Source organism: Parambassis ranga, chromosome 14, assembly GCF_900634625.1.
Source record: "Parambassis ranga chromosome 14, fParRan2.1, whole genome shotgun sequence".
Taxonomy (NCBI): domain Eukaryota; kingdom Metazoa; phylum Chordata; class Actinopteri; family Ambassidae; genus Parambassis; species Parambassis ranga.
In genome coordinates this window covers 19,492,602-19,636,780 of record NC_041034.1, presented here as the reverse complement: position 1 = coordinate 19,636,780, position 144,179 = coordinate 19,492,602, and the positions used below count along the sequence as shown (strand labels likewise).

General features: G+C 41.2%; 5 protein-coding genes across 5 annotated transcripts; 2 read left to right on the top strand and 3 right to left on the bottom strand.

Moving 5' to 3' along the window:
• The first annotated feature begins 44,413 nt into the window (after nucleotides 1–44,413).
• On the top strand, nucleotides 44,414–49,265 carry msantd2 (Myb/SANT DNA binding domain containing 2). The gene is made up of 4 exons (XM_028421739.1): nucleotides 44,414–44,849; nucleotides 46,627–46,882; nucleotides 46,964–47,027; nucleotides 47,516–49,265. The coding sequence occupies exons 1-4, from the start codon at nucleotides 44,418–44,420 to the stop codon at nucleotides 48,429–48,431; spliced, it is 1,668 nt and encodes a 555-aa protein (XP_028277540.1). The 5' UTR covers nucleotides 44,414–44,417; the 3' UTR covers nucleotides 48,432–49,265.
• A 5,059-nt stretch (nucleotides 49,266–54,324) lies between these two features.
• Nucleotides 54,325–103,019, top strand: esama (endothelial cell adhesion molecule a). The gene is made up of 7 exons (XM_028422301.1): nucleotides 54,325–54,771; nucleotides 98,042–98,193; nucleotides 99,713–99,914; nucleotides 99,995–100,150; nucleotides 101,070–101,192; nucleotides 101,269–101,401; nucleotides 101,584–103,019. The coding sequence occupies exons 1-7, from the start codon at nucleotides 54,705–54,707 to the stop codon at nucleotides 102,125–102,127; spliced, it is 1,377 nt and encodes a 458-aa protein (XP_028278102.1). The 5' UTR covers nucleotides 54,325–54,704; the 3' UTR covers nucleotides 102,128–103,019.
• Nucleotides 103,020–107,215: 4,196 nt separating this feature from the next.
• LOC114446586 (kelch-like protein 10) lies at nucleotides 107,216–114,628 on the bottom strand. Its single transcript, XM_028422240.1, has 4 exons — nucleotides 114,149–114,628; nucleotides 112,483–113,058; nucleotides 112,204–112,353; nucleotides 107,216–107,527 (listed from the first exon to the last, which is right to left on the bottom strand). The coding sequence occupies exons 1-4, from the start codon at nucleotides 114,563–114,565 to the stop codon at nucleotides 107,216–107,218; spliced, it is 1,455 nt and encodes a 484-aa protein (XP_028278041.1). The 5' UTR covers nucleotides 114,566–114,628.
• Nucleotides 114,629–115,629: 1,001 nt separating this feature from the next.
• On the bottom strand, nucleotides 115,630–119,135 carry LOC114446412 (kelch-like protein 10). Its single transcript, XM_028422049.1, has 5 exons — nucleotides 119,062–119,135; nucleotides 117,998–118,481; nucleotides 116,332–116,907; nucleotides 116,053–116,202; nucleotides 115,630–115,935 (listed from the first exon to the last, which is right to left on the bottom strand). The coding sequence occupies exons 2-5, from the start codon at nucleotides 118,412–118,414 to the stop codon at nucleotides 115,630–115,632; spliced, it is 1,449 nt and encodes a 482-aa protein (XP_028277850.1). The 5' UTR covers nucleotides 118,415–118,481; nucleotides 119,062–119,135.
• Nucleotides 119,136–128,084: 8,949 nt separating this feature from the next.
• fez1 (fasciculation and elongation protein zeta 1 (zygin I)) lies at nucleotides 128,085–141,026 on the bottom strand. Its single transcript, XM_028421505.1, has 10 exons — nucleotides 140,755–141,026; nucleotides 137,529–137,890; nucleotides 133,784–133,871; nucleotides 132,727–132,813; nucleotides 132,226–132,391; nucleotides 130,633–130,949; nucleotides 130,128–130,208; nucleotides 129,072–129,147; nucleotides 128,927–128,992; nucleotides 128,085–128,853 (listed from the first exon to the last, which is right to left on the bottom strand). Exons 2-10 carry the CDS (start codon nucleotides 137,858–137,860, stop codon nucleotides 128,837–128,839), a joined length of 1,230 nt encoding a protein of 409 aa, XP_028277306.1. The 5' UTR covers nucleotides 137,861–137,890; nucleotides 140,755–141,026; the 3' UTR covers nucleotides 128,085–128,836.
• Nucleotides 141,027–144,179: the final 3,153 nt, after the last annotated feature.

Sequence of the window (144,179 nt, the reverse complement as noted above, 5' to 3'; positions counted from 1 at the left end):
AGCAGCCATCTGGCTTGCCTACATGAGCTTTAGCGAACTGCAGACGGCCAGGAATGTTCTTGCTTTTGGTGATATCTTCACAAACGCTTAAGCAGAACTGAATAATTAACACCGGGGGAGATATGGGATTATATTGTGAAATAAAAGCTGTTTTTGCTCCAGTAGCTCTAAGCTAAAGGGCCGTCGTGGGTTGGGATAGAAAATACTCACATTGATTCAAAGCAGTGTCCTACACTAAAAGAAGAAAATAAGAGCACAGCAGCCAGAGCTTAAAGACTCTCTCTGGGTTTACATTTTCCAGGAACAAGATGGCCCCGAAACCACATGCACATTCACACACACAAAAAAATCCCTTTCTTTAATCTGAAACTCACATACACTCCTACATATACTTTAATACCCCCCCCCCCCCCCCCACACACACACACACACACACAGATAGTGGATTTCAGATCAATGCCAGTGGAGAATCAATAGATGGTGGGGTGGTGGGGGAGGTGAAATCGCTCAGGGCAAAGATATATTTAGAAAGGTAAAAGACCTGCAAGTGGGACGGCTGCGGAGGAGAATGAAAGAGGAAAAAAAGGGAAGAGCAGAGTGGAGTTAATTGATTATATGAGAGGTTGAAGAAAAAGCCTAGAAATACACCCAGGTCTCCCAGAGGTCCTCCAGACTGCCAGAAAAAACATCTGCACCGAGACAGGACACATTTACACATGTGGAGAGGATCAATTAAAACACACAGCTGCTCATTAAGTCCTGGTTCTATAGCATTGTTTGGGAAAAATGTGCATTTTGAGTTTTGAGTGGAGTCTCTATTGACATGTGAACATATGGCGTGTTTATGAAACCTTCCACTGGCACATAAGAGAATTTTTTTTGATGAATACCGAGCGCAAATATGAAACATTATTTCCACTAACAGCTTGAACTTAAAATGTCAAGGCTTTCTTTTCAGAGTTTGCTCATATTTTTTTAAAGAGCCGTTTTAATTGCATCCACTGTCTGAATGAATAAACAGCCTCATAAGTCAGAGAGAGTGACTAAAACACAATCAGACTCAAGGCTAAATGGAAATTAGCCTTGAGAAGGACGCCTTTACGTCTCGTCCTTCACCTAATTCAGACTTTGCATAAAACATAAACGCACCCAGCGTTCATACATATACATTTATACTCTCAGCGCTCCATAAGGAAAAGGACAGAGGGCCCGCCCTATACATGAGAGATGGAGAGGGGGCGTGCCGGGGTGCCAGGGAGAGTGATGGATGAAGGTGAGTCCAGAGGGTTGCTGTTTGAGATTGGCGACGCCCCCTCACCTGTCACAGAGAGAGAGAGAGAGACAGCAGAAGCTACCGAAACAAATGATTATAAATTAGTAGCTGATATGAAAAAGTCATGTGATCTCAGGCAAGAAGCTGCACGTTATTCTCAACGCAATGTGATTATTGCCTGTATTGGATTTTATTACTAACAAGCCCAGCACAGACCTCTGTCGCCACCTGGTGGTCAAAAGCATGCATAACTACTCTCATGATTCCAAGGCTGAGACCAATTCACCTTCAGTCTAACATATAAATCATATTTATGGCCATTAGACAGGTGTGTACACTTGATGATTTGATGACTCAGAGTCACTGAAGAACTTGTACAAACATTTATTTCAATTAGATTACATTTAGATTTAGATTATTCCAATGCTATGTTAGGCTTCGTTTAGATTCAGCAAGCCTTAATTTTAAGGTTTGGAAACAAAAAAATATATATATTTTTATTGTTTTATAATCACTTACAAACTAGGCATTAATTAATACACACCAATAATATGTATTTTTTTATCTAGGGATAGAAGAAACTCTGGTAAACAACAATATATGTGTTCAATTTAAATGTTACCACCCTATTTCAACATTTTACCTTCTCTCCTGGAAGTAAAGTGGATTGTATTACTAGTTTTGTGTATCATGAAGCCAAGAGAAGATTTAAATCTTAAATCTTCAAAAAATCCTATCCTACCTGCCTCCTACCCCCTATAGAAACCAGGATTATGTTGCATCTTATCTAAAGATCATAGAAGCACATAGAAGCTTGATCTCATACGTCTGTGCTACATGCACACAGCCATGACCTGTTTATCTGTGTAGCTGCTCACTCTGATGTGTTGCTGACATCTGGTGTCAAACAGTGGCATTGCAGGGATGCAGGTTGTCTGGACTGGAATTCCCATGGGAATTCTCAAAGAACCCTTTTCCCTCCTTATTAGAGATAGAAACATCCTCATCAGACCCAGTGAGGATGTTTGCTTGCAGAATACGAACTCAGTCAGTTTAAAGGGTTCCTTAGCTTCAGTTTGAGCAATCGGAAACTTAGACAAGAACAACATCTGTGTGCAGCATGCTTCATTTGCTTGGCTCCTCTGATGAGACTGAACTTCACTTATATGGCCACTAGATGGAGCCACAGATGTGCGCACAGTGTGGCGATTGTGTGACAAATATGACTCTTAATTTTTCTTTTGCCTCATCAGATTTAACTTCTAATGCACTGTATACACTTGGAAACTGTAAATAAGACACTGTTTGTAAAACTTAGTGTTTTACACGCTCACAAACCAAAAGCTTAGCAGGTGTTTGTTTTAGCCTGGAGTCAGGCAGCATGTCGGAGGCTCCTGTGTCCACTAGAGGTCACCCTTGTTCCAGTGTTCCTGTAGCACTATCCTGTTCTCTGTAGAGTTTGAATAAAAATGCAGAATAACGTTTATTGTGTTCACTACAAACTGCATATTGTTCTCCTGTTTTGTTCTCCAAATTAAACACAAATGATTCCCCCTTCAGAGCAAGAGTGCTGTCTCCAAAAAGCACTCCTCTGTGATCAGGCTGCTGACATTTGCTTTCATGTGCAAGCTTTTTTTTTTGACTGAAGAACTCTTTCAAATGCAAAGCTCCAGTGGGCCAAAGAGGAGGGAGAGAAAGGAGAGGGATGAAGAGGCAGAGCCTGTCCCCTGCCACCACCCTAACAATCTCTCTCTTTCTCTCTCTCTCTCTCTCTCTCTCTCTGGATCACCAGGTAGGGAGGTAGCTGCTAATTGACAAATTAAATTCTGCAGCACGAATCCTCTGGAGGAGGAGCTCCTCCTGCTCCTCTCTATCAACTGCATTTTTAAAATTTTTTTCGGTTTTCTGATATTAACACAACTCCAATAAAGCACACTGTGGACTCACATTCAGGCTTCAGCAAATAGAAAAAATAATATAGAAAAAGAATTACTAAGCAGTACTACTTCCTACCTACCTTTCCACCTGACCACCCACACTAAGCACCCCTGCAACCATATACCCCACACATTCTTCTTTTTATTAATATTATTATCAATCTATTGATGTTTTTTTCTTTGTCCTTCTCCCTCCTCCACACGTATGGACTGTACAGAATGTAGTTTGCATAAAGTCCGGGTGCATTGCAGCGTGTCAATGCTCCCATAACTGAAATATGTGAATAAAGTGTGAGAAAATAGCACTTCAGACACATGCAGATTGTGGGTTAAAAAAAAACTAAGAAATTTGCATTTTACTGTTTGTAGCAGAACATCGTGGCAATATCTGAAATATGATTTGTTGGCACATGTTAATGATAGAAGTATGGACAGACCCTGTTGCTGCTTCACTTCCTGTTTGTTTTATAGTTCTGTTTGTTGTTCTCTTGCTTGAGTCGTGGTACTTCCTGACCTTGTGTTTTCCCTCCTCTCTGATTGGCTGTGCTGTCCTTATTGTTTCCACCTGTGTCTCATTACCTTTCTGTGTTTTGTTCTGTGCACATTTAGTCTAACATTGTGTATCTCATAGTTGGGTCCTGATTCTGCACAACATTATATATATATATTCAACTATATATATTTTCAACTGTGCAATTCCAATCTATTGTTTTAATAAATTAAAATGAACACAAATCTATTTAACAAAATAAAAGCCTGTTATTGTGAAGTTAAATTATATTTTTCAAATGTTACATGAAGCTTTCTGAGTTCACCAGGATCAAAACATTTGTTTTTTCTCTCTTTTGTGTTTTTCCTAATCTCCAATTCTGTTTCATGTTAGTTTGGAATTCATTAGCGAACACATTGTCTGCCTCACATTACCTTGTATTTCGCTGGCTTGTAGCCTGTACATTCTAACAGGGATGTGGAGGTTCATCTAATCATTTTTTATTTAAATCCGCCTCACTGTTTGGTATGCAGAACAGCAGACTTTAGCAAATAACTGATGCCGCCCCAGAATGCTTTACTTTCATGCCAGTAATGGAGTGAACGCCCTAAATATTTACATTTTGAGCCAAACCCTGGAACAGGTATGTCTCTTTGTTCCTCACAAAGGCCGGGCGTCATGTTAATCAGAGGAGACGCCGTGACACTGACTCACACCCTGCAGTTTCTTTAACTTGTTTCCTTTGTGTGGAGGTGAACGCAGCTGCAGCGCAAGGTCAGATGATCGAACTATGATATCACCCTGTCGGGACGTCAGAATATATATCCTCACGATGATGAGGTCAGCCTGGCACAGAGCAGCTGCTCTCCTCACCTGTGATGTTCGAATGTAAGATCTTACAGCGATGCTTTGCACCATCCGACTACAAATTCAGGGAGGATCATACAAGAGGCATTTTTTCCAGTAAAATGACCCTGTATTGAGATTATTCTGACACATTTATTATGATTTTCATGGTGCAATAAGGGGCACATCTCATTTCAGTGAGATTCTGTCAACATTTGTAAGGTGCACACACATTAACACACTCTGACAGCGGAGCAGTGGGGCCCACAGGTTCACTTACCAGAGAGATCCTGTGGCACTGATCAGTATAAATAACTTATGAGCCTAACAGGACCAGTGGGAGAGAGAGATGTAACTAAACTACACAAGTATAATGACTTCAAACGCTCAAATGTTTATATGAATTCTTCCTCAGTATGCCCTTTTACCACCTGCTGTCTTCTTTCACAGTGCATATGGCCAACTTCTCTGTAACACTCAAAACCCACACAGACTGTATAACTGGCTCTCTTTCTTATTCTAATCCAATTTTGACCCTGCTGTCTAAGACAATTAGCATGCATATGCACATTTACTATGCAATGATAGGGTTGTAGGGATTATAAACCCGAGCATGGAGAATAGATGTGTGTGTGTAAAATCCCTCTAATGAGGCTGTGGTCTGCATGTATAGGAGAAGGTCACATATTGAGGAGCCACAGGTCCATCTGACCTGATGAGTTGACCTGATGTATTAACATAAAAATGAAACTACTGTATGTGTTGAATGTATTCACGGTCCCTGCAGGGAATTTATCTCACAGCAATTAGAGGACGAAGAAACTGTACCGCTCACCCACAGCCTTTTTACACTTCATGGTACTGTAGGGCAATTTATGGGACTGAAATATCTGCACACACGCACACAGTTGTAGGTCTGCATTATGTGAGAGCAGCGCGGACAAGACAGCAGAGAAAGAGGTGTCAGCGGTCCCCGCTGAGGGCAGCAGCAAGAGCCTGATTAGTGCTAATGAAGACCTGCAGGAAGTCTCTGTGCATGTGAGGGGGTGTACATAGATTAGAGTCGTGCACATGTTAAGCTTCTGTAATGAGGCTAATTGCATATGAAATGTGTGCAGAAATCAGCCCTGCTAACCACCTGTGAGAGTCGCAGCTTATTTAACTTTCATCGATGCCACCCTCTGCCAGCTTTTTATTATGAAAAACTCCCCACAGGAAAACGATGACACTCATCTGTGACCCCTAACCCCACACTCTGTACCTCTCCTCCACCTGTAAATAGATGTCCACTATTCACCATCATCTCCCCGCTGCCCTCTGAGGCTGTTTCCATGGCAATTTGCCCTTAACCTTCTGCCAGCCTTCCCACACCGTGGCGTCGACCCCCCCTTTCCCCCCCGGTCTCCGTTGCTCTCAGCCTGGGAAATCAGCCTAATAAATAGCTTTATGGTAATCAGCCTGGTGAACGGCAAGCTGAGCTGCCAATCTTAATACACATATTTAAGTGCCTGAAAATGTCAGTGTCCCTTGTTGCCCTGTGGCCCTCCGCCACTCTCTCTCTCTCTCTCTCTCTCTCTCTGCACTTTTCCCTGTCATGCTGCCTCTGTTCACCTCTGTGATGACACTTGAGCTTTGTGGTGTACAACCAGAGTTTTCAGTGCTTTCTATGTCAGGGTTGAAGTCCAGCTCAGACGTTCAGTTCTTCTGTGGATGTCTCAGCGTCCTTGTCTCTTCGCATAAAACAGAATTATGAACAGATTGAGACTCTGTGAAGACAAGCTTATCTGGTGTCTTTGTCTAAGTTAAGATTGAAGAACATTTATGTGATAATTAATACCTTGCACATAAGTGTATATGATGCTAATTTGCTAAAATTGTGCAATAAGAAAGCAGGAAGTAAATCCAACCAACTACAGTGCATGATCATTACAACTTTGCTATGTCCAATCATTTTTCTGTTGTGGTTGTAAGCCCTCATGTGGTCATATGTCTTCGATCTTCTTTGGAACACTAATATTTTGAATTACTAATAAAGTCCTAGCCTCCAAAATGAAAGTTTGAGCTTAGCCAAAGAAGAGATTTATTCATTTTTCTATGCTATAGTTTTAGAAAGGGGTGGTGTGACTGTGTAACTGTTGTAGTGTGTAGAACTTAACATGTAAAATCTGTGAATATTCTATTCATATCTATTATATGTAACATTGTCAGTCAAAAAATCCTAAAATAACATGTTGAAAAAGCATGAAAACATCTCTTTTGACATGTGAGTATAGTGAAATATTCTATCTGCCAACGTGACTGTCTTTGTTGAAGCTGCACTACATCTTAGCCTCTTAAACCCACAGAGTGACTGCTGGAGAGCTGCTGTGTTTTGTTTTAAAATCCTCGCCTCTTGCCTCAGAGAAATGTAATCTTGCTGTTTGAAATTGGAGTCATGATGGCTTCCGCTCCTTGAGAGAATTGGCTACGTGGCATCAATCCACAATGTTACCCGACAGAGCAGCTGCTCCTCCAAATGCACTTACATGATCTGTTTCACAGAGTCTCTGTTTGATTACTGACCCTCTCTGTAAAATATATAACCTGGCATCGTCGGCGTAGAAAATCCAGTCCCTCTCTCCTTTCATCCTCCTCACCTTTGTCATATTTTTCAAAGGCTCACTTCTCTTAGCTATCCATCATTAAAGAAAACAGTCTGACATTTGGAGCTATTATTTGAGCTTTCTCATCACCTCTGGCTTTTTACTGATTCAACTCATCCCATTGGCGCTTCAAAAGTAGGTCAGGAAGGCAGTGGTAGTTTGGCACAGAATAATCAGAAAAGATCCATCGCTGAGTTGGACAACACAAGCAGCAACGTCTTCAATAATTCACTGCTGTCACTTCAGATAAATAACTTCATAGTTTAGTGTGTGGGTTAACAATTAATACAATAAGTCATACATTCTCTCAGATATGAAATGCAAAAAAAATATTTATGTAAATTATTATTAAATTAGGTATATATTTTCTATTCACACTTTTAGTTGTATATCCTGAGATAGGTGATGTTAACGTTTAATTTACACAGTACAATTTCACTTCTAGTACAATTTGTTTCCCTTTTTGTACATGATTAAATGTGGATTAAAAATCAATCATTAATAAATATACATTTGGGATAAATACAATTTATTTAGGATTCTAAATAAGGGTTTTATTTTTAGTCACAGCTTTGTAATACATGGTAATGACTGTAAAAACAAATTCAATATTGCAGCCTGTGATTGCATGGCTGTTTGAGTCACCTGACTGTATGGGGGGGGCAATGAATGAGTAATACATCTGCCATCTGCTCCCTGCTTGGCTCACAGAACAGGACTGTGGTCACTGCTCAGGTGTGAGTGTGTTTATCTATGCTTATGTGGGCTGGTCAATAAATTTGCTTTGTCTAGTTTCTTTCCATAAATACGTTTTTAGCAGTCTTACAGGTAGGGTAGGAGATTTCCTTCTGATGCACTTTTTGTTAAATTAGTGTAACTTCTCTTTACAATCCGATAGCAACCGATTAGTTCGGCAGTTTCGCTTTAAAACGAAGAATATGAATCATCTGTGGAAGCTATAAAATGCTAAAAACATCAGCCAATCCTCTGGGTGGACCCTGCACGGAGTATTGGCTGGTTGTCACTCTCGTCCTGCTATGTGCGCACCCTACCTTTAAGGTAGGGTAGGAGATTTTGAGGTAGGTTTAAAATTCTTTGCTAGTGTTGTCACTTATTATGCTGTAATATCCAAAAAAGAACATGATTCTAAATGACATTTACTTCAGTCCTTTCACTTTAATTAGCCTAAAGTCAGACTTTTACATTCATCTGACTGAGTGTGACTTCGGCCCATACAAGCAACATTATCATAAATGTCAAAATTAGAATATTCTGCAAACATTACTCTAAGTACCTAATTGCATTTATATGACAGCAATTAAAAGTCAACTTTGGAGGCAGATGGAGGAGACGGACAAAGAGAAGTGAATATTCCGTCAGTCTAATTCCATTTTGTTTGCTTTGTGCATGTGTGTGTGTGTGTGTGTGTGTGTGTGTGTGTGGGTGAAGGGATGTCAGAGCAGGCCACAGACTGACTGTATTGATTAATTAGTGTTTACCCAGTAATTGCCCAGTGATTGTTGCAGATACAGCCCTTGGGTAACATCCCCTTGACACACACAACACACATTTACAGTCCCAGCTAATGAATGTGTATTGGCATGTGGCATGACAGATACATCAGTTCATGCATGAAATAATAATGAACTAATCATACCATGGATCAGATACTGCTCCTGCTTATCGAGTATCTTTTTTTGTATTTATCAAGCTCTATTTATGGATTCTTCAACAAGAGCAGCAACTATTAAAAGAGCAGCCATTTTTTTGGTTTGAATTTGTTTAGGAGTAATTTATTCAGGGTAGTCCCACAGGAAATCGAGGGTCTCATTTCCAAGACAAGGGGCTCCAATTATTAGATGTAAGAAAGAAAAAAGGAACAAAGAGAGAGAGATTGGAAAAAACGTATTAATCAAAGCAATTATGAAGTGTGCCGAAGAATAATATTCCACAGTGTAACTGTTCAGTTAGTTTTAATGCAGCTTGTCCGCACCAAGATAACTGGCAACCGTACGATGGGAACAGTATGTATAATATGTTTGTTGTTATGAACTTTGACATTTTTAAATTGAAATTTGGGCAAATAACAAAACAGCCTGGGGTGTCAGGGGGACTGGAACCACAGACCCCATGATTGAGAGGACTTTTGAAGGGCTCATGTCGAGAAACACATGTATATGTTGTGTTAACATAACCATGTGTTGTAGAGCAAGAAGAAAGTTGTTGTGTGAGTGTGGAACAGCCTTAACACCAAAACATAACCAAGTGGTTTAAATGTCTTACTCTAGTGTTTTTAAAGATGTGTTGAATTAATTGACTTTAAATTGCTTTCAGGTGTAAAATATCTGATACCACAGTGAGTGAAGGTTTGTATTCTAGGTTTGATAAACGTTTTTTTGAGCATTAACATTAACAGAAGGAAGACAAATTGCAGATTGTGACATAAAGCCGCCACAAGCTGCGCTCCTCGCACCGCTTTTTATATCTTAGTATTCATAAGCATGCATGACCAATTGTGTTGACACTGCAGGGTTGTCATCGCATGTTTCCTTCCCACCAATGGATTCAGAAGATAATTGGCAACAGGAGTGTGATGTGAAATGGAGTTTGGAGACAGCTATATGTATTATTTTGTGCGTTTGTGTGTGTGTGTGTGTCTAGAGACAGAAAAACACAGAGAGGGAGAGATTTGTTATGCTTCCACTGATGGCTTTTGTGATTTCGGTGTGCATATTGTTAGCAAGTGTTTTCTGTTGACATTGGTATGTTTATTGTCATTCATGTGTGTGTGAGTGTGTGTGTGTGTGTGTGTCAGGGGAAATATTTGACAAAACTCTTTTGACTTACATTAACACCCCCACCACCAATACAATGCTAGAATCAATTTACATTTAAAAAATGCTTTTCACACCTTCCCTCCACTCATGCTGCTTTGAGCGTCTGTTTGTCTAACATAGGCACAAACTAATTACTTAGAAGAGAAAAAAATGCCATGAATACAAATATTTCTATTAGCTCGTAATCATGATGCAACATCAGACTTCAAGCAAGCAATATTTAAAATATGATGCATATTTTATAGTAAGTAGTTTCGGCTATGTTTCTATCCATATTCTATACATACATTTGATGCCATACAGAGTACAGTGCTAACGCCTGCTTACTAATCATGCTGATTGGAATAACAATAGTGTCGGAGCAGATGTGATGAACAATACTGTGTCATCAGTGAAGATGTAGTGGGTGTTAGTGGGGGTGTTTGTACATGGGTTAAGGGTTACGACCTCTCTTTCTGACCTCCGAGTCATCAGCACACTTAACCCCTCATTTTTTATTGACCTCCTCCTTGTACCCGAAGCCCCCAGATGAAAGGAGCAGTCAACCGTTTTAATACACTGAGTTGTTAAGGAAGGAGAGTGTGGGTAATTTATGGAGGCAGCATCTGAGTGTGTGTTTGCAGAGCGAGAGCAAGCATTGTGAGTTTTAATTGATTTAAACATTAATGTCTTAAGCACATTAACACGTTACTGTGGTTGTATGATTGTCAGGAGGTACACTACTACAAGCAGCAAGAACATGTTCTCACCAGAACTGACTTTTCATATTATGACACACTTAACAAACTGACGTGTTAGGGAAACTTTGTATACACAATATGTCATAATAAATATCTCCACAATCACAATGTTTCCCGGCTTTAAAGTTGAGCTTCTGGTTTCTGGGTACAACTTTTATTTTGAGGGCAAGTTAGCTGTTTTTGGAAACAACTTTTATTTTGAAGGTGTGCAGGCTGTTTCTAGTCACAGTTTTTGTTTTGAATGCAGACTGTTTCTGAGCTCAACTTTTATTTTAAAGGCAGGCTGCCTGTTTCTGGCCTTAACTTTTATTTTGAAGGCAGACTGCCTGTTTCTGGCCTTAACTTTTATTTTGAAGGCAGACTGTTTCTGGCCTTAACTTTTATTTCTAAGGTGAGCTCCCTTTTTTACTTTGAAGACAAATTACTTGCTTTTGAACAGTTTTATACTGAAGAGATGAGCTGTTTCAGAACAACCTTTAATCTAAAGTTGAGCTGTCTTCTTGGCACTACGTTTACTTTGAAGGTGAGGTGGCTCTTCCTGGGCACAACTTTTAAAGGTCAGCCGCATATTAAATTAACATTTAAAGGTAAACTGTTTGCACCTCTCATGCATGGTTGCATATTTTGTTTTTGTGTGTACAAGATGAGCAACATTGCTCCCTTCTTCATTTGGTTCAACAATGAATTTAATGTCAAGCCTGGACTTCCTGCTTTGAAACTGAAACTTGTGTTGTGTGCTGGACACAAATGTGCCGTCACCTTTTTGATGTTTTTGTCCTATCAGGTTAAGACATTAAGTGAAAATGACCTATTTTTCATTTATTCCATTAACTGCTGACTATATCTTGTCCACCACAGGACCAAACTACATTATCCCAGCTTCATTTCTGTGGCTTATTGCTACTCTCACTCCCGCAAACACCAGCCACACTGACAATCATAATTCCCATCATCTCCTCTGATCCATGCTCTTTTTCTTTTTTTCCCCAAATACATGACATTAAGCTCTGCAGCCCATATCACACCTTGAGTAAATCTAACCACTGTCTTATATCTTCATCACCTTCCAATCTGCCGTTGCTCGCCACCTGGAGAAATCCTCACCATGATAGACAAAGCCGTCCAAGCAGCTATTAGCATAATGCAGAACCCTCTCCTGCTTGCAAAGCAGCATCTCCTGCCCTTCTCTGCTTCTCCTCCTTCCCCTTCAGTATTCATTCTCGCCACAGATGCTGCCTAATTTCCATTCCTGCTCGGTTATGTACATAATTCTGCATATTATCTCAGATGCAGGCAAAACGATGGAGAAAAAAAGCGTGTCTCAATAAAAGCAGAATAAAGTTATGATAACTGTTGAATCTTATTGTGTTTTTTTCCATTAAAATGCTAAACCAAAACAGTAGATCCAAACTTTTTTCCTTCCTCCAATGAGCTAAGGCTTTGGATAGAATGAGCCCATTTTGACCACCAGCTGGTAGATGGAGGTTTTAGCACAGTTTCCTGTGAAATTTAGGATGATAAGCTTATCAGTGATGCAGCAGGCCAAGAAGAGGAGGCTTTAAGCTGATAGCGCCTGAAAATACGTGCAGATGATGTGACAGTAATTGGGCGCCAAGCTGGACCACTGAGCACTGATGTTACTCATCCTCTACAGGAAAAAAGGGACTGTTCCTTAATAGCACATGGACAGATGGAGGGAGGAGGTGAAGGAGCAGGATGGAGAAGAAGAGGAGGTGGACATGTTTTCACTAACAAGATGCTGTCGTACATATGAAGTCACAAAGCGTTCACTGGCACCTTGTGGTCATGTATTCACACACTGCGGTGATACTGTTTATGCAAAAAGCCACGCAAATAAATCGAGGTGAATGGAAAGAAAATTGAAGTGAGGCAGATAGTGGGAGTGGAAAATGACAGAGTGAGATAGAGGAAGGATAAAGACAGAAGGGAAATGAAGGTAGTGATGTCATCCTGCTTGGAATAGATTTCGCATCACCCACCTTTGTTTGTTTTTGCCCTTTGTGTTTGCCCTCTGATGAATGACTGCTCAGTATCTCTGTACCACCGACCCTGAACCCTTCCTTCTACATGGACCAGCCAAAACCTAGACTTAAATAACAATTACTGCAGTAAATACTAACTGATGCAGAGAGGTGTGCATCAGTCAATGAATCAATAAATCAAACTTTTTCATATAGCACCCCTTGATCATTAATCTTGTGATTCAAAGTGCTTCACAGATGATTGACAGGCCAACAATAAAGAAGACAACAGAAAAAAGACAAAATAAAGCAATTTCAGATTGTAAGATTTTAATAAAACAATATAATAAAATATAAAACTAAACTATATAATAAATAATATATAATGATAAAAATTAAGGTGCAAAAAAAAGTAAACGGTAAAAAATTAAAATTAAAAACAGCATGGAGACAAAAGCTGTTCAACACATCAGTGAAACCTGGAAGCAAAGTGGTGAGCCAGCATTTCCCATGAATGAAATGCCAGATAATATGATCATGATTGGAAACCATAGAACCCACATCTGTGTCTAACAGTAAGAGTATTTCCACACAATTCACTATGTGAAGTGGCCTCAAAGGACTGTGACTGAAAAGCCTTAAGAAAAGCACTTATCAGTGTGGCTAGCCAGGCTGATTCCACACTTGTTGCTGTTGATAATTAGTTCAAGTACTCTTTACGTTTTTGGTCTCAATATGATTATTTTACTGGATGTTGTGTTCTTTTTACAGCTCACAAGCAAAAACACACAATGCACAACTAAAGCCAAATGGAATAGAAAACAACACAAGTGGGTTTACAATATGTATAAGATATGTCACAGTACATCAGAACCAGCAGATGACGGCGTCCACCGTCCTCCATATTGGTTTTTCTCCAGAAGTTAGTTTCTGAGATCTTTAAATGGCTACCACTGACAGGAGGTGTGTGGGTTAGGGTTAAATTGAAGCAGTACTTGACCAATAGAGTACTTTTGACCATAGGCGTGTTGTGATGCAGGTTGTTCGCAGTTGGCATCACATATCCACTGCACCCATTGTCCATGTGCACAGAAAGTGTTTACTGCCACACTCTGTCTGAATAGTAAAAGGACTGCAACAAAGGCTGCTCTGCTGTGACAGGGTGTGTGTGTGTGTCCTGACCATCCCCAACTACAACAGTGTTTGTGTTGGCAGTGTGCCATCAGTGTGTGGAGTCCACTATAGTTTACCCAGGCAGCCGCTCACTGAGACCTCCCCGGTCATCAGACATTCTCTTTCTAGCCCACTACAAAGTCCCAGCCGCAGCCACAGCGCCAGCATCAGCACGAGCTCGCAGAGAAAGGTCACATTTAATGATCCAGACGTCATGCTGGAGCTGGGACCGGCTTTGACAGTAAGTGCAGGGTCTAGAGGTGAAGCAGCATTTGTGCCTGCATTTCCTGTGACTTTGAATTAACACGCGTCTTCAGCCAATCAGGTGTGAGAGAGGCCACGGCGGCGGTGGGCTAATGGTTGGCTTTTGACAGTGGAGCCGAGATGAGACAACCGGTGGTTCCCAGAGCTTGGCTCGTGTTATGAATAAAGATGTTTCGCTTCCAAAATGCTCCCTAATCCATTAATAATGCACATCTACTATCCAGCCACTCCCAGCAGCAAGGATGTGGGAAGCAGCGCACCCTGACTCAGAGCCCTCTGCAGGCTGGATTCACACAGCGCCAGACTGACAGCACCATTAGCACCAAACATCCACGGCGGGGTTTCCTGGTAAAGGAAGTTTAACCCTCATCGCAGAGCTCTAGCAGGGCACCATGCTGGCTGCCTTCCTTCAGTACTTCCAAAGAGGCTGTTTTTGAATTCTCCGAGCGTGCAAATAGGACGAGCTTGATTGTATGAAATGCTGATTTGCACTGATGAAGATTCTGCAGACAGCTCTGCTCCCACACAAATAAAAGCAGTTGTTGATGTTGTGTTTTTGTGTGTGTGTATGTGTGTGTGTGTGTGGGGCGGGGGGGGGGGGGGTACTGAGAGGTAATTGGTGAAGAAACATGCACACACATAATAACAGCAGGAGCCAACTTGACCTCCATGAAGGGACAAATAGCCACATTTAGTGCCCATAAATTACAACACAGATAGACGGACATCCATTCTGAGCTTCACAAATGCAAAGACGCCTATGTGTATGTGCACATGAACAGCATCACGATGTGTTTTTTCTTCTTCTTCTATCACAGAAACCAGTTTAGTAAGGGCTTTTACATGTTCTGGTACAAAAAGAAATGCATTTGGTTTCTGCACCTTTTCATATCGATTCACAAACATATTCCTCGGAGCACTCTTCATGGCACCTGCTCCCCACAGAGCGCTTGTCTTAACACCTATTGAACCAGATGTGTGGGCAGGGAGGCAGAGAGATGCTAATTGGGCTACTATATTAGGACTGCAGATATTTAAGATGAAATTACTTTATCATAGTTCCTTGCGTTTATTTTTAGAGAATATCCAACTACAGTGTGCTGGGAATGTGTTAGCATGTTAGCAATCACTGTTTCTTTCTTATGAGGTTGTTCTTGTTTTAATAATGTTTTTATTAGATGTCTGCAATAATGTTTGTGTTTATAAAATGACAAATAACAATGACAAAGTTCTCATTTCATGAAATATAAATATGCTTGCATTTACCCCACAAATGAATGTTTAGCAGCTGGTGGCTAATGGAGACTACAGGTGATGTCTGGTATGGTACTTACAGATCAAGCATGCTTCGCTTACTGCTGATGAAGCTAAAGTTATGCTAGCATGACATAGTAACTTCATAGCACAGCATTCGACACAAACATGTGAGATGCTAACTTCTGGGTTAGCTTCCAAATTAAAGTGCCAATTAAAACTTAATTATTCAAATTTAGTAAATTTGTCATTCAGTGCATCTTTTATCTATTTCTTTTAATTTGAAGATAAAAAAAAATATTTCCATATCAAGATATAGCACCCCAATTAATCAACCCTAATTACTGACTGTCAGGTATCAGGTAATGGTCAGCTCCAGCCCATCCACTGTGGGAGTAGAAATCCCAAAAGAAACTGCCAATAGAGAAAAGATGTGATAAGAGGAAGAGCGAGAGAGTGTGTGTGAGAGAGAGGGGATGGACTGATAGATAAATTTGCCAGCCCTAGCAGTCCACGACAGTGCTGTGTTTGAGTGAATTGTCCATTATTTCCCAAATTGGTTATCGGGCTGCATTGATTTTCCCATTGAGCCTCCCTCTGAGCTCCAGGTCGACCCACACAAGCTGTCCGCCCACTTGCTTGGCTATTGAGCTTCTCGCCTGGATACCCATGATTTGACCAGCCCCCCCACACCCCTCCCTTCTATTGATGAATCAGCAAAATATATCTCTATTATGGTTTTTTTAAAACATTAATGTTTGGGACATCAGTCTAAATGTCAGTTGAATAGCTGAGCAGAGTTATTTTTTATTAAGAAAAAGTAGTATTGATTTCTGTTGCAGGTGGAAATTCAGATATCAGTTTCATTCACTCCATGTGGTCGATATCCTTTACACTATTGTTTACAATAGAAAAGGCTTTTATACTTTATCTTATTGATCACTGATTAGTAACTATTACATCCACCCGCCCATTACTCAGTGAGGCTGCCTGCATGTATCGATGCCACTTAAAGATTACAGAGAGAGGAGTCTCTTTCTGGGGAATTATCCCAAAGAATATGAAGCCACGTGCACGCAGAGCACGTCTGCCTATCAGGTATCAGTGCATGTTGCTGTGCTCCCAGATAGATTCCCCTCAATAGATTCATTGTTCCTCCTCACCTCTCATGCTGACTTTCTCTATAGATCTGAGGGAGTGAACCCCGCGCTCAATCTACACTCCATTAGGATGAAAAGAGAAAGAAATAGAAGTGTGAGGGCAATGAAAGACGAGCTATAAAGTCAACATTATTGATGCAACTTGAAGGTGGACACAGGGACAAGAGAGGGAAGGTGTACTAAATTCAATGTCCACTCATCAAAAGACAAACATCACCCTCCCTCTGTGACAGAAAACACCCACACAAGGCAACACAAAGAGGGCACAACTCTTTACATCAGGGGATGGACTCACACTGGGAAGCAGCAGGGTGTGTTTGAAACAGAAAGAAAATAAAGAGAGAGAGTTTCGAAGGGAGAAGGCAGAAAGGAGAGGAAAGAAGGGAGGACAGAGGGAAGAAGGAAAGAGGAAGGAGAGAATGAAAGAAGGAAGAAAGGATGGAAGGAATGAACAGTGAAAGGAGAAAGGAAGGAAGGAAGGATGAGAGAAGGGAGGGAAGAAAAGGAAAGGATGGAAGGAAGACAAACAGGGGGAGGGTGAATGGAAGGAAGGAAGAATGACAGAAAGAGAAAGAAAAAAGGAGAAGGAGAGAGGAAGGAAGGAAGGAAGGGGGCAAGGAAGAAGGGAACATAAAAAAGCAAAGGAAATGTGATAAAAAGAAGGAAGGAAGAAAGGATGGAACGAATGAAGGAAGGAAGGAAGGAAGGAAGGAAGGAAGGAAGGAAGGAAAGAAGTGTGTGTGTGTGTGTGTGTGTGTGCAATAACATGTGCACATGCCCAAGTGCATCTTTTATCTTTATGCACTGACATGGAAACAAAGCTTTGGCGCTCATTACAGCAGACATCAGGGTGATCTGTTGATCCACATAAAGATGCACAAACACACTTCTTCCTTACACATACATGCAGCTCTGCCATTACAGCACAGAGACATCGCATTACTCCATGTTAATGAGCCTGTGGCGACAGTAAAAAAACTTCCATAAAAACAAGAAGGAGCTGAACGGAGCTGCAACACCGAGCTTCCTCACTGAGAAAGGAGCCCGATGGCAAAAGTTAAGGAGATGTGACAGCTCCGGCCTGTGGTGTCTGACAGCAGACAGCTTCATTTAAGCGAGTGAGAGGGCTGCTCGCTCATGCCTCTGCAAAATAGACTGTGTTATTGAACAATACGCTCTCTGTGTCACATTTCACCCTGACAGGCGTGTGATCCCAGCCTGCTGCAGACGTCCACTGAGCCTTTTCATTCAGACACGGATCCTCAGAAGTATTGGCTCAGTGTTAAGTCAAGGACACAACTTAATGCTACATAAAGACACAGAGAGATCATCCTCATTTTGATCCATTTATAAGATCAGTTCAGCCCCCAAAACTGGGAAATCACAAAGCATGAAGACTGTCCTAACATCATTAATTAATGGGCTTCAACTATGAGGAGCAAATCATACATTTGGATGATCTGCCATGATATCAATTCTCTGCGCCTTCCATGCTTCAGTTCCACATCACCATCACAAAAGACACCCTCTGATAAGTGTTCAAAGTCAGGAGAAGCCACAGTGACAGGCTGAATGGGAGCATTAATGGAGAAGAAGCTGTGCACTCACCGTTGGTGAAGTTTCCCCAGTCGAGCAGAGAGCTGTTGAAGGAGGGCAGGGAGCCGTTGAAGAACAGATCTGTGCCGTTGGAAGGGTTTCGGATGGTGTCGGTGAACAGGTTCATCTGCAGCAGGGTCTTGATCAGATAGCGCAGCATCTTGCCGCACGCAGGGACCCAAACTCTTCACTGTACTGTACTGTTACTCGACCTGTATTTGAAAAGTGAGCGTCTGCCCCCCCCACAGCTGGATCTCCTCTGCCTCCTTGCTTAGTGTTAATAGGAGTTAAAGAGATGTCCTTTTGATATTTCCACACATTCTGCAGAAAAAAACCGAAAGGAAGCTTGACTGTAAAAAGTGGATGAAAAGAAATCAAGCTCTGTACATTAATTAGTTATAGATGTCAGAGTGAGTTGGGGGGGGCCCCTCGCTGTGATTCCCTCCCAGCATCGGATTGTTCCGTCCTCCTTGTTTCTTTTGTTCTGGGATCAAATAACTTCACACGCTGCCACCACACACACACACACAAAAAGAGACAGCTTCTCGCCTCTGTAAAAGAATCCAGCGATGTGATGATGACCCCTTCGGATTGCTCTCCTCTCTACAACCCCTCCCTCTGGCTCCTCCTGTGTCCCTCCCTCACTCTCTCTCCCTCCCTCTCTCTCTCTCCCTCTCTCTCCCGCTCTCTCTCTCTCTGTGATGGGGTCCCCGGGAGAGAGAGAGAGCAGGTGCTGTTGGCAATAAATGTTTAATTATTAGATTAATAATCATCCCAGGAGGATGTGAATCGGAGGCGGCAGAGGAAAGAGGGTGAATAGACTTACTGTCACTGTCTTTACTATAAACTGCACACAAAGGTCAATTCATATGCATAAATGTGCAGATACAGTGTGTGTTAGGCAAACAAACATGGGACTAGTTAAACTCCTGCTGTGTGCTTTGTTTCCTACTGTCACATATGTCAAGATCTCAAATTTTCTCAAATCAGCCACACAGGCACTTTTTTAATGGCACTTCAAAGCAGCTTGCACCAAGAAATGCTAACTAAGGAAAAAGTTGCTAAATAACACATAAAATACAATAAAAAAGACAAAGATGAAAAATAGCAAATATTGTTCGGTCAACATTAAATATTTTATGTGTGATCAACTCAGCTATACCTTTTTGATGTGCTGTTCTGCAGTTGATCCCATTTTATTGCATAAAATCACATATGTTGATTTTTTTTGTTTTATTTAACAATGCCATGTGCACAAAACAAGGGAATACCCAAGAAAGAGATCCATCCATCCAAGGGGACTTCAAAAAGTGACGGACCTAGATGTGACAATACTGTAGTTTATTGCTTTAAAACTTTTTAAGTTTTTCTGTATTTTTGTGTTTTGTTTCAATAATCTTGTTGCATTATTTCTCAGCTTATTATTAGCACACAAAGTCCTATAATCTCATGGCGTCCCCCTTTTTTGGGGTCCCATGGAAACATTTTCTTCTACCCGCACTGTTACAGTATGTGTTTGTTTCATGTATATTACCTCATTCTGCACACAGGGTTACCGTGGAACTGCTTAAAATGCCCATAATCCTGACAGATACTTGTCCTATGTAGTAACAGTGAGCTGCATTAAGCATTTATTGGGTGGAGCATTACTGCGTGACTGCAGCTGCTGTATTGTAATGTGTCTTTGCTATTTTACATCTGTACATTTAGGCATTCCTGTGTGTGCATACGGATGAAAGAAATTTAACCACATGCCTTCAATCATGCTCAAGCATGCTATAGACCTAATGCATATAGTCTCCGTATCATCATTGACATGCACGTGCAGTCACAGCAATGTGGTCGCATGTGCGGCTCCCCGGCGTCCCGCTGACAGCCTCAGTGTGACTCCTATTAACAACGCCCGCCCTCCCGTCCCCCTGCTCCATCACTACGACAAAGGGAGCCGTCCCGTAGACAAAGCTGCCATGACGACCCCCGTCCCGTGCCCTATTCTTGGGGTCTTTTCCGGTCCCTCTCTTATTTAAGGCTGTTTTCCATTCATGGGGCGCTTGTGCCAGCTACGTCCACACATACGGCATTAATGGGCATACAATATGGGCATGGTATGGAAGGAGGCACAATCACAGTGGAGATCGATAGCTGCTGACAGGCTGGTGTGTGTGTGTGTTTTAAAGGCTTAAAGTCACTACCTGATGGTACCAAAATCATTCTAACACAAGCCTGGAAAGTTTAAGGAGTTAGAAAAACACAAAAAGTTCTGACATAAAATGTTCTGCCGTATTTCAACTGAAGCACATTAAAGAGACTGGTTGAATTAACTTTGAAAAGGTCAATGTTCTTCAGTAGAATCCATGTGGTAACATCCAAGGTTGAGAAAATGAGCCAATGTAGAAGTGGTAAAAACTGCAGTTCCTTAAGTGGCCACTTGAGACTCTCCTCAAAGACCTCCATACTAAAATGTCCGAAACACGTTAACTGACACAAAACTCTTTTGGTCTAAGGTTCTTGCTCAAGTGCACAGCCTGAGTTAAAATATGACTAGTTTAATTATTAGACTAATATTGGATGATTAAACTTTCTACTTTACACTAGGTTCAAGCAGAAGCATTGTATATCAGTGTGAAGCACTGCTTCACTGCTTCAGTGTCCATGGTAACTGGTTATTGCAGTTTCAGCATATGTATATCTGTTTTTCCACTGCTGTTCCTGCTCCTGCTGTGAAGTGATAGTACTAACTACACGGCTGTGGATCCTGACCACTGAGATCGAATTAGATTAGACAAACAATTACCACACGTACACTCACAAGCACTACTGACAAGGGTGTAGGGGAAGGTTTGTCTCACTTCACAATGAAGTTTGTTGACATTTGGCGAAAAAAAAAAATCTGCTAGGATCAAAGATTGTATTAGCAGTGACAAGAGCAATCACTCCTCCCACCCAGACACTCATACACAAGCAACAATACCAGCAACCATGGCACAGTAAATGTTACACATAATCTAATAATACCAGAGTATTTATTACATGACTTCTATTAAATGTAGCTTGGAAATAAACTCAGGGGCTCTACCTACAGCCAAGATAAGGAGATGAACCACTGGGACCAAAAGAAAACAATCTTTGCAGACAACGATTCATACCGCAGCAGAAAAATGTGCCTCCTCAAAGCTTTGAAAGTCTATTTGAAGACAAAAGAAGACCAAGGAATGCTGACTGCACAGAATGTTTCTATGGGAACTTGAACACATCACAAGATATTTTGAAATTCATCCTCATTTCTCACAAAGTCGAGATCTTGCTCTGTTTCAAAGTGCAATACTGCAGCACTAAAACTGTGGCACACGTATGCACACTCACATGCAGTAATTCCTCATCAATCTCCTCAAGAGCAGACTTTCCTCCTCCACAGCTAGGTCTCTAGTAGGGGGATTAACTGTCTGAGAGAAAGGCACCTTGTACTGCACTCAGGCTGGATCATGTGGGAAAACTTCTCTGTGTGTAATACAGGGAATACAGAAGTAGATGTATAGTTAGAGAGAAAGATTTATGCTGTTTGATGGAGCAAAGTCATTGTAACACAACATTTTTACCATAGTATTTCTCTCGTGAAAGCCTTAATGACTTTAATTAGCACAGAGTAACAGACCAAAATTTAGCAGATGTAGGAAGTGAAAAGTTTGGAAAACTCTGGTGAGAAAACTAATAAAAAGAACCACTGACAAGACACCAGAGAACTGGATTCTAAGGTCTTTACCTGAACATACTTGGGTCATTTGCAACAGGTAATACAAAAGACCAAGAAAAACAAACTTCTGCAGGAAAGACACCTCCAACCCAGACTGGAGTATGCCAGGAACACATACTGGAAGGGTGTCATTTGGTCAGATGAAACAAAACTAGAGTTCTTTGCTCACAGAGATGTTGATCTAGAGAAAGAAAGGAGAGGTGTATCACTCAAAGAACACAGTTCCAAAAGTCAAACACAGTAGTGGCAGTGTGCTGTGGGGATGCAGTGTGTCTGAAACTGAGTGGAAGAAATCATGAAAAAATCCGATATTCATCCATCCATCCATCCATTTATCTGGGGCCCGGTTGCAGGGTCAGCAGTCTAAGCAGGGACGCCCAGACACCGGATACTTCTTCTAGCTCTTCTGTGGGTATCCCGAGGCGTTTTAAGCATGCCCAAAGCTCATGACCATAGGTGAGAGTGGGAAAGTTGATTGACCGGTAAATTAAGAGCTTCGCCTTTCAGCTCACTCATGAACTAGACCCCGAGATACACAAACTCCTCCACTTGGAGCAGGAGCTCTCCTTCCACCCAGAGAGGACAAGCCATCTTTTTCACCATGGCCTCAGACTTGAAGGTGCTGATTCTCATCCCAACCATCTGATATCTTAAAAGAAAACCTAAAGCAGCAAACAGCAAAACTGGTTCTTGGTCATCATTTTCTCTTCCAACATGGCAACAACCCAAAGCATACATCTGTTCTAGTAAAACAAAATATCCTCCAGGACAGCAAAGTGAATTCTGTTAACTAGCCTGCACAAACTCTGACTTAAATCTGATTAAAAATCTGTAACATACTAAAGACCAGGATCCATGCCAGGAGACCATCGAATCAGGTGGAGCTTAACGGATTCACCACACAGGATTGGGTTGTTCACAAGTAATGTTCAATGTAATGTTTAAATATGGTGTAGAAGAAGCCTCAAAATGTTTAATTAAGATTAATGACACTTTTATATGGGGGTAATTATTTCGGTTTCAGCTGTAGACTGACATAGTAATGCTTTGGACTTCCTTTTGTTTCAGGTCCAAAGAAACAGTAGCTTCTTCTGTTGTGCTGCTTACTTCCTGTTTCTGTTTCTCTGACAGTATATAGTAATAGTAACTGAGCCAGCATGTTTGTTCCAAGAAAGCAATAAATTTTCAATGCGTTGCCTTGAAAAAACACACAAGACAGCAAATCCCAACTTGCACATGGTGATAATGTTGTTGCAATTATCTTCACCACTAAATTGCCTTCTTTTATTTGTGTCATAAACTAGCCATAATGAGGCAGCCATGAAGTGCCACTACAAAGATATGTGTGCCTGATTGCATGCTGCCTGTTTTCTCTCCTCAGACTCTCATAACTCTTAGTAATGACTCTCCTCAGCTATGTAATCTGTGACAAACATGTTTTTTTTTTTGCAAATGTCATTTTCGTAAACATGGTGTATTTTAAAATATTTAATCCATTAAAGTGCAGGATTTGTAACTTCTTTATACAATGTGTGCTTTCATGCACACAAGACATTTATTGGACATTTGTCCAATCAGGTCGGATAAATTGTCCGTCTGTTAACATCTGTCACAAGCTAATTTCAGCCGAGCAGCTCAACAAAGGATAGAACACAACAAACCATTCAGGATTTTAGAAAGCTAGCAAGTGAAGCAAAGTCAGAAGTTGTCTAAGAGGTAACAAGAGGGAACATAATCATAAGAGCTTCTGCAAGATCCACCCACAGAGGTCCTGAGCACATAAAACACAGATTCCCCACCAGAACAGCAGCAGAACTGAAGAAGCCACTCGGGGCAGTGGTAGAACATCTTCAAAAAACAATCCTTGAGTCCAGTTGCCTCGATTCACACTTGAAAATGACTATGACTTGGATGAGTGAGAGCATCCACAGACATCTAGTGAAAAACTTTCCAACCATGTAAAACAGGCATGTACTACAGCAAAGGGTGCTAACTGGCCCTGTGGTTCACCACAGGCACATACCCTGAAGCCTGGCAAGTCTGATTTGTGATAAGTTTGTAAACTGTGAACCTTCCATCAGGAAGTCAGGAAGTCCATCAGGAAGTCCATCACGCTTTCTAACCTTAAGCTTTGCTGGTTTGTTTCATCCAATCACAGACCAACACACTCAACCTGTTGAGGCTGATATCCGATCTTTAAGGAGGATCCACAAACAGACATAAAGGTGAATGAAGATTTCACACAAGTTTCAGTTTGAGGAGTAAAGCACAGGAAAAATAACAAAAAAATCTGGAGGGAGTCCAGAGTGGAAGTCTGGGAACCCACACAACCCTAGCAAATCAATATCATCATAATATCATAAGTGTGAAAATGTTCATAGTTTAAGGTTTGTTGTGTCATGTTAGTTTAAGTGACATATTTTACTGTTTAATCTGTTTAATGTTATGCATCTATGCTACATTTAGACATGCTTAAAAACAAATCTTGACTGTGAGTGAAAACAAAACAGCCCGTGGTGTCAGTGGGACTCAAACCCCAAACTCCTAAATGAAAGAGTAACAATGACAAACGGCAGAAAGGTAATAGTATTAGTAGTAACAGTGAGTAAAATGACACTTGTTTCCAGCTGAATAGCATTTCATTTAATAAACAAGTGTGGCGGTATAATGCAGGATCACAGTTATCTGCATGGTGACCTTTTGCTTTGTTGTGAGGACCTCTTTTCCAAGCATGAAACCAAATTTCATGCAAATCCATCAGACAGAGTGCTGGCTGGTGGCACACAGAGCATTTGGCCTTTCATCCAAATGTTAATGCAGAGATGGATGCAGATGGGTCATTAATGTCAGCATGCTGTTGGATGCAGTTCTTTGTCTCAGCCGTGGCTCCGGCTTTTAACATTCCCACACTGCTTCACAAAACAAATCATGGATCGAAATCTACCATCTCAGTGTGAATCCATTGATCGATATGTGTAGTTATTTTTGCCTCTAATTAGCATCTACAGGGTGGTAACATGAAAGCAAATTTCAAAGTTTGGTGTACAAAAATAAGAGGAAGCTATATATTCTCAGTGATGTTACCAGTAAAGTATACACAAGTATATACAGGTGGCCCGAGCCTATCCCAGCTATCTACGGGTGAGAGGCAGGGTACACCCTGGACAGATCACCAGTCCATCACAGGGCAACATGCAGACAGACAACCATTCACACTCACACTCACACATACGGGCAATTTAGAGTGACCTAATAAACCTAACGCCGGAGTACCTGGATCTCATGTGGTAGAGCGGTTGTCCGCTAACTATGAGGTTGGGGATTTGATCCCCTGCCCTGGCTGCATGCTTAGTTAAATAAGATAAAACTCCTTTTACACATATGGGAGCCGTTGTTTGTTCTATTAATAAGTAAATCTATTTCTATGTAGAACTTTTTTCTTCACATAGAAAAACATGGCAATACATATAAAGGAGAAATAATCACAACACAATAAAATGAATGAATTATGGTATAAAAAATGATTTAGTATTTGAGATCATCATTCTGCATAAAAGTCTGTCAGATGGATTTATCAAATAGAAAGACTTTCAGTGGAGCACCATAGCTTTATATATATATATATATATATATATATGCATGTCTATGAAAATGTGACCGATCTTCCTACTCTGATCACAGTTCTTAAAATATCTTAAACTGCATCTTTAATAAGGGAGTCGTATCATATCATGCTTAAGCGATGACCATTTTACACTCATTAAACATGAATTACAAGCAGCTTCCAGGCCCATGCATGTTTCATAAGTCCCTATCTAGTTTTGAATATTTTTCTTTTTAAAAAAGCATGTTGGTCCACCAGGCTTTTATCTCATTTGGTTTTATTTATTTATTTTTTGCGTCCATTGTCATGTCAGTTGCTGTGCCTGTCGGCACAAAGACGGGCCCCTTAATGACTGTCAGCTGAGATGAAGTGTGGTGAATGTCTGACGTGTCCTGAGCAGCGAGTCGGCATTGCTGCCAGCACCTGCAGTCAGGAGAGGTAGCGATGTGCCACGAGGCGCCACACGGCACCAGGATGGAACATCTGTGCCCGGGTCTTGTAGTGTGTGCACTTCTATGGGTCTGCTGCTGCAGTCTGCCCCCCCCCCCCCTCCTCTTCCTCGGGGTGAAGACAGCCGGATGCATCCCCAACCCCTCTCTCCCAGCTGGATGTTGGAGGGCTTAAAGCCAGGCAAGCAGCCAGATCCTTCCCAACCAGGCTGCAGGTGTAGGATAACCACCCCCTTCTATAGTCACAGCAGGGAAGGAGGTTGTGTTTTTTTGGCTGGAAATCTGTGCCACTGACCTGGACTGGCAAGCATTAGGACGGGTCCATCATTAGAGCTGCTACCGCCCATATGCCAAAGTGCCACAATTGGCTATACATTTAGTTGGCAGGCCAGAAGGAGAGGGGGCCCCCTGAGCAAAATGGCCGCTGTCTCCCTCTAGGGCGCTGTGTCCAATCCTGCCGCTCACAAACTGGCTCTCCAGGAAACCCTTTTGGAGTTGATTTCCTCATTTCATTCACTTGCCTCATAACTTCAAAGCCAGCTTCAAAGCTCTGCCCGCTATCATAGCTAAAACACAGAAAAAAAAATGTCCCTTCCAGAGCAGGGGAACGCTTCATTTTAGCATGCAGTGTAACTTGGACTGACAGAGCCAATATGTTTTAGTCTGGGATTATCTAATCTCCAGGGGCCTAAGTTACACACGGAGGAAGTTAAACAAAGCCGCAGCCTGACTAGCTAAACCCTGAGCAAACTCCGGGTAATTGCACAACAATAGCACAATTAGCCATGACTCCATGGATATTAAGTAGGTAAAGATGGACCCCATCACATATTAGCATCTCATGAATTCCCCTCCACACACACTTTTCCATACAGATTTGTACCCTTCATTTTTATTTTCAGATGAATGCAGATACATGCAAAGTATTCATTTAAATATGTATTAGCATTATAACTGCTCCCACACACCCCTACAAACTGAAGCCAGTGAGGATCCCAAGGGTTAGACGCCCCCTTGTTTTTTTTTTCTTTTTCTTTTTCAAGTGCTTCTCCAAGACTGACCTTTGCACCGCTCTGCAGACAGACAGACTTTGATGTGACTCCTGCCATTCAACTAGATTGGCTCACAATCAGCGCTCACAGACCTTTCCAAACACTGGAGTTCATTCCAATCAGCGTCGGAGAGAGAAAATATTGCGACGCTTGGAGTGAAGAGGCCTGCGTCGTATTGATTGGAGCTACAAAAAAAAAGATGAGTTATTTGTCAGAATGTGAAGGAGGAGAAAAGTTTAGGGTTTGATTGCTTTCCCACTGGGCCTGTGCACGGAGGAACTTCAAAAGGGGGCCTCGGTGGAAAAAAATCAATAGCAACTGTCCCGGCTTAATAAGCGGACCTCACCTGGAGAGATTTAGCCATCTTTGCTGCTGCTCTGTGTTATCTCATGCATCTGAAACATCTCATTTTATCCATCACACACATAAAAATTCAGAAAATACTATTATTTTCTTTAGTGCACAGTATGTGTGCTAAATTAAAGCTAAAATGGCTTTGGTAGGTTTCAGCTCTAAAGCCCACAGTTAAACAAACACATGTGCACACCCCAGATTGAAAATCTATGTATTTGTATGCATACCTACTGAGGTGTGTCTGGCCTAAAATACCCTCAAGGCTGCTAGAACAACTCTGCACGCACCGGCAGCCGCCGCCGCCGCCCCGCCGCCCCGCCCCTCCTCTAAGTGCCGGCCAGCTGGGTCCCCAGTCTCTCTGTGAGGCTGATGATGAGCCAGGCACTGTAACAGGTAGACTCCCCAGGTGCTGGGACCTCCTTCCAGCTCGCTAAGCTATCGCACCCCGGCTGGACAAAGCTGAGCTTAATTAGCCAAGGAGGTGGGCTGCTTCTGGCCAATAATGAACCATGGTGAGAGTAATGTCATAGCATTTTTTTTTTGGCAGTAAATTATGGATTTTAACCATCTGGCCATGCAGGAGGGGCGGGGAGAGGGAAAATAATATGCCTGACTTTAACAAAGATGTGGCAAAGAGAGAGGGGGGCGTGTCTGAGATCACAAGCTGAATTATAGCAAGCGTGACTAGGCTATTGTGTGGCATGATGGGTTAGTTATTCACAGCTGGGGCAGTCCAAATTGTTCTTTTATATCCTTTTATTCTGCTTTATTGAGGCCAGAGGGGTTTGGGAAATGATTAACAGACAGCACAACAAGGAGGACCCATTGTCAACCTTTCCCTCTCAATTTAGCCCCCATCCATTTATTTTCACCACTGTGTGTCTCTAATGCAAATACATAGGTTCCTGCTTGGTTAGATGCACCATCACTTGTCAGGTCCCAGATAGCCTGGCAGGTGCAGCTTAAGAACATTTGTATTGTTACCTATGCAACTTCAGCAGGATGGTTGACTTAGCTATAGTCAGCTTCTACTTTGACATGCTTACCCTCTCCTGTTCTGCCTTCCTGTTTTACCTCTTCCATCTGGTGTCCATTTTGCAGCCCTCCTCTGGCCCTTCGGGGGTTGGTTGAAGCCATAGCCAGCTTAACAAAAACCCCTCAGAAGGCACCAGTCAACCCCCCCAAAGGAAAAATACTCCAGCCCCCCCAACTCACCCCACCCTGCTTGCCACTCCATAAACCCAGCTAGATGGAGTTTTCATAGCAATTAGGGTGGAGAGATACATGGCTCCTTTCCAGGCACCCACTGGCCTCCTTCCTCTGCCACTGGTACCACGCTGAAACCATTAGCACAACTGGGCTGCTGGCAGGGACTAATTGTTGGCCTTGCAGGAAATGACAGTGGTGATGGTGTCATTTAGAGATCAGAGACAGAAGTTTTACAATGACCGGAGGTGTTCGGGTCAGACATACTGATGTTTTTTTTTATTTTTACGACATGAGTTTCAGGTGTTGTCATTGGAAGTTTGTGTCAATAAAACACTTTGATCTTAGCCTAATTAGTTGAAATGACCCAGTTCTGGTCTCCATGCCGCATTCAAATACATTTCAATCGTCTTTCTTCCTCATTCTGAAGTTCTGTTGAATCTCACCAGGTCATCATCACCATTTCTACATGCAGAAATGCACTGATAGCTGCCCAAAACCCTAAGATGCTGAGTCCACCTGCACCATAATGTGCTTTAATATAGGGAACATACAAAAGGTCACAAGACTAAGAAACTGCACGGTTCAGTTATAGACATAGACTGTATATTGACTGTGCCATTTTGAGTCCATGTGGGTAGCTATCTGCAATAGAACAGTCTATCGCCCATAGTACAAGCAGAGATCCAAATATTGGATGAATGGATGGAACACTTCCACATTGACTTACTTAGTCATCCCTAGAGGTTACAACATTGGTGTGTCAATGTGTGTGTATGTCACACAGTCATATTTGGTTAAGGAGTGTTGATATTCATAAATAGCTCATACATTGATTGATATTCTATCAAATGTTATTTTGGGATGTCATAAAGGTCCACATTTTCTTGAACTCATCATGAGGTTATTGTTAACTCATGATTAGCACAGGCTAACTTAGCAAACCCTTAAAGTATGTGTCATGACACGATCTTACCTGAGAGGAGACACAGGTTTATTAAGTAAATGTGTATTAAAGGTTCAGTAATGATAAGTGCTGATATTTGTCTTGTTTAAAGTGCTTATAGCCTCTGCCAGCTGCTTGTGGAATTCATTTAGTTTTGTCTTCATAATATATCTTAATGATTGACTAAATCATTGTGAATCAAACGTTACTTAAGTTATGAATTATACTTATATCCACCATTCTTCTTAGACTCTTCCAGACAGTGTTTATGTCTAAAGAACACATTCATGCATCTTTGCTATTTTTTAGTGTTAAACAAGGAGTTAGCCTTCTGAAATAAAGATGATAAATTAAACATAAATGTCTGTTTTTTTGGCTACACTGAAAGAATTCTCTACATTTATTAGAACAAAGAAGTCCAGACAGACATTTCTTTAGAGTCTGCCCCCCAGTGACCCACCCAACACCCCCATCCCAAAACTCTCTCAAAGCTTTCTCTCACACACACATATATACACACACACACCCCTCTGGCACAATGCACAGCACATCATCCAATTAAGCCACGGAGCATTTCATTGAGATCATTAGCCGAGTCTTGTTAAGATTTGATGCTTGATCAGCTCTCAGGCCACCGCTTGGCATCAAAAGAACATTTTCTCTGTCTCAATTTGTACGAGCTCACAAATCACACCTGAGCCTCTGGTGCAAAAAAGTTTAAATATTCTAAATATATTTCTTCAATTAGTTCGTGCCAGTTCATTTTCTTTATCAGACCCTGGCTGAAGTATTGTTAGAATGTACTTTTCTAGTGCTTATTATTCAGAGGATGTGAGGAGCGGCACAATGGCAGCAGCAACACAGACGCCTATTTTATTCATCCAATCACAGCAGGTCCTACCCAAACAGAAGAAAATCACATATTGATTCAGGATGACTCATCAGCAAGATGCACACAGTTTGTTTTCCTGAGCAAATTATTTGTTATTATTATGCAGTATTATGTTAGTAATTGCAAGAAGCTCTCCAATTCAGTCCAGACATCCAACACTACATTAGCGGCTAAAGGTGAAATTATACTCTGCACATCTGCGAGTACATCATTAGGGAGTGAACCACTGACTATAGCTGCAGGATGCTGTAAATTGTGTCTTTATAACAGGTATTTATGCAGAGAACTAAGAAAAAAAAAACAAATTGTGACAGTGTGGACTATAATTATTCATGTAGACGCCATGGTGTAGATATGGATGTATGGTACAGTGTTGGTATTTTAGACTGGATATAAAGATAGACAATGTGGTTCTGCCTCCCTCTGAAGCTGAAAATAACTCACCTACATGCACTGTCATGTTGGAAAAAGAAACCAACTTGGTGAAGCCACATGGTTGCTCAAATATTGGCCCACTTCCACATTGAGTGCACCCCATCCTCAACTTAACTGGGCTACTCCATAGTTGCTGACCACAGTGTTACTGCCTTCTTTTTTAGCCAATGTTAACTAAATAAATACAAATGAATCAAATAATGAGCATTTGATAAAGATCAGTGTGATTAAAACTAGCTATCAAGCTGTGAACCATACTTTTAGTAGCACTTTTAGTTTAGAGTCCTCATTCCATCCACTAACTTGAAAGAAACAAGTCAGTGACAAGTCAACAAGTCAACAAGTCAGCAATGCAGGTAGCCACATGTAAATACTCCTAAAAGAAAAAATATCTTTTTGCAGTGTCAAGTTGCTCATGTGCCATATCTTATACCACAGCTAGGATGCATTGGACGGTGTTTCACATAGACTATGCATAGGAAGAATATCGATAACACATCACATAGATGTGTACCATAGAGTGTTATGTTCTGGAGGTTTTTCTAGTTAATATAAACTGAATCCACGATAAGACTGAATAAGCTTATAAAACACTCACGTTCATGAATTATCAGTTCTGATTTCTAAACTGGACATGCTTTTAATGCATAAAGAATTGTGTGTAGACTTGAATTATAGTTCACAAAACACCTCTTTATCTATCTATCTATGTCTGTGGAGTGCTTTAATAGTTGTTTTAACTTCACAGTTAGTTCATTATAAGCATGTGTAAGGCGCCCTTTATAATTAAAGGAGAAAAGATCTGGTCAAGCAGAGTGTGTTATCTCTTTAAAGTCTTAACAATGGAAGCCAGCATCCACTGTTTGTTCACCCAGTGAAGCCCATGTGTTTGTCTACCCAAAGCTGTGAGTGATTACTGTTCATTGGAAGGGGCAGCCCTTTAATTAGTCGGGGGTCTCTGGGGTGCCATTACCAGAGGGGAATCTTGCCCCTCTTTATTAGCCCATTTTAATATTGACTATAAGAAAGAGATACACAGGGTGGGGAGATTTGCTTTCCTCAGACGGGACACAAGCTCCATTGAATATGCATACGGGCTGTGTATGTAGGAGGGGGGCATGTGACAGCGGTGATGGACGACCCGGGTCGGGCATCATCTGGGTCCCTGACACCATAACAAAAGGGGTTCCAAGTTCCACCGGACTCAATAAAGAGGATGTGGCAATGCAGCAGCAGGAAATGGGAGGTGATGAAAAGGAGATAACAGACTGTCTGAAAGAATTCCCTTCTATCACTTGGATCAAATCTTGATTATGACACTTTGAAAGACTTATTCTGGAACTCTTAGAGATTTTGCCCAAGGGCACAGGAAGGTGTCATGCCTATGAATTGGTTCTCACCTTGCACAAAAAAAACATAGGAAGCCCCTAAAATGAAGTCATTCCTGTCAAAGTCATCCATTTCTCTTGTTCCAAAGTTACAGGAAAAAAAAAACGTCCATCAGACACTAATTCCTACCAAGGACAGAGCTGCTCACTTCCATTTTCACCCCTCCACCTCTTTGAAAGCTTCTTTTAATTAAAAGTCTGAGCAGAAAAGAAACATATTTCACTCAATAACTTACTTTCCTTTTTTTTCACCATCTCTTCAACCTAAATTTCACAGCTGCTCATTTCAAACGATGTCAAATCAAGAGTAATTACCAGCCCTGATGCATCTATTTTAGTCATCTTGTTTGGAAGTAGAGAGATTAAGGAATCAAGAGACATATGTTGTCAAGCACCGACCTTGGAAGGACCTGAGATGCATCTTTCAGTGCTAAAGTGGAATTCAGCGGCGTATCAAGCCTCTTAGAAAGCCCCGAATGCAATTACAGCAGGGGATTATGTTCCTCATTCAACTCAAATTGACCACAGTGTGTGTTTAAGTGTATGTTTTTTTGTGCGTGTGGAAGTGGAAGGGGTTGTTAGTGGCAGCTGATCCCTCCTCCTCTTGCCTTTTTTTATGCAGGCCTGGTAAATCCTGCATACATAGTAACATAATGTCTAAAGCTGGATCCTCCAATCTGGGCCCCATGGGCAGCATTTCTGGCACACAGCAGCATAAAATACTCTTATTTTTAGTTAATGACATATTGTATGTAATTATTATGTAAAAAAATATATATTATAGCATTATTTGGAGACACGTAATTACACAAAAATGACAGACGAGGCTGTAATTTGTCAGATGTACTGATAATAAATGAATTGGGTGAGACCTGTCACTTTGGCCAAATACTCTGATTCTTAATGAGTGTTGGTAATGAGAGAGGTTTATTAAACAGGCAGACAGATGGAGGAGGAAAGAGAAAGTGTCACTGTTCCAAGAGAAGAATTTGGACAGCAAGAATGTTTTTGAGAGTAAGCATATAACAATGTTTCCATGTTGGGTGTAATTACTGGTTTTCCCAGATGGTTTGGAACTGGACGCCACATTTACAAGCACTCTGTTTTATGTAAACACAAATAAAGTATTGAAATTTCTGTATCCTTCTGTTTTAGTTCCTTTTCATTGGAGCCTACACTACCCATAATGCAAGTGATCCTTGCAATCAGAAGAGGAGAAAATAATGTTATATATCTTTCACTTGGGAACCCCAGTTTAAAAAAAAAAAAACTTTTCATAACCAACTGCTGCTGACTCTGGGATTTGAGAATATTTGGCAGATTTCATTAGTTTCTATTAATATTCATTCAATATTCATCTTTTGCTGGAGAGCCATTTCACTTCCTATTCGTGCCAGTGTACCGCAACTGGCTGTAATTCCCTTTGCACGATGGTCCAATATGAAGAGGAGTGAAAGGCACTAAACGGTTAAATTGACATATCTGCTTCCAGAAAACATCAACAAACACAAACATATATAAGAAGAAGAATTTCATTTGTGGCTTTGATGAGGTATCAGAAATCCACTTCAAAAAGGCCCAATATTCTTTCATTGCATCACAGCAAATATGTTTATAGGATGCTAACATTATATTAGCGGACCCTGGTTGGTCAGTTTGGATCGTGACAGGAGATTGTCCTTTGATCGCAGCTGGATTTGAAATGCAAAAACCAGACACTGAAATTTTTATATTTTATATTTTTTCTTCTCTTTATATGAAAAAACATCATGGAAATTGGCAAAATTATTATTTTGACCTTACATTTTGGGGCACCGAAGTAGCCTCTTCATTCATTCATTTAATATGAGTGACAGGAATTCAAACAATTTCTTTGATTCTATTTATGTAATTTTAAACCGAATTTCCAATATGTGTATATGCATTTTTTCAGATTGTGTTATATAATTATACTAGCTTATATAGACACAAATTAACTCTCAATTTCATATACAGTAGAATATAAATAATATATTATATATTATATCTATCTACCCTAGGTCAAATTCCTTGTGTGTGATATGTGCATATGCAAAATAAAGCTGATTCTTATTTAAATTAAGGACATTTTTTATTTTTTTTTTATTTTAGATACTTTAATAATCCCAGAGGGAAATTGTTTTAAGGCTGCTGCCAAGCAGTGTCATACAATGACTAGCAAGGCACACCACACCAGTGAGTGCAGGTAAAGTGCCTTGCCCAAGGACCCACAACAATGATTTAGGCAGGAGTTGGGATTGAACCACCAACCTTCTGGTTATTGGACTGCCCTGCTCTACCACTGAGCTCTACCACTGAGCCACTGCTGCCAAAGTCTTTCTCCCCCATGATCCACTTTATCAGGTGAACTGCTACAAACTTCCTTCAGTCATTTGTATTCTACATGCACCACCCAGCCCTGTCTGCACCAACATGCCTACACAACATGCACTCATGCGTACCAAAAGTGATCAATGTCCGTCTTTAAAGAGGTGATACCGGCGAGTTAAAGCTAATCAGAGCACAGTGGTAAACAAACAGCAGCAATGAGTGGATGTGTGCTGATGTGTATTGGAGAAGGTGATGTGTGGTGTGCCATACTGAATGCAAGGTATGAGTGAAGAAGGACACACACTTGTCAAACATGTGGAAGATCTTCCACCTCTGATCCAAACCAGAGGGGGGAAAGGTGCTCCTCATCCAGAGGGGTCACATGTGCGGCTGTGTTTGAGGGGCATTAGTGCTCCATGGTAATCAAAGGCCCTGGATAGAGAGGGAGGGAAGCTGGGGTATAAAGAGACTCGGTTGGGCGCCAAAGCAGCCCCCTCTGGACCCAGTGCCTTTTAATTAGGCTCACAGCAGGGATGCTGCACAAACACACACACACCACTCATCACTCTTGCAGAGACCCACCAACATATAAACTGACAGTCACGTACCTTTTTTCTGCTTCATTATTCCAGCCAATGTGTCATCTCTGTTTTTCTGTTAAATTGAAGGTTGGGATGTCGGCTGTCTCGGAGTGTTCTGATGTTCTGTGACCTCATCCTTTTAGGTAATCCTGGGCTTTTTGTCTAACAAAAGGATTATGGGTGTCATATCCTGGAAGGAATTGCATCTAAAATGTATGAATATATGTTTGAATTAAAGTGCACGCTGTCTCATCATGTGGGAACAAGATGACACAATTATTAGAGGCAGGTAATGTGCACAGCTTTGAGCAGTACCTTTAGTTTGTTTTGCTAATTAGTACATAAAACTCAATTCAAAGTTCTTGTTTTTGTGGGAAATAAAGACATATATTCTTCTTGACATTAGCAGCTGCTGCATAAACTTCTCTGCTCGTTATATTTACTGACATGATCAATTTTTCTGAAGCAGAAAAGCAGCCTGCCATCTGCCTGGACTCCTCCACTTGCTGACATTTGGTCAGCGACCTTTGCCCTCACACGGACACCTACATTTCCTGTTTCAGGAAAACCCCTCTGCTGACTATGAGCAGATGAGGATTTCACATGGCAGGAGCATAATTCATACTACATGGTATCTATTAGATACATGAAGGTCACAGTGACACACACAGATCCATTTGATTTTAGTCACATTAAAGAGGGATTCAGTTTGAATACACAGCGCTTTGTCTGACGGTAACTCTCAGATGGAAAATGACTTTTCAAACTTCATGACAACCTTCGCTCATCTGTATAATTATAGCAAAGACATCGGTATTATTCAGGGCCCTGTCAATTACTGCCACCCGAACCTCTTTGTACTTGCAGGCAGCACTTCAGCGGGTGGTGCAGGGTGAGTCTTTGAGCTGTTGAAGCATACTAATAAATTGATTTTTGGCATTTATTTAATCAATCAAAGATTTTTTAGTCCTTCCACTGTACTTAAACAAAAAAGTCCTTTTAGTTTGTCCTATAGCTACCTGATGCATTTACATTAACAGTTTTTCACAGCCAGTGAAGTCATTAGGTGCTTATCATGTCAGTAATACAGGAAACTGACCCGAGCACTGCCATCTCATGACATCATTCTAGGCAGCTCAACAGAACAAAGGCACTCACTGTGATTCCTGTGAAGTCTATTGTTATGTGTTGAAGTTTGCATCTATCTTTTGTTTAAAATATAAAATTAAGTCTTGCAGTAGCATCTTTTTAGTCTCTCAGCCTTAAGCATAAGCGTGTGTGAAATAAAATAATTTAGAAATGAAAATATTGCAATAACATTATACAGATGAATAAGCAACCAATTAGAATAATTGTTTAATTAGGATAACAAATCTGCAGGATGACCATTTGTGTGTGTGTGTGTGTGTGTGTGTGTGTGTGTGTGTGTGTGTGTGTGTGTGTGTGTGTGTGTGTGTGTTTGCCTCTACATCTATTGTCTATTATCTAAATCTAACTGATACTCACTCAATGCTTGTAATCACTGACAAGACTGACACAAGGTTTTCCTATGAACCTAAATCATGAACCTGAAAACAGTTTGTGCGTCAGGGGGACTAAAACCTCAGGCTCCTGAGTGTATGTACCTCCACCATCCCAAAGCCTCTACTTCCTAATGTGTACTTTTATGGCTGTATCAGTTCCATGACTGGATGACATCAGGCACTACTACCACGTTCTGTTAATGTAAACATAGCAATATGTCTGCGTGAACAGAACATAACCATGTGTTTGAAATGCATTTAAATGTTGGCTGTCTCTTGCAAAATGCATCAAAAAAAGTCCTGACAAAGGCAACTGAGGAGTTAAAAATACTCAAAGCATGTCTTTACATTGCTTTTTTTCACTTGGAAAGATATTTGTTCATAGTCTTACTGACCTCACGTGTGATTTATTACCTATTCATGCCTACGTATCAGCCACTGACTCTGACTAACTTACTCCCAGTAGTTATTACATGCTGGACATTGAGACGCAGCCCCACTGATCAGGTCAGCTGCAGAGGCTAATGCTGTATTGAGCTGTGGACAGGATGCGGGTCAAGGGGGCCTGGCTGGTGCAGCTGCTCCACACCTGGTGTCCAAGCTCCTCTTCACTATAAGGAGGTGCATTCATCCCTCATCTCTCTCAACCTCCCTTCAGAGATGCTCCACACTGATGAGATCAAGTGACAACAGTGACCATTACCTCTCCTTCATTCATTCATTCCTTTGTCTCTGTGTCACTGATGGGAATTATGTGTCGTATTGCTGACACCAGGGATTGAAAGTGCTTCATGAAATCAGGTGCATATGTTTGATGTTTAAAAAAATCAGCAATCAAAGAAGGAGCACATTTAGATTGTGATTTATGGATATCTTTTGTGGTGACATTGCAAACTATATCATTACCAACCAATTATTTGTATCTTGATTTAGCATTCATGAGATGTTAATGAGCTGAGAAATGTCTCTAATTCAAAAAGCTGTCTGAGATATTCAGATTTAATTGGCTAATGGTACCCAGCTGCTGACCATTTAGCATTGCATAAAAAACTTTCATCTGCATCTTTTATTTATTTACTATTTAATCATGTAAATCTACACAACAACATCCGATTATTTTTACTTTCTGACCTCCCCTGCTATGGCTGGATTAGCTTTGAGGCTGCTCTTTACCTTCATCCTTCCAGAAGTGATTGAACTTGGATTCCCTTACTCTCCCTGCCACCACTTCCTTCCTCCAGGAGCAGGGAGGCGTGACATGACTTTGGCCCTGACCCTGAAGCCCTACCTGGGTGTTTTGTTTGGAGCGGGTGGAGATCAGATGTTTTTTGGTCATTACACCACCTCTCATTACGTCCTCCCATCTCATCCGAACAAACCTAATGAGACAGTGTTTAATGTCCAGAGTCCCTCCATGCCCCTGATCTGCGTGTGTTAGGGCGAGTCGGGCCAAATTACCCCGACGTCTCCTTCAGTGATGGCACCTGGGCCCCCTTGTCGCTTGGGGGAGGTTAGCTCAGGATAGGGGAATCCATTGGGAGGGTGAAGGGTGGGGTTGAGGGGGAAATCTGGGCCCAGCTGGATGAAGTTAAAGAGGTAAATGCTGATTGGGGGGTGAGGGGGGTTTGATGACAGAGGCGTTTGAGTTTCAGCATCAGGAGAATCAGCAGGAGACTCATGTGGGTTCTTTTGTTCGAGGACATGTGGGAGAATCCAAATGAACAGTCCACTGGAAGATGCCAGAGCTGGGGGGTTCAGGGTTTCATGTAAAGGCTTAACAAAGGACACCGGTCTGTCAGGAGTGATGTTATTTGTGAGTTAGGTGAACTGCATTTCAGACAAAACTATTATTGTCCTCTGTGTTAGCCATAGTACAAATATTCCTAGTATGCTAGGAACAACCTGGAGACAGATCATACATACTGGAAATGTGTCATATGGTCAGATGAAACTAAACTAGAGTTCTTTGGTCCCAGAGATGTTGGCCTCACTCTCAGACAGAAAGGACAAACATGGTGGTGGCAGTATATTGCAGTGGAGATGCTTCAGCGTGTCTGAAACTGAAAAAATCTTGTCAAAGTGGAAAACCATGAAAAAGGAAGACTATCAGAATATACTAAACGAAAACATAGTAGCCAGTAGCAAAAATGTATCTTGGACCTCATTTCTTCTTCCAATATTACAATGACCTGAAGCATACATCTCTTCTAGTAAAGTAGGCTACTACTAAGTAAAGTGAATATCATTGACTGACCTGCACAAAGCGTTGACTTAAATGTGCGAAAATCCTTGGAGTCTACTAAAGACCAGAGTCCATGCCAGGAGATCATCAAATGGAGGAGCATGAGAGATTCACCAAAGAGATGCGACTCCAGCCTGCACAAAAACGATACACAATTAACTATTCATGTTGCCCTTGTTATTTTTAAGCTTTGACATTTGTTTTCTGTGTCCAACTTAAAATAGTATAAGCTTCCTCAATAAAATAAATATGTTGTGTTAATTTTTTTTGCTCTAATGAACATGCAAAGACGGACAGGGTTAACAGGTTGGTGATTTTGTCTCCAACTGTACCTCTTTTGGACTTGTGGAGTCTCAGAGAGATTTTGCTTTCAGCTAAAAAAAAAAAAAAAAAGCAAAGGCAGTTGGCAGATGGGGTGATTTCCACCATGACTACTCTCTTTGAGCCTGTGTGCTCAAGATGACACGTCTGCCACAATCAGTATCAGGGGAGGCAGCCCAGGCGGCTGGTCATTTCACAGCTCTCTGATAATGATCCAATCGGAGGCCTGGGATGATGTGAATGAGATGACACTGGGATGGATGGAGGATGTGAAAAGCCTTGGCTGAGACTGATGGCTCCATCTCAAAGAAAAACTGTACTTTGGGACTCTGAAAGGCTGAATATGGATTAGCCATTGTGCTACTACAGTGCAGAATCTCTGTTTTTTTACTGCTTTTAGCACTTTTTTTTAAACAATTCCATGTAACCCGAGAGCTTTTAAAAGGTGCTGGAATACATTTAAGTCATAATTACAACACAGGTTTGCTTTGCAGGACAAGGACCTTAATGAAATAACAGTTCCTGACAGGACAGTCAAAAAGCTGATAGGTGGTCAAACATGCTTTCAGTATTCAAACACTGCCAAGTACAGCTTGGACTGAGGTCTTACATTAAAAATGCAAAATGGAAAAATGATGATGATGAGTTTATGTGATTAGCCAGTACTAATGCCATACCATCAGGGGTTTCTAAATCTTGCATAAAAAATGCATAGGAAAGTATTTCACTGCATACAAAGTTAACCAGCTCCTCTGTAAAAGGTGTGCATGTGAGTGTAAAAGCTGGCTGAGAAATAAAGTGCGAAAATAACATAAATACAGCCAGGTGCAAAAATTTTTTTGGTCTCCATTGATGAATTCATTTTTTTGATAGAGGGGATTTTTTTTTAACATTTGTTACTTTAAATTATATTAAAATGTAAAATGTGTTTAATTTGTATTCATAGTTATGGGCATGACTGCAAATACCCTGACTTTAAGCAAATGACTGACATGACTGCTCAACAAAAGTGAACTTGGTGGCTAGCTGCTGTGTAGGTCATAAACCCTGCCTCCTGCATGTTAGTGGATAGGACAATAAGCCAACTAGAAACTAAAATACCAAAAAATATATGTTTTTTATTTTTATTATTATTATTTATTATTGTCAGCAGCTATGACTGGCTGATCTGTTACACTGCAATTGATACAGGATTAGTTGCTGCATGGACCCTGTTTAAGTCTTCTGTATAAACAGTGTGTGTTATGTGGTTGTGACAGCAGGGGGAACCATTTTACAGAACACAGTAGCCTGGCTATACAGATGTTACAGTCTATACCTTTAGAAACTGGCAGGTGCTGACTCACAAGTACAAGCTTCCTGTTTCTGTGGCAGCCAATCCATATCAGTTCCACTTGTGCACCACATCCTTTGCCCATATTTAGATTAACCAGGGATCCAACATGGCAACATGGCAATGGTCGGAGCCTCCCATAGAAACTTAAAACAGATTCTCAGAAACGTGTGGGTGACATCACAGATGCTTCCGCCATACAGTCTAGGAGCTGACCCAGAAAAAAAAGCATTCCTAAAGACAAGGATCTAGATTTCATTACACATCAGGACCTTTGAGCATGTATGAGAATGGGCTGCTGTATCAAATCTCATTTTTATGGTTCAAATTTAAGCACAAGACCTGCAGCCAGGTGCTCATCTGACAGTACCATCAAATATATGACGACAGGCTGCACTTTAACTTCATAATCATCATGTCACTTCACACATGTAGAATAATGAGTTTGGAGCTGTAAGATGCGCTTCAATGAAAACACTTGAGGCCATTCCTGGCATTGTCATTAATACTGAGGCTCATGGGTAACAGATGTGGCCCAATCAAAGAACATAAATCCATCACCTGACTGAAGGGGGATTTAGTCTGGCAGTTGTCAGGGGGACAGAGCTTAATTTTTTAGACCATCTCTGAGATCAAAAAGAAAAGAAAACTATGCTCTAAGCTCTAGTGTTCAGAACAACAGATATCCTGGTTGAGGTCAGTGACATTGCACAGTGAAGAGGAAAATTGCTGTTTTAAACTATAGAGTCGCAGAAAATCAAAAGAAACACTCATATGTGAAATTAAACAACACAAACGACCAAAAAGAACCTCCTCCCTCCGTCTCCGTCGAATCCAATCAATTACAGTTTGAAAAAGCAAATCGCCCCTCTGATGATAAACCCCGGATTATGATCACAACCATTCCTTAATTACAACAAAAGCTATGCTCAAACTTCACATTCATGAGGCATCGGCGGTGCTGAAAGGTGAAGTCAGTGTCCTGAACGTGTGCAAATAAAGTCCCATCTCATTAACTTTAAGTTATGTCTGTACATGTCCCCAGAATATAATGGCCCTCTCTTCGTAGTACGTAGATTAACACAGATCCTCACTGTTTTGTTCAGAGGTGCTTGCAGGAATATTAAAACACAAATGAGGCCATGGAGGAGCTGACCTTTTTTTTTTTTGGATATGCCAGCGGAGCTTCTGTTTCTGATCTTTAGAGGTTCTCACTGAGGTAATTTGGGCAAGTAAGTGCAGCCGTTAAGGTGTGTACTGGGCATTTGAAAAAATAAATAATAACAAAAACTGCTGTGCATAGAAACCATGTTTATGATGATACAAGCAAGCATAATGCTTGCAGTTGTTGTTCATTTTCTGCTATACAAATATAAGAGAAAGTCCACTTACTGATAATTGGTGTACATTATGGTGTATATTACAAACCACTGACTGTTTATTACAACACATTATCATGAAAACACATAATATTCTGATGGATCCTGCAAAGAATTACACTGCTAAAAAATGATGTTTTAGATCTGATCAGAGCAATTGAAGTAAAGTACTGGTGGTGTACAGTACATCGCTCCATGTCTATAAGCCTCTGTCTGTTTCATGCTGCTAGCTTTGGCTCTTTGTTCCTGTTTTTCTTTTATGTATCATGAGGTTTGTATCTAGTGCTCACCTGTCCATGTGTGGCCCAAAGCATTCCTGACAAAATGCCCTCCAAGAGAAACTGCAGACAGTCACTCCACACCAGCTGTCCACAGAGGGTCTTAGTATTATAAATACAACTTCCTTTTGATATCTGTTTTCCTTGTGTATCCTATTTTATTTTGAAAGTCAGGTTTCCTTGTGTGTCCCTGTTAGTCTTACTTCCTCTTGTGTTTCCATCGTTGTTGATTACCTGCCCCACCCTGATTACTTTCACCTGTGTCCTGTTATCCTGTTGTATTTAAGTCCTGTGTTAATGTCACTTCTGATTTTACTGCAGTACTTGTTCCAGAGTCTTCAGTGTTACCAGTTTCTGTTGTTTTTGTGGCTTACAGTATTAAAAGCTCACTGTTTTTGCGTCAACCTGGTTGTCTCTATTTCGATCCTTCAAACTGAAACTGAAACATAACACTATTTTATCTATTAATTCCCGATTCTTACAGTGATCTGAAAAGACATGAGAAGGCTAAAGATACACATAAAGTTGGGCCATGTTGATGATGTTGATGACAGAGATCCCTCCTGGATATGACAGTGAATAAGAGTAAGACATACACTATAATGTATGTGCATGCTGATCATGTTGAAGGAACATGGCATCCAGTGCAATAATGTGTCAGCCTGTGTTACAGGATCATTTAGAAAGTCTATGGCACAGCGACCTTACAGAGACCATACATGGCAAAAGACATATTCACTGCTTGTATGAGGCTTTCTGTATAGGACTTAGGTACACTTGGTTAATAGAAGATCACCAGAGCCTTATAAGCCACACTGATGTTTATACAGCCCCAATAGAAATCCATTTGTAATTGGTGTGAGGTGTTTGTGTAACATTTCATCTCTTCCTGACAGGAGACATGTCACCTGACACCTGTCATCTCATTGACAGCCCGGTGTTTCCTGTCTCTGACCTTTATTGAACAGCCTGTAGTGTAAAGTCCTAATTCAAAGAGAATCTTACTATCCCTTTGGACAGGTCAGGACCTCGCTGACCACAGACATGTGCTCACAAAACCAAAGCGTGGACAGATGGCAGAGCAGCCTGGAATGAGTTGTAGTCCCTGAAGGAAACCAATCAAACATTGTCACAAAGAAGATGAAGTAAACAATGACACAATCCATCAATCGAGCCATCAAAAGACCAATTATACACTCAAAAGCCAATAAAAGGTCTCATTCAGTGCTCAGCAGTGACCGTGTCCTGTTGGACTTTGCCCTCCATGAACCACAGAAAGAAGGTGTATGTGCCTGGGGCTTCTGAATTCATGCTGTAGTGTGCTTTCATTTAAAACAGCAAATTTGGATTTAGAAACACTGAGTTATGCAGCCTGTACTTGACAGTAATGCTAAGGTTGTACTTGACTAGAATATACTGAGAATAAACAATATATCATCAAAATTTGACTAATAAATACAACTGTACATCATCTGGGATTCTTTCGTGTGTGTGTGTGTGTGTGTGTGTGTGTGTGTGTGTGTGTGTGTGTGTGTGTGTGTGTGTGTGTGTGTGTGTGTGTGTGTGTGTGTTATTTTAAAACTATGTTGCAGAATACAACTTGTTCTATGTTTTGAAAATTAAACAGAAGAATACAAAAAAGAGAGGATAATTAATGATGCAGATGAAGCAGCCTGTAACAGCCATTCAGTGGGATGACACCCAAACATGACATTGTGTTCCCACAGTTGCATTTTAAAGGGTTCAGTCTCTACATTTGAGTTGAACTGCGGGTGATGCAGAGCAGTCAGGAAGTGCTGGTGTGGTTTTCGGTGAGATGATGCTGAGTAAAATGACATGTTAGTTAGTTTGTTTGTATTCTTTTAGTGCTTTGGATTAGTCATTGAAAATTGCCTTGTTAAAAAGCAAAAATATAAAAATAATGAAGAAGTATATAAATCATATTGTGAAGGAGCGAAGACGTTTGGAAGAATTATGTCAATCACTCTTGACATGACAGTGTGCGTGGGCCAGATTATGTGTGACTGCTGTAACACTGGAGGAGAATCCACCGGGATCCACGCCGTGATTTCTCCACGCCTTCTCCCGTAAAGCCCCGCACGTCACCTTCCCTCCCCCTCCCCTTAGCAACAGAGGCAACATGGCGGCGTCCAGTAACGCGGAGCATTCTCCAGAGATATCGACGCCGTTAAAAATCCCGAAAACCGAGGTGCCATCCCCGGAGTCGGAGGATTTGAGTGACAGTAATCAATACCACTCCAATCCCTCGACGCCTAACCGCTTCTCGCCTTTGAACGTGGGCTCAGGGACCGCGGGCCGGACGGCGGCCTCATCTTCCTCCAACAGCTTCACCGCTTGCCGAGGGATGTCGTGGACGCCGTCCGAGACAAACGCCCTCATCGCGGTCTGGGGAAATGAGAGGCTGACGGAGGCGAGGATGCAGCAGCTGGAAGTGGCCGGCACCGTGTTCTCCGGAAAGGCCCCCGGTCCTGCCATGTACGAGCGGGTGTCCAGAGCCCTGTCGGAGCTCGGATACGAGAGGACCCCGTCTCAGTGCAGGGAGAGGATGAAGGTAAATGGTGCTATGAGGGCGCAGCAGCGCTCCTCCATCATCAGGACCTGAACCTGTAGATACGACACCCAGCTGGCGCTGCTCAGGGTTATATTACAGTATGTGTTACTGACACATAATTCATATAAGAGTAATATTATTTATATTTGTTACAGCTAAAGCACAGGTTAGCTATCAGCCCATTCAATTCCACTGTGTCCACAGTTTAAACATGAATATTCACACACACAATCACCTTGTGATGAGCAGCAGATGTGTCATAAGCCCTATGTTTCTGAGGGTGAGGCCATTCAAATATTCATCCATTCATTTGTTCATTCATTCATCACAAGTTACAGTTACATTACTCATATTTTTGACATATCCATGAGAATCCCTTTGTTGTTTTATTATATATGTTGAATAGCACATACATGAGGTTTATCCACATTGGATTAATTCTACTCAGCACAATACTTTTTGCCATTTTACTTGCTTTTTGTTTTGATCACAACTGCAATGAGTAATATGGTCCTTTTTTGTAACTTTTATTGATGGTGCATCCTCTCAAAGTGTTCAGAGGGGTAATAGGACTTGCTGCCAAATTCAGCTTGTTGGTTTTTGCAGTAGGACAGCAGGTGTTGTGATACTGACCTGTAAAACTGGGATCACAGATGATGCTGCAAGAAAGTGTTGTTCACAGTGTTGTGCACACTGCTACAGACGTCTAATGCAGTTTTCACATTCACAATTCCAAGTGTTAGTCAGTTAGGGAGTCATACAGTTGATATTTCCTAAAATCTTGTCATAATTTAACACTATTGCAATTGAGTCTTTCAAAATAAAAGCCTTCAACTGTCTTCACAGTAAAAAGTGTATTTAATGTGCAACATTAACAAGGAGCCCTGTGTAAAATCCATATTAAAGTGCAGTTGAAGCCCCCCTACTAGCATCTAAGAAAAGCTGAGCCTATACAAAATTAATTTCATCATATATAGACTGAAAATGAGATTATGTTTCACATCTGAGTTAAGATAAATTCATGTATAAATAGATTTTAACAAACTTAGGGCCCAGACATTTCTGTCTAAATGAGGGTAGATTCATTCATTCATCCATGGATTATTCATTGATGTTTTATTTTATTTGTTATTTTACCCATCAGCACTCATATTTATGAGATACCCACAATGATCTTTTTGCCATTTGTATATTTATATATTTTTATGCCACTGATTAATCTCAACACATGACCCATTGCACTATACTTATACATGCAGCTCCAACACAAACATTGTATTCTTGTAACTTTGTCAATTGTCTAGTACCAGAGTGTCAGGAGCTGCCTAAGTAAATTCCTTGTGCTACATACGTGGCCAATAAAGTTGATTCTGATTCTGAAAACATTTAACGTGCAAATCTTATTTTGCAGGCTCACAGCATGAGAGCAGACAAAGTTTGTATTCTTTGGCGCCCCCTAGGGGGCTAGCCACCACTCTGGGTTAGGCTCTATGTATGTAACATGTCCATTTGTTCTCTGACATGAACAGTTTAACAGTCATGTCTAGCTGATCTAAACCACTTTATATTGATGTGGAATTGGTGCTTCCCAAATCCATTTCTCTTGGTTAATTCACCAACCAGCAAACACAGTGTACCCAGGATTTGTACAGTCACTTCTATAATTTCTGATCTCTGTATTCATCTCCTGTCATCTCACTATAGTTAGTTATGAAATTAAATACTCATTAAAAGAGGATACATTGTAAATCTAGTATTCTTATATTTATTCACTCAGACACTGCGGCGCTGCTACAGCCGCGTGAAGGAGCACGGCATCGGCAAAAGGAAGAGCAGCTACACCATAGAGCAGCTGGAGAAGGTGTTCGGACAGGGAGGCTGGGACTCCCAGAGCTGTGCCCCCGTTCTGATCAACAGCAGTGGCCTGTATCAGGAGATGGAGTCTGATGGCAGCACCCTGGAAGACTTTTCCCAGGAGGACTGGTGCAACCAGGTGCTGGACTCTGCATTCCAGGAGGGGGACATGGAGACTGGTGAGTAGTGTGTTAGCAAGTAGAGGAAATAACACAAAGAAAGTGGGTTTGAACTAAATATGTGCTTTTTGTCTCATCTAGAAGAAATCCAGGTGCCTAAAAACAGAGCGCTTCAGATACAAGCAGAGCTGTCAGAACACACCCAGTAAGTCAACTGAAGCGGGGACAGGGTCTGATCAGAGTCGTTTATTAGGAAACAGTTACTTAAGTCCTTAGTAACATGAGTCTGTCAGAATCGCTGTCTGCCAAAGTGTTATTTAGAAGCCAACCATTGGGGGGCGCCAAACTCCCATTTTCTGGATGTCTTGTCACATTTTCAGTCAGTGGGTGCTTATTAGTCACCACAATATAAGTCCTGCACCTCAGTGGAAACAGCATGATCATGACTATAACTGAGACAGAATTTAGTTTCACAATGGTTTATGTTTGGCAAATTATTAAACAAGACAAACTTGGACCTAACATGACCTGGATGAAAGAGAGCATCCACACACATTTGTTAGAAAAATACTTAAGCCAGTTAGAATTGTAAAATTAACATATGATAGTACAAATGATCTACAAACAATCACTGCTTGTAGAGCTATTTCTGACTACAGAAACCTGTGGTATTGTTTGTTTTGCTGTGTGCAGAAAGATGGACATGATGCAGACTGTAATACGTATACTTGAGTCAGTGCAGCTCAAGTGGGAGCACTTCCAGACGTGGACAGAGTTCTCAAGGCTGCACCTCTCCAACAAGCTGGCCATCTTCGGCGTGGGCTACAATACACGATGGCGCGAGGACGTGCGTTACCACTACGCTGAGATCAGCTCGCAGGTGCCGCTGGGCAAAAGGCTGCGCGAGTACTTCAACCCAGAGAAGCCTGAAGGCCGGATCATCATGACCAAAGTTCAGAAGATGAACTGGAAGAATGTCTACTACAAGTTCCTGGATATTACTATCAGCGAGGCACGCTGCCTGGAGCTGCACATGGAGGTTGACTGGATCCTGGTGTCTCAGTCCAAGGTGGCAGGCTGCAGCAAAGGCACATCCCACTACCTCCTTCCTGGGGACATCCCCAAGACCTATGGACTGTACGCTATTGGCTACGAGGCGGTGTCACTCTGCAATGACGCCACTCAGGCCTCTCCTAAAAGTGATGGTGAAGAGTACAGTTTACCTCAGTGCGGATCAGAGAATGGAGCTCAGAGTCAGCCCATTGGAGAAGCAGCGTGGCAGTGTGACAGGACTGGTGCAAAAGTCACTTACTGCTACCTAGGCATCGCTGAGGACAGGACCATACAGCAGTGTCTGTTCCGGCACTTTCAAGGCTCGGGTAAACACTATGTTCATGGCGAGCAGTCTGGTATGACAAGGTTCCTGCAAGAGAACTGTCGTGGCACCAGAAAAGGCCAGGATGGCGAAGGATGTGATGACCCGCCTTTTGCCATTTACATTAAATTTATTGAGGTGGAGCTGGACTTCCTCTCAGCAGGCTCCCTGGTGGAGTGCCTGGAAACTGCTGTGGGTTATCCCTTGAAATACAACAACAAAGAAACGTCTTAACTCAGTTTTTGAGATTTGTACTGACTGTACTGAAGATATTATTATTATTATTATAAGTGTTACAGACGGAAAGGTGACACATCTGTCACAGGCGTGTTCAAGAATCTGGCATATTTATAGTGCTGCAAATAATTATTGTTTTGATTATAAAATGCCAGTTATGTACTTGATGAGTTGGCTTAACTATAAATTAAGAAAATCAGTGGAAGGTGCAAGGTAATTTGCTAAAATCTGACAAGGATTTAAGAAGGAAACGCAACAAATTATTGAATTTGAGCATGAAATTTTGCAGCCTTTTAAGTTATCCTTTTTATGGAACCTTATCAAGTCTAAAAAGAATGACGATGCACATTACAAACTTATTGTGCACTAATTATTAATTAGTATCTGACCAAGCTGCACCATCCAACAAGTGTTGTTTTATGCTAATGTGCACTACAGAGGTTCTGCTGCTTGTTTAGTGTAGATAAATATTGCCTCATCAGGGAGCGCGGGGATGGCAAGGTGACTACTGCAGTATGCATCTGTCTACCTCAGTAGGATGTAGCAAACAAGGCAGCGAGGGGACCATAGCGTGTATTTATTCTGAAACTGCCTTCACTTTTTGTGGACTGTTGAGGTCTGGACCTGAGTTTAGGAGCAGTAATGGTTGATTTTTGCCTTATGTTTTGCACGTGAAACTGGGCTGCAGCTAGCGATGTTCCCATGCACATGAATCACTATTAGTCAGTGCGGATGGAATTGTTGATAAAGTTGTGTTAATATGTGAGTGTACTTTATGTGGGTCCTAATCCTGTAAGAGTTTGATTTTACGGTTAATTTCAGTATCTCTATTAGGGATGTCACAATGGATTTTTTTTTTGATAAATTATGCATTTATAATAATATATAGTATTATTTAATTCATATTATAATATTAAAATATGATAATAAAATATCAATTTCTTCTATTCTGATTGGTCTGCAATCAACTGTATCCAACAGGCAATGGCTACAATTGCAGGCTACAATGCAGAAGTGACCATTACTGTGGCTGCTGATAAATGACATTTTATTATAAGGCTGATATCAGTGTCTTGCCAATAATATGGTCCAACCATCATGCTTTCTAGCAGCCTGTGCTTGATTCTGATTGGTCAATGGTGGTAAAATATATGATACTTTAAATCCACAGTTTGTATAAAATGGGACAATCTTTCTGCCAAGTTGACATGTAGTAACCGAGATGGACAAGGTTTATTGATCTTGATCGTCCCATAATTCTCTTCTACCACTTGCTGATGTTTGATTTCAGATGGTGTACCAACCAGAGTATACCTTTTAAGCTGTGCCTGTAGCATGGTCATACATACATGCATCACTTGACTGGTCGGTTGTGCCAAAATGAGAACCACTGATAACATTGAGTGTATATACACATAAGCCAATGTTCATAGGCCGAGTATCTCTAGCTGCAGCCATGGAGTTGACTGTACTGACATGCTGTTACCAGCACCTCCCACATACTGGTATGTAAAATTCAGAAAGCAGTAAATCTTGCCTGTGTTCATGATAATCTGTTTTGTTTACAGGGAAGAAAAGCACTGATCTACAACTCTTCATCAGGTTAAGACTATAAGCTGCAGAGGTGAACTCACCCTTGACCAATAATCAAACTAAATCCTTTATGATTCCTGAGGTTATGTGCAATGTGCCAGGAAGGGACTGTGTAGAAAAGAAACAGTGGATACGTCCATTTTGAATCTATCTATCGTACATATATATATATATATATATATATCTATAATATATATATATTTAAGAATATCAATGTTCTCAAGCATTCCGGCTTTTGCAGACTTGCAATGTTCATTTGTTTGGGTATACAGTATATAAAGATGAATATGATATTTTCTATTTTATTGGTTGACACCATGTCTTGTATGTGATTGTTTCAAAGTCACCGTCTTGTATGTTTACATGTTTGAAAAACAATAAATGGGGCACTCACTGTCATTTGACACACAGTGAACATGGACTTGTGCTGTTGTTGTCAGCCATCACATTCACATGGTCAAAATACATATATGTTGGTTTTAAAATAAGAGAAAAAAATTTGGCTTGCAGGTGGTGTTCTGGAGCTGGTATGGACTCGACCATTCATTCTCCAAATTGCTTTTTCTGTCAGAGTCGCCATAGCAACGTCTCTAGCAACTTTCTCCAGTGGCTCCCATCCACACTGGGAGATGTAGTCCCTTTAGTGGGTCCTTGGTTGACCTTGTGCGGCCTCAGAGCTAGACTTTGACTCAGGCAGCAGCAGATTTACTGGTTTTGGCCAACCAACATTTTAAAATGGTCTTTTAGACAATTTAAGGATTCACTCAAAAAGTACCTTCCCAGGCAGTTTCCACTCTGGGCTTGGCAATATAAAGTCGGTCTCCAATGGAAGGCAATCTTGTGCACGCATTCTCTCATGTTCAGTACGTATTGCTAAAAATATTCTGTTGACATGTTTCTTGCAAAACATCCTCTTGTCCTTGAAACATTGCCAATAGGCCTCTGGTAACAACTCATCGCAAATGCATCTTTAACATCTGCTCAACAGGCTTCTTTGGCCTTTCCTGTCAATACCGATTGTGACATCAGGACACCATCAGCCTCAGACCAGTTTTCCTGACTAACACATTCAACAAGGAAACAAACCTTTGTACCAAATGCAAGTTACTCATCAGGTCAATTCAAGAACTTAGGTTCTCGACACCCAAAGACCACACATACTACGTTATGCGGCAGTTTACCTGCCTCAGCTAGGTCTGAGTGGTACTGCTCTAGTTTTCCCTTTCATAAAGGACAGTCGTAAATGTTTTGTTTCAATTAACAATAAGTCTCTAGGCTGCTTAGCCTATAGGTTAAAGATGTAGGAAGCACTTACTGACAAAACACAATTTCCCTTAAGGATACCTTCAAAACAGGAGGAAAAAAAGACAAGGCCAGCCAAAATACCACTGCTCATGACTCACATAGAGATCATGACCTGATTGTTACCAGTTATGATGACTTCTGATTAATCACTGTATTTTGATTCCTGCTTCTCCAAACCATGTGCACATCACGGCTTTCACTTCCTCATTTTAACATTTACGTTACACTGAAAGGATTACAGATAAATTCAATAGTCTAGTAGTCATCAAACATTTGGTCTTTGCTTTTATTGTCTTTTTCTTGCTATCAGATGATTGTAAATCTAGCTTCAGGAGGCCTGCAGGGGTCTACTGAATCCATCACCAATGTACCATAGCATCTTGCATGTGTTCAAAGGGTTGAAATCGAAGATGTGATTCCTTCATGTGGCCAGGAGATGGTCACAGTGAGCTACTGCTGATAGTCTCATCATGGTAGGGTAGAAATGTCACTGCTGTCACTGAGAATACAATTAAATGCACCCTATTTAAAAAAGTATAATTATTTGACACACACAACACACAACCTTGTGTGTGACACACACACATAAGGTTTGGACTAATCACTAATCAGACATTATATGCAAAAGGATAATGCCACTGACCTTCACTTGCGTGACATTTATCCTACTCACGATCCAAAAACAGAATGTTATTTAATAGAATGTAATTCCTGTAGAAATGCTTCAAGGCTTTGATGAGTAAGCAGGTCTTTAGTGTTTAAAACAAACCTACAGCATCTAGGGCAAAGCCGCCATAAGCCAATACTGGCGGGTTCACGTCAATTTCATGCATCTACTCTATAGAGTAATCTGAGATAATCTGATCATAAAAAAACAATAGATTCCCACATTCATTTTACTCTGGTGCAGGTAAGTAAGTGTGCGTCCAGCTGCTGAATGACTAAACATCCATGTGACTGGTGAAATTCCACTGAACAGACCTCCTCCTGATTCTTTATTCTTGTGAAAATAGCAAACACTCCCAACTGCATACTCATCATGCATTGAACTGACCTTCTTGAAGTCCTCTCTGAGTATGCATGCAGTACTTGAACATTTTTTTTGTTCACTTCATTGTTGTGTTTCTGTGGTTACCGCTTTATTTTGGGTGTAATACGGGTTTTACAGAATCCTAGTTGTGTTCTATGCACTATGCACATAAATAGTTGACTGAGTTGATCTTGATTTTGAGAAAGAATAGTGCATGAACACACCTTATTCAGGTTCCCAGGTACAGCCTACATATGATTAAATACGCACAGAAAGCCAGATAGATAGATAGATAGATAGATAGATAGATAGATAGATAGATAGATAGATAGATAGATAGATAGATAGATAGATAGATAGATCAGCAGGATGTGTGGTTGGGTTGAGAAGAAGCAGATGGTGATAGAAGACAGGAAATATCTTTCATCCTCCATGTCCCTAGGTAGATAATTAATTGGTGTGAGTGAGATGTTTGGCCTCCAGGTGTCAGGTTTGTTCACCATATAAGCAGACTTTGTTTTGTTTGGATTAGTCCAGAATCCAGTATTAGCCTTTGCGCCCTGCTCAAATTATTTTCGCCTCTAAATAAAAACAGGCTTGTTTTGACAGCTTTTGCCTGAATGCAGCAGATTTCAGCTGGAGGCCCAGATGCAGTTTCACAACACAACAAAATCTCATCCCCACAAGGATTGGACCCTGCTTCTTTGGATTTAATCACAGCAATAACCCTTGTTCACCTCTCATAATTGAGCAGTCGGCCTGCATTAGCCTCACCCTTGTTGCTGAGGCAACTGGGCAACCTTAGAAAATGAAATAAAGGGGTCTGACCACCTCTGAGAGCACAGGTCAGTTCATATTTTTACATCAGGGTGGTGAGCTCACCTTGGGAATTCACGTCAAGCTGAGTCCACTCTGGTTTTTTTTTCTGCTTTCAAACCCACACCTCTTTACACATGATGGAGCAGGAGCAGGAGATTTTCAAGAGGAGACCAGGGAAAAGGACAGAGCTTTATGTGTGAGGGTTTGAAAATAGGCTTATTATTGAAACAGCTTCAGCATCAGTATTGAAATTGGCAAATTACAGCCAAATATGCCCGTCGTAATTTTGTGAAGCACCTTTTAGTTGACTTAATATCCTATTTAAATGCAATTTTAGGCAATGGCAAGCCAACAGGGATATGCTGCAGCAGGCGAGGTACACATATGGGACTTTTGTGTTGGTATTTTTCCATAAAATTAACATTCACATTTTTACATACTTCATTTTTACACATTTTTACATACTTCCTTCTCAATTCTCAAAAATTTGATTATTGGTTGATTTTATTAAATGATTTGGGAAAAATATAGAAGAAATACTTTATTATTCTTTTTCAAATATGTATATTTCTGGTTATGGGTTGATTTCTGACCTACAAAAACCAGCAATTTAAGCCAGAATTTTTTTCCCACATCTTATTTTGCTATAAGGTATTTTTATTTTACACTACATTTTCATAGTGTCCCTGCTAGAAACACTATGAAAATGTCCAAAGAACTAATTACTAGCACTGCTTGGCTTGTTTTGTTTTTGTTTTGACATGTTTTAGCAAGCATGTAAGCAAACTTTAGCTGAAGTTCATAGCATTTTCTTTTCCAGAAATAGCTACAGTTTCGATAATTCCACGTGCTAGAAATGTAATTTTTGTCTTTTCGCTTTTACACCTGCACGTGAACCAGATAACAGGTGTAGCTTTGCTAAGCCACACCGTATTGCTTGCGGATGTTAGTCGTTGTCACCTTCAAAATAAAAGCAGGATTCCCAGGCAGCACGCTTTCATTATAAGGCTCGTAATTAGGTTGTCTTATTTTGAAGTTGAAACGCGGAAATTATTGTAAGTATTGAAGCTAACTTTAAGGACAGCTAGCTGAGGTGTCGGCGTCTCTCGCTCTCTCTTTCTTGTGTAGCTTTAGGTCTCTCTCCCCCGCTCTCTCTCTCTCTCTCTCCCCCTCTCCCTCAGGAAAGGACGCGGGATGACAACTTACAGAGTTGTACTCGCAGTCGTCACGATAAGGAGGAAATCGCAGCCAAGCGTTAAGAGGAGGAGGAGAAGAATAGTGGAGGACATTCAGTGTCGGAGGCGGTGATACACTTTATTGATAATATTATCAATAGGAAGTCTGCGTGGAGGGTTCCGGCGGCGGGATAAGACGGCTTCCATACTTTCTCACCTGAAGTGTCCCTTACCTTCCTCCGCCCGGGAGACTGAAGGAAACGCACTTGACAGACTTTAGGATCTTTGCCTGAGGCGACACTAGAGCGCATATATAGAGCCGGGTGAAGGACATTGTCTACATCAGCCATGGAGGTCTGCACTACTTCGAGGAAACTTACTTTGCTGTCCTTCACCTTCCTGCTGGGGCTCTCAGGTGAGCAAGAAGCTAATTTCCTCACATTCTCTCATTTAGCAACACATTTTTTTTCTTATGTAATTCATCATGATGCTTCTGAGATTAGTTGTGAAGCTGTATCCCAAGGTGACATTCGTTTAACGCTGATTTTCACACCGTTTTATGTAGATCAAAGCAGTTTTTTAGCAGAATGTGTGAGGTGTATTCCCTGCTGACACTCATTTAGAAACAAGGACAGAGACAGAACAGGTCTGGGTATATGGATGTATGGATGTATGGTGGTGGGGTTGATTCTCTGTGTCAGAAGATGGGGGGCTGGATTTAAAGCTAAAACACCTGTTTGTTTTTCACAGGATTTGAAACAAGTGTGTTACACATGATTATGTCTTCCAGGGAAGAATAATCCCTTTATAGCTGCAGCAACATTGGCTCAGCCATCACTCTCTCCAGCAATGTATTAAACTCCTACTTTCACTGATAGCTGTACAGTACACGCAGCCTACTTTTCTCTCCTTTGATTTCAGAATTGGGGCACGGTGCAAGCTCCATGACTATTTTGCAAACGTTTTAGGGAATGAGAAGTTTTAAATGATTAATTCAGGTAAAAATGTACACTGCTGATATCGATTGGAAAGAATTTTTTTTACAAAAATTGAACAGAATTTTGTTTTTGCCATCAATCTGGAGGTCAGAAAATTAGTCATCCTTACTTAAAATGTCCATCCACTTCTGAATCTTGCATCATCATTTTAAGTTTAAAAAAAAAAAACATTTGCCTTAAATATTCAGTTTGAACTCCTGTCATGAAGCGCCTTGTGTCATATGGAAAAACAGGAGATATCCATTTAAGTTGTGGAGCTCCATCTGCTTCAGGTGAGTGCCTATTAGTGCCAAGAGAAAGGCTGGTGACTTTCATTCGGCCTGTGAGACATGAAAGCAAGTAGGAGCATCACATTTTGCCTGAATTGGCTCTCAACTGCCCAAAAGCATATGTGTGTGTGTCTGTGTGTGTGTGTGTGTGTTCCACAGTGCTGTTGCCAAAACAATCACATGCGCTGACACAGGCTGGCTTGTTGCTCCCCTCAAGCAAGGTGCATTACCTGGGAAATATTGTCATTTTACCACCCTGCCATGACATAAAACGTCTCAAAAAGGAGTGATTGCGAGCTCCCGCTGACTAATCTGCAGAGTTTTAACAGCAGGCTGTGATTCAGTGTCACAGGACGAAGGGACAATACGAGCACAGGAGCTGCCCTTGACCTCTGTGTTTGACTCACCATCAATCGCCCTGCAGGTGTGTCCTGAAAACACGAAATGGTCAAGATACAGAGAGGAAGCGCTCATGAATAGCAGCCTGTGGCAACAGGAAAGCCGCATGCTCCTTGAGTCCCTGATGTGGTGGAGAATGTTGGAGCAGGAAGTGAGCAAATGTTGACTGTTGCTGGTGGGGAGGCTCAGGAGTTCTTGAGAGATGGAGGTTCAGGAACAGCATGGATTTGTGATTTCAGAATAGGAGCTTGTCTCGTTGATTTACGTGTCTGCTTATTGGTTTGTGGAGACTCAAACATGAAGATGCTGAATGGTTGGATGTTTGTGGTGCAGAATTTGTGTTGCCGCTGGAATTTAGACTCATAATTTTGGCTGCATTGAGTATTTGGGTGTTTGTGTGGCCAAAACAAGAGTGCATTTTTAACATTTTTACACTAGACCAGGCAATGTCATGTATCACATAATCATTGTTACTTTTTAAATGAAAAACTTGGATCATGATTATTTCACTTTGGCAGCTGTACAGATTTCGCAGAAGTGTGTACATTCCCACTAAGACTTTACAAGAAATTCTGATAAAAATCAATGCTGTCAGCTGCCTGTCCTGGCACGTGTTCTGTTTTGCAGCAAAAGGCAAAAAAAATGTGAGAATAAAGTTTGGGTGTGAGATTAAATGTTATTTTCTGCAGTAAACTAGCTAATACTTATGCACCAGGCTCCAAACTAGGCTTAAAATCTTCTATTCAGCCTAACGTTTCACGTGTGCATCATTGAAACAGCAAGTTCTATATTATAAGGCTGTTGTATTCTTGATGTATTTTAGGTCATCTAACATTGTCTCTGTCCTAGCATTTGACATTAGCAGTGTCCCAGTTCATGGGCTGCATCCTTTACTAGACGACGGCCCTTCAGAGACATACTTGTTTAGACAGACAGAGACAGGAAGTAACAGGGAAAGAGAGAAGACACACACACAGCAAAGGGTGCAGGCTACAATTTAACCTGCATTGCTGCATTGAGAACTTTAACCTCATTCACTTTGGCACCCGCTCTACTAGGTGAGCTCTTGGGGTGCTACGAAAAATTTCTGTTTATCATGATGTGCTGCTTGTGTTTCTTAGCAACCAGGAACTGATTATGTTTGAGTAAAGACATACACAGGATTCTATCAGGAAGACCTGACCACACAGTGACTTCATCTGCACGTATCAGATTTGAACTGAATTTTTACTTTTCTTCATCAAATGTGATACCTAACGTCTAAGCTGCAGCATCCTTTTTCGATTAAGCTCTCCCAGCTCAACACTTAACAGGGGCCCTAAATCGCGTGAACCCATTAAGACTGTCTCGTGTTTGGGTCAGCTAATTTGATTACGTTAGCTTATAGGTTCAACAGGCCTAATTATGTGCTGTTTTCTAATTTTGTCCTCACATTTAGGAGGGTTTAATCTGGTATTATTTCACTCCAAATGTGTTTGCAGTGTGATTCCTAGAAGTGTGTGTTTCATGTTATATAGGCTGCTGGCACACTCAGATTGTTAGTAAGCTGTTTGCCAGGATGACAGCGATCACATTGACACGTGCTTCCCCCAGGTGGAAACTGGCACAATGTGGAGTATTTTTAAATACTTCAATAACACAGAATGTAAAGATCTAATTTTTATTTATTTTCTTTAAACTAACCCGTCCTGGCACTGGCCCTGTGTGTTAGCATGAGGCTGTGTTCGTAAAGCACGACTTCCCTTATCAAGGGCCACTTGTTCATGGCAGCGACGTATAAGCCATGCCTTATCTCTCCACCGAGCGCTGTTACAATTACTCTTGTATTCCAGACACGCCATCTGGCAAAAGAACATCTTCATTTGTTTTCCAGGTGGGTCGCACAATGGACTTTACTTATTTAACAAGGTCAATCCATACAAGCTTCAAAAGGCTCCGCTGGGAGGCGGGGCGGCTGCGCTGCCACTGCTGATTTTCTAAGGCAACTGTCAGTGATTTATAGTAGTGAGTGAGTGAATTATTTTTAGTAACATGTATTATTTTAACACTGAGGGTGCTGATCCTTACCCCAGTATAAGATAGGATGCGTTGAAGCTTGGCAAACATCCCAGTCCCATACGTCCCAGTTGTTGCCGTGACAACACCAATACATTTCACAATTTCCAAAGAGAGTAGAATGCATAGAATGCAATTGATCTAACAAACAACTATCTCCCTCATCTCTAATTGCCTATTTCTTAGAATAATACCAAATGGATGTGCTGTAAAGCCCCTTGTCCACTTTGAGCTGGGATTAAGGCCTGCATTCCTCATAGGTACCCTGCAGTTTTGATTTGAGGAGAGAGATTGAGGGATTTATCAGTACAACAGTACACTTTTTCCCCCCGTCTGGTGTTCAGTTTGCTGTCCAATCGTTAGAGCGCCAATGTCTCGTGTAATCCTAAGTATTTACACCCACTGGCTGTTTGTACAAGGCTCAGGAGTACAAGAACCTGCAGGGAGATTAGTGCAGGTACCATCTCACAATGACAGGGAAAAGAGAGCCAAAGACATCTTATAGGTATCTGGTGAATCCACAATCAGTGCTTTACAGTGCTTATTCTGTTCAGCACATATACGTACACATGCCTGACATGTCTACATTTTCATCTCTGTATGATTTTTTTTCATTTTTTTTTGCATTTCGTCTCTTTGCACTTGTTTTGTGTGTGTCTTTGCTGTCATTTACATCATTTTTAGATCTGTGAGGTTCATTTGCGTGTCTTGTTTGTCATTTGATCGCTGGTTGGTTGTCTCTTTGTATATTGTGTGTTTTTGTTGTCATCTTGTTTGGTTGTGGTTGTTTCGTATCTCTGTGGTTTTGTTGTCATTTGTGTCATTATAGCATTTTATGTTATTATTTTTTTTTATTGTTTTGTACCTTTTTTTTTTCCATTGCCTGTTTGAGGGTTTGTTGAGGTTTCACCCCTTTGGTGTCAGTTTGTGGGAATACATGAACATATGCTACCTTGTCATCATGTTACTTTAGAGTATTTATGCTTCTCCATTTTGTCATGTTTAAATACCTGTTGATTTGTGTTGACATTTTGTGTCTAGAGATCCTATGTTTCTTTGTTGCATCTTTTTGCATCTTGTCTGGTTGTGGCTGCACTGTGTCTTGTTGTGGTTGATTTTTTGTCGGTTTGGTGATACTGCGTCTTTGTTATGGTTGTGCATCATGTGGGCATATTTAAGTTTTTATATTTTTTTGTTAACTTGCATCTCTTTGTCCATATTTTGTTTATAGTTGCTTTGTGTGGTTATTTTGTGTGTCTGCGGTCTGAATTACCAAAGTAAAATGTGAACAATTATTTTAGACCGACACCCTGGCATTGATACTTCATTCTCCATGAGCTTCTGATAATACTTCAATTAGGCTGAGGTCATGTAAACACCTTCATCTAATTATATTACCTTAATTAAAGTCCCATTCACAGGATTAATGCTGTGATTAAAGAAAGTCGAGCAGTGCCGTATTAGCTGCATATTTAATGGCTGCTTTGACCTCCAAAGACCACATGCAGGCTAACCATCGGCAGTGTGACTGAGTGTCAACTCCTGCCCCACATTCACTGACATTCTACTATTTTTAAGTATACAAACATTCATATTTTTAGAGATTAACTGTGGGAAAGTGACATAACTAGTTCTGTATGACATGTTGCTTGGAGATACATGGTGTGTGTGAATATGGGGATTTGCTGTCACAGTGATGAAAGCAGAAATGAGATGTGCTTATGCAGGTAAACAAAGACAGACCCAGTACCCACATGTGTATACTGTACGCGTGGGTTGTCCCCGGGTTTCTGTGACGTCTCATCAGCATCCATGAACCCAGAAGGAAGAAGGCCTCCTCTCAGGGGTCATGAGAAAAGCACTGGGCGACTTTCCCAACGTCAGGCCCTGGCCTGCATGGGGACTCTTAAAGGCACAGCGACATATTTATTTACTCCGTCTTCCCTCTTCCTTTCTCTCGCCCCCGTCATCTTTAAAAAGGACAGGCCAGAAATGCTGTTTGTGGGCATTGATATTTTTTCCTCTGTGAGTGACTGATGCTTGGAAGAGATAGAAATCTCTTGTGGACAGTAAAACATGGGTCTGTGTATTGTTTTCCATATGAACTGTATAAATAGAGCCATTCCCGGCTGATGTCAGCTTTTCACAACAATAGTTTTAACCCCAGCAAATCACTGTCTATAAATACATGCATGATGTAGAGTATATTTACAGAGCCATTATTTAGATTTTTGTAGGGTCTGTCCAAAGTCATAATGATGGCATGTGCTGCTGTAGACAAAGTGCAGACTGCAGTGTCAGCCACTTAATTCATAGTTGTCTGAGATGCTACAAGCTTTGACAGCACACTGGCTAATGAGTATTTACAACTGGGAGCCACAGGAGGCTAATCAGGTGGTTCTTAAGGCCAGTCTGGCTGCTTTGTAGGGAATTCTCCCCTGTTATAAGTCTCACATCACGCTGCTGATGTGTGCCTCTGAACGGAGTGCAGTAGTAACTACTTATAATTAATTACAACTTAACTAGGTCACCGACAAAGACAGCAGTGACCCTAATCATAGATTAAAGCGATGTGTGAATAACTGGCATCTTCTCAGATAATAAAAAAATATAATTCATATATACAACATTGAAATCTGAATGACAGAATATTAGTTCAATTCATATTTCAATGACTCGTGTAAAGACATGATTTTTGCAGGGTAGTAAGTCACATTTAATTAATTAATTAGTGCTCTCCTGTGATATTATGAGCTTTGTGCAAATGAGGCTAAAACACATTTATTTTATGGTGCTTTTTATATTTCTTTACACCTTTTCTCTATTTCTTTTTCTGCTCAAGACCACAAATAATAGCATCAGGAGACATTGTGACATTGGTTTTAATAATAATAAAAATATGTTGTCATTACTTTGGGAAGTAAAACAAAAAGGAAAAAAAAATCCTGTACATTCAAATTAAGTCTACACTTCATTTGTAGGATTTTACTGAACTATTATATCAGTTCAGGGCCAGAAACCATTTTTCTATTCTACTACTACTACTCTACAAAAAACATGATTTTTTAAAAAGCATACTTGTTTTTTGTTGAGAACGTGTCACAGTTATTTAATGGCTTTTAAAAGGGTCACCTGAGGCCAAGGTTTCTTCAACCCACAGGGCACCAGAGACACCAAAACAGCCATTATAAGTGTCCTGATTTTGCCAAAGGCTCCATGCCAAGCCCCTTGTCTGCAGTGGGTAAACAGAGCTTACTCCTAGGCCTGCTGACAGATGCTGCAACAAGAAGTCAACAACCACACATCCTTGTGACCTGTCCTTCAAAAAAAAAAAAGGGGGGAAAAAATAAGAAGTTAATAAAGCCATGGACAGACGGGAATTGAGGGCATGGGCTTAGACAAGATAGGCTGTGTTAAATTACTCTTACTTGGAGGTATTTAGGTGGGGGTGGGGTTAGAGAGCCCTAGAATTTATGACTTCAGGGACACTGACATAATCCGGGTTTTCTTCTTCAAGTGTTTTGGCAGCTTATAATCACTCTTGGCCCATCATATTCATTTGTGGGGTATTATTTTATTTCTTTCTTTCTCAGAGAGTTGCTCACATTCTGTTTTTTAGTGAGCTATTGAGCTGCTTACTGAGATGGACAGATACTGTATTAGAATAGCCACTTAATTAGAGCTTTTGTGGCTGATTTATGCCTCCGGCTCAGTTACAGTAATAGACTGGTAAGAGTAGCAGCTCTTCCTGCTATTATAATTGGAAAGAGGCAATTGTTTTCATTAACAGTAAAAAAAATGATCACTTCCCAAGAGAGTGACTAGAATCTGATATATTATAGTGTGTATAGTTTGTTTGGACTGCTTCATTTTTCTTATTGACTGTGTGACTGCTAAGAATAAGAGTTTCTTACCCTCATGTTTAGTGCTTCTTACCCAAAACAGTAACTGGACACCTTCACAGGTGTCTAGTTGAACATAATTTTACTAAAACATCCTAGCCTATACAATAAACATGCTCATGCAAATGATTTAAAACATCATCAACAACAGATATTTGATCATCAATTAGCTGCACACACCGATCGACCAGATGTCTCACACTATTAAGACAGACAAAGGAGTCTGAACAGGCTGTAAAGGACCAAACAGGTGTCAAGCTTATACAATAACAATAAAGGTGCACACACAGATATTGCTTTAACGCTCATATATAATTTATGAATAGCCATGATGTTTTTAGCACCATTTGATCAGACAAGCAGCTTCTGGAGACTAGCATTAGTTATCATTAATCAGCTGCAATTACTAGACCCATAAAGAGCAGATTATGGCCTCTGTGAATGGATAGAACCAGTCATAATAGCTATAGCCTTTTGTTTAATTACCCAACACCAATATACTTCTTGTGCAACTGCTTTTTTTTTAAAGACATTTTACACATGCCCGACCCCTGTGTAATTAGACGTAGTGAAATTCCTTCCGTCCTTAGGCATCAGACTAGCTAACATCACCAACAAATTGACACTAATTAATCTAATGGTACCTGACAGCTAGCAGTGGCTTATAATAATAATAAAAGCATGGCCATTGTATTCAGGATTCCATCCTATAGATCTGGGCTGCGTAATTTGGCCCACCATGGCATTTTGGAAATTGACAGAAATAAATAGACAGGACTATTATAGACAATCAATAGCTACAATCACATTAGCCAGTCCAATCTACTTATAATAACCCTGAGCAGCTGAGCGCTGACAAGGAGATCAAAGTGAGAACAACGGTCAAGCTTTCACTTTGGTTGTAACACCTTGCAGTGCCGAACAGACACACAGTGGTTTGTTTTTTTTTTCTCTGACACTACCACCGACACCTGTGTGAAGAGAAAAATTTCCCTGACATTATCACAGGTATAATTACAGCAGCCCAGTGAAAGCCAGATGGAGTAATTGTGTAAGAGGTGAGAATAGCAGTAGGCAGCTATGTGGAAAAAGTCATTATAGTCACACTATTAAGCCAAGGCCTTCAGGGCATCAGAGGCTGTATTGGTGTTCTCAGCGAGGCAGAACGAGTGAAGAGGTGTTGTTAGAAAGACAGCAGGCACAAGTGTCCCCTTCAGACAGTGCAAAGAGAAAAATCCACCAAATATACACTCTCCATACCCTGAATGACTAAGTATCCTTTATATGTCCCGTGCTCTACAGGAGGTATGTTTGATGGAGTGCTGAAATTGTAGCTTTTTGTATTTAGTTCACACGCGCCGTGATTTGCGTATGTTTTTGAATCACTGTGAACTCCACTCCTTTAAAGTGGGAGGAAAGGTGCAATAAGGAGAATGTCAGTGATGATCAAGCTCTACAGTGCAATTTGGTGTCAAGGATTAGTAAGATTTGCCCTCCTACTCAGAAAAGGCCAAAGGCATGCAGATCAAGGGCTGTTCAAATTCACATCTATTTTGGTAGTTTTAAAGTATAAAGATCACATTCAAGAGCTTAGCGAAAGTTTTTTGGAGGTGACATGTCTGTAAATTACACCAACAAGGTCCATGTAGAAGGCATTCAGTATTATTTTTTTCAAACTATTTTTCTTTCACTCTCACTGAAAAATAGAGCTGATGATTGACACTTGCACATGTGTGTGTTTTAGTAAACAAGGATAAAAATGTGATGATGGGTCATTTTTTAGAGCACGCCATTTTTACACCGTGTTTTTTAGTGCATTATTGCACAATTGTTGAGCTGTGGCTAATGCTATATATCTGGGAATCAATTCTTTGTTGATGTCTATGGCAGCTCAGCATAACTAATGTAGCATCAGCTGGAAGCTAAAGAGCTAAATGTCCCATAGTAACATTGAACATTACAAAAGCACTGTGTACTCCAGCAATCTTACATTTGAAGACAAATATTGAGTACAGTGAGTTCACAAAAGCATGATACACATTATCATTGTGAATTTCTCCTGTAGGGGACTAATAAAGGATTATGTTATCTTATCTTATCATTGGATCAGTACTTGGTGTCAGCTGAGTTATCAAGTATGTGAAAAGAAAAGATGGTATCACAACCAGGCTGTTTTTTATTCCATCATCAATCCTGACAATTAGACTTGAGTCACCTCAGTATGTGGTCCTAAATAATATGTATGTGTTTGATTTGTAGCCATGCAAGTTAAATAAAAATGGAATCCAAGCAGGTTTTTGTCAAACTGAAGTCATGTGCGAGTTTGAAGACATCTGTAGTTATGGACTCAGTGAGAGTCAGCCAGATTTTGAAAGTAAACACACGCCCCTTTCTCTCTGAGCTCAACCTGAAGCCACGCCTCCCAACCAGTCTGTGACTTCGGCCATCATGCACGTACCTCTCTGGTGCGCGCAGAGAAGGAAGAGAGTGACAACCAGCCAACTATACGCGCAGGGGCGCCTCGTAGGATTGGCTGATGTTTTTAGTCTTTTATAGCTTCCACAGATGATTAATATTCTTCGTTTTAAGCTAACTAATCGGTTGCTATCAGATTGTAAAGAGAAGTTACACCAATTTAACAAACAAACAAAAAGTGGATCAGAAGGAAATCTCCTACCCTACCTTTAAGACAAGATCTGATCCATGCAAAAATCTGAATTGAACTGTGTGGCTTCTAATATGCCAAGTGAAAGTGGGCCAAACCAAACCAAACCAAACCAAACCTAATTCTTTTTGTAACAAACTAGTTTTGTTTGCATGAGTAAGAGTGCAAAAACACAGCAATATGCCAACCAATGAAAAAATATAGGTCAGAAAGAATGTGGAGATCTCATATTGTAGAGCTTTTATTTTGAAACTAATATGTTTTTGCACATATTTTATGTTATCTCGACTGGCAGTTAGACATAGTACACTAGAAATATGTGCCTAATATTGCTATTACTACCACATTTTACTAGACAAAGATATACTTAAACACAGAGCATAAAAGTGTAGTGAATTTATTTATAGAAAGACACTCAAAGATTTAAGAATAAATCCCTTAAGCTCTCCTTCTGGCAATTCAGCTCTTTACACAAGGACATCCATTCCCTCTTGGGGGGTAAAGTCTTGTGCTCACAACTGCCGGATTTTTCTGTCCATCACCTATATTTACAGTCAGCACAGAGACTTAAAAGAAAGTAAGAAGTAGAAGTGATTTAATTGGTCCTGAATGAAGAAACAAGAAAACAGAGCAGCTTCCATTAGGCCTGTCATTGTGTCACTGTCGAGCCACACCATTAAAAGCATCATTTTGTGATAGTTAAGGTGAAGTCTGACAGTCCACACACTACAGTCTCAACACCTCCATAACTCTGCTCACCTCCTGTACGTGATGTGCTTTTGCAGCATAAGCCAGGGCTTCTGTGCCCACCAGCAGAGAAAGGTAGCTCTATCGATCACATTATTTCACTGCTTGTGTCTGTGATGCACCAGAGGGCAGGACCTCCTGTCATCTCAGCACTTGCTGCATTAAATGTCCTCCCTGCCTGCCACACAAGCCATTTCGTTAATAACATTTTTTGTTATTGACACAGCAGGTTTTGTTTTAGAATTTCTTTTTTATTTTCTGTCTTTTATCAACATTATTGCATCTACATCCCCCCCCCCGCCCTTTTCCTTTTCATCTTGTCGTCCAATCCTCCTCCTCCTCCTCCTCCTCCTCCTCCTCCTCCTCCTCCTCCTTGCCTTCATCCCTTCTCTCCTGAGGGCTGCAGCTCCAGCATCTCATCAGCATCAGTGTCTGGGGTCAGCCAGGAGGGTTAGAGCGCCAGAGCTTTGTTATACCACTGTTTGGGTTTCTGTGTGTGTAGTTCCCCCGCTGACTTGGTGTGTTGTGTTTTAGAGCATACATAACTTTAAGTATGGTATGTGTAAACAGATATGTATTGGTCCTTCATCTTCCCTCTTCAGCCTCACATTTTAATGTGTTTACTCTTCATTCTTTCTCCTCTCTTCACTGCTCCTTTCCTCCCTGGGTGGTGCATGTAATTATAAGCTCTTATCTATTTTTCTGTCACACACAACTACACTCCACAGAGAGCTCAGTTGATGTCATTATCTCCAATAATGGCTCAGAGGTAGAGCCCCTCCCTCGCACCCCTACCCTCACCTCACTCCACCATATACAGTATAATTGCTATTCATTAAAAATATCCCCTGCATCCTCCCCTCCCCTCCCTTCCCCTGTAATGCACCCTTTCCTCCATCCTCACATGGACAGACATGATGTATTTTAATATGCTTTTTTTTCAACATCCACTAACACTATCATAATTAGATTTTGCTTTTTTCATTTTCAGTCCAAGTGACAATAGCCCTCAGAGAAAACATGTTTGCCATCATCAAATTAAGTGTCAAGAGTGTTTTAACAAACTCTATTACACAAACAGCAGTTAACGTCAGTATGGTAAGACATTTGCAGTGACACACATTAGTGTTTTCTTATCATCTGCAGCATGGATCTGTACTAATCACATGCTTTTTTTATATAGCAAGGCTGTGATTAGGTTTTAGTTACACAGGCATAGATTTAGCAGCATGTTAGCAAGAGAAGCTGTAACAACAGGTTCAGCCAGCTTTAATTTTGTCCTTAGGTCTCAGCAAAGGGTAAATCTGTGTCATCTACATAGCAGTGAAAAGACATGTTGTGTAAAACAAGGATCTGGCTAGATGGAAGCATGTAAATGGAAAATGAATTTGGACCTAAAATAAAACCCTGCTGTACACCACAGGCAATATAAGTTGTGGTTGATGTGTTCAATCACCCACTCTCCTGCACTTGGCACCTAGCAGGATGAAAAAATATCTGGTCCAACTGGCAACAGGTGCATTCTACAGTTTTACAGTTTTAATTGCTTATGTGCATGTACTGGTTAAAAATCAAATGAAACACCAGGTGCTTCTCTGTCTTTAAATGAGATGATTATATGGCCTAGGTTTTTCACGTAGACGTTGTCACACATGTTGCTCTCAACATGGTAGAAGACTCTCTAACCAGCTTGAGAGTAGCTTGAAAGTATGCTTAACACCCAATACTGTGTCAAAATACACTTAAATGTTTCCTTTACTCAGGTATAAAACATAATGTTAAACACAACTCTAAGATGTTTTAGTACATAAAATGTTAAATGTCAGTATTTATGTTTGAAGGTAAAAATTGCTCAACAAAGAAAGGAACGACTGGCTAGATTTAAGCACATAGACTGGTTGGGTTTAGGGTAAGGTAGTTCAGACTAAGTAGCCTGCTGCTTATAGTCTCTCTCACAGGGTTAAGGATACAAACTGCAGTGGCGAATGAACGCTAAAACTAGTGTTTTGTTGAGCTTGACTTCCTCCATTGGTACCATTTTTACTGGGACAGGAAAGTTGGGAACAAAATTGGTCGCTCTCCTTCGACCTTTGTGTTTAGATGGCCAACATGTTGACTATCTGGTACAAGGAACATGGTCTTTAGTCTTGCTGGATGACAACTACATATGGGATATGGGAAGGCTTATCTGTTTAATTCTATTAGGGTCTTTTAATAAGGGCGTGGTCCATCTTGATTGTCACACTCACACAGTATAATAATCTGCTTGCACAAACATGCTGTGAGGTCATGTTTCATGGGAGAGTAGCTGGAGGGGTTTGTTCACACATTGTGTTTTAGGGTAAGTTTTATTTGGCACAAAAGGAGGTACTTATTCTCTCAAAGGGACAGTGATATCTGGTTCTCAGGTCTGTCCCCACATGTGTCCATTGTTAATTGGTAGTCACTTGGGATTCGTGGCACTCTGAAAGGCTAGATCAGTTTCATTGCACTTTTGACGTAAGTTCTATTTTCTGATTCTCCAGCCATGAACAATGGCATGTGAACTGATGTGCAACTATGAGACAGGAAAGTGCAAAGGAAACACTAACTCTGACAGATTACTGCGCATTGTGTTGAATGTTACCCTCTTTTGAAATGTCACTGTTGCCTTTGCCGTGTCCCCTACTGCCAGAAAAAAACACAGCACTCCTCCTTCATTCATCTCTCTGTTCATACATCTGTATGCAGCAGCACTACTGTACGCAGGCTGTGAAATACAGTACAGCAGAGCCACAGAAAGCCCATATAATCTTCCCTGCACATGTGTTTGAAGAGGTGGAAGTCTCTCAACTGAATGCTAAACAGGATCTTTCAGGATTAAATCCGGATTTTTAGGCAGTCTAGCTTATTGCTGACTCTGTTTCACAACTGGGAATTTGAAAATGCTCCACACATGAACCACAAAGCGACAGACCTCTCTTATGTCATAGCGATTTTTTTTTTCTTTTAAAAAGCTCCAACAGACAGAAAGCCTTTCAGCTGAGTATCATCATTGATGTTTGGAACGTTCATTAGTGACTGGTCATTATGTTCACTGATTTCCTGAGGCCAACCAACCGAGAGAGCCCATTAACTGCAGACATTAGGAGTAATTAGGCAAAGTGCTCACTTTTAGTGCAGATATTTTTTCACTCAGAGGATTGTTTATGTGGATGTATGCATGACTTCCTAAAGGTGATAGATTACGTTGCATTTGGTACACTGTAAAAAATGACTCTGTTAATTTAATTACTAAAATGCCAGGCTCATGGTGCTAGGTAGAAGGTTGGGTGGATTTGATATGGTAATGGGGCAAAAACAGTGATAGGGGTTGGTGATGCTAAATAATATTAAGGCTAGTCATATAATGCATTATGCACTTCAACTTCAACCATGTACTAATAATCAAGTGTATCTCATTTTTTACAGTATTGCTGTATTCCAATTTTGACAGTATTGGACAGTAACACCCAACTTGTCATTTTCAGCAGGAAAATTCATGTTATACGTAAGGGATAATGTGTCATCAGCCTGTCATCATTACAGATTCCAACTCAACAATGTAATGCAGGAATAAATTACCAGATCATTGCACATTATCCCTGTCAGTACACACCATTTGAAACAATCCAAAATACTTGACATAATTGTCTCTGATGATTGAAATATAATCCAAAACAGCTATCATTGAAGCAGTTTGTTCTTTAGAAATAATTTTCAGCAGCAGTCTGCAATTGACCAGTCAGAATTGAATATTCATCATTTAATTCAACATGGCTGTGGTGCTTGGGTGTGGATTGTTGCTAAGTTAGCATGCTAGTGGCAGTGCAATCGGTATTCTATTCTCTACGGTAATTTCATGAAGTTGTCTAGCTTGGTCCCTCCCCAGCTTTCCCACTTGTTGCAAGCCAGCAACCTAGCTTACAGACAATATTATGGATATATATGGACAATAAAAAGAGAGAGCATATAGGGCTGTAACCTATGCCCCAAGATCCACAAACTTCAATATTTACGTGAGCGCACTTGGAAATGTTTGGCAGCGCACCACTTCTCCATACACTGCAGCACAGCAGTGACTTAACGTGTTTAGCCAAGTTTGAGTTCTTTTTACTGCAGCAAATTTTAAAGATTTGGCAGTTGACCTTTGTGTTGTACCTTCGCAGGTTTGGCAACAGCAGTTTTGGTAGTGCTGGGAGTGATCAGATGAGTCAGATGGTGAAGCCCACTCTTATATGGACATACATTTACACAAAGGTTATTACATGGTTCCATCATACTGTCATATGAAATGAAAATCCTCATTTAGATGCAACATGATTTTTGACCCTACGCTGCTGTCATCATTCTCACTTAATATTGTCACACACCCCTGCACGGTTTTTCCACAACACTCCTGCCAATTCCCTGGATGGTAACAGTTTAATCACGATAGCACATCCATATATCCCCCACCCACCGCCATTCGCGTGCTTGCACACACATTTTAACACACATCGTCCGGGGGGGCGACAAGCCTCGTCTGATCCGTAATCGCGCACTCGAGTATCCATGCCCCCACCCCATCCTCTGTGCACCTCCTCCGCTATCACAATGATCAGGAAAATAACTTTACAGATTCAGTTTAATAATGGCGTCGGCACGTACACACAGAAGCCACAGAGGAATACTAGTTTCTGTCTCATCTCCCCCTCCTGACACTACCTGTCAGTGAGCAAGACATCACACAGCAAGGCGCAGGAGAAACGATCAGAACTCCCCTTAACCGCTGAAACTTGTCGCTCATCTGTCTTTTACCTCCTCCCCGTGTTAAAAATAGACCCAAGCTGTCAACTGCCAACCACATTTTTTTTCCTGCCTCTCTCTCTTTTCAGTTCAGTTTTCATAATTTTCCGGGTGTAGCACTTATCCTGGTCATTACAGGCCATGTGAGAGAACGGTGCACAATTCGTCAACAGATATGGTTCTCCTTGTTTTCTCAATGTCATTCACAGCAAAAAATGTCCGCTTGTACAAGATGAAAATACAAAACAAGATGAAACTACAAGTGCTGTGCTTAGAAAGTCCTTTTTCACTTTACAGTTTCACAAAGTTCCCAAGTACTGAAAACAAAACGATCTGATCTTGTATGTAAATTGTGAAGAGCAGCATTTCTGTAGCAGTAGAAGTAGATTTTTTTTGCCCTAGCTGCAGATATAATTTGCATTATATCTGATTTTGAGAAGACTGATCCAAAAGTACAGCAGCCTCAGAATACAAAGCTGAGAATCAAAGTGAGCCGGGAATGTCCGCTGCTTTCATGAGGGTAGATGGTGATTAGACTGGCTGTCCTTCATCAAACTTCTGTTTATGTTTCTCCTGCACAGTCTAAAACAGTTGGAGTCATGCAATCAATTACTGTGACAAGCCACAGACATGTGATAAGACTGTTTGTTCTGGTGTGCTTGTGAAGACCTTCACGTAACACGAGACGCACTCAGAATTGGAATCTTTGATTGCTATCACTAATAGATGGCTCATTTTTCTTGTCGTCTTGTGTTTGATGAATGAGTTATGTGAATGGTTGGTGTGTTTGTGTGAACTATTTTAATGCGTTTTTTTTTCCACAAATACTGTTTCACAATAAAGTCTATTCTCAGATGTTGGTTTAGTCAGCTGATGATCAGATGATGACCCTCCTGAACCTTCCCAACAAAAGACCTTCTTCCTCTGGAAGTCTAATTACGTCTAATTGAGAGATTGACTATCATGCTATATCTGCTTTTTATAAATCTGAAGTGTATAATTAGTGTCATTAAAAAATATATTCTAAATATGAAAATACATTTGCCAAGATGCATGTTGTTGTTTTTTTAAATATACAAATATAAAGGTGCCTGGATTTTTTATCATTCCTTACCATTCCGTCAGTCTAATATTTGATCCTGTGATCAATCATAGTTGATTTGTGTGCAGCACCTGTGTTTATAGGTGGTAAGAAATAAGCCATCAGTGCAAGCCATTCTATCACAGAGAGAAAATAATATGTGACCAGTTGCAGGTCTCTGAATTAGTGAAAATCACACGTCTTCTGGTGGACCCCGTAGGACCTTACTTCTGAAAAAATATGAACAATAATTATGAAGAGAGACATGATCCTGTTGGAGTTGCACCTTGGCGTATACTGACAATACAAATACAGAAAGTTCGAGTGATTAAAATACGTTACACAGACTACCATTTGTGCTGGTTTGGGCCACCAAAGCTAGCTTGCTTTCCAGATAGATAGATAGAGGAATGATGTAAAATGTTTGTGTTGATGGTGTAACAGGATAGAAGTACCCACAATACACTCTCAAACTAAACTAAACATTACATATTTGCTGATCACAGAGCTGATCCACAGATCTTCTGGCATTTGTCTGTTTTGCAAATCAGCAATAGTGATGTAATATTAGCAAATATATTCATTTATATTAGCTTTCTATGAAGGACCTAAACATTAATTATTAAATTATTAAGAAACCTTAACATAAAATAAAATTGCTTACTGCATGTGCCTAAACTGTTGACTAGATCCTGCATCTTGCCATTATCAGCTGACTAAAAGAGAGTGGAGTGACACTGAGTGCACCTTTGATTTTTACCCACCCTAGGTTAGCTTCAGCAGAGTGATGTCAGAACAAGGTTATTGCACAGTAAGGTGGTGCGTGACACCACCCAATGCTTTTCAATAAATCATAAACCCACAGAGGAGAGAGAGGCTGCTGGTGTGATGCAAGAAAGAAAGCTCAGAGAATTTTAAATATTGCAGCAGATGTGATTGGAGGATGAGAGAATAGGTGAGACACAGAAGAAGAGTTTGGGTTGCTACAGCACGTGGAGGTGGAGGTGGAGATGTGGCTGTTCACCCCATTGTGGGTGATGTGGGTGAGGCAGAAACCATTTCACCTGTAGCCTGCAGCTGCAATTTGGCATGCATGAATTGCTTCAAAGTTGCACAACAACAAGGTTTCAGTGGTGGAAGGAGTTGTAAGTTTCTTGTAGTTATACTAATGCTGCATTTAGAACACACAAGGTGACCAGAAGTAAACGGACAGCATGTGGAGCATAAGCACATTCCACATGATGCTGTCCTGACCTTATACCGGCAGCATCAGACTTGACAAATCCTCAATGGACTGGACAAGGAACTGTGGCTGAGTGTCCACATACTTTAGTTCATATTGTGTATGTATATATATATATATATATAAATATGCATATACATATACATATATATACATACATGTATATATATATGTATATGTATATGCATTTATATACACATATATATATATATGTGTGTCACAATACTGCTTCTGTATTTGTAACTCATTCACGACCTGTAGGAGAGGATTAGGATTATTGTAGGAAGAAGATTGTGGAAAAATACCCCAGACTTCCAAATAAGGGATGTTTTGTGGACAAAGACCCATCAAAGACATCACCTTAAATCAAAACCACTGGTGTTCTTTAAGAGTTTTGGTTCAGGTTTCCCAAAGCTATCTCAAGCACTCGTGAAGGTGACCTTGCAGTCAAGCAGTTTTGGCAGAAAGAGGCGACAGGAGCATCAGAATAAAATAGAATCAAAATAAAGAAAAGACAGTGAAGAATCTGCAAGAGAGCGGCTGGAAGAGAAGTAGAAGTATGAGGCACAGACAGATAAAGGAAGATTTTGTTAAGAGTCAAGAGGTGGATGGTGGAGGGCATGAAAACAGACAGAGGGGAGAGAAAGTACAAATGAAGGGTGCAGCAGATAGGGCCAGATACTGAGCTGGAGATTTGGCTGTTTAATCGAGTCGGTGAGGATTAGCGCCGGATTATGTAGGAATTGCGACATAGCAGCAAATTAGCCTGGTAGCTTTAATCTGAGAGGCGGACAAAGCCAAAGTACTTGACCAGACAGCAGTGTGTGCATGTGTGTGTGTGGTGTTATACATAAGTAATGAGATGACAGCATAATTTATGGTGTTTGTGTCAAGGCATGCACATATATTCAGTATGGGAGGAAATATTATAATCATCATGTGATTTTATCTTATCTCATTTTTTTCTTCCTCAGAAACCCACACAGAACTTTTACACATTTAGATTTCAGTTCCATTGAAATCATACATACAATCATACATACATAGAACATTTAGAAAATAAAAAAAAACATCATTTGATGTCATAATTTCAACAAATAAAATCGAGACAATTTAGACTGTGTTTTGGTAGCATTAATATTGGCAAGCACGCAAGCTTAGTTTAGCCACCTGGGTGTGTCTTGGCTGTGTGGCATTTTCTGGTGTTTTATTTTGTTAACTCATGATTTGCACACAACAAAAGAACTAGACAACCACGTATTCTATGTTGTGGTAGTGTAAATATTACTGGGCAGGCAGGCTAAGCTTAGCGTACCAGCTGTAACTTTGTTAAGCTGTATTGTGATGCAATTAATCATATTAATTGCCCACAATGCCGTTAATTTAAGGCCAGAGGTGTTACTGTAAACTACTAATAGTTTCTGATTTTAAGGCTTCTTCATTAAACTATCAATAAAAGAATATTGAATTTAAAAAGTGCAGGTATTGCTTTATTTTCCTATTTTGCAGTTGTATATAGTTTCACTTCTTAATGTTTGAGTGAGAGTAAGAAGTTGCTCTCTAAAGAAATGCTTTTTGGAAGCTTTTGGTGTGACCACTGAGCTGTAAATGCTCCAGGACAGCAGGAATTACCATCCAGTTCAGACCTAAGCTAAAGCGAGTAGTTCCAGTCCTGTGAGCAGTCCAGCCTCAATGAAACCTGATCAGAGCTGGTAGGTCAGGCACCCATGAAGGCAGACACAGTCCACTGAGTACACGGTGTAATCAGCAGTGACACACTGCACACACACGCTCACAGCAGCTCTTACCTGAGTGTGTGGAACAGGGAAGACACACTCATCTGTTGGGCGTTTGTTGGTTAACAGAGGACAGCTAACTATGAAAATGAGAGTAGATGAAAAACATCTGAATTATTACTTACTAATGTCTCAAAGACACATTGTGTCTTTGATTGTCCTTATGTAAGAGCTCATTACTACAGTAGCACCTTTTTTAGCTACAGCCCGTCTCAGCCCAAGGAGTCACGCGTCCTTTCAAATCACAGACCCTTCGCCGGGACCAAGCTTGGTCGCTTCCCGCCTCATTGCTGGGAAGAACTCCCTAACAGGCTGCAGACATCAACTTATATTTGCACACGCCACGCCACACACACTTCACCACAGGGCTTATGTGTAGTTGTTTTTGCAAGACCATGCCAACATAGCTTATTCACCCCTAGATAGACCCCTGTGTTTGTTTGCTGCTCTTCTAACCCATTTTTCATCTTCTGTGGTGAGCTGGGAGCTGACAGAAAACATTTGAGGAAGCTAGGAGAGCAGTCTTTGTTGGGCTGCCTTTGGGCTCCAAGCATTGGAGCACAGTGCATAAGGGAAAGTCCTGCTGAATATACTGAGTATGCGGTCTAATGATGAGATAAAGTATCTCCAAACCACAAACATGATTTAATGTAGTGTTTTTTTTTTCTGTACAGCTAAAGAAACTATTGTGCATGAAGCCTGAGGAAAACATTCCAGTGATGCTCATAGATAGATAATACATGAAGGATAGTTCAGGTCTTATTATTATAATATTGGCATACACATAAACAAACTTAATATGTAATACATGATTTGATAATATTTGTATAAAAAAATTCTTCACAACTTGGTGTGTTTTTTAAACCTTCTGTGTGAATATGAGAATGTAAGTGTTGGTAGGTCCCTTGTAACACTGAACTGTACTATGTTGTGCTTCTCTATTGCACACGACAGGGTTAATGAATCCTTGCAAATCCGCCTGTAACGTGTACTGCAACCATGTTGCCCTCAGGGGTGGGCAATTATTTTTGTTGCAAAAGCCAGATTGACTTCCACAAAAAAAGCCACATATTTTTCTTTACTTCTTCTTGCTGAGGGGGCAACGTTGGAAATGCTGAAGAAATGCTGCTCAACTCGCTGCCTTTTAATGATCTCACTGCTTGTCCTGTCTTGCTTGGAAAGCTGGATCAGTCCATGGATCAGATTAAAGAGGCACAGGGACCAGTTCTGGCTCACAAGTCTTTGTTTTTTTCATTTTGCCAATCTGTGCCAAAATGGAAATGAATCTATACTGATCTTATTGTCCTCTTCAGGTAGCTGTTCCATTAATTCCATTAACTGCACATGCTAATGTTTCCATATGTATACCAAATGGCTAATTGGTATGATGCCAAAGAGAGACTGCCTTCCCTTGGTATAGTCAAAGTGTGAATATATCCTCATGTGGTTGGCTTATAGTTTAATTTTTGATTGTGCCAATTGCCCCAACATGCTTAATTTAGTATAACTTGTCATCCTCCTAAATATCTAGGGGTGGAAAAGGCATACCAAAATAGACCAGAGTTGTCTTTAAAATAAGTTTCACTGTGTATATTTAGTGTAATTTCCTAATGTGTGCATCAAATCACAGTATCCTAATTCCATGATTGTCAATTTGTTTGTTTAACAATCAGCCACAGTAAGCCTGCCACCCATGGGACCTAGAGGGCAGATCAAGCACGAGCAACTAGCTTCTGAGGCCTGAGCAGGATATCACTATCACCATCACCCATCACATAATTAAAACCCCCTCCCCCCATCCCCAACGGATCAGATGATTGTCTATAAGAAGGAGGTGACTGGCTTTTTCAGAAGGGACAGCAACGTCCTGGAGAGTCCAGAGTGCTCGGTTCACTGAAAGGAGAGAGTCTTGCATTATGCATGCTGGTTGTTATTTTCATCACATGGTGCTGTCAGGCGTCATTGTCGTTCCTGCGCCGTCAGCACAAATCACAGCATGTTCACATATTGCTGCGGCGGTGTCTACTTTAACCCCTCCTGCTACCTTCCCATTTATTTCACTGAGGTATGGAAATGGACTTCCAGGACCCAGTGGCATCCATTAACTGGTCTTGTCTCCAGAGTGGTGTTGGTCCTTGCTTTAAAATGTAGAGTTGGTTGTTGTGACAAAGCCGGCCCTCGCTGTCAGGCCACTCAGGGAGAATGAGAGGGAGAAAGTGGCCCTGTTCTGGAGCCCATGCATTATTTCACACAGCAAGTGACAGCCCAGAACACAGGCACAAATGCCAGCAGACGCCGTGGTGTCAGTAAGAGGTGTGTGGATATTTGTGTGCACCAAGCCTCCTTCATCTGTGTGTGTGCAATTATGTGGATGCTCGCTGTCTACAGTACCTTCCACAGCCAAATAACCAGGATTAAGACAGGACAGGATTTGGTGAAGGTAATTGAAGTCTTTTGAAACCATTTTGGCAACAAGAAGTGCTGCTGCTGGTTTATACAGTTCAAGCAAGATGGAGATAGAAAAAAAATACAAGATGCAAAAGATCAATGCTTCAACTGATGTTTAATTTCTATAAATAAATAACCCATCAAAGTGTGAGCTATCAGCGCCAGGACTGGTCGGTAAAGGCCCATCGCCTGGAAGAGCAGGTCATTCACTCCAAATGAAAAAATGATGCATCATTAGGCTCTAGCTGCTCTCAATTTGAACCATAATTGGACAAAGGGGTGATGTTAGAGCTTGGGCAAATAGCTAAACAAAACAATCATCTTTACTCCTTCACAGCACAATGATGTATTCTTTCAGCCTTAATTTAAGTCTGTTCATTGCACAAGCAACAGTTTTATATCTCTGTGGACATCCCACAAACAATCTATGTGACAGAGCTTAGGTTGCATTGTGTTTCTCTATCAATAGCTCTACAGAACTTTGTACGTGCTTTTGAGTGTAACACACCAGAATTTTTAATTTTACATCTTTATTAGCAAAATGTACATTTAGCCATAGTTATGTGTAAGAGGACATGTTAACAATGTCAGACCCCCCCCCCCACCTCAGCTTTCACAGATGGTAAGGAGAAAGTGAGATGGTTCATTCCTTTCATCATGACTGAAAAACGATGTTTTCAGTCTTCAGTTAACCCTTTACAATGCAAATTGATGCTAATAATTAACAGTTTATTAGCAACAAATTTGTGTCAGTTTTTGCTGACCACAATGAATTTTTCAATCTTGTTGCCACTATGGTTTAAAACTGGACCATAAGTTGGACCAAAAGATGAAAGAAGAGTTATATTGGAAACACATTTAGTCATCTTGCTGAAAACATTTAGATTTTTGTGTTTTATTTCAGTGACCTTTGATTAACTGTTTGAGAGGGATGAGAGGGAATGTTAAATATCCTTTATGTAACTAAAAATAAATAAACATGCTAACATGATTTTGTGACTTGGAGCCATGCACACCAGCCAATCTTTCTTTGGGTTGATATTCACTAGTCCTTGGGGGACATCATGCCGCTCTTTTCCTATTTGCCCCCCATTCAATTTAAAACTTGCTGATAAAGACACATGGAAATTGGAGGGAAGAGAGTGAAGAAAAGAGGACTGGGAGATAGAGGAAATAACTGAAAATCATAGACAGGAGAAAGATTGGAGTTGTGTGTCTCACTTGCATTGCCGATGAGGCAGGAAAGGCAATGTGCTTGTGCGTGTTTGTGTGTGTGTGTGTGTCTCTGCTTAGATGTGTGTATTTGTGCACTACATCCTAGCCTACTTCCTCTTTCCCCTCCTGACATTCCACTTCCCGTCACAGTGGCCTGGCGCTCCCAGATAAGGCCTTCCAGTACATTCCTCCTTCCTGTCGTCGCTCTCTGCTCAATCCAGCACCAATTCCAGCCCATAGCGATCAATCCCACTGATAACAGTTAGTCACCAAAATAAATAAATACATACATTTTGTCGTCTCCACGTCTCAATAGAAAGGCTTGGTGGTAAGTAACTGTTTCTATTGTGAAAGCAGGAAAATGTGGAGAAGGGACTGCTGCAATGTGGCCTCAGCTGCTCAGCAAACACAAATCAATATATTGTAACCTTTTGCAGTTGATGGATATATTAAGCTGCAGCAAGAATTCTGCAATGAAATCAGGCCAGCATGGATTGTTCCTTTAGCCAGCATGTAACCGGCACCACGCCCATCCTTCCTGCAACTGGATCCCTGCTGGGGGAAGCTGGTGAGGGGGGTCTGAAGTCATGTGTAGTGTGTGTGTGACTGTCTGTCTCCTGTTTCTGCTTTTTGCACCAGCATACAGGTGCTTGGCAACTAGAGTTGGACCCCATTGTCCATTGTCCAGAGGGGATTGTGGGTAGTGGAACAGGCTTTGGTGCACACACAATGGCTCGATTTAGAAAAAGCGAAGCTTTTACCTGGAAAGGAACAGCACTGAGGTCTTTATTCCTGCTGGATCAAACATCAGCTGTAACAGAGAAGTGAAGGGATGCTACTGTGTGGGGATGACACTCATTTTTTAAAGAAGAGAAGATGATCATTATCTGGCAGAATACTGAAATAGATGAGAGGGTTGTAGTTCACTATGCTCATTACATTTATATAGGACAAAGGCAGGACTTGCCTGACATTTAACCTAAACTGACATTTTGTCCTTCATTATAGGAGCCTATTACATCCTCTTAAGCAAAAAAAGCAGTATGGCTACATGATTATTTTGATTATTTGGATCAGACCTTTACACTGTGCTATATTGCTTTTGACTAGCATATCTGTGCAGAAGCAAATCCAAGCATGCAAACTAGTATGTTTTGTAGTTCTAGCAGTAACTCTAGAGTCTGCAGACATTTCCAGGTAAAACAGCAGCATTCATTTATCAGCAATGCATAGCTACAACATGTAAACACAAATCTTAGTGCTACAGAGGACATTCTGCCTCATACTGTACAGCCACCACAGCCGTGTTCAGGACACAGCAGACGGGACATCTGTTCATGCTGACAGAACAGATCACATCACGCCAGTTCTCACATAACCTCATGGGTTACCTGTTGGTCTCAGAGTTCTGTCTGTGATTTTAAAGCGCAGGTTTTTGTATTTTTTTTAATCCTTTGTACTAACATGTGACACTGGACAGCCATCAGAACATCTGCTGTTTCCCCTTTTACATTACTTTACTTTAGCAGGTCTTCCCCTTGTCTGCACTACTGCTGTCTGTCAGTCGCTGTGTCCCTCTGACCTTTCCATGTGTTTTGATGTTGAAGCACACATTTTTTTCTTCCAAACTGCTGTACAAAACACTTAATGTTGCTGACTGAAGTTAAGGATCAGACAAGGACAGTGATTACAGCTTGCCAAGATGAGCATAAAACATAAAACTCAGATCTAATTTAATTTCCACCATCATCAACATTCCGCTCCCTTTGAAGTCTTGAAAACTCGGTTTCCATAGTCAAATAGCCCTGGTTAACATGGGCAGGATCACCACACTTCAGTCGGTGCTTGCAGACACTCAGCTGCATGCACTATTATATCACATGTTTTTTAGTAGTGTAGCTCATGGGAAAGCGCGGAACAGATTAGCAAGAGGCTGGGAACGTGTTTAGTATTGAATAACAGTTTGCATGCTAACATGCTACGCATGAATCCAGCAAACAATGGCTTATATCAGCAAAGCCTGTTAGCATTGTCATTTTAGTGCTACATGTAGTGAAGTTTGTGAATTTTGATAAAGTATTCTTGTTTCAGATTAAACACATATTTTAGTGGATGATTTACCTGATGATCTTCAAAGTTAGCTGTCAGTGTAAGTTAAGGAAACATTACTGCTAAATTAACTAAATAAACATACATTCTATTTGACATTAACTTCACTAAGGTGAAGACGGTATGGACAAACAAAAAGGTTTTTAAATTAAATAACACAGATTGAAATTCACAGATTCAAATTGAAATACAATACTTACCTTTAGCGCTGCCTTTGAACACTGATAGGATTAGGAGTGTAGAGAGGCTTAGCAAAGAGTCGTCACTGCTTCACCATCTAACCCAATCAACTCCGAGTGCAGCAGAATGAGAGGAACACCATGCCAACACCTCTGTCCACATACACAACATATAAGCATTCACACACTGCAAGTGAAATCCTACTTATACTACTTTACTACTTTACAGATCCTACTGCATTTAAACTAATATATATGTAAAATTGGGGAAATTACTAGAATTTTAACTATAAACTACCCATGTGTGGCCTTGTGATAATGCACCCTATCAGCTTCACTGTGTCATATTGCTATTAGTGTGGTAATGTCTGACTTCATGTCACTGTATGACAATCCTCTCCAGCAATAACAATGATTATAGCACATAAATATAGGTTCTCTCTCCAGGGGTTCGTTCAATAATGTATTCAAAAAAACGCCTGTTATAGCCTGAGCAACTTGCAACCTCCCTGTGGGCCACATCAGCTACATGCTACCGTGTAATTATGTCATACAATTGCTATTATTATGATACATTTTTCAGTCAGGGACTCATTATGACATGTCAGCCACGCCCCCTTCCCTGAACTCAGTCACTGGAGGACAAACGCTCTATTTCGGCCTCAGCATACAGACGAGACAGTTAAGCCTTCAGTTTTAACTTCAGTGCCAAAATGGTTTGTGACAACCGCAAAATCCCCTGGACACAGTGATAACATCAGCTAACTGCAGACTGACTGATCCAGAGAGGAACAAGTAAATTTAGACTGGTTTGTGTTTCTAAATAAGACTGACATGTTTAATTATTTGTTTGACTGCTTGAAAAAGTCGCTCAAGCTGGCATGTATATACCCACATATGCACTCACTGACTTCATCATGAGCTACCCCATGCTACCACTATTTCCACTACCTTCTACTACCTTGTTTTTTCGGTGGCAGACTTCCAACATGGTGTTAGAAACATTTCTTACAGGTTGATTTGTCAACTGCACATCCATGATGTGAATCTCCTGTTTCACCACATCTGAAAGGTTCTATTGGACTGAGATCTGCTGACTGTGGAGGAGATTTGAGTGCAGAGAACTCATTGTCATGTCTGCAGCGATGTGATCTTTGTGTCATGGTGTGTTTCCTGCTGGAAGTATCCATCAGAGGATTGTTCACTGTGCTCATAAAGGGATGGACATGGGCAGCAACAATACTGAACTGCTGTCACAAGGCAGGATGGATCCACGCTTTATGTTGTTTACACCAAATTCTGAGCTGACCATCTGAATGTGGCATCAGACTCAACAGACCAGGCAGAGTTTTTACAATCATCCGTTGTCCAGTGGTTGCCTTCATCAAGTCTACAGGCTGATGATGATGATGATTGACAGGTGCAACAAAAAACCATAATGTGTAGGTTGTCTTATATGCACCAAAATAAAAATCTTTTTAGAGAACATAATGCCATCATGTAATGTCTGCTTTCTTGGTGGTAATGAAGACTCAGCAGCAGTGTTCTAGATCAGCTGCAGCAATCTAATTGACTTTTCAGAGAGTTTAAAGTGTCTGATTTATATCATATATCATATTAGCTCAGCTACACTACAAGTTTAGTTTTATAGTTTATTAAGTTTGTTTTACTGTAGAACAGCTTAATGTTCTCAACAATTCGATGGAAAGATCCACATTTATATTGATATAGGTAAGGGGCCTAAAGGAACGGCAAAGAAAATCTGTATCGTGCTAAGTTAATTCATAGTTTTCCCTATTTAACAGTCAGTAGAGACGTGGTGTAGAATAAAATCTAAAGTAGACATAATATTTGGTACAGTAATGACTCTACAGTCTTTTTATGGTAACATGAAGATATATATTGTGGAACATGTCAGGTCAGATTTTTCATTTATGCACTCAATCATACATTAAAAGCTTCTTCAGTCTCTGTCACTTCCAACCACCAATAAACAAATAGCTCCTCACTGTAAAAAAACAATCTTCAAAATCAGGTTATATTTGAACTTGACTCTGTCCTCTTGTATTATGGAGGTAACCTCCACAAAAGAGCCGTCAAATTCTTTAAATACAGACTGTCTGGAATTCCATCGTTCCTGGCCCTCTGCCACTAAGGAAACTGGAAACATTTCCTCACATTTAGCTTTAGCAGACGGATGTCCTCCTGAATTATCCATCCACAAGTGGCTCTTTGATTGCTTGTCAGTAATGCACAGGGGACTGCATGTCTTCTGTCTCTTGAGGCAGCAAATATCCCAGCGTCTTGCACTTATTGCTTCAATCTCCAGGTGTTTTTCTGAAATCTAAAACTCTGTCAAAGCCTGTGGAGTCAAAAAAAAAGAATAGACATTTTAGCTGCTGACGGGGATATATCAGCGTTTCCTCCGGGGGCAGTGAACTTTGCCTGTCACTTCCCGCCTCTTTTGTTTGTTTTTTTGATCCCCCACCCCCAACTCTCTACGGAATTGTGAGCTCACTAATTAGGATATGCAGTGTCTTCTTGAGGGAGAGACAGGATGTTATCAGAGGATGCTGGGGGCGCCGTATGGTGCGGTGACGTGATAGATGTACAGTTGAATGAGTGTGTAACGGTTAGCTCAGCGCCATATGTTTGTGACGAAGCTGAAGTGACATAAAAAGTCACATCACAAAGGTTATTTTTTCACATATTTATATCTTATTCATGTGAGATTTTTATAATTCCAGAGACAAAGCTCAATTATGACAAGCAACAAATGTTAAGCAAGCAACAAGTATAAGCATTGGAGTCACTCTGAATACCAAACTTACTTGACATTATGCTAAATGTGCCATCTTTTCTTTTTTATTGCTAGCCTAGCTTCAGCCTCTGAGCATTAGCTTCTCCAGAAATACACTCACATGATCTACCCAAGGTTCATTACATACTTGCTTAGTGCAGGGATTTCTTTGTAAAAGCTGTCACATGTCTGCCTCTGCCCAATGTACACAAGTGAGACAAAATATATCACTGTTAGGCACTGTCATGTTGGAAATATTAATATAATAATTAATTATATTAATAAACACATTGTTGTTACTATACTTGTTAGTGTGAAAACACTTGGTACTCAACAAAGCATGCTTAAGTGCAGAAGTGGAGAAGAAGAAGCAATATGAGACATATCATAGCAGGAGCTGTCTTTTTAGCAGGTTAAAATGTTACCACTGCTTTCCAGGAAGTAGTCGGATAATAATATTAATAACCAAAACCACTACTGTTGGCTTGTTCCTTGACTCATTCAAAGTATAAAGAAAGCTAAACGTAGTAATGTGCTATTGAAATATTCATTTAAAGCTCTGTAATCCACAGAATGCACTTAATTTGTTGCTTTACCCACTAAATATGACTAAAAGCTTCGACCACTTTCTTTCATCACTGGCATTTCAGGTCAAATTAGCATGTTAAGTTGTTTGACATCCTCACTTAACATCGCTACGTGGCTGACAACCTCATCCTCTCCCCCACCGATCCACCCTCCAACCCTCCACCTTATCAGTCTTTGTGTCAAAACAAGATGAATGCCGCTGCTGCTCTCACTGCAGAGCCCTTATCTTTGATTCCAAGCACCGTCCTCCTCTCTCTCTGTCCTCGCCTCTGTCAAGGGTGTGTGCAAGACTAGGCTCTTAATTATGGAAAAACCCAATCCAACACCAAAGCATAACACCTCCAAACATGCGTAGCAAAGCATGTAAAATACGACAGGGAGCTATAAATACTATTAATAAGAATCTGTCAGATTCTCCTTTGGAAGTTTAATGAATTTGCAGAAAAAAGCCAATCAAGACTATTAGAAGCAAGCTATGATGTGGAACTATGTATACACCTGATTCATTTCTTGCTAATAAGGCAGGTTGATTTATCTGTCACACACATACACACGGAGCTAACCATCCAAACATCAGCATCTGCTGCTGCTGCTAGTTCTGAGAGAGAGGAGGCGGTCCGAGCGCAGGGTGTGCATTGCACCATGGGAGGACCAAATGGCGTCATTATGGACCTTTTCCGCTCCTTCAGTGCCAGACAAGCTGCTTTCATCTCCCCACAAACCAAGCATTTCTTCCACTCTTAAGGAGTGTTGCTCCTTGTCCCACTATTCCCCAAGGGTCCAATGAATCCCTGTTCCTCTCTTAGCTTTTTGTGATGAAAGCGTTTTGTCAAACTTGATAAAGTTTATGTTGGTGATCATCAAATCTAATCACTGGCCCTGTGCTGGCTCACAGATCTGTGCTCAGCTGGCAGCAGCACAGATGCATTATGGATCTAGTGTGATGCTGGAAAACACAGCCACTAAACACACACACACAAGCAAAGGTACTCTACATGAGATGTGTTAGAGATGTCAAAGTGCGCATGTCTGTTTACAAGTCATCCATTTGTATGTAGCCATCTGTAGCTGTCCTCACTTCACTCATCTCCGGCATAACCCCATCGCTCCTGTTTTCCCTGCCTGTCAACCTCCAACTGCGCCGCCACATCTCTTTAATGGCATCCACTGGTCCGCACGCACACACAGACGCAGTCAGCCACGACACAACAGAGGCACGTCAGGGCAAAATCTTCCCCATCTTTTGATTAAAGCTGAGAAATGATGCCTCATTCATAGATTGAAGGCTGGTGGGTTTCTATGCCAACACACTCATATTCTCCCTGTCACTCTCACAACCATTCGTGTCATACAGCAGTGTAGTGGTGGTATTGGGGGGGGGGATCTAGACTTCACCGTGATCCAGATCATGTCACCTGTCATCTGTTGTACAGAGTGATCTCTACAGCTGTCCCTAGACAAATCAAATGTCTGCACTGTATGTGTGTGTGTGTCTGTGTGCGTTTGATTTGGTCTGCTTTCTGTGTGCTGGTGACAGTTTTGCATCCTGCTGCTCAAATTTAAATATAAATGCAGGAAATGTTGTCTCACGCTTCTGCGCTTTTCAAATTGACACTGCTTAACCCAGGGAGGTGCCCCTGTCACAGGACAAAGCAAGGTGTGATTATCACTGATTGGTCCATGTGGTATTGGTTGTGTACTTTATGAATGTTAAATGGATCTGTATAGTGCACAGTACATTCTGCAGTTTGCAGCTAAAACAGGAATGTAGCAAAGGGTCAAGTAATTGTTTGAAATGACAAATAACAAGTAATTGTTTATTTTTGGAACAATAAACGTATTGTGCTGCTGTCTTAGCTTTTGTAAAGTGTTAGCTAATAGCATTACTACCTGTAAGCAAAGGTCAGCAAGCTTTATTCAAATGTGGGAGTAGTCCTCCAGCAGAAAGGGTGCTCAGTGTGAGCTGCTTCCTGTTTGACCCCAACTACTGGACTTCACTTCAACACTAATCCTGGAATAAAGCTTCATCACAGCGCTATCAGGATGACCAGCTTTTTCCTCCCTGCCATCATCCACACAATGCAGAGGAAGTGTGTGTGTGTTGAAGCCTGTGTGTGTAGGGGTGTAAGGCTGCCTAAGTTTTTTTTTTTTTTTTTTTTGTAGAACTTGTGCTTCCAAAGGATAGTTCACTTCTCATCAATGCGAGCAGACTGCTCTTCATCTCTTTTGTCTAAAGCTGGATTTGGCTCGAATTTCCATTGTTTCTGCCACCTGATAACACGGATTGCGTCACATTGGCGAGGTCAGCTTTTTATCTGCAGTGTGTGTTTAATAAAAGCTTCAAGCTCAGTCAGTTGGCAGATTTGTAGTCATTTCTCCTCTACAGCCGTTCCCATGATGTCTCCATTAGATTGAAGGCAGCTCCAATTAGCCAAAGCCGCCACTCTGTTCTCGCTAAAGGCTCAGCTGTTATCAGAAACCTGCACGTCACAGTGGCAACAGTGATCACTGCTGCACACAGTACAAGAACATGAGAGCAGATCGCAGAATCATGTCGCCTGTCAGAAATTGGTCTCTTCCAGCAGCTGTGGTATCATATTTCTCAGCACTAATGAGCGAAGAAAACAAGGTTGTGATGTAATCATTGCCGTTAAGACATGGACACTAAAAGTTTAGATCCTTCTTGTTCTTTATGCCCTAAAGTTAAAATTACAAAACCTGTTTGTGTGGCTGTTTCCAAAATACCCCCTCACTCACCACTGCCTGCTCACTGTATGGGGAGCTGTAGGGGACTAGCTCTTCATCAAAATGACAAAAAGACAAAAAGACAACACTTTTAATTAACATGCTGCCAGCAAAATAAATATTAAACACTATACATAATGCTAATGTAGAGAAACTTGGTAGCACACTACAGCCTTTAGATTCTTGTTCTTCTGTTTATAGAAGACAGTATGTGTGTTCTAGAGAAAAAATATACTGTACTACACAGACACAAAGAAATGGGAGAAATAACACATTGATTTGTGTGTTGTGGAGAACATTTTTTTACGGTGCATATTAGGTATTTCCACTGTACTTTTTTCTAACAATATGAGTCAGATTCTTGTTGTTGTAGCCCAAGTCCAGCACTCAGAAATCACACTAAAGCCGGATTTACACCAGGAGCATAACTTAACGCCCAAGTTTGCACTGTCAATTTGCACCAACCACTTCAAGAGACACGGACAGAGGCAGGAAGTCAGGCCTAGTGCCTGACTTCAGGGAGTTTCCGGTAGATTTTTAAACTAAAGCGCTGTGAGACTGAAATCTCGCTGATTTAACATTGCACGTTGCAAGAAGAGATTCAATTTGGAAGTATAGAAACAGCATTTTATATGATATAATGTGCTTTTTATAAGGACCACAGCAAAGGAAAAGGCAGGGAGAGAAGCAGAAGCTGTTTTCAGAGTGGAGGCTAAGAGGATGCTCTGTGTGTACGAGTGTTGATGGAGTGAACTGAGCTTTCGGTAACATGCTCTTTAACCCAGCCTGATACATGTAGAGAGGACATTAACCATCAGGGTAAAATGAAGATTACTATGTGAATTTGTGAATCTTGTGGGAGCTTGTAACATACACAGACACACTATGCTTCAGAAGCAGTTCTGCAGTTGTTTCACGGTTGGTGTAAATCCGGGGTAAGACTCCTCTGTGTGGTTTAGGCAGTAAGAGCACGATGGTTAAGGTTGAAAATATTTTTGATGTTGAAATTTAACACAAATTGTTCTGACTGGAGTGTCACCCAGTGTCTTTTTTCCATTTTCTTCCACAAGCTTCAGGTTTTAGTTGCCATTTTAAGCATTTTAACTAAGCAGCCTATCATTTTCTGCACCTCTTTATGTGTTTTTTTCTCTCAACAATCAACTTTATAATTGAAGTACAAAGTACAAGTTTTCAGAAGGAAATGCACCACAACCAGCATGTACAACATTTCCTGTCTTTATCCTCAAATAAGGGCTTCCTGTTTAACACCTGTTTTTTCACAAATGTATGACCTCTGTTTTTTCACTCAACATTGTTTTCCAAGTTTGCTATAGTGGGTTGTTTAATAGAATACCAGCATACGGTGGACTTACAATCACAGAGAGTGGGTCTGAAATGATAAGCCGACCAAGAGCAGTTGGAGGATACCGTATTTTCTGGACTACAAGTCAGTTCTTTTCATCCTTTGGCTGGGTATGCGACTTATACTCAGGTGCGACATGAAAAAATATACAATTAGTTAGCCTTGTCCTGACATCCCATTATATAATGGCAGCTGATATCCTTCTCCTGATGGTTCTCTTCCACCTCCAGCTTGTCCACATTTTGCAGTCCGAGCATAGGTGACGCGCACGTTCAGGGAACATGTGCTTGCAGCTGAGCCTCAGTCGATAGGTCGCTAATTCCAGACAGCTATAGCACCCAGTAGTCTGCCTTTGACTCATTTACAGGATGTTTATAGGAATCTCTGTGCAGTGAAGCTGATCATTTCTCCACGTGAGGACTTGTTAAAATGTGTTTGTCTCACTCTCAATGCCCTGCAGCCACACCACTTAAGTTAAGAGGAATTCAAATTCAAGAGGTAACGTTACGCTAAAAACACAGTGATTTACGCTGGCCTGCTGGTGCGACTAATACTCCGGTACGATTTTATGGTTTTTTTCTTTTTCATTACGCATTTTTTGGCTGGTGCGATGTATACTCCGGTGCGACCTATAGTCCGGAAAATACGGTACATCTTTCATCTTACGGTACATATAGGTGGTGGGTGTGTTCACAGGTAGGGGTCAGGAAGAGATCTTACAAAGACAGGATGAGGGGAACAAAGGAGTGGGAGTCACAAGGTCTCGGAGACAGTTAACAATAGACAGGAGGAGCAACACCTCAACCACTAGGGGGTAGGAAATAGGTCCAGGTTGCTAGACGCTTTGTGACACCTTAACAAAGAAATGTATATTAGCCAGCTTGATCGATGGGGTAGACAACAAAAGGTTAGCAAATGGTGATCAACTACTACAACTACTACACCTGCTAGTCAGTTATTTGCCATGTAGAAATGTAACTAGCATAGTAATGTTGGACTGCTATTATTTTGAACACAACTGTACACAGTAGATGCTGCACATACTGTGACACAGGGTGCAAGGACAATGGGAGACTGTATCTTATATCAGTCTGCATAATTAGCAGGCAGTCTGAATAAGCATTCATTATACATCCTGAGACACATTTGTAGATGTGGAGGGAGAGTCCGGCACTAGAGATGGTATCGTTGGTAGGTTGAAAGGCATATACAGTATATAAGATTGGAAGACACACACACACACTAAAACACTGACCCTCCTGGCCTCACACTATCTCTGTTCTCCCAATTAAGCAGCTGCTTTCCTCCTGCTCACGTCTTCCTTTCTCTCAGTGTATCCGGCTGATGGTAGTTGTGCAACTGGAGGACAGCGACGGCACATTCCTCTCAAGTGGTCCCACCGCTGTGTCTCTGCTTTAATTATCCTGCAAGGGACGGCGCTCGCGCAGTTATCAGATGATGAGCTCTGGCCCTGAGCCCTCTGTGTGAAAGAGAAGTTCTCTGTTTGTGAGCCTGCTCATTTATTTCTGTGAGGGCCAGATTTATTGAGGAGAGAATCAGAAATACATCTGAAGTTCTGATTCTATTTTATATTCTATTTTAACAGGATGGAATCTGGTTTATTTCTGTGTATGTGAGGAAGGGGTTGGTGGGTTACAAACTTGGAACATGGGCTGTGTCCATAGTTATGAGGACACCTGGACATTTCATGAACATATTTGCTTGGGTCTTGATGTCATTTTTCACCCATGACTTTAGACTGTGCCACTGTTTCTGTCATCTTCCTCGCCTCTGCCTTCTTTCTCGTCTATTATTCATGATGCTTTTGTTCCGTCTGCTAATTTGTCTTTTTGTCATTTGCACTTGACAAAAACACCCTGGATCTCAGTGGAACTAGCCTCACACAGTAAATTAAGTTGGAAAATCCTAAATGCTGTTAAAGTTAGCTTTTTTTAAGAAAAATGATGTATTATTCTATATTTCTGCCTAAACCTAACTATAGTGAGTAGTTGTTGGATGTAGGAAATCTGAGCATCAAATATTCATAATAGTTTTACACATTGAAGGTCAAGGCATACAATAAAACAACATTACGTAATTATAGCTGTGAGTGTGTGATGTTAGGTGTGTGACTGAATAATTCAGTACACATTTACAGTAATGTGAATGGCTTTGTCATGCTAATGTTTATATTATGAATGTAATGTGTGGGTAGAGGAAAATTCCACTGGAAAGTTCACGTTCACAAGTTCACGTTATTTGTAACGCATACAAATGCATAATTCAGATATATGGGTCAAGTTAATGTTTTTTTTAAGTTGTTGTGTGTAAAGTTTGACCAGGAACAGCCAAAGCAGCAGGGCTTTCCATGATGCACATATACACAAATGTAAACAAACAAAGAGCCAGTCAATACTGAACAGTAGTTCTCAGAAGCAGACTTTTTTTGTAAGATTAAGCCGGAACATGAATAGACATGGATTGAACCTCCTTTGATGTCACACATAGATTTCTGAAGGGCAGGTTCAAAGTCATCTAGGCAGCCTAGCTCCTGCCTAATCAAAATATTAAATTTTGTTTGCTGTCTGAGAAACTACAGTTTTTGATATTTGTATGGTTCCTTTCTCACCCTTGGAGGTTGCTGATTGGTTACACATTTTGTAAGGTTGAAGCCTGGTACCTGATAGCTTTTAAGAAGTAAGAGATTCTTATCCTGACACAAATTAGCTAAAATCAAACAACAGTGATACAAATGAGGCCAAACATCTGACCACTCACCGATTGTAGCCAGGTTGGCCATGACTGTGGAGGTGGGGGAAATATGCTGGTTTAAGTGCCTAAGTGTGTTCAAGGTCCAGATCATTATGGCCAGTCACCTTGATCCCAGCATCTTGGGAAGTGCTTGGTTGCAAGGTGCTCCTGGTTAGCAGTGGTGAGAACATTGACAGGTCTGATCTGTCCACACTCCAGTTTGGACAGACTTATATGATCTGCTGCCAGCAGCTTAAGACCACAAGGGAACCCTCAGAGGTCTTGTAGAGTTCATGCTTCTGCTTTTCAGGCACCTTAGTGCATAAGTTATTTCCTATTATCTTGAGTACATGCACAATAAGATGGTATACTAGACTATTTGACCACACTGTAAGACCACACACCTGCCATTTGTAGTAACAATTTCATTCCAAAGACACAAAGTCTCACTTTAACTGGTGTGAGGATGACATGACTCTGTATGCAGTAGCCTTTTCTTTGTCAGCCCTGCTATGATTTGTCTTGCATGAGACATTGCAAAGGCACGTGTGCTGTTGTCATAATGATATGCTTTTTCTATATTCCATATAGCTCTAGTTCATCCAGTTGGCAAAGTTTCCAGGCCTCTTATTGTCTATTGAGGTTGTCAATATTGAGAGACTAGGAAGGCTCTGAATCAGGAGTAGTAAAATAATCATATTGACACCGCACGCTTGAGGATTATTTAACAAATAATTGGTTGTAATTTAAATCAGGCCACACACCCCTGGTTGTTTGGAGGAGGGGCAAATCAAGCCAGAAATTGAGCACAAAATCCTCCAGTGTATAGCCAGCCTGAAGAAGCAGAGCTGCAACTTCCACACTGAGAAATAGCTCTCAAACTGAGATAACTTGAAAGACATTCACATGCACATTGCACAATCACCTCCTAATCTTAAAGGTTTTTGCTCATACTTTAATGATGGAGGAACCAACAATCCAAACTCACATCTACTGGACTGGTATCTCCCAGTAGCTGGTTTAGAAGTTTATCTCAAGGATAGGTCATGGCTTCCACCCAGCCCCCAGAGAGACAACTTTGCCTACTATGCTCACTCCTGATTATCCAGATTACATTCCTCTCTCTTCTGTTACTGTTGTCATCCTCTCATTTGCTGTTGCAAATTTTATCCAAAGCCTCATTTCAAAAGACACTTTGCTTCCTGGTGACCCTCTGGTTTACCACGTACCTTGCTCCCACCCACAGCAGCTGATAACACACTGTGAGGAAGTAACTCCACCCATCTTCTTACCATGAAAGATGCTTGTTAAGGTCACCCGCATCAAGGGCTCCTTTGCATCTGCTTTATCTACCGTGAGGCCTGTAGATGTAAACAGGCTCAATCTGAAGGCCTTCCTGTAATTAGGTGATTAGCTTATACTAAAACTGTCACACTGTAAACTATTTTCATCAAGGCACAGATACAGCTGAATCTGTCATCAGAGCTCTGACGCCCAACTGAGGAATCTGATGACAGATTCAGCTGTCCATATCAGTTCAACTCTACTCAAACACGTGGCATGACAGTGTGTGAAAAGTGCAAATTATTACATTAGTCCATAAAATACTCATCTATAGTTCGTTTTTACCAAGTTAACTGGCTTCATTAAAAGATGATGTCTTTGCTTCATTTATGTGATTGAACAAAAGTTGAATAACAAGTTGAAAAAAAAAGAATATCAATAGGTGTTCAAACAAATTGCAACTTCTTTATAAAAACTGCATGCTCTCTGTCCTAGTTGTCTTGGACATATTTTTAAAGGTCGCAAGAAGGCCTCCATTCAAGTGAAGAAAGACATTTTCCTACACAATAGCAGCAAAAAATATACTGTGCATGCTGTAGAACAAAAAAAAACAGTTCTTATGAAAATGTTTGGAGAGCTAGTGACACCACTGGTACAACCAACAGTGTATATAAGCCCAGAGACATATAGAACAAAAAAAATTCTTCTTAATGTTTATATGAAAACCAGTGACATCACTGATGCAATCAAAGCAGTTCTTGTAAACATCTTGTTGTGGGTATCACTGTCTGTTACCACTGTAAACATACGTTGATACATGAGAGTATCAGACAAGTACACATCACAGGTACAGCAGATTTTGAAAATGAAGAAATAAAACAGGACAGAAACACCTACAGCAGGAAATGATTTGTTACTGTTCTCATATCCCTATTTCAAATGCATAGTGTGAAGGTAAAGTGATCCTTAAATTCTACACTCAGCGGTGTCTTGGTAAAAATGCACTCTCACCTAATAAAGAGCCAATAAAAACTTATCCAGTTAACCATGAAACACCTTGTTATATCAGACTTAGTGAAATTCCTCCATTAGCTACAGTGAGACCCATCCAGACCTCATTACTCCCTTCAGTGAACTCGTTCCCATCTGCCCTGCCATCAGTCACCATGGAATATTTAAAGCCAATCCTCATGAAGCCAGCAGAGTGGGTTTCAGACCTGCCACAGTGGGAAAGATTAAACCTCACTGGCCAAATTAAGAGTGAAGAGTGAATGTTATGAATGTGATCTCCGTGGCCTTGTTCATTTCTCTATTTCTCCCCTACATTCTCCATCTCTTCATACATTCATTCATCTTTTTTTCCTGCAGTGGCGTGCACTTTCATCAGAATCAGGAGGGATTTCTGTCAGGAAATCTTCTTAAAGCAGCGCTTGGCAAGATTTTTATGGAAAAAAAAACACTCGTCTGATCAAGCTAAATCATGAAGAGAAGCCCATCCATGCTAATGAGGAGCTGCAGCTCTGGCCCATGTAATGTTCAGTTCATCCCTGCTGGGAGGTCTTGTGTGCTCTCAGCAGGTCTGACATTTTAGTAGAATAATGACATTACTATATTTTCCTCTGTAATAAGTAAACACTGTCCAGATGGACTTACATGTACATTAAAATCGAACCCTTGTGAGGTCAGTCCCACTGACTTTACATAGACACCTGAAGTAATGTTACCACTCTCTCGTCCTTATATGAAGAAGATAGGCTCCCGGCCCTGGATTGTGGGGAAACCCAGGTGAAGAACAGATCCACAGAGCTGCTGCTATCATTAGACCATGACCTTAGGAGGCACTGACGTAGCCAAAATGTCAGTCAGTATCTTCAGGTCTGAAGCAGGAAAGTGGTGCCCAAGAACAGCAGGTGCCGGGCTGCTCACAAACAATGCAGACATCATTTCTGTGTGTGTGAGCCAGAAGGAAAAACGTTACCACTATATCTACTTTGGACCATTTTGGCTTTTAAACAAGCTTCATCCTGGATGACTTTCACTGAAGATTTGCTGATAGAAGATCCAGGACACCTCCCAGAACATGCTGGACAGATGACATAGCTCATTTGGCCAGATGGAGCTGGAAAACATTGCTCAGTGTAAGACGCCTGGCCTTAGCCTACTGCCTCCATGATCCAATAACAACAGAAAACTGATGGATGGATTTCCTTTCACTACATGTCTGTCTGTAAATATGATGCTAGGAATTTATTGGCTTTGCTTAGCAGAAAGAATCTGTCAAAATATTTAGGCGGATCCAGGCTTGGTTTTCCCCCTAAATCTATCTTCTATCTTGTCACACTGTGGATATAACGGAAGACTTCCCAATATGTCAAACCCTTTATTATCATAGCATTGCATCCATTTTAATTATGCAGAGTCTAAACATTCAGAAAAAGCCATACATTCATCCTCCTCTCTCAAACAGCAGCCTGTCAGTAGTGTCGGTTACAAGCTTAAAGCAATCATCAGAGAGCCTCTCCACAGTGACTCATTGCATTTATGTTTAAGCCTCTTTGTGTCATCTCTGCATGTCCACTGATCCAACCATCCATCCATCCATCAGTCAGCACCTCTGAAGACAACAGGTCTGCTTCTCATTGCTCTGGCAAATCTTCTTAAGGTTTAAACAGCAATTGACACAATAAATCTTTTTCTGTGCCGTCTCTCGTCCTTGTCTTTCCCTTCTTGCGCACAGATTCCTTTACTGCCGATATCCTAATGACTTCATTAGTCTGCCTCTTTATTAGAAGCAGTGTTCCCAGAGGAGTGTAGCCTACACATTCTCTCATCACTGTCATTTGTCTGCTACATCCGTCTCCACAGTGACAGAGAAACTGATATCTGCACCACCTCTCTGTAGAGATCTATTTACATGGAGCATTGTTGCACTTGTACAAATTAGAACTAGAAGCAACTAAGGTAACATCAAATCATTCATCCTGTATTTAATCTTCTAGTTGATTTAAAAAAAAACATAGTTTTTAGTCTGAAATCTAACAAAGGTGTTTTGTTAAAGCTCCACTCAAATGAAAAACTCATAGTGACATATTAGTTTAAATGTAGCTATAAAGCATGTTTTTGTAATGTGTACCAAGTGTGACAACAATGTGACAGTGTGAAAGGGGTTGCCTGCAGTGATGACGCTCCCCATCAGCTTTTTTAGTTTTATAGTGAGTTTAACCTCATTGTTTATCTGGCTGTCACCCGTGGCTACAGCAGACTGAGAAAAATCTCCAAAAACCTGCACTCTCCTCAGCTGCTATTCTAAACGTGTGCTATTGTATGATTAGCATGTAGCGTTTGTACTCTTAGTATGTATATGTATGCAAAAATGCTATTTTCTCTGAGTATATTATCTTTAGCGTGTAGCACATTATCCTGCATCATGTCACTTAACATAATGAACATATCGGTTTAAAACCTACACAGAGAAGCTGGGGATGTGGTGTGTGACCAATGCGTAGATCAACTTCAGCCAGCAATGTGTGAATGTTGTTTCAACAGAGAATTTGTGGCTTGTGGTTTCCTTGACATCAAAAACTATTTTAAGCTCTCATTAAATATCATTTATATCCTGGTCTACAGAATGAAGCAAACTTAAAATATGCAGTTACAGCCTCATTCTCTGTCATATTTTATGTAACTGTTTACCAGTAGCACTGTCAAGTCTGTGCTCTTTATTGGTCAAGCTGTTGCAAGGCTGCTGAGCATCAACAAAAGCAAATCGCTTTTAGCCAAAATACGATGAAAATTGTATGAAGTAGCTTTAAAAAAGAAACATTTATTTGATTTATCTATGTAATTATTTTGTGACCGTAGCCGTTTTACACTGCCCCTAGTGGCTACAGTTGTTACTGGAAATGGTAAAGAAATGCTTAATCATACAGTTCTGCACTGTAACAGCAGCAGCTGCTGTATACAGAGCTTTAAATGACAGATTAAACAGACGTAACATGTATGAAATGCATTTCCACTTTGACTTTGAAGCTGTGCTGGAGAATTGCCATTCTGTGTCCCCGAATGGCAGCAAGCCTGAGGCAATGTTTTTAATGCTAAGGACTTCAATACCCACAGGTCATGTGCCATGACATTAGTGAACCAGGTTTCTTCTTTGTTGCCGGTGCAGAGGTAGTGAAGAGGATCTATTGGCTCACGTAGAGGAAGACATTTGGATAGGATTTTGCACTTACTTTTGATTGCATCACTTCCTGTTCAAGGAGAAATAATAGTTTTGTTGGTGACATCTGTGGCACCAAAACAGTGACACTAATTAGCAGGGATACATAGGGAAATAGGGCTAAGGCATGGTTTCTGTGTGATACATTTGAGTAGTTGTCATGCTGAGATTTCTACCTTTTTTATTGTTCACATCAGTCACACACATAGGATTCCTATCAATTTAAAAAAAAAACAACAACAACATGCCACATCTCTGCCATGTTTTCTAATGAACACAAGCATACACACTTCCCAGCCTGCTGCCATGAGATTGATTAAAACTGACTCACCTTTTCTCTTTGAATGGTTGGTTAAAAGGAATACCATTGAAGGGGTTGAGGTTTAAAGGCCCTGCTCTGACCTCACCCTGTCACCCCTCTCCTGCTGCCAGGAGGGGTGGAGAGGTTAGAGAGGAGGAGAACACAGGGAGGGAGGATATGGGGGATGGAGAAGGAAAGGAGATCAAAATTATGCTATTTGAAGTTCATCTTTTTACCTTCTCTGTGTAATTATCTCTGTTGACATGTTAACTTCTTGTTTACTCATAACATGATTCAAAGCGCCTTCATGAGACAGACTTGACAGACAAACATGAACACAGTCACGTCTCTGTCTTACACAGTCATCCAGCTTATGTACACAAATGAAGATAGATCATTTAATCATGCCACATTTTTAAAGTATTTTGTAAATGTGTAAAGATTAGCCCACTTTTCTCAGGCTTTTCTGTGAGTAACAGATGTGTTTGGCTCTCTGCTGCCCCTCTCTGGCAGAAAATGCACACTACAGTTGATTCTGACTGATTCCCATCACCTCAGCTCTGTTCTTTTGCCTCTTTACAGACTGGAATGGCTTTAAAACTGCTTGTTCTCATATTTAACCCAGGAAATGCTAGTAAGTTTATATTATTACGAATGCTTTTCGTTTTGATATTGATAACTTGAATGACATAGTTTATTGTAATCAACCACTAATGTTCCATCAACAAGGAGATGGTTGATTACAAATGGCATTTATTTATTTATTTATTAGTTAGGTTATATTTTCAATTCTTGGCTTTGCTTTGAATTTATTTATTCATTATTGAAATCATGAATAAATAAATTAAAGATTTTTTTTCTTTTGTGTTTTGCCTAATAAAGCTAACCTATAATACAGACTTCAAGCCCATAACCAGTGGCAGGAAAACAGACACATGGCAGCAGCATAACTAGCCTTGAAGGCCCATGTGAGCTAAATCAGCTAATGTTAGCCTCATAATCAGTGGGAGGAGTGTCACAACCACTACTGAAATGAATTCTATCATTCTATAATGTACAATAAAGCAATGAAGACAGGAGAAATATGTGCAGGGTCAGGTCCTAAAGGTGATCCAGGGCGTTAAAAAAAAAAACTAACCTCCAAATCAGCCTGAACTCAGCATTCAGATACACTCTGGACAAAAGTATATGGACACCCAGCCCCCATATGTGGTTGCTAGCCACCATTTTTCTGGTTCCCTGTCCAGCTCATTAAACTTTTGTAATGTTTGATGAATGGGTGATGAGGTCAGGTGTCAGGAGGGAGCCTTGAGGTCAGGACATGCAAGTTCTTTCACACCAAACTCGGAAGATCATTTTTTTTAGATTTTATTTTGACGTTATCAGTAACACTGCTGCCATGCACACAGTATTATCTTTGTTTTCCACGTACTATACCTTTAAGCCCCAGATGCTTATTGTGTGTGTGTCTGTGTGTGTGTGGTGTACATATAATTCCATCAGTCAAGTCAAGAGCAGCTTATTCTGTAGGTGACTGTTGGTTTGATGGCTGTAGGACTAGATTTGGGAGGACTTCATCTTCATATGTGCTGCACGGCTACACTCCAATCTCTGAGTGGTACGAACCAGCTGGGGAGAAGAAATTTCAACGAGTTTTCTCTTCATTTGTGCACAATGAACAAACATTTTTTACAATTTTCTTTGAATCTCTCTTTCTTCCAGGCATACGGGCCAAAATGCAGATACCCCAAACCAGCATAGACGTGATCAAGGGTCAGATGGTGGTGCTTAAAGCTTCATACGCCGCACAGCCAGGCATTGACCCGAGCACCAACACCATCCTCTGGAACTATGTCTCCGACAACGCCCAGCTGGTAAGGAAGCAGACTATTGGGCTGGATAGAAACATGTGTGATCTTTATGAAGTCTTGATAGAGCCGTTGTTTTTTGTTTTTTGCAAGCTCAACATAACATCATGTAGAGACCTGGCTGCCTTGTATCTGCCATGTCAGATTATTGGACCGTGCAGATGGACGACCCAAAAAGAGTCACACTCAAAAAAAAAAAAAAAAAGTGGAGGGAGGGAAAGGGAATATAGAGCAGGGAAAGACTCAGCTGATTAAAGTGTTTTTTTGTTTTTTTACGGACTGCCACGCAGAGCCTCTTTGCTGCTGCTTTACTCTCATTTGTAGCCAAAAAGATGAATAAAAAGAACAAAGACATGCTGCCACACTCTCTGTAGACAGGGCCATGTGTTTGTAACAGTGATGCACAGCCAGGAAAAGTGACACGTTAAAACTGGAAGAAGTCTTCGAATCCTTTTCCATGCAGTGGAGATAATCACATATGGATGTCGCTTGCAGGTGTTTTATCTCACCACCTGACTGGACCGCCACCTAAATTAATTGGTATTGACTCAGCAAGCAGTGCAGTTTAATTAGGCTTTTATATCCAGTTTTAATTGACTTTGAATCATCCTCGCCTGCCCAAACTGTGCACATATGCTACCATGTTTGCATGCACTATAGTAATCTGAATACATATGTACATACATATGTCTTTTGGCAGCTGGAAGGAAATTTATTGGGTACTCCCAGGTGTCTCTTTTTCTCCCCTTTATTTCAGTTGTAGAGCTGTAGGGCTTTTTGTGGAAATGTGTGGCTTTTGCTGAAAATGTGGGTTCTATCCTGTATGTCTGTTTCATGGCACTAATTACTTACTGTAGTGAGGATCCAACCATAGACTGTATGAAAATATGTTTGAATCTTGGGTAGCATCAACCATAGGCTTATGGGTGATGTCTGTGTGATCTGTCGCCATATTGGCAGCATCTGGCTCTGTCTTTACTCCTAGGTAATCCAAATAAGGGCGAAAAGGGTGGAGCATGTGTAAAACACACAAAGTCGTGTCTTTCCCCTAATTATGTGAAATTCTTAATATTAATATAAATAAAATGAGAAAACATATCAATCAAGACCTCAGCTGTTTTTACTTCTGTATAACGCAGTTGCATTTGTGGCCACTAGGGGACCTTCAGATTTTGAGACTTCTGTCTTGTAGGTTGCTGCTTGGTTACAGCACATTCACTGAGTTTCACCAAGTCCAGCACATCCAACCTTAAACTGTTGAGATAACACAATTCTGTTCAGTGGAGGAATACATGATTCTGAGACTTCATCACTGAAAACAAATTGCATTCATGTAAGTCACTTTATTCTGTAATGCATTTCAGCAAATGTTTGAGGAAAGCCAAACAATCACAATTTTCCAGGCAAGAGATTACAAATCCCTCTGATACTTTTAACCCAGAATAACCTCCAAACCCAATCATAGTGACATGAAAGTCCATGAAGCAGCCTCCATCTGACGCTGGCTTTCTGTCCTCCTGCACAGATCATCTCCTACACTAAAGGCTCCATGAGTGTAGGCAGCTCCCAGTTCAAGGGTCGTGTTGGTTTCCTCAGTAACATGCCCTCATGGGACGTGTCGCTGTACATCAACAACACCCAGGAGAGCGACTCTGGACGCTACCTCTGCCAGGTCATCATCCCAGATAACCCTGGTCTCACTGGGGAGCTCCTTCTGGATGTGAAGGGTAAGAAAAGCAGAGCTTCTAAAGAGTGAGTTACAGATATTATGTTGTAAAAGCTAACATTTACAACCCTCTCCTCTCAGTCCCCCCTGCTGTCCCTACGTGCTCGCTATCAGGGAAGCCGGTGCTAAAAGGAAACGTGACTCTGAGCTGCAAGTCCAGCACGGGGAAACCCATTCCTCTGTACAAGTGGAAGAAAACCAGCCCCACCTCTGAGGTCTTCTTCTCACCCATGCTTAGTGAGTGGCTCTCTTTCAGTTTGTGTAATTCCAGCAGTCTCTGTACATTTTGTGTGTTGTGTTGTAGTTTGTTTTTTTGTGGCACAGCAATGCTTAAGTAGCACAATTAAAGCCCATAGCTTATCAGACCATGTTTCAACAGCAGCAGCACGGTGCCAATATTAAATATCAGTCAGCTTACTGAAAGCTCACTGCAACCTACTTTTTGCTTTTAGAATTACACTATAATAGTGCAATATACATATGTACATACAGTTACCTTATTCAAACGGTTTATTTAAGTTGTTTGTATTCTGCAGTAATTTTGTTCAGCCTATCAAAATTCACCATGTGCATCATAATAGATTATGTGTGCATCAAATGCATCATTTTGTCATTGTGCACATACATATGAAAGTGGGCTAAAAGACAGGATCTTAGTGCAGACATGCAAGATGGCCCATACCAATAATGTCAGAGTGGGCCTGATGAGTTAGAGCAGCACAGAAATCTAGGAGTGGGCCAAAGGGAGTGAGGAGAGGGGATGGGTTTGTTCTAGACTTGGAAAAGTAGCACAAGAGTGGCACATTCCATAAATCTGAGAGTTAGCCTGATAAGAGAAGTTTACTCTACGTACGAGTGTCACAGAAATCTAGGAGTAGACCAGAGGATGAAGGATAAGTTTAGTATACATATGCAGTATAGCACATAGTTGTTGGAGCCATAGCAAGAGAGGAAAACTACCTAACAAACAAACCTCTTTTCATTATTTCATTCATTATTTGTGGAAATACATGTTTAATAATACCAGACTATACATACTATACTATACTGTAAGTGGGGTAAACTAAAGCTTCCAGGTTGTTTAAGTCCACTCTACCTCATTTATTTGTCTGAATACCAAGCCTTTAAAGGAATAATATATTTCTTCCTGAATCAGATGAGAAGACCGGCACTCTGAAGCTAAGCAACCTGAGCGGTAACATGTCGGGAAAGTACGTCTGCTCAGCCAGCAACACAGCCGGAGAAGAGAGCTGTTCCATCAACCTGGAGATTGTTACCTGTATGTAGCGACTGAAAGGAGCATCTCATGTATTGTGAGAATTTTGTGGTGATGTGTAATCATTGTGTGATTCCAGCCACTAATGTGGGGATGATCGTTGGTGCCACAGTGGGATCAGTGGTCGGCTTCATCTTCCTCCTCCTCCTCTGTTTTGTTTTCCTGCTGAAGAGGCGTCGAGACAGCGAGGATGACATGGCCAATGAAATCAAGTGAGAGTTATCACTTATCAGAGTCTTAACGGAAGAAGTTATTCCATCTCTCGTCAGACAAAAGGACATGACTGGTTAAACAGTTTGGATGTTTGCTCACAGTGTGATAGTTTAGCATATCAAAGTGTCAGTGATTGCAGAGACAGGAAGCAGCTTTCTGTAACACCTCTGTTCCTCTGCAGGGAGGACGCTCAGGCTCCAAAGCGAGTGTCCTGGGCTAAGAGCGGCATGGGTTCTGACATCATCTCCAAGAACGGCACCCTGTCCTCCATCGCCTCCAGCCCACACCACAAAGAGCCCTCCCTCCACCACAACAACCACCACCACCACCACCTCCAACAGTACCCCCAGCGCCCACCCTCAGACACCGCCTCCATCATCACCGCCACGGGCAGCACGGCCGGCTACAGACCCTCCCGTCACCATGGGGCCTCCACCCCCACCCACTACAGCTACAACAACAACACCACCCTACCACGCGGGCAACCCGTCACATCCGAAACCAGCAGCAATAACGGGAGCTCCCTACCGAGGCCAGAGCGATACACCCAGCTGCCCCAGGCCCAGGCGCTGCCGCAGACTTACAGCCAGCCCCAGAGACAGGTCCAGGCCACTCCATCTCCTCCACCACTGCCCACTTCTACCATCACAGCCTCCAACATCACCCGTATGGGTGGGGTGCCCATCATGGTGCCTGCACAGAACCAGGCTGGGTCTCTGGTCTGACAGCCGCTGACTTTGGGTCAGCTGCTATTTTTTTTTTATTTCAAGGGAACGCTTTACTTTATTACTATACAACAAAGAATGGCAGTAGATGAAAATGTCACGTCATGACCAGACTTTCAGACACACTGTTTATTTGCTTTTATATTCTGAATGCACTGTATACATTTCAAACTATGTATAGATTTGATTTTCATACATTATCCTCTTTTCTACTTTATCAATGCATTTCTACTGTTTTGTTTTTTCATATTTAGCTTTATAAATGTTTATTTTGTTTCTCCTGCCAGCCATGAACAGCAACTGGAAGTTTTCATGCGTACACGGCTGCACACACAGCAGGTCTCCATCATCTTTACTGCAAAAAGCCACATCAAAACATGTTTAAGCACACTGAACATTGACTGTTGTTCAAAGATAGTGGGTGTAATAAATGATTATCTGTGTTTCATAAATATATATCTACAGCAGGCATCATGTAGAGTGCCTACCTTAGAGAAAGTTTGGCATTGCAAAGTACCCTAATCTTTTTTTTTCTTTTTTTGGCTTCTGTCGGGTTTATACTCTTCTTAGACTCAGTTCTTTAAACACAGATTAGCAAAAGCTTCTTAAACTACTGCAGTGGTGACTTTGCTGAGTCCACTCATGACTTGTAATAATTTAAAGTTGCCTGCAGCATTAGAATTGTAAATATGATATTTATTTGATGGAAAATGTGTGACCGGAAGTCATATTGTGTGACACAGGCGACACATCATCAGCCTGCAACACTGGATACACAACCAAAGAGGTGCAGTATGTGTCACATTGTGTGTAAACATGTTGTTTTCTTGTGTACTAAAAAAAAAACACAACATTTAGAATCACTGTTAAAAATCCGGTTTAATAAAAACAACAGTATTTAAAAGTACTTGGTTAAAAAGTGGCTGGGCAGTTGTTAAATACAGTCAACAATACAGCCAGCCAATATGATATCCTCACTTAGGGCTAATATTACATGAACTGTTTGATATAACAGGCATATTATAATGTTTTTTGCAATATTGGCCTCTATATAGTTTAACCATTGTATTGTTTTTTTAATTGCATCTACATGCAAGGTTGAGCTGCAAAACTGATGAGCCTCAAAAGCACCCATTTGCATTGAGTGTATTTATAGCTCAACTAAACCTAATCTATGACAGATCAGCCTATTAATATAACAGCATTTGTTAATTGTTGAGTGTGGTGTGTGGACTTTGGAATGGAAACAAAAACACAGAAAATAAATGTTATTTCTATTTTTCAAATCACAGTGATGTAATAGATGTTTATGTCTGAAAGAATGTATCCAAATGGCTGCAGACTTAGTGATGTCAGTTCATCCCCATTGACCTACTAATATAATATAATAAGGATATGGAATTTAGTATCAAGGTATCAAGGTTAATCAGGGTCCAAGAGGAGGACTTTCTGTCTCCAGCAGCTTCCTCCACCTCTCTCCCAGGGGATCCAGTGTTACCATCTGGTTTTGTTATTTGTTTTTTTATGATATTATTGCTTCATTTAAGCTTCACATATGCCTGCCATGACTGATTATGATGTTTAAAATGTAAGAAAACAGAGTCTTACTCTGTTCTGCTGTATGTCAATACACTGGATTATGTTTGGCTTTTTGATGAGTACCTGGGTGATGTTGAAGGGAAACATACTGTAAAAGCACCATGTACAGACCACTATTTAAAAACAAGCTCACAGGACAGTGCCAGCAAAACCGCAGGAGTACCGTGAAGCTTTTGTTTACTTTTTTTTAACACAAATGGAAGAAAGAAGAAATCATTTACATGGCTAGGATGTTCTGCAGACTCTGTGTTTTACCTTGTGAATGGGTCATTTAAATGTGTACATTAAAATGTGTTCAAGACAAGCCTTTATTTTTATACAGTAATGTATAAGAGCACATAGATGTTTTTTGAAGTGCTCTGTGTCACTCCAAGTTATAAACCAGGATGGATTGTATAACTGCTGTGGACAAACTGGTGGCCAAACGTTTATACAGAAGGTCTAAACTGTGGACATTCATGTGCTGTGTGCACTTGTATCCTCCATATTTATGTTCATGGAAAATGCCTTGTATAATATTTTCAATTAAAAAACAAATTATCCATTATGTGTGTTTTTATTATTATTATCATTATTATTGTTGTTGTTGTTGTTATACAGAAAATGCTACTCATTTCCATAAGCATGCATTCATGGGTACATTGATTAAAATAAGTCAATATAGGGCACATAATCAATGGTGTAATCATATGTTTCAGAGAATACTAACCTGCCATTAGTAAAGGTCACAGTACCACTGCATTTTACAGTTTTTCTCAATTGTTTACATACAAATTCTGGTACTTGAGACACAATGACCACAACATGTATTGTATATATCATTTACCAACCCCCTGAATCAATTCTGCTAAACTACAAGCACAATTCCTGCTTTACACTCAAATTGCAGGTCTAAAACACACTTTTTTTCAAACATTATGTTTATTCACACACATCAAAACACAAGAAAACATACAATTTCACTGAAAGAGTAAAAAAAACAAAAACAGAATTTCATCAACATCGAATGCAATGTCTTCTAGTCCAAGGCACCGGGGAAAATATCTCCTGGAGTGCCATATCCAGGCCTGACATGATGCCTGGTCCATATTCTCACATGCCTCCTCTATTGCCTGTAAAAGAGCCATGCGTTGATGGGGATGACGGTCATAGACATTCCAGCGCCAGGCAGAGAAGAACTCTTCAATTGGATTCAGGAATGGGGAGTAAGGCGGGAGGTTGAGTACCGTGAAGAGAGGGTGATCTGTAAACCGCGGACCAAAGCAGCACTATGAAAACTAACATTGTTCCATATGACGTGCCTGGTCTGCTCTGGTCTCTGAACATTAGTGAGTATATGGTCTGTCCAAGAATGTAATAATGTGTGCAGTGTTATATGGGCCCAGGGTTGCATGGCAGTGAACAACACCATTTTGACTTATAGCTGCACACATAGTAATGTTACCACCACGTTGTCCTGGGACATTGATTATGGCACGGTGTCCCAATAATGTTCCTGCCACGTCTCCTCGTTTTACTGAGGTTAAAACCGGCCTCATCCACAAAAATCAGCTCATGACCCACGGCATCTGCCTCTAGCTCCATCACTCTCTGGAAAAGACAAAACAAATGCAGCACAGCAGGCTCATGCACAGCACTACAGTATACAATTCCAGATTCAATACCAATGATACTATAGCTTACCTGCACAAAATCATATCGCAGTTGTTTTATACATTCACTGTTTCTCTCAAAAGGGACTTGGTTCTGATCCTGTTGCGTGCCAGTACACAAGATAATAGAGAGATGCTCACGTTGTTTACGTCTTGGAAGGTGGTGTCATCCTCTATTATGCGCTGCTAATATTTTTGTGTTTTTTGTGATCACCATATTTACTATATGGGTCTATTGTTCTTCAGTGAATGTTCTTCCTCTGCCCCCAGATGCTGGATGTCTAGCAATTCTGTGTAGTAACAGTTTCAGTTTTACATGTACAGTATTGTTGTTTTTCTCATTAGAGTATGGTACTACTACAAAACTACAGGGAACTGTACTAACCCATTCTCATCAATATGTCCTCATGATGCTTGCTACAGTGTAGCGGCTCAGGCTGAACCCGTTGGCCAGCTTCCCTTAGGGTCATTCCATGGTTGATCACATGATCCCTTCCTCCTTCCTCTTCACCTCCTCATCCTCTTCCTCTAAATTCACCTCCTAGTCTTCGTCCTCCTCCTCTTCCTCCTGCTTCCTCATGTCCTCATCCTCCTCTAATTCTCAGTCTTCTTCTCCCTCCATTGTTTTTCACACTGAAGCTTACCTGTGGCTTATTCACAGTGCGCATGCTGATTGCAAAGTGAACTAATGTAGCTCTTATCGTAAGTTCAATCAGGAAGACTCTGTTTCCCATCATTCACCATTTATCCCTATCCGCTTCCTAGTCTCTCTCCTTCTATCCCTCACTCCTCTGCTCCCCCTCTCTTCCGCTCTCTTAGTCGGGTGCTTAATAGAAAGCACCTCCCTCACCAATCAGCCGTCGCTTTCTGTCCCTCTCCTGACCAATCACAGCTTAGCATGAAATTTAAAAGTCTCCATCTCCTCTCCAGCTGTCTTCTGATCGAACCCGGCAACCCTCCTCCATCCCAACCACCACCAGATCCACGCCAGTTCAGGCCTCCTATCTCCTGCCCTCCAGCTCTCCACCACCACCAGGTCTAGACCCCGGGGGGGATCTTCTGATCCAGCGGCCTCTCCTCTCGCATTTTCCCCCCTTTTCAGATGTGGTCTTCACAACAGGGTCTAGGACGCCAATGCACATTCAAACTTTGTACTTAATAAATATTTCTCATTCAGTTCGCCGAATTTCTCATGATTGAAATGATCTAAAACAGTTTTAGTATAATAGTGATTGTTTCCTAAAAAGGTTTATTAAGGGCCAAATTGCTTAAACCGTGGTTTCCCTACGAAAATGCCCCGCATTGACTTTCTATGGAGACAGTTTTCCGTGGTGCCTGCACGTAATTTCACTACTTTTCGTGTCAGTGCCATGTAATTCAGCATTAACAATTCGTGTGTATGTCACGTATTTCTGTGAGATCAGGTTGAACATACATGCAGATTGCATAAGAGTGGAACAAACAGATGATATACATTTAAAGCCAGGTACTGTGACGGTATTGTTACATCACTTTTAATGTGCTTTAAACTCTTAAATGGAAATATTATAGCTAAAGAAATATCTAAGTCTACAGCAGTCCATCCATCCATCCATCCATAGTCAACCGCTTATCCGGGGCCGGGTCGCGGGGGCAGCAGTCTAAGCAGGGACACCCAGACTTTCCTCTCACCAGACACTTCCTCCAGCTCCTCTGGGGGAATCCTGAGGCGTTCCCAGGCCAGCCGAGAGACATAGTCTCTCCAACGTGTCCTGGGTCTTCCCCGGGGCCTCCTCCCAGTGAGACATGCCCGGAACACCGAATTTGTTCTAAATCCATATCTCCGCTGTCTGGTTGTCTAATTTTCACGAGGGATGGTGTAGTCGGCCATGTTGGGAAGACCAGAAAGCACACAGCAGCTCAGATCGCTGCGGAAGACGTCCATGTCGCAGGCCTGAGACCACTCATTCGTCTCACTGTCATAGTACTCAACATTAGAGATGATGTTGTAGCCACAGAAGCCCCCGACAACAAAGATCCGGTCCTCAACTACTTCGATGCCAAAGTTGCAGCGGGGGGTCATCATGGAGGAGACGCTGCACCAGGTGTTGGTGTGAGGGTTGTAGACCTCAGCGGTCTGCAGACAGTCTTTTCTATTGCGGCCACCAACCTTTGGAGTCAAAGATGACAAGAAGATGCATTACTTATCACTTGTCACATAAAAAAATAGCCGCTTTAAACCACTAATGAAAGCTGCTCACACATTTCTTTCATGCACTTACTGCATAAACATGGTTGTCATATGCAATGACTCCTAGTCCTCTGCGCCGGCTGCTCATGGGAGAGATCAGGGTCCACTGGTTGGTCTCTGGGTTGTAGCACTCTGCTGTTTGCAGGTACTCATTCCCGTTCCATCCACCACATATGTAGATCTGAATACAAAAAGGGGGGGTGGGGGTGGCGACAATAAGAAATTGTCATTTTTGTTGGCTCAAACTGGCAGCAGTGTTTTGTAAACAAATCTTTCTGTTCTCTGGTTTGTTCCATTGTGTTCCACCCACCTTGCCGTTGAGTGCTGTGCAGCTGGTGCGGCTCCTCCGCTCATGCATGGGTGCAATTTCAAGCCACTGGTTGGTTTCTGGCTGGTAGAACTCAGCACTGCTGAGATGTGTGCGCCCATCATGGCCTCCCATGGTGTAGATGCACCCGTTCAGCACAGTCACGCTCACATAACAGCGGCGATAGTGCATCGGTGCCACCTCTTGCCACGTCCGTGTGCTCAGGTTGAACCTGCACACACTATTGAATTTCTCCACCCCATCAACGCCACCAACACAGTAGACATACCCACCGAGGTAGGCTGCACCATGATAGGCGCAAGGACGCTCAGAAAGGTTTGTTATGTTCATCCAGCGATTTGCACGGACGTCAAATGCCTCGATACATAGACCGCTGCTGTTCCAGCCTCCAATGGCCAACAGAATGGCAGGAGGCAGACGAGGCCGACCGAGGATTCTGTCTTTGCATTCGATGACCTCAGAGACCATGGCCTGGCACCTCAAGTTGTCCGTCACCAGCTTATTGGACAGCACATGACTCTGTATGTACTCTGTAGGCATCATGCTCAGCCTGACCTACAACAATACAGAGAATAAAGAGGACATACCTTAAGAGTCTGTGTCAGAATAAATAAAAATACATAAAAAATCACGGTTCCTAATAAAGAACATGACAATAAATACAACAAGTAAAACAATCAAATAATGGTCAGTTATTTGAAATGCTATTAGCAACCGGAACAAATGAGGTCTTCATTCTCTTTGTTCTACATCGTGGCAGTCAGGATCAGTGGTGGAAAGTAACTAAGTATTTGTACTTTGTTACTGACTCAGTGAGCTAACTAGTTAGCTACTGTCTGCTAACACAGGTCCATCCATTAATGTCTGATTAACATGAATCATAACATGAATCTACAGCAGGAATACTGACACAGTAAACATGCTGAATGCCTGTTTGTTATCAGCAGCCTCTCTGTTCACTTGATGCCCACAGCCTGCCTCATGACACACAGACCTGTCCATAGCTGCTTCTGGACTGAACATGTACATTAACTACACATGGTCCATTTTAATTTGAGATGATTTCTTTGATTATTTTAACCTGTTCAGATCCTTTGCAATGAAAATCAATAATATATATTCAGTGTGTGAGTACTTTTACTTTTAATACTTTAAGTACATTTAAAAGTACTTAAGACTTTTACTTTAGTAGGATTGTTGATGTAGCACTTCTACTTTTACTTGAGTATATACTTTGCTGGGTAATTGTACTTTTACTCAAGTACCAAGCTTCAGTACTTCCTCCTCCACTGGTCAGGATGGACTGAGCCCTCCTCCTCTTTATGTATGTTTTTCATTCCTCTCATTACTCTCCTCCCTTCATCTGTCATAGTATCATTATCAGCTTATTGATTGTCTGAGTTGCATTAACCTGCACACAAAGCTTATGCAAATATGCAGCATTACATGTATATGTTCCTTATTAGATTATGTACTTGTACTAATAATAATAAATGATTATAAATGCTTGTGCCAGCGCACAGCTTTAACAGGAGGTTTAGTAACTTTTGTTCTGTTTTCTTATATTTTCATTTCTTCCTCTTTCATAAGTCGGTTGTCACACCACAAAGGCTTGGTAAGGTTTTGGAAAAGATGATGATTTTCATAAATTCTCCTCCATTTTCAGAGTCACCCAGAGAACCAGCATGCACATGAGCGCAATGCGTCACTCAGGTAGTCTGTGTTGCTTTCTGTTTATCACTCATCAGAATAGATGATGTTGAACCTTCTGGCCTATAAAAGGGTAAAGGACGGCTGTACTGGCCATCATCATGACATGGAGCACATCTAATAACTGATCAGAATCAGAATCGTGTTTATTGCCATGTAAGTGAAGGGGGTTCACATTACTAGGACTTTGCCTTAGTGATTGGTGCATACAAAGAACATATAATAATAATTAACATGAAATAAGATAAAACTAAGATAAAATTAAGTAAATAAAATAAAGTGAGGCTAAATTGACATGGCATAACAGACATGACATAACAGACATACAATGAACAGAACACAAAATGAATGGCGGATGTAATGGTAAACATAGACCCTTATATGAACGAATGGAACAGTGTAATAATGTAACAGGTACCACATGGGTCGGTGAGATGGTACTAGTGTGCAAGTAGTGCAAGATGGTGTAAACAGTGCAAATAGTCATCATTGTGCAGTGACTATACTAAAGTGTCCTTGTGAAGTGACAGTGCAAAGCAGTGCATTAATCACAGTTCAACAGTCCCTCTATTGGGCTGAGGTTGGCTCCAGTCACTGTCTTGAAATAGATTAACCTATAAAGTGAAAATGATAATGTATAATATAAAGTACCTTTGGCAGGTGAAGATCTGCGTATCCTTCTCGTTCCTGAGGTTCATGTGTGATCCACCGAATGATGGCCTCAAACACTGCTGCCTCCTGTCTCACATTCAGGTTGTCACGGCTGATGATGTCACTGACATCCTGGGCCGAGAGCTGCAGGAACTCTTCGCTGAAAACCACGTGCTCAAAGTGACTGAGGACATAGTGGAAAGCCTTGAGCTGCAGTTCAGGGATGTGGTAGTTTTGTGTGAACTGCCAGATGCTGATGCAGTTGTGTGGGCAGAGCAGCTTTTCAAAAGATTTGCAGCATATTTGCACCAGGTCCTCGATACAGAGGTAATCAGCTGCCATGAAAAGCCTCAGTGCATTGGACTCTGTCACGTTAACAGAGCCGGTGTATGCAAACTCAATGATGAGCTCCATCATGTCCGAGGATATGACAGGAATACTGTAGACTTTCTCATCAGGTTCAGACCAGAGTGTGAAGAGAGCTCTGGAAGACACATGCTGATAAAATGTTTTCTTTGATCAACCTGACTTGCACTATGTTTTTGGTCCCCTCACTTACAAGTTAACAATTAACAGAGTTAACAAAGCAGTGACACCCATATGCTTATTATAATATATATAATTATGCTAAGATTTATTGTATTATTTTGACATTGATGTTTAACTGAGGTAAGATGAACATTTTTCCGACCTGTGCGCCTTAAATTTAACGATTGTGCAGATTAAGTGCTAAAGTAAAAGTTACAGGTGGTGATGTTGCATCTGACACTGAAGCTCTGAGGCCTGTATCATGTAAAAGGGGCGTGTCCAAATGAAGCCTGTGTGTAATCCTGTATCATTTGTCTGAATATCACTTGACCAACTGCAAGTGTAGATGATTCCTCTACAATCATGTGATTGTCTTGTTTTGTGATTCGACGACTTGAATTTCTGAAAAAGGCTCAGAAAATACCAATAGTGATTAGCGTGACGTCAGCAATGTGGGAGCATTTTGACATGGTATGTCCCAATAAGGCAAAATATTATGTTATATATATATATATATATATCCTCGATGTGATTCACTATATATATATATAGTGTATATATTTTCTATACTGATATTCTACTAACCATTGTTGAAGGTTAAATCCCGTCTGTGCTGAGAAAGCTGTTACAGCAACAACAATACAATTGGCCAGTATATATGTATATGTTGCATTGGGTTTAAATTGAATTTTTAATATTTGTTCGAGTTTTATTTTATTTTACTATTTGCTATTTTACCTTATTTTATATTTCTAACTGATTTTCCCTGGGAATAATAAAGTATTTCTGATTCTGATGATACACATTCAGGATGGATTTATTATATATAAATCTATATATAAATTAATATATATCTCAAGAAATATCCAAGTCTACAGCGGTTTGATCCCCTGATAGGTTTTATTCTTTTTATACAAGATTTTCTTCTAAATCCATATCACCGCTGTCTGGTTGTCTAACGAGGGATGGTGTAGTCGGCCATGTTGGGAAGACCCGAAAACACACAGCAGCTCAGAGCGCCGCGGAAGACGTCCATGTCGCAGGCCTGAGACCACTCATTCGTCTCACTGTCATAGTACTCAACATTAGAGATGATGTTGTAGCCACAGAAGCCCCCGACAACAAAGATCCGGTCCTCAACTACTTCGATACCAAAGCTGCGGCGGGGGGTCAGCACGGAGGACACGATGCGCCAAGTGTTGGTGTGAGGGTTGTAGACCTCAGCGGTCTGCAGACAGTCTGTTCTATTGCAGCCACCAATCTTTGGAGTCAAAGATGAAAGTCAAAAAAGATGCATTACTTATCACTTGTCACATAAAAAAATAGCCGCTTTAAACCACTAATGAAAGCTGCTCACACATTTCTTTCATGCACTTACTGCATAAACATGGTTGTCATATGCAATGACTCCTAGTCCTCTGCGCCGGCTGCTCATGGGAGAGATCAGGGTCCACTGGTTGGTCTCTGGGTTGTAGCACTCTGCTGTTTGCAGGTACTCATTCCCGTTCCATCCACCACATATGTAGATCTGAATACAAAAAGGGGGGGTGGGGGTGGCGACAATAAGAAATTGTCATTTTTGTTGGCTCAAACTGGCAGCAGTGTTTTGTAAACAAATCTTTCTGTTCTCTGCTTTGTTCCATTGTGTTCCACCCACCTTGCCGTTGAGTGCTGTGCAGCTGGCGTCGCTCCTCTGCTCATGCATGGGTGCAATTTCAAGCCACTGGTTGGTTTCTGGCTGGTAGAACTCAGCACTGCTGAGATGTGTGCGCCCATCATGGCCTCCCATGGCGTAGATGCACCCGTTCAGCACAGTCACGCTCACATAACAGCGGCGATAGTGCATCGGTGCCACCTCTTGCCACGTCCGTGTGCTCAGGTTGAACCTGCACACACTATTGGTTTCTGTCAACACCTGGTCAATGCCACCAACACAGTAGACATACCCACCGAGGTAGGCTGCACCATGATAGGCACGAGGACGCTCAGAAAGGTTTGTTATGTTCATCCAGCGATTTGCACGGACGTCAAATGCCTCGATACATAGACCGCTGCTGTTCCAGCCTCCAATGGCCAATAGAATGGCAGGAGGCAGACGAGGCCGACCGAGGATTCTGTCTTTGCATTCGATGACCTCAGAGACCATGGCCTGGCACCTCAAGTTGTCCGTCACCAGCTTATTGGACAGCACATGACTCTGTATGTACTCTGTAGGCATCATGCTCAGCCTGACCTACAACAATACAGAGAATAAAGAGGACATACCTTAAGAGTCTGTGTCAGAATAAATAAAAATACATAAAAAATCACGGTTCCTAATAAAGAACATGACAATAAATACAACAAGTAAAACAATCAAATAATGGTCAGTTATTTGAAATGCTATTAGCAACCGGAACAAATGAGGTCTTCATTCTCTTTGTTCTACATCGTGGCAGTCAGGATCAGTGGTGGAAAGTAAATAAGTATTTGTACTTTGTAACTGTACTTAAGTAAATTTTTATGTATTTCTGCTTCAGGTAAAAATAATAGTGCATACTTTATAGTTTTACTCACTAACTCGTTATATTAGCTGCTGTCTGCTAACACAGGTCCATCCATTAATGTCTGATGAACATGAATCATAACATGAAGCTACAGCAGGAATACTGACACAGTAAACATGCTGAATGCCTGTTTGTTATCAGCAGCCTCTCTGTTCACTTGATGCCCACAGCCTGCCTCATGACACACAGACCTGTCCATAGCTGCTTCTGGACTGAACATGTACATTATCAGCTTATTGAATGTCTGAGTTGCATTAACCTGCACACAAAGCTTATGCAAATATGCAGCATTACATGTATATGTTCCTTATTATTGTATGTACTTGTACTAATAATAATAAATGATTATAAATGCTTGTGCCAGCGCACAGCTTTAACAGGAAGTTTAGTAACTTTTGTTTTGTTTTCTTATATTTTCATTTCTTCCTCTTTCATGGGTCGGTTGTCACACCACGAATGCTTGGTAAAGTTTTGGAAAAGATGATGATTTTCATAAATTCTCCTCCATTTTCAGAGTCACCCAGAGAACCAGCATGCACATGAGCACAATGCGTCACTCAGGTAGTCTGTGTTGCTTTCTGTTTATCACTCATCAGAATAGATGATGTTGCACCTTCTGGCCTATAAAAGGGTAAAGGACGGCTGTACTGGCCATCATCATGACATGGAGCACATCTAATAACTGATAACCCTCTATTGGGCTCAGGTTGGCTCCAGTCACTGTCTTGAAATAGATTAACCTATAAAGTGAAAATGATAATGTATAATATAAAGTACCTTTGGCAGGAGAAGATCTGCGTATCCTTCTCGTTCCTGAGGTTCATGTGTGATCCACCGAATGATGGCCTCAAACACTGCTGCCTCCTGTCTCACATTCAGGTTGTCACGGCTGATGATGTCACTGACATCCTGGGCCGAGAGCTGCAGGAACTCTTCGCTGAAAACCACGTGCTCAAAGTGACTGAGGACATAGTGGAAAGCCTTGAGCTGCAGTTCAGGGATGTGGTAGTTTTGTGTGAACTGCCAGATGCTGATGCAGTTGTGTGGGCAGAGCAGCTTTTCAAAAGATTTGCAGCATATTTGCACCAGGTCCTCGATACAGAGGTAATCAGCTGCCATGAAAAGCCTCAGTGCATTGGACTCTGTCACGTTAACAGAGCCGGTGTATGCAAACTCAATGATGAGCTCCATCATGTCCGAGGATATGACAGGAATACTGTAGACTTTCTCATCAGGTTCAGACCAGAGTGTGAAGAGAGCTCTGGAAGACACATGCTGATAAAATGTTTTCTTTGATCAACCTGACTTGCACTATGTTTTTGGTCCCCTCACTTACAAGTTAACAATTAACAGAGTTAACAAAGCAGTGACACCCATATGCTTATTATAATATATATAATTATGCTAAGATTTATTGTATTATTTTGACATTGATGTTTAACTGAGGTAAGATGAACATTTTTCCGACCTGTGCGCCTTAAATTTAACGATTGTGCAGATTAAGTGCTAAAGTAAAAGTTACAGGTGGTGATGTTGCATCTGACACTGAAGCTCTGAGGCCTGTATCATGTAAAAGGGGCGTGTCCAAATGAAGCCTGTGTGTAATCCTGTATCATTTGTCTGAATATCACTTGACCAACTGCAAGTGTAGATGATTCCTCTACAATCATGTGATTGTCTTGTTTTGTGATTCGACGACTTGAATTTCTGAAAAAGGCTCAGAAAATACCAATAGTGATTAGCGTGACGTCAGCAATGTGGGAGCATTTTGACATGGTATGTCCCAATAAGGCAAAATATTATGTTATATATATATATATATATCCTCGATGTGATTCACTATATATATATATAGTGTATATATTTTCTATACTGATATTCTACTAACCATTGTTGAAGGTTAAATCCCGTCTGTGCTGAGAAAGCTGTTACAGCAACAACAATACAATTGGCCAGTATATATGTATATGTTGCATTGGGTTTAAATTGAATTTTTAATATTTGTTCGAGTTTTATTTTATTTTACTATTTGCTATTTTACCTTATTTTATATTTCTAACTGATTTTCCCTGGGAATAATAAAGTATTTCTGATTCTGATGATACACATTCAGGATGGATTTATTATATATAAATCTATATATAAATTAATATATATCTCAAGAAATATCCAAGTCTACAGCGGTTTGATCCCCTGATAGGTTTTATTCTTTTTATACAAGATTTTCTTCTAAATCCATATCACCGCTGTCTGGTTGTCTAACGAGGGATGGTGTAGTCGGCCATGTTGGGAAGACCCGAAAACACACAGCAGCTCAGAGCGCCGCGGAAGACGTCCATGTCGCAGGCCTGAGACCACTCATTCGTCTCACTGTCATAGTACTCAACATTAGAGATGATGTTGTAGCCACAGAAGCCCCCGACAACAAAGATCCGGTCCTCAACTACTTCGATACCAAAGCTGCGGCGGGGGGTCAGCACGGAGGACACGATGCGCCAAGTGTTGGTGTGAGGGTTGTAGACCTCAGCGGTCTGCAGACAGTCTGTTCTATTGCAGCCACCAATCTTTGGAGTCAAAGATGAAAGTCAAAAAAGATGCATTACTTATCACTTGTCACATAAAAAAATAGCCGCTTTAAACCACTAATGAAAGCTGCTCACACATTTCTTTCATGCACTTACTGCATAAACATGGTTGTCATATGCAATGACTCCTAGTCCTCTGCGCCGGCTGCTCATGGGAGAGATCAGGGTCCACTGGTTGGTCTCTGGGTTGTAGCACTCTGCTGTTTGCAGGTACTCATTCCCGTTCCATCCACCACATATGTAGATCTGAATACAAAAAGGGGGGGTGGGGGTGGCGACAATAAGAAATTGTCATTTTTGTTGGCTCAAACTGGCAGCAGTGTTTTGTAAACAAATCTTTCTGTTCTCTGCTTTGTTCCATTGTGTTCCACCCACCTTGCCGTTGAGTGCTGTGCAGCTGGCGTCGCTCCTCTGCTCATGCATGGGTGCAATTTCAAGCCACTGGTTGGTTTCTGGCTGGTAGAACTCAGCACTGCTGAGATGTGTGCGCCCATCATGGCCTCCCATGGCGTAGATGCACCCGTTCAGCACAGTCACGCTCACATAACAGCGGCGATAGTGCATCGGTGCCACCTCTTGCCACGTCCGTGTGCTCAGGTTGAACCTGCACACACTATTGGTTTCTGTCAACACCTGGTCAATGCCACCAACACAGTAGACATACCCACCGAGGTAGGCTGCACCATGATAGGCACGAGGACGCTCAGAAAGGTTTGTTATGTTCATCCAGCGATTTGCACGGACGTCAAATGCCTCGATACATAGACCGCTGCTGTTCCAGCCTCCAATGGCCAATAGAATGGCAGGAGGCAGACGAGGCCGACCGAGGATTCTGTCTTTGCATTCGATGACCTCAGAGACCATGGCCTGGCACCTCAAGTTGTCCGTCACCAGCTTATTGGACAGCACATGACTCTGTATGTACTCTGTAGGCATCATGCTCAGCCTGACCTACAACAATACAGAGAATAAAGAGGACATACCTTAAGAGTCTGTGTCAGAATAAATAAAAATACATAAAAAATCACGGTTCCTAATAAAGAACATGACAATAAATACAACAAGTAAAACAATCAAATAATGGTCAGTTATTTGAAATGCTATTAGCAACCGGAACAAATGAGGTCTTCATTCTCTTTGTTCTACATCGTGGCAGTCAGGATCAGTGGTGGAAAGTAAATAAGTATTTGTACTTTGTAACTGTACTTAAGTAAATTTTTATGTATTTCTGCTTCAGGTAAAAATAATAGTGCATACTTTATAGTTTTACTCACTAACTCGTTATATTAGCTGCTGTCTGCTAACACAGGTCCATCCATTAATGTCTGATGAACATGAATCATAACATGAAGCTACAGCAGGAATACTGACACAGTAAACATGCTGAATGCCTGTTTGTTATCAGCAGCCTCTCTGTTCACTTGATGCCCACAGCCTGCCTCATGACACACAGACCTGTCCATAGCTGCTTCTGGACTGAACATGTACATTATCAGCTTATTGAATGTCTGAGTTGCATTAACCTGCACACAAAGCTTATGCAAATATGCAGCATTACATGTATATGTTCCTTATTATTGTATGTACTTGTACTAATAATAATAAATGATTATAAATGCTTGTGCCAGCGCACAGCTTTAACAGGAAGTTTAGTAACTTTTGTTTTGTTTTCTTATATTTTCATTTCTTCCTCTTTCATGGGTCGGTTGTCACACCACGAATGCTTGGTAAAGTTTTGGAAAAGATGATGATTTTCATAAATTCTCCTCCATTTTCAGAGTCACCCAGAGAACCAGCATGCACATGAGCACAATGCGTCACTCAGGTAGTCTGTGTTGCTTTCTGTTTATCACTCATCAGAATAGATGATGTTGCACCTTCTGGCCTATAAAAGGGTAAAGGACGGCTGTACTGGCCATCATCATGACATGGAGCACATCTAATAACTGATAACCCTCTATTGGGCTCAGGTTGGCTCCAGTCACTGTCTTGAAATAGATTAACCTATAAAGTGAAAATGATAATGTATAATATAAAGTACCTTTGGCAGGAGAAGATCTGCGTATCCTTCTCGTTCCTGAGGTTCATGTGTGATCCACCGAATGATGGCCTCAAACACTGCTGCCTCCTGTCTCACATTCAGGTTGTCACGGCTGATGATGTCACTGACATCCTGGGCCGAGAGCTGCAGGAACTCTTCGCTGAAAACCACGTGCTCAAAGTGACTGAGGACATAGTGGAAAGCCTTGAGCTGCAGTTCAGGGATGTGGTAGTTTTGTGTGAACTGCCAGATGCTGATGCAGTTGTGTGGGCAGAGCAGCTTTTCAAAAGATTTGCAGCATATTTGCACCAGGTCCTCGATACAGAGGTAATCAGCTGCCATGAAAAGCCTCAGTGCATTGGACTCCATCACGTTAACAGAGCCGGTGTATGCAAACTCAATGATGAGCTCCATCATGTCCGAGGATATGACAGGAATACTGTAGACTTTCTCATCAGGTTCAGACCAGAGTGTGAAGAGAGCTCTGGAAGACACAGAAAAAGTTCCACAACATTATACACCACTTTGATGCATTTCAGTTTAAAACAGATACTAAAATGAGTCACTAAGTCACTGGTGGATTTATGGGTAACTTTATTCAACAGTCTAGTTAAAGGTCTAAATCTGATTGCTGTAACATTATCCAATTCACTTATGACTTCTAAAATATACATCAAGTTTAAGATAAAATAAGTTTGAGCCTATAGAGGGAGAAATCACTATTAGATGCTTTAATGTCAACATGTCAAACATGTCCTCTCATCCAAGTCCCACCTGGGGCCAGCAGATTAACACACACTTGTTCACCGTTTGTTTTTGTCATGTTCAAACATTAAGGACTGCTGCTGCTTTCTTTATGAGGTCAGGCTGACAACATTTTCCCAGCAGTTGACTAGTCATCACAACAATATCAGCAAACACACTGAAACACTGTAAGCTATAAAAGCAAGATTGCAGTGAATAATCTCCAACACTCACATCATAAACTACAACAAATCCTTGTTTTTGTCTCCCTTTGTAAATGTTACTAACACATTCATTAAAAATTGAGATAATCAGTTCACCTGAAGTAAGGGGTGCAGTTCGCCAAGATGACTTTGTGGATATTAAAGTCAACCTCCTCCACTCTGATGACAGCGTCACAGAAAAGCTCCTGGTCAAGGAGATCCTTGTAAACTAATTCCCCGTCTTTTTGAGTCATGTTGACTTTGCAGACTTCTTCTGTCAGTGTTTGTTGCCTGTCTTCTCTCAGTATATAACAAAGGTTCAAAGACACACTGTGAATGGAACTCTAGTCATCAAAGCACTTCACATCACCATGGAGACATGTATACATGTTTACATTTAAAAACTACCCATCCTGCATTGCATTTGTGTTTTTAGTTGATTTTTAAATATTGCCCACCACTACTATGACAACAACTACAACTCTATCAGGTGCTCCAATACAGCCCTATAGCCTTCCATCCTCTTTCATAACATGGCTGTATTATCAGTAATCCATGGCTGAGCTGTTGCATTTGATTTTTCGTGTGCCAAACAAAGTTGTTCTCCGTTGACAGTTGTAGTCCACATTTTTCTAACATCGACTAACACTAAAGGGGGGGTTTTGAAAACAGGCCAGGGGTCACCAGGTCTTTTTAAAACTTTCAAATGTCATGAAAGGCCAAAACAAAAGCTGGCAGGCCAAATTTGGCCTGCAGGCCCACCAGTTAAGCATTCCTGCTGTAGAAGCCCTGGCACAGCTGTTAAGACTGACGAGCTGTGTGTATCTCAGAGTGCAGTATGCCAATTGCAGGGGTCAATCAGGCCACAAACACCAATCTTGTATATTACAATGATCTGTTCTGTCTCGAAATTCCAACTCATTGAATACTGATAAAATGTTTTCTTTGACCAACCTGACTTGCACTATGTTTTTGGTCCCCTCACTTACAAGTTAACAATTAACTGAGTTAACAAAGCAGTGACACCCATATGCTTATTATAATATATCTAATTATGCTAAGATTTATTGTATTATTTTGACATTGATGTTTAACTGAGGTAAGATGAACATTTTTCCGACCTGTGCGCCTTAAATTTAATGATTGTGCAGATTAAGTGCTAAAGTAAAAGTTACAGGTGGTGATGTTGCAGCTGACACTGAAGCTCTGAGGCCTGTATCATGTAAAAGGGGCGTGTCCAAATGAAGACTGTCGGAGTTAGTTAGATCCATGCTGCTGTTCCAGCCTCCAATGGCCAACAGAATGGCAGGAGGCAGACGAGGCCGACCGAGGATTCTGTCTTTGCATTCGATGACCTCAGAGACCATGGCCTGGCACCTCAAGTTGTCCGTCACCAGCTTATTGGACAGCACATGACTCTGTATGTACTCTGTAGGCATCATGCTCAGCCTGACCTACAACAATACAGAGAATAAAGAGGACATACGTAAGAGTCTGTGTCAGAATAAATTAAAATACATAAAAAATCATGGTTCCTAATAAAGAACATGACAATAAATACAACAAGTAAAACAATAAAATATTGGTCAGTTATTTGAAATGCTATTAGCAACCGGAACAAAAGAGGTCTTCATTCTCTTTGTTCTACATCGTGGCAGTCAGGATCAGTGGTGGAAAGTAACTAAGTATTTGTACTTTGTTACTGTACTTAAGTAAATTTTTATGTGTTTATACTTTACTTAAGTAAAAATAATAGTGCATACTTTATACTTTTACTCCATGTTGCAGCTGTTACCTGTACTTTCTCCTCCACTACATTTCTACAGTGTCTGTAGTTCCTTGTTCCATGTGATGAACACAGTGCTGGACTGATGTGAGGTCAGACTCTGCATGGAGGTGGTGTCACGCTGCCAGCTGTGTTTCTATAATGAGCCTCACTCATGATGCCGGTGCTCTGGCTCAGTGAGCTAACTAGTTAGCTGCTGTCTGCTAACACAGGTCCATCCATTAATGTCTGATGAACATGAATCATAACATGAATCTACAGCTGGAATACTGACACAGTAAAAATGCTGAATGCCTGTTTGTTATCAGCAGCCTCTCTGTTCACTTGATGCCCACAGCCTGCCTCATGACACACAGACCTGTCCATAGCGGCTTCTGGACTGAACATGTACATTAACTACACATGGTCCATTTTAATTTGAGATGATTTCTTTGATTATTTTAACCTGTTCAGATCCTTTGCAATGAAAATCAATAATATATATTCAGTGTGTGAGTACTTTTACTTTAAGTACATTTAAAAGTACTTAAGACTTTTACTTAAGTAGGATTGTTGATGTAGCACTTCTACTTTTACTTGAGTATATACTTTGCTGGGTATTTGTACTTTTACTTAACGTGACAAAGTCCAATGCACAGCTTTTCATGGCAGCTGATTACCTATAATTAGGCCAGAAGGTGCAACATTATCTATTCTGATGAGTGATAAACAGAAAGCAACACAGACTACCTGAGTGACGCATTGCGCTCATGTGCATGCTGGTCTTCTGGGTGACTCTGAAAATGCAGAAGAATTTATGCAAATCATCATCTTTTCCAAAACCTTACCAAGCCTTTGTGGTGTGACAACCGACCTATGAAAGAGGAAGAAATGAAAATATAAGAAAACAAAACAAAAGTTAGTAAACCTCCTATTAAAGCTGTGCGCTGGCACAAGCATTTATAATCATTTATTATTATTAGTACAAGTACATAATCTAATAAGGAACATATACATGTAATGCTGCATATTTGCATAAGCTTTGTGTGCAGGTTAATGCAACTCAGACAATCAATAAGCTGATAATGATACTATGACAGATGAAGGGAGGAGAGTAATGAGAGGAATGAAAAACATATATAAAGATAAGACTTCAAAGAGGGCTCAGTCTATCCTGACCAGTGGTGGAGGAAGTACTGAAGCTTGGTACTTAATGCGGCCCAGCCTCTACCCAGACTCTACCCCTAGCGGTCCCCAAGGTAAGTTGAGGTTGAGACCCCTGCTCTAAGAGATGATGCTGCTGATTTTAGAAATATTACGCAGGTGATGGACATGCTCCACCTAACTCAGTTAAGCTTTATTGTGTGGATTAATGGGCCTGTTCATAGAGTGATGGGGCACTACCGCCCACATGTGGACTGTCTGTTCAACTGCAACAGAACATATCTGCTGGCTGTGGTTGACATAACACTGCTTGTTGCTGAAATCTAATGTAGCAGACTGTTTAGTTGTTTTATATATTTATTATGACAGAAAATATGTGATGACAGAGAAGACTTGAAGGAAAAAACATCAATCAATGTCATCCCAGGTGTGTAGTGTGTTTATTATAGCATATCCAATTCAGCAGAAAATAACCCTGTCAAGCCAAGCTCACTGATGATTTGCATTCAAATAAACAGCTGTTTGTGAACAAGTGTATTTTCTAACAAAAAACAGTAGTGCAATGGAATGGGACATTATATAGGATCCCTCGAGTCCCTCGAGTTGGGTAGTTTTGTGTTCTCCTTAGATTGTCCTGTTCCCTAAGGCTAATTCCCCCTGCAGGGTTCCTGCTTGTTTTTCTTTTTACAACTTTTGTAGTTTTATTTTCTTGGTTGTGAGGTTTCGTTTGAAAACCTGTTTTATTTGTATTGCACCACAACCTTTGAGTAAAAACATAAATATCATTGAGTTCCGCCTGCCAGTGGTCTTATTTTCTTCTCTATTATTCAAATTAATCCACTGCCTTAGTGCACGTCCTCCCTAAACGCCCTAGCCGAGCTGTGGACGTGACATTAAATGGGGGCTCATCCGGGATCTTCTGGAACCATTTTGTTACCTTTTGAGGCATGGCAAGTGTTATTGAGTTTATTTTAATGTGGTGTGGTGTGTAGGTTGTCCTTCCCTTTTTGTGGTAAACCCTGGTAAGGTAGGCGCCGAGTGAACCAGCTGGACTGATCTGTCAGTTCTTCCGTCGGTTTACTACTTTGTTTTGCCTTTTTTGTTTTGAGGTAATCCTGGGTGGGAACATCAGTTCCTGTTGGGGGTATGTTGCACAGTGTGGCTGCTTAAGACTAGCCGGACACACAAGCTGTGTCCCAATTCAGGGTCTGCATCCTTCGGAGTGCGCATTTTAAGGCCGCTTACGTCACAAAGCTGCGCGAAGGCTGTCCCAATTCGCCAAAAGTCGAAGGGTCCTTCAAATGCGTCCTCCAAATGCGTCCTCCTTTTGCCTGAATTTGGAGGACGCATCGCTACCATCCTTCGTGGCCTTAAATATCCCACAATGCTTTGCGGGCCTACTTTTTGTCCAATAGTACAACGACGGACCAAGCGAGCGGCAGCGGCAGGAGTGCCGAATTCACATTTAAATGTAAGTAAAGAGCATTAGTTCGAGAGTTTTAAAATGCTAGTAGTGACAGCGGCATTAAAAAAATGAGTTTTATATTTACAAACATGACGTCCTGTTGATACGAGGCGCTGTAAACTAAACGCTTTGATTGAATGTTGTTTCTTGCTGTTTACTGTAGTATAGTATAAAGTATAGTTCACGTGAGGAGCAATATTATCGTTATTATATCAAACGGTCATTCTGCCTGTTGTCATTTTGTTGAAGGAGGAGCAGAGAGAAACAGAAGAAAACCTGACAATTGATAACGGAGGAGATGAGGCTGGAGAGAGAGAGAGAGAGAGAGAGAGAGAGAGAGAGAGAGAGGGAGAGAGAGAGAGAGAGAGAGAGAGAGAGAGGGAGAGGGAGGGAGGGAGAGAGGGAGGGAGGGAGGGAGAGAGAGAGAGAGAGCAGAGAAAGAACGGACAGACCTCAGCTCATACAGAGGATGGTGGACAGCAGTGATTTTATGTTCTGTTATTTAAATGTTACTTATTAAATTGTATATTAAATCGTTCTTGTCTCTGTGTTCTTAAACTCTTCTCACCTTGTTACATTATGTGTTTCATTACCTATTTATAATTGAAGTAAACTTTTGAACAACTTCTCAGTGGCCACAGTAAATCATTTATTGTTCTGTTATGTACAATATTTACAAAGACACAGAACATTTCTAACTATTTACCAGTGGGCATTATGAAAATGTACAGTTTATTATTTATAAAGATCAGCAGAAAATCCTATTCACAAAGAACATATATATAAATGTTTGACTGAGCAGGAGTCCTTGGTGCTTCTGGACTGGATGATGCCACGATGAAGACCTTGGAGTCCTCTGGCTGTGAGTGGGACATCATCTGGGGGAGGGGGGTGTCTGTCTCCTCTGTCCACCACATCGTCCATCAGGGTTTGCAGAGCTGACGATCGGCGGCTGCCATGTTACTAAAGATGTTTTTAAAAAGGGCAAAAATAAAAATAATAACTTCAACAGAGCGGCTTCCAAAGCAGCTTAAAATATGAAAAGCTATAAAATATGTATTCTCACCCTCCAAAGGTGATGATGGTCAGTACACCTCCTCCAGGACAGACAGCTGGTCCTGCAGGGAGCCCCACTCTCCTCCACCCAGCAGTAATTCTTTGGTGCAGTGACAGACCTGATGCTTAATGACACATTAAAGCAGTGGTTACAGAACCCTGTATCAAGTCTTACGATTGAATCAAATATAAATTACATTTAATCATATTTGTCTATCTACTGGTTATATATCTAGCGTTTGCTCAGTAACCGGTATATTAATTATGATCAATAATATGGTTAAACAGCAGCTTACCGTCACCTCCCCACTGCGCTCTCCCAGCCTGAAGAAAATGAGCCGTCACCGGTTTTGCTGCCGCTGGAGCCGCCTCTCCTCTTCCTCCAACAACAAATAAATATATTAAAAAATTCCAAATGTCTAAATCCACACTGTTGTCCCGCTTGTTGTCTAGTCCGTGTTGTGTCGCTGTCGCTGCTTTTGTTTTTCCCGGGGCAAAATTTATGACGTCGCGCCACAATCAGGAAGTGATTTGAAGGCCAGACCGTCCCATTTACCAACGGTGGAGGATCCTCCGGAGGATCCTCAGGAGGACGCGGCCTCCTGAGACCGCGTAGGCTGCGTCCTCCGAAGGATGCAGACCCTGAATTGGGACACAGCTACTGTGTCGCCCTTTGCCTCGAGCCCGGCATGCCTAACAGAAGACAGTTAGGCATAAGGAAGTCCTGAAAGATGTCAGGGACTGGGGTTTACCTTTTTGAGTTTTGTTAGTACTCCGTTTTCAATTTTGTTTCTTGGGAGGACTGTGGCTGGCTTGAACTGTTGAGTGTCTGCAACTTGGCAGGGAGTTCTGCGGCTTCATTATGGTGCTTAAGTGTTGTGTGGCTTTTACTAATGAACTTTGTGTAGCTGGGTTTCCTTGTGTGTGCATCTTCAGATGATTCGTGGGCAGTAATGCCATTTGTTTCTGAAAACCCATTCGTGTAGCTCTTTTAGTGTTATGGGTTTTGTTTTGCATGCATCTGATGATGATTCGTGGGCAATTATGCCATTTGTTTAAGGAAACCTATTGGTGAAGTTCATTTGGTTTAAGGCAAATTTAGTACCTTTAGTGAAGAGAGCACATGATGTTGCCCCTTTGTGTGTAGTAATACTACTCTGTGCAGACACTTGGTGTTTATAAAAAAAAAAAAAACACATTTTGATGATAAAAACTGTCCATTTTGTTTAAGGTCTTTCTTTCTAAGTATTTTGGCATGTCTTTGTAAGTTAAGTAGATGTGGTGTTGAAATGGCTAACTTGAGTTCATTAAAATTCTGCTGGGGCTGAAATGTGTTTAATGGAAAAGATGAGATGCCTTGTGTGGCATCTCTTCTATGGGGGGAGGTGTTACGTCCACTGGGGTGTTCGTTTTTTTGGTTGGTTCTGTGCTTTGTTTCAGATGCCCAATCAACAGGGACCTTCTACTGATCAGCTGCACCTGGTCATCTGCTGAGGGTATAAGAAGGCCCTTCCTCCACTCTTCACTCTCTCTCTCTCTCAGCCAGCAGGAGCAGAGCCACACCACCTTGTTTATTTTGTTAGTTCTGTTGTAAATTAATTTGTAAATAAATGTAAATCTTATTTTAAACCACTTGCTGTGCTGTCATGTTGCTACTCCCCTGAGCCAGGGTCGTAACAGTGGACACCTGAAAGCTCAGATCCCAAACAGGCTGTCGACAATAAACAGAACATATATAGGGAAAGAGCAGAAACACCTGGAAGGCCAATGCTATGATTCTATTTATACATTTTCTTTTTACAAATTCTTCAACTGTCCACAGGGTGGTGCCCAAGAGCTGGTGCAGCATCCAACTTTTGGAACACAAACTCCTCAACACCATCAACACTGGAGTTTTACTATTGTTGTGTATAACATAGCCTACATAGTTACATTATGTTGTGCACTCACACTCACACTGAGAACTCACTTTAAAAGACTAAAACTTTACTTCAAAAGTGAAATACATGATTTGTTTTTTTAGAATATATATTGTATTAGCAATACAGGGGGTCAGGGTTGTGCTCATTTATATATTCTGTATATCTAGACAAAAAAACGTGCCTGAAACTGAAATAAGAAGGGTTCACATTGTTTTTTCAGTGGATACTTTTGTCAGGGCACCTTAGACAAAGGAAATTTGTGTTGGGGAAGATTCAACAGCTGTCGAGGGCCATGTGAGTGTGCTACAAAGTGAGTATTGTAAGATTCATCCAGACATGTTCACTGTCAAAGACTGTATGGCACGGATATTTTCCTGGAGATGATGTAGAAACCAGGGATCAGGGATGCTAGTGGAGGATGTACTCAACAAATACATTTTTAAGGACACTGTAGTGACCATTTGACAAAATTTGAAACTTTAAAGAAACAAAACCAATCAACTTAATTTAACTAAAATCAAACAATCACTTACATACTATTATTTGTATTCACGGTCTTTTCTTGTTATCCTAGGTGAAGGTTTTGGTGTTTGGTGTTTTCAACACAGATGGAGACACCTGTCTTCAGTCAGGTTTACTGGGTGCAGTGAGATTCCCACAGGCACAGCAGAATAGCTTGTGTTATAACATCCCACATGGAGGAATGGGAAATGACATCAAAAATGAATTGCCTAGTAACTGATGGTGCATCCAATATGACTGACGTTTTAGTAATATACAGTGGATATCTGCATAGAATAAATCATCTTAGTATGACCTGTGACCTATGACCTACACCATTTGTTGTTTTTTTCATACTTTTTTTTCTTTTTTCCGACTCGCTATAAGATCTTTGTCGTTGTTGTTGTTTCAATGTTTCAAACAAAGAACGAACTTTTTCATGCTGTGATTTGATATAAAATTACAAAAAAAATGACGTCACACTGTAGTATGACTCAAAACTTGAAACGATGTAAGGGTATAACCCTTAGGTTTTTATGTTTGGTTGGTTATTTTTTAAAATGTCTTTTTTTTCCATTTTATGGGAAATACAAAACAAGTGCTGAATTTTATTATGACCCAAATTGTTGATATATAGTTATGCCCTAGGTGTTTTTTCATTTCATTCTTTAGCAGTCCAGCAGGGGAGGTTGTATGCACATGAAGCTCTGAGAAATAAACCTTGTTGTGAAACATTTGGCCAGAAGGCTTCAGGGTTTCAAGAAGCTTTCTCTCACCATCACAACTATACTTTCTTAGCTCTACACTCACGTTCTCATACACATACTGTGATTTACTACCATGCTCTCATGCACATTCTACTGCACCCGTTTGTATTCCTTATCATACTCTCATAGACATACTACTGCACTCGCTTACATTCACTACAATACTATCATATACACATATACACACATATATACACATATTACTATATTGTCTTACAACACTTCAATAGTCAACTGATACAAACAGCCAATGAAAATGACTAGCATGTTCCTGCAATGCAATCAATGAGTAAACAAATCCAATACTAGACTATTGGCTAGTTTGTGGGGAATTACAAGGGCCTCAACAATACTGTGTGCTAAAGAGCAAAGAGGAGACAGAGAGATGAAGAATCACACTCTGTTAGGGTAGAATGTTTATTAGAATTTACGGTTAGCGATGTAACATTCACCTACATGGCGCAAAGTAACTCATAAATATGCTAATATGCACACCTTCATTGAAATGAGCTCTTCTTATTGGGGGGTGGGGGGTTGGGGAGGGGGTGGTACCCAAGGATAGTCAGCAATACACCTCCACGTGTTTGAACAGGGTGGATACAGTACATCAGTAAAAAATTATATTAAATATAAATGAAAAGAAATGATAAAAAAGTCAGAAGAGCACTGGATATTCAAAAAAAAGCTTTGTAATGAACTGCACTGCACCCGTAATCATTCACATGGAGCTACAGTACTAAGTTGGCAGAAAAAGGTGCATGGCTTTGTATTCAAATGACTGGAAACGTTACAGGGAAGTGACTTTGTTTGACAGTGCAGTCCTCATAAATCAATGAACAAAAACAATCATCAGAATCCAGTCAGGAGGTCAGTTAATGACGAGGAAAACTTGGCAACACTGAAATTCAGTTAATAAAGTAAAGACAGCAGTGTATCCCTGTACTGTACCAAAGTGGTTAATAGCATGTCATGCTCCATTAGATTGAAGTCCTTTTAAAAGTGGGAAGTGGCCGTTCACACTTGTTATTCGGCCATCTTGGGGTCTGGCCTGAGCTTGAGGTGCAGGAAGAGGGGAGGTGAGCTCAGCGAAAGGCAGTCGTCATGGTCGGGGTGGATACGATGATGTGGATGGTGAGGATCCATGGTCGCTCATGGAAAAGGAGGGGAGGCAAGGGGTCATGCAGCTTGGGCCAGAGGTGAGGAAGAAAGAGTGAAGTCTTCGTCACACTGTGGACCCCGGCCTGGAGGTGCTTTAAGTAGGACATAGGACTGGAGAGGAAGATCAGAAAGTGAAATGATATGTTCTTGTTTAATTGTTAAAATATAATAATTCTGTGTTTACCTTTTAAGATGTAGTCAGTCAGCAGTGTAGGCACCTTCTCACTGTCCTCCTTCATGGCATAGAGGACTGTGGGGGGAGGGGGGTGCAGAATTAAGGTTTTTCCATCTAATAATGATTTGCCTTTAATGCAGGTCTGGGTTCTTACTTTTCGTGAGCATCTGCAGGTCGTCAACAGAGGGAGGGACGCCTTTCTTCTCATACGGAATCACTGTGTTGAGATACTGAAACAAGGTCACAGTGCAGAGGGTTTAACAGGAGAGAGGGAGGCTGGTTGACACTATTAGTTCCACCTGTTCAACTGCTCACTAACACAAAATCCAATCAGACAATCAGATCTCAGTGAGCTAAGATAAGTGAGCCTCAGAATGGGGAGGATCTACTGGGATATACTGGGAAATCACAGCCAACCACCAAAGAGAATGATCAGGAAAAGAGAAAATATCCAAGGAGCAGCAGTTCAGAGGTCAGAGGAGAATGGTCAGACTGGTTGGAGCTGATAGAAAGACAACAGGAACTCAGAGAAGCACTGTTCTAACAGAGGCCTGCAGAAGAAGTTGGTGTAAACAACATACAGCATGGGTCCATCCTGCCTTGTATCAGCAGTTCAGGCTGCTGCTGCTGCTGCTGTGATGGTGTGGGGGAGATTTTTTTGGCACACTTCAGGCCCCTTAGTACCAACTGAGTCTGGTTCAAAGACTGCAGTCTACCTGAGTATTGTTGCTGACCCTGTCCATCCATTTATGAGCACAGGGAACCATCTTCTGATGGATACTAATGGGTAGTGGATAGGGGTGGGGCTGAAGCCTGTACCAGGTGAGAGGTTGTGTACTAAGAGTGAGATCACCATTAATGTTCACACCCATGACTGATCCAGAATGGAAACACCCATGCACCTGATGTCTATATAAATGCCTGGACCCAGGTTTTCTCTGCAGAGCACTGCATAAAGCATCTTCACTTTCCTCCATTGTTCAAATGTCAAAAATCTTTAGGAACTAACATGGGCATTCTGACACTGAGAGCGATCCTCCAATGGACCCTGGTCATAGCAACTGAACCTTCTCAGTCACTCAGGTCTTTATACCTGCTCCGTTACAGTTCGTTACTCTATAATCTGCAGCTGCTGTAAGTCAAGTGATCATGGTTATGATGTTTAGACTCATCTTTGTGTTGTGGTGTTTTTGGAGTTCTCTGACGTTACCTGCTTCTCATTCCCCGTGCTGCCAAACGTCTGTCTGATGCCCGTCTGCAGGATGTTGGACAGCCCCTCCATACTGAAACGCTGCAGGTCAAATCCACCACACACACACACAGACAAATAGAGACCATTATTACAAACTATAAATCATGCTGATGTAAATCTCTGATTGTGTGCAATATGTCAGCATGTGCAGTCAGGGAGCAGCAGTCGCCAGATGGAACTGCTGCTGCACTGAAAGGAGGAGAGTCCATTAAGCTGTTTTCTGTAACTGGACGGGTCTGGGCTGTTACTGTATGTACATGATGGGTCACTTTAGGATCTTTACTGGAAGGTACTTTACAGGCTAATGGACCTTTGATCCATTATGCGAACAGTCAGAGAGAGGAGACAGGGAGAGCTGCCAGGCACTGTGATGTTACCTCTCACTGATTTACACTGGAGGGATGAGAAAAGGTTGTAGACACATAAACACACCTGTGGTGTAATCACCCTCCTCTCCCCTCACCTTGACAGGCATGGTCCCCGTCTTGGTCTCCGTGTGTCCTGTGGAACCGGTGTTCCCTCCGTTCACCGGCGCCGTCCCGCCCCCCTGAAGGCTCAGGGCCTTGTCCCTGCGTCTGCGTTTGCTGCTTTCCCGCTGCTCCTTCTGCCTGTTCTGCACCTCCATTAGAGCCGTGATGAACGTGTTCTTCACCTCCTTCTCGAACTCAAGCTCGTCACGCCGAGCCAGCTGGCTGACCAGCTCCTCTGAGTACTCACGGATGGCAGCTTCCACCCGGTGCAGCAGCTCCACAAGCGCCGAGCTGGGCATGAGGCTCAGGCCTTGGAGGAGAGGATGGATGAGGGAGAGGCAGAGCAGAAAGATGGGACAAGACTGTTTGTAAAATGTGACTGTTCAACATTATTCATTACTAAATATAATATCTCTTACTGTACAATTTAAGAAATAGGAATACACCCAGATATGGAATCTGAGGAATGCAGCTATGTGTGGCCAAATTAAGATATTTTCTGGCCTTTCTGCCTGTTTTTAAGTGGTCAGCAGTGAGACACAGGAAGTAATGTGGAGGATGAGGGGATGACGCTGTTCTGTCTCTTCGCCTGTGTGTACTTACAGTTACTTTTAATTACAGTCTCAGAATAAAGTTTGTGGGCTAAAATTCAATGTGTGGCTGCCTATGACTTAATTACACAATAAGAACAGGGCTGTCATTTACTCATTACTTAATTGCAGCTCTAGTGAAATATCTACAAAACATATTCATTTGTTCTAGTGCCTTTCCTCTAATTCCCTTTATCTAACTGTTCTTTAACCCTTAAGTACCTCTTCTTCTCTTCCTTTACTGGGCTGAGGGTCCCCCTTCTTCTTGTCAAAGGAGAGTTTTTCCTCACAATACTGATCGTGGATGACATGTAAACCTGATTTGAACTAAATGATTTGTTATGTTATTTTTGTATTATTCCTAATAAATCAGATCTGATCTTTGCTTCATATTTCTCTATATAAATCCAAATCCCTATCAATTTTGACCCATTTTACAAACGACAAGACAACCCAGTGTATATAAACAATATCTTTCTGTCCCTGCTTATTCTGTAAAACAGTCATGTTCCACAGTGTCACTGTAATCCACCTACGGAGCGTGCTCAGCAGTGCTGTGCCGGCTCTCATTCCCACAGTGGTCAGGACAAATTAATGTGAGTCAGACAGCGGAGCCACACAGACCTCCAATATGTTCAGCGACGGGGCGTCTTATGGCAGAGCACGTCATGTCCTTTTGAACTCTCACCTGCTGAGGTGAGATGACTACTCTAACAGCAGGGAAAGCTGATGTGTGGAGGGCATGCTGGTGACTCTGTTAGCTGCAGTGAACCTTCCCAGAAATTAGATTTAAATAATGAAGAAATGTTTGTCCTTGACCCCAGTGTGCATGCAGTGAAACTGGTGTTTACGTTCTATAAACAGTGGTGATGGTAGTATTTAACCTTGATGATTTATTTTCACCTATAAGGTAAACACACACACCAGTTTACTGACATACTGACCAGATATCCATTCATCTTAAGGAGTATAAGTATTAGGAGTAATGTTCTTTACCTTCATAGGAGCAGTTGTTGTTGGAGGCCTGTGACAGCTGCCTGATCTCCTCCAGCAGGGAGGGGTTGGTCCTGGAGGAGCAGTGGCTGCTCTCTTCTTCATCCTCTTCCTCTGTTTCGCCGGGATCCGGAGAGTTCTCCATCATCTCAACTATCTCCTCAATGACCTTGCAGACAGAGTGAAGAGAGAGTAATATAGACATATGGAGACAGGGAGAAAGATCTTTTTGCTATATTCCACACATCAGCTGTAGAAAACATGCAAATAAGAATGGGGCTTATAATAAAGGGCTTAGAATTAGTTATGTTTTATGACAGAACTATGTGTGGGGCATTCAAATGTTATTGGAAAGGTCTGAATCCAACATTTTAGCGTAGTTGTACAGCTTCTTTATTTTAATGAACAGTGTACTTTTGGCTATTTTCTTAAAAGCAACACACTCTTTGAACCTGTGTTGATATCCTCATTGTGAACAGTGACGCGGTTGTTTGACGCACACACCTGATCTGCTGTGATGAGCGGCTCTTCATTCAGGCAGTTGGCGTTGTCGTTCTTCTCATTCATCTCCTCCTCTTCTTTTTCATGGATCTGCAGAGTGAAAAAACTCCATTAGTGCTTCAGAAGGAGAAATCAGCTGAAAGTCTGATGCTTAAATATTTGAAAGGTTTTACATTATTTACTATCACTTATTTGAATATTCACTGTAATTTATCTATATTTTATTTGCTGTGATAATGATGCTGATTTTACAGGAATGAATGCTGGAAAAGGTTTCTACACATCTGTGTTTCCAGAGGAGGAGTCTCAGGGATTTTAAGTAAAGCACTATCAGCAGGTCAGTATTTTCACTTAATGAAATATCTCAACATCTACATCAAGGACTGGCAGAGACATTAGGGCTTCCCAGATGATGTATAGTGACTTCCTGACGTTTCTATAGCGCCACCATGAGGATTACCATGAAACTGGTAGTTCAGTGTCTGCACCAAGTGGCAACAATTGCAGTTCCTAAACCTGCATAAAACTAAACATAAAATAAAAGTATCATCATCTAGTTAGGCTAAAATAGAGCTGTTTTTGAAATGAAATATTTACTGCCTGCCCACATGTAACTGTGTGAAAGCAGGAAGCAGCTCAAAATGAGCATTATGATGTATTTCAAACAACAACCCCCTCCTCCCTCTGGGACCAGAGCATCTGCTTCGGCCTTGACCAGCCCAAACATGGCCTGGACTGCTAAGTGTCTGCTGTCAGGCAGTATATGACAGGCAATTAGGGGAGGGCAGGAAGAGGGAGACTTCTGCTGAATGGCAGACCAGTCAAGGTTGGTCAAGCATGTCGTCAAATGTCAGCACGAGACTGAACCTCAAAAAGAATGAAGCAGTATGTGCCTGACACACAGAAACAATTCCTATTTTTTTTTCAAAAATATAGCTGTTTATTTCATATCATTAAACTGAAATGAGACATGTCAGATGCAGAAATCATTCACTGCATTCTTCTCAAACAGCACATTTCCAGAAGTAAACTAACTATAAATACGAGGAGTGACATGTACCTCCTGGTCAGAAAGGTTGCCGTTCCGTCCCTCGGAGTCGGGCCCGTCCCAAGTGGAAATGTAGTTATCAGTTAGAGCGTCCCACACACTTTAATAAAACAAAAACACGTTCATATATTAATATCAATTAGCTGCAGTCACAGATAAGAACTGGGTGTGTTGTTTTGTTATGAGAGCAGCTCTATCTTCAGCCTGCAACTCAGTCAATACTTCAGTGAAGCAAGTCAATAATGGTGGTCAATGCAGAGCTGGAGGCTGCATAGCTGCATATGCACAACAGAAGACAAAAACACAGCTTACTACCCATTATAAGGTGTCCTTAGCAGAGATTGAGATAAAGCTCCTCACATCATTGTGCACAGTGGGTGTCCTGAGCGAGCGTCCGCCTGAGCAGCAGTGACACAGAGCTGGGAGAGAGTCTCCTTTGTCTCAGGGAGGGGGCCCTCTCTGAGTTTTTTCCCTCCTTTTTGCTCAGAGGTTGGCTCGGGAACGGCTGCCCTGCTCCCAGTGGCACTGCCTCCGCCTGCCAGCTTCACACAGTGGACCCCATTCAGAGACACAAGCTTACCTCACCGGTCATGCCTGCATGCAAAGGCTGAAGTTTCAATACACTTTAGATAAACAGCTTTTTAGCTAGAATTCTGAAGAAAACCCTGTTAGGCTGGTGTAATTAAAAAATGTAGCTTATTACTCCACCTGCTCTCAGGATTCTGTTTTGTCACTATAATTAAATGTAAGTGTCCCAGTATGCAGCAGTTAGTGTTGACCATCAGGCTATTTATGTAAATCTGCCTGCTTCTTCTACACTATGTGGCTGCGGGGACACGAGGAGCAAACTGACTGTAATAACAGCCTTGAGGATTATCGACACATACCCCCAATGACAATGTCGCCTAATGACAGCAAGAACAGTCCCCCATGACACTGTGTCATGCAAAGGGAGGACGTTCTGGGGCTCCCACACACTGTGTTATCCATAGTTTTTGTAGTGATGTCATCATTATCCTCGTTGAATGTGTCTAAATATGAATAAGAATAGCAAACCATAAACCATTATGGAAATTAAAGAAAAACTAACATACATTTTCATCCTTACATCAATGTACAATGAAGCTGGGTTAAGGTACTACTTTGCACTAAAAGTTCCCACAATGCAATGCAAGATTAGTTTATACTGATGTTCTACAGAGCTGTGATTTAACGCTCAAAGGTTTAGACCTCGAAGGCGGCGTCAAAAGTAAAATGAGCTTTTGTATGTGGAAGACTTCCCATTTATATTGGACTGTGGTCATGTTGCCTAGCAACCTGCAGATCGTTTTGACATTGTGAAGTTTTAGAGTCATTACCCTTAAGAGTTCAGTCTACAGAACAAAATAGTACAGCATGAGCTATAAATGCAACTAAAGATGGTCACCTTTAGCCAGGGAAGCAGCTAGACATAGTTACAGCATGTCTGTCTTAATTAGCATAAAGCTGCACAATAAACACAATAACTTATTATTAAATTATAAAAAAAAGGTGGCTATGTGCAAGACGTAAATGAAACTAATCTCTGTTATAACTACAGGGACGTGGAGGTTTTGGACTGGAGCTCCATGTTACAGAGCCGTCCTCCTGTGTTTATTGGCCCACAGCCACCACAGAGGAATCATTCTGTTTAATATTCCAGTTCTCCATCAGCCTGTCGGACTCTCACGTCTGCGATCAGGCAGCTGCTGGGATTAGGCCGAAATGTGTTTGCAACCAAATGATTTCGATTGCTGATGATTATCTGTGTGGGTCCCTCCAGTTCTCACTTTGTATCAAATAAGGAGTTTTTCCTGCCTTCCAGTCAAATGAATGTCAGGACTGTCACAGCTTCTATTAATAGCTGCTTGTATTACGTTGATGAGGTGAATAAATATATTCATTGAAAGGAATTTGATTTGATATCACACTGAGACAATAAGATGTTGTTGACAAGAGAAAATCTCCCAAAGGGACGCTTGACTGGAATGTACAACATGTGTGCCGCATCCGAATGAGTTTCATCATATTACAATCATGTGTCTTGATGTCAGAAGTCAGTCGAAGCTTTAATCATCAGAATCTTTTTAGCAGTGCTTTCCTCTGACACCTACAGTCAGGCTATTTTTAGTGCAATTCAGATCCACACAGTCCAGAGGACGTCTGTGTTTCCGCCTCAGAGCCTGCAAGCAAAAAAAAGGAGGAGGATCTGGCAGTCAGCTGATGGAAAGACAGAGCCAAAGCCAACTGAGGCGCACAACGCTGCACGCTGAATAATTCAGCACGCAGGCCGAACAAGTGGAGCCGGGGAGGGTGGGGTCAAGCTGTTGATTGACTGTTTGTTTGGGTGGTGTTGGGGTCTGTGTGTGGCATTGTTATGCCAGAGAATAGCAGCATTATAAGTGTGTTACTGAGTGATTAACATGAATGGTTGTGGCATTTCACCGTGTCACTGTCTGTTCCTGTTCTGACTGGTGTGATGCTACATGCTAGCTTTGCTATGACAATAATCAGGTATACAAAATGATGTGTATTTTGTCGTTTTCTGTGCATCGTCCATGTTGTTGTTTTCTTCATCCAGCAGCTGTTAAAAGCCCTGTTTACATTTCACTATCATAACATTAAGAGTTTGATGGAAAATACAGTTTTTATATAATGAATCATGATGAATTCCCAATTATATGGTTAAACTGGATACAGAGGCAGAAAATGATCAATTTAAATTTGATCAATTTCAATTTACTTAATAATCATAAATTATAAATTACATTCTAATCATGAATTAAATTTTGTTCTCTAAGGCTGAACTCAGTGCTTTTACGGACTGTTCAGACAGCTGTCAACATGTCTGCTATATATTCATACTTACTGCTGCCCCACAGTTCAAGAAAGTGAATAGAGCACTTATTTGAACAAACTTGAATAGTTGCAAACAAGATGCAAATTGTTTTTAGATCCTGCTCTAGTTGTGCCATGAATCACATACAATATTTAAAGGTATTTTTGTTAGGACACTTAGAGTTAGGTATAAATATAACAACGTTGTTGTGTGTCTAAAACCTGCACAACACTGTGGTCTATTATGCAAATGTCATCACAGAGGCTACGTCTGGCTACGTTAACAAGGTACAATCCTTATGCTAAGCTAAATTGGCTCTGTAAAAGCCAAGCAGTTTCCTCTGTGGCCTCTAGGGGGTGGCTCTAAAAGTGAGCCAATCCCCATAGACCTTAATGAACAAAAAGCTTTACAGCAGAAGTTATAAAAAAGATTAGATTTAACATAATGATGGGCATGACCACTTTGAGTGACCCGCCCATCTCTGCTCTACTAAAAAAAAAATATTTATTGTCAAATATAATATGTTACATTTGTGGGATCTAAAACAAATTGTCTCTTGCAGTTGACATCATACTTTGACATCTTTTTCTGAAATAATGTCCAACAATTTGTTCTTTTTTTGCCATTGTTTTCAATTCTTCAGTTATACTAACTACCATGTATTTTCTTCCCTGTACTTTCTTCCCTGGTTCTAGGGTTTGAACCAGTGACTAGCTGGCACCTCCTGAGGGCCTGTGTCCATCAAATACTGGATGTAAACAACCGAACCTATTTTAAGGTATATCATAAAGTTAGTTAAGTATCAGTTGCATTAGTTGTGCACACTGCTAGAAACACTTATCGGAGACATGATGAGGCCTAAACGCCTCTGTCAGCAGACCTTTTGTGTCAGTCACTCACTCTTCATCCTGCAGCTGCTCCTCATCCTCCTGGCTGTGTGTCTGGTTGCGTATTGGCGCCAGGCCTTCCGTCTTGGTGTTGTAATTGTGGAAGCAGACGTTGAGCTTCTCGTCAAACTCGTTGACCAGGTCCTCCATGGATTTGAAGCTCATCATCTCGGAGAAGTTCTCCAGCTCAGAGAAGTCCTCGCGGGTGATGGAGGACAGGGGTACGGTGGTGGTGGGCGTGGTTGAGTAAGAGGAGTTGCTGAGCGCAGGGTGGTCCAGCTCATCCATCCGACAGGGCCGGAGGTCCTCGAACTCTTCATCTAAGCACACGAGAGGGGCTTCCATGGTGTCCCCTGTCAGGTTGATGTCTGAGCCCTGCAGCAAACAGAGATAGAGAAACAAGATATTTTCATTCTCTTAATTAGCCATGTCTACAAATGTCTTCAAAGTAAAGATCAGTCAAAGCTCAAAAATCAGTCATGATTTTTTTTATCTGTCCCCATCTGCTGGTTTTACCAAAGGATTCATCTCCTAATTTGTGCCTGCTTCACTTCATGTGGTATGGCTCCATGATGTCTAGACAAAGAGGAGAGGTAGATGTGCCAGAAGGGGACCAGGTCCCACAGGGACCCTGTCCAGTTGGCTTTACTGGTAAACTCCAGTTAATTAACTACCCCTACTGGGACTTAACTGATGAGGTGTCCACAAATGTGGGGCAAGAAATGATAGGACCATTTGTCATTTAGTACACCATACTACAATCTGCAAAGTTAGGGCTTTGATTTGTATTTGGGCATAAAATGCATACATACCCACAGACAGGTTTGTAAAATGAATATTTATACATGCATGTATTTTATAGCACACAAGCCCACTCATGAAATGAAGATAATATAAGAAGAATATAAGAAAAATGAGATCTAAATATAGCACTGTGCAAAGAGACACAAAAGCAGCAGAGCTCTCTATCTCAAATTGGTCTTTAATTTGAATAAGTTTAATAAGTCCCCTGTGCATTTGGCTTAGCCTGTCAAATGACACACCATTCAATGTCCGAGCTCAGTGCCTGCAAGATGTTAGCAGTTCCTATGGGTTAAATGTGGATTTTTATATCAGCTTACTCTGATCAAAAATGAAGCAGCAATCTGAAAATCGCTTTTTACATCTACTTAGTTCATCCTTTGGTGTGTTGGTCACTGTCTTGGGTCACATTTCTTATTTTACTGCTGCCTCGGTTCTCTATAAGAACTGTACCATTGGCTTCCTGGTAGCTCTGGTTTGAGGCCACTTAACAGAGGTTTTAACCCTTTATGAAGCAGGCAGCATGTTTTGGGCCTCAGGTGGTCACACCTCATTTTCCAAAGTTTAAGCAGCAGTCTAAAGGGAGCACCATGCTTTTGCCATCAGGGCCCTGGGACTATAACACAAGCAGTCTGACTAGATAGAAAAATGAGCTCCTGGTTTATAAAAATTATAATTATGCACAAATGAGTACTGAACACAGCCAAAACCTTGTGAACATGTGTGCTGCAATACCACATTAAAAACATTATTAACACTACTTCTGTTCTTTCACATTTGATTCCTTCATATAACTAGATCAGAGGATTAAAAGGATTTCTTACATTTTTCATTCTTCACCTCTGCCTTTATATGATGTGCCACAATAAAATCTTTTTATTCTCAGTGTCTGCTCTCCTTGTTTTGAGTCTGGTTCTGATAGGATTGGACTTGTGATGAGCCAGCAATCTTTTAGAGTCTCTGGACTTCATCAATCCATTTGGGACAGTTTTATTTATTATTGCTGTAGTTTGGAGTAACACAATTAGTTCTCAGTAAAAATATACAAATGAACTGTACTTATGTTGGTGTTATGGATAAATACATGCAGTAGGCAGTAATACATGCCCTCTTTGTTTACAGTAAACATTTGTCCCAATCACCTGATCACAGACTGCTATCAGTGGGGGGTGGGGTGAGGGGGTGCTGACACACAAAAAGAGACAGCAGTCATTCTTAGGATGACTTGTCAGTGCTGCAGTCAGACTTTACAGAGAAGTTGTGTGTCGGTCCGGCTGCCTGACGCAGTGTCTTCACTCAGTGAAGTCTAAATTTCCTCCTCTGTGCTCTGCTTGGACTGTGGCCTGGTGTAAGTGCACAGAGGAGTCCATTTGAAAACAAGCTTGTGCAAGCCTCTTCTTCCTCATCACACCACTCAGCAAAGTGCTGCTCTGTCTACAGCCGGATATCGTCTTTCACAACCTCAAGCACCCCCCCACCCCCGTCTCCACTCTGTGCTGCTATATTTTTTTTATTCAGTTGCGCTCTATCTAAAAGCATCTGGCTTTTAATGCTTATTTCTAATTTCCCTGCTGAGAAAATGACCGTGTGTAGATTAAACCCTGAAATAAATCACTCACCCACCCCCTTTATGTGACGCTGACTGACAACAACTGTCCATCAATAGATCCAATTAACTCAAATAAGGAGTAAGGCCATGGAAATAAGTGACTGACTCTAACCTGACTCAAATGTACTCCTAATAGCTGTACAATGATGAAGAATTTAGCAGGTATAGACACAAGGTATGTGTGTCAGCCATATATATATACATATATATATATATATATATATATATATATATATATGTATATATATATATGTTGACCTTCACCTCCAAGAGTGGTGGTGGGGGTCTCAGGTACAGGTACATAGGAGAGCCAATCACACCAGCCCATCAGAGGTCACTTAATGCAATGGAGCTGAATCAGTCACCCCATTTTACACAACAACAATCAATTATATTGTGATTGGCCTGTGACATGGTTATGCAGATTGCTTTTTAGACTTTGGAATGATTTTGTATAGCGAAGCACATGTAGTTAAAACAAATCGGTGTTGAGTTTCAGGATATTTAAATGAATCTTTACACAGAAATGTGTAGTAAAAGAACCTGTCAAATCATTGTGATTTTGCCCCACAATTAATATAATTAAAATGGATTCCTCTTAAAAATCAATATTAACGGGGCCCATGGACCTCAAGCAAGTGCATGTCATCAGCTCATCAGATGGAAGAAAAAAAAAGAGTGGGGGAGGGACGGACGAGCAAGCAGCGAGGAGAGAGGAAGGAGAGATGGAGGAAACCATGGTTACAAGGCAAGGATGGAAGGAAGGTGATGCACAGATGGGTGAGGGCTGGGAGAATGGATGCTAAGGTAGAGTGAGAAGGCAGATTACCTGCAGTCAGAGGAGCTGTTGTTGTGTGTTATGGCTCGGTGTGCTGGCAAGATCTTCTCAGACAAGGAGAATCTGTGCCTCCCTTCGCAGCAAAATCCAGAGATGAAGAGCAGCCGTCACATTCATTCCAGGGTGGAGGAGAGAGAGAGGATGAGAGGGAAAAGAATCAGGGAGGTAAAGATGGCAGCGTGGTGCGAGCTTTGGTCTGTATATCCCTTCCCTCACCCTGTTAGCCCACAGCCACCCTTATCTGTCCTCCCACAGCCCGTTGTTTTCCAATCAATAGGCAGCCAGCCCAGCTCACACAGAGCCTGCGCACTGCCTGGCCTCTGACGAAAGCAGCTTAGTCCCCCTCCCTCCCTCAGTGCTTTCTCCCTTTGTCCCTGCCTCCTCCCTCCCTGCATTAATACCCCAATATTCATGAGGAGAGCAGGAGGAGGAGCAGGAGGGACTGGGGGATGATGTTTGCACCAAGGTAGCACATTGTATATCTGCCCACCTTGAACGGTGCTTTTCTTTTGTTGTCTGATTTCACTCCCTTTACTTTCAGGCTCTTATTTTGGTTTTAGCAATTTTAAGTGCTGGCTGTACACACTGTACCTTCTTCTCTGCAGGGCAGTGTAGGCTATCAAGATGTATCATCACTGCATATAATAATTCATGCACATTTTTAGATTAGCCTCTATATCGAGAACGTATGCATCTCTGCATAACAAGATGGCAGTGGTGATTTCTTGTTAGCACTTTGTAGAGGAGATGTCTCAAAATATCAGAATCATAAGAAGTCATGAGAATAATTATAGAACATTGAACCATCTCACTGTGATGAAGACTTCTATAGACTTTCAGCAGAGACGAAGAGCTGCTCAGGTTCCATTTCTTCTTCCATAGACCCGGAATGATGAGATGAAAATGATTGTTATTGTATTATTATTGTTATTATTTACAGGAAAGACAGGAAACATACTACAGAAAGACGGGGCAGTAGAGACACAAACAGCATAAACTAGCATCAAATAATAACAATAAAAATAGAGGGGTAAAGAAAACAGCATACTTTAGCCTTGCAAACATACCACACAAACTCATTTGAAGTTGTGTACAAAACGTTGTATAATCTCTCGTAGTGCTTTAGTACTTTACGAGTAAAGTAGGAGAATGTACAGTGAGCCAAACATGAAGGATTGAAACGTATTAGAACTAAAACATCATGTTAAGCACTGCTGCTTTTTTTTGATCAGACAGTTTGGATGTTGCGACATGAACGCATTAAATGAAAAAAAAAAGTGGTTTACAGTGCAGGGCATAAACCATTTGATTTACATGAGATGAGGTTTTATTCTGTATTTCTGATGCTTTAATATTGCAAAATTAAAACTAAAACATTTATGATGTGCTTCAAAAATCTGCTTAATCCCTAGTTTAGACCTCCTGTCTAAAAGCCACACACACACACACACACACACACACACACACACACACACACACACACACACACACACACACACACACACACACACACACACACACACTGACACACACTGACACACACACACACACTGACACACACACACACACTGACACACACACTGTGACTGACTCTCAGGCCAGCTGCTGTGGCTGCTCTGTTACAGAGAAATAATCCCAGAGTTCAGTCTGATTTACAGTCACTTTATTCATAAGCATGAGGTCATTTAACATGAGCCGAGACCACTTCAGGGTCAGTGGAGCTGAATACTGGATTCTGATTGGTCAGTTGCGTTCTGCCACCTCTTCTTTCTGATAAACAGAGGATCCTGACCAATCTGTGAAGTTATGATATTGAGGATGTGTTTACAGCAGTGATTCCAGATTCAACCCCCCAACCTGCATATGGCTGAACAGCTGTACTTCCTGTTTCCTGTCAACAGGTGTCCTTCAGTCCAACCAGACGAGCGCTCTCCTCCCATACACACACACACACTCTGACACACACACACTCTTAACCTCCTGTGTTTCGTGTCGCTGGTGTGCTGTGATGTTTTACCCATGATGCTGCTGGGTTTGTGGCTTTCAGGGCTGCAGTCAGACGTTCAGTGATTGGCTGCAGGAGAACTCCCTGACCATCATCGCCATGGACGTCGCCCTGCTGTTACTGCAGGTAGTAACACTGCACTGCCTGCAGAGGGCGCAAACACGCCTTTGTCACAGTCTGAGGGTTTGTGTGTGTCTTCACTGAGTCACCAGCAGATCACTTTGACGTGTCAGCACTTCCTGTCTGCTTCTGATTGGATGGTTTTGAATCAACATGGCGGCCTGTTTGTGGTTATATGACATAAATATTTATTAAGGGTGAAGAAGAAGGAAGATCAGCACAGCTCTGTATCTGTTAGTAGATGAGGTACTGAGGTAGGTACTGAGACCAAGCAGCATAAACTGCAGTTCCTCCAGTGTCCACTAGAGGCTGTCTCATACAGTGAGTCTGGACGGTAACTTATGTTACTCTAGCTCCATCACACTGAGTGTTTCCGCCTCTCTGCAGGTGGCGCTGTTCGTCATGGCGGAGTATCTGTACCGTGCATTTGGAGAAGGCCGCGCTCTGAAACGGACCGATCTGCTGGCTGGCAGAGACCACACCCCCACCGATGACCTGGGGGAGCTGAACTACGCCTACCATGACCAGGTTGGAGCTTACATGGACCCCCATCACCTGCCTTATCACCACGACGACCACGGCCAGGTGTCTGTGGACCAAGTGCAGAGCTACTAACCTGCTGCAAACATTATAGGCTCAGGTTCTGGTTCTGGAAACATGAGCCTCCAACCAGCCTGCGGTCTTTTACCCTCTGTTATCTAACAGACAGCTTCTCAGAATACTCACACACATCTTAGAGCAGGCACAGGCACAATCATACTTCACAGTAACATATCATGGATGAGATCATCGGAGTGACATCACATATATGTCCATAGTAAGACATATGGACAGACTGTCTCCACAAAGTCCAGCAGGCCATGCTGCTGACACAGGTTCCTTCGAGAATTCTTCCAACACAGCCTGTGTTCAGAGGGAAACCAGAGTAAGATGAAGCGTTTAGACAGAAGACTTCTGGTCCATGATTTATTTAAACATCAGAATCAGAATCAGAATCAGAATCGTGTTTATTGCCATGTAAGTGAAGGGGGTTCACATTACTAGGAATTTGCCTTAGTGATTGGTGCATACAAAGAACATATAACAATTAACATGCAATAAGATAAAAACTAAGATAAAATTAAGTAAATAAACTACAGTAAGGCTAAATTTACATGACTGACATGGTGTAACAGACATACAATGAACAGAACATAAAATACTGTGCAGATGAAATGGTAAACATAGACCCTTATATGATCGAATGGAACAGTGTAATAATGTAATAATGTAACAGGTACCACATGGATCG

Excerpts from the sequence above, each read along its gene's own strand:
- esama (XM_028422301.1), top strand. The coding sequence starts at position 54,705 with ATGGAGGTCTGCACTACTTCGAGGAAACTTACTTTGCTGTCCTTCACC. Across the intron at positions 54,772-98,041 it reads CTTCCTGCTGGGGCTCTCAG|GCATACGGGCCAAAATGCAG; the intron begins GTGAGCAAGAAG and ends TCTTTCTTCCAG. Across the intron at positions 101,193-101,268 it reads CAACCTGGAGATTGTTACCT|CCACTAATGTGGGGATGATC; the intron begins GTATGTAGCGAC and ends GTGTGATTCCAG.
- LOC114446586 (XM_028422240.1), bottom strand. The coding sequence starts at position 114,565 with ATGATGGAGCTCATCATTGAGTTTGCATACACCGGCTCTGTTAACGTG. Across the intron at positions 112,354-112,482 it reads GCACAGCACTCAACGGCAAG|ATCTACATATGTGGTGGATG; the intron begins GTGGGTGGAACA and ends TTTTGTATTCAG. Across the intron at positions 107,528-112,203 it reads ATGACAACCATGTTTATGCA|GTTGGTGGCCGCAATAGAAA; the intron begins GTAAGTGCATGA and ends TTGACTCCAAAG.
- msantd2 (XM_028421739.1), top strand. The coding sequence starts at position 44,418 with ATGGCGGCGTCCAGTAACGCGGAGCATTCTCCAGAGATATCGACGCCG. Across the intron at positions 44,850-46,626 it reads AGTGCAGGGAGAGGATGAAG|ACACTGCGGCGCTGCTACAG; the intron begins GTAAATGGTGCT and ends TTATTCACTCAG. Across the intron at positions 47,028-47,515 it reads GAGCTGTCAGAACACACCCA|AAAGATGGACATGATGCAGA; the intron begins GTAAGTCAACTG and ends TGCTGTGTGCAG.
- LOC114446412 (XM_028422049.1), bottom strand. The coding sequence starts at position 118,414 with ATGATGGAGCTCATCATTGAGTTTGCATACACCGGCTCTGTTAACGTG. Across the intron at positions 116,908-117,997 it reads CAGATCTTCTCCTGCCAAAG|GTCAGGCTGAGCATGATGCC; the intron begins GTACTTTATATT and ends GTATTGTTGTAG. Across the intron at positions 116,203-116,331 it reads GCACAGCACTCAACGGCAAG|ATCTACATATGTGGTGGATG; the intron begins GTGGGTGGAACA and ends TTTTGTATTCAG.
- fez1 (XM_028421505.1), bottom strand. The coding sequence starts at position 137,860 with ATGGAAGCCCCTCTCGTGTGCTTAGATGAAGAGTTCGAGGACCTCCGG. Across the intron at positions 133,872-137,528 it reads GAGCAGCTGCAGGATGAAGA|TGTGTGGGACGCTCTAACTG; the intron begins GTGAGTGACTGA and ends GTTTTATTAAAG. Across the intron at positions 130,209-130,632 it reads CGGGGACCATGCCTGTCAAG|CGTTTCAGTATGGAGGGGCT; the intron begins GTGAGGGGAGAG and ends TTTGACCTGCAG.